The 113,605-nt window shown below is 37.2% G+C and overlaps 4 protein-coding genes and 3 long non-coding RNA genes across 14 annotated transcripts; 5 read left to right on the forward strand and 2 right to left on the reverse strand.

Moving 5' to 3' along the window:
* Positions 1-6,547: 6,547 nt before the first annotated feature.
* LOC121640320 (high affinity immunoglobulin gamma Fc receptor I-like) lies at positions 6,548-8,091 on the forward strand. The gene is made up of 6 exons (XM_041986030.1): positions 6,548-6,581; positions 6,671-6,733; positions 6,949-7,215; positions 7,433-7,684; positions 7,762-7,878; positions 8,069-8,091. The coding sequence occupies exons 1-6, from the start codon at positions 6,551-6,553 to the stop codon at positions 8,089-8,091; spliced, it is 753 nt and encodes a 250-aa protein (XP_041841964.1). The 5' UTR covers positions 6,548-6,550.
* A 71-nt stretch (positions 8,092-8,162) lies between these two features.
* Positions 8,163-10,953, forward strand: LOC121640233. The gene is made up of 3 exons (XR_006010417.1): positions 8,163-8,235; positions 8,332-8,400; positions 9,889-10,953. It is a non-coding gene; the product is annotated as an uncharacterized LOC121640233 (long non-coding RNA).
* Positions 10,954-11,946: 993 nt separating this feature from the next.
* On the reverse strand, positions 11,947-19,426 carry LOC121640166 (roundabout homolog 1-like). The gene is made up of 6 exons (XM_041985863.1): positions 17,576-19,426; positions 15,998-16,039; positions 15,634-15,906; positions 15,118-15,366; positions 12,453-12,587; positions 11,947-12,208 (listed from the first exon to the last, which is right to left on the reverse strand). Exons 1-6 carry the CDS (start codon positions 17,604-17,606, stop codon positions 12,099-12,101), a joined length of 840 nt encoding a protein of 279 aa, XP_041841797.1. The 5' UTR covers positions 17,607-19,426; the 3' UTR covers positions 11,947-12,098.
* A 111-nt stretch (positions 19,427-19,537) lies between these two features.
* LOC121640147 (trichohyalin-like) lies at positions 19,538-38,431 on the reverse strand. 8 transcript variants are annotated; one of them, XM_041985825.1, is made up of 22 exons: positions 38,353-38,373; positions 37,674-37,702; positions 36,554-36,587; positions 36,328-36,458; positions 35,479-35,589; positions 35,267-35,331; positions 33,561-33,653; positions 33,341-33,457; positions 32,436-32,516; positions 32,057-32,110; positions 31,501-31,608; positions 30,523-30,600; positions 29,504-29,626; positions 28,858-28,902; positions 28,650-28,772; positions 28,046-28,153; positions 26,834-26,950; positions 26,274-26,375; positions 20,437-20,541; positions 20,278-20,352; positions 20,103-20,198; positions 19,538-20,012 (listed from the first exon to the last, which is right to left on the reverse strand). In XM_041985825.1, exons 4-22 carry the CDS (start codon positions 36,356-36,358, stop codon positions 19,851-19,853), a joined length of 1,794 nt encoding a protein of 597 aa, XP_041841759.1. In that variant the 5' UTR covers positions 36,359-36,458; positions 36,554-36,587; positions 37,674-37,702; positions 38,353-38,373; the 3' UTR covers positions 19,538-19,850. The 8 variants fall into 8 exon arrangements, with proteins under 8 accessions (XP_041841759.1, XP_041841760.1, XP_041841761.1 ...); XM_041985826.1 differs by lacking the exon at positions 36,328-36,458 and having other exon boundaries at positions 38,353-38,431; XM_041985827.1 differs by lacking the exon at positions 28,858-28,902 and having other exon boundaries at positions 38,353-38,375.
* Positions 38,432-43,379: 4,948 nt separating this feature from the next.
* On the forward strand, positions 43,380-46,895 carry LOC121640200 (ladderlectin-like). The gene is made up of 6 exons (XM_041985923.1): positions 43,380-43,557; positions 43,670-43,768; positions 43,862-43,974; positions 45,369-45,503; positions 45,614-45,725; positions 46,344-46,895. The coding sequence occupies exons 2-6, from the start codon at positions 43,714-43,716 to the stop codon at positions 46,418-46,420; spliced, it is 492 nt and encodes a 163-aa protein (XP_041841857.1). The 5' UTR covers positions 43,380-43,557; positions 43,670-43,713; the 3' UTR covers positions 46,421-46,895.
* A 4,806-nt stretch (positions 46,896-51,701) lies between these two features.
* On the forward strand, positions 51,702-63,782 carry LOC121640240. Its single transcript, XR_006010424.1, has 3 exons — positions 51,702-51,711; positions 57,927-57,930; positions 63,708-63,782. It is a non-coding gene; the product is annotated as an uncharacterized LOC121640240 (long non-coding RNA).
* A 33,185-nt stretch (positions 63,783-96,967) lies between these two features.
* On the forward strand, positions 96,968-101,185 carry LOC121640225. Its single transcript, XR_006010410.1, has 3 exons — positions 96,968-97,563; positions 98,100-98,270; positions 100,713-101,185. It is a non-coding gene; the product is annotated as an uncharacterized LOC121640225 (long non-coding RNA).
* The last annotated feature ends 12,420 nt before the right edge of the window (positions 101,186-113,605 follow it).

Raw genomic sequence — 113,605 nt, forward strand, 5'->3', positions numbered from 1 at the left:
TCGTTCCAGCACAGAACCCCCTTTTACTAATGTGGGTCTGGACATATTTGGCCCTTGGAGCATCTCTACTCGTCGTACTCGAGGTGGTGCAGCAAATAGTAAAAGATGGGCGGTACTTTTTACATGCCTAAGTGTGCGGGCTGTACACATTGAGGTGATTGAATCATTGGATACATCAAGTTTCATCAACGCACTACGCCGTTTCTTTGCAGTGCGTGGTCCGGTGAAGATTATCCGTTCTGATTGTGGTACAAACTTCAAAGGAGCCTGTAGAGAGTTACACTTCCTTCGAGATGAAACTGGCATCTCCAAGTACTTAAGTGAAGAGGGGTGTACTTGGCTGTTTAACTCACCCCACTCCTCACACATGGGAGGCGTATGGGAAAGAATGATTGGGATTTCCAGACGGATTCTCGATGGCATGCTTACACAGATCAGCCCCTCTAATCTTACCCATGAGGTGCTTTCAACGTTGATGGCTGAAGTGTCTGCCATAATAAATGCAAGGCCCCTCACATCTGTGTCAAGTGATGCTCCTTTTCTTCTAACTCCAGCGATGATATTGTCACAGAAAATCTGTACACCTCTTCCTCCATCAGGATCTTTTGACTATGCTGACTTACATCGCCAACAATGGAAACGTGTTCAACACTTGGCGAATGTTTTCTGGGAGCGATGGAGAAAGGAATATCTCTCCACTCTTCAAAGTCGCAAAAAGTGGCAAGATTCACAGCCAAACATCAAGGAAGGGGACTTGGTGTTGCTTAAAGACTCTCAGGTCTCAAGAAATGATTGGCCCATGGCTCTTGTCACCAAGGCTCATCTTGACAGTGATGGAAAAGTCAGAAAACTTGAGTTAAGAGTCACAAAAAGTGGGATAGTTAAAACCTTTCTTAGGCCTGTAACTGAAGTTGTGGTACTCATCTCTTTTTAAGTCTTACCATGATCAGTAACTTTCATGTTCTCTTATATTTAGACTTGCTTAGTTAATAGTGGTATTGTAGGCAATACCAGACGGGGAGTGTGATGTTACATGTTTAATGTAGGTGAAATGTTTAGCACTACCCAGTGGCAGTGTGGAAGCAGACAGCTCATTTCAGTTTGCTGTTTCTCTATTGCTCAGCTTGGGTCACATGGTTAGTCTTAGGTGAGACCTGCCATTTTGAACCAAGGTCTGGCATAGCAGGAGGCTTCAGTCGAGCCTCTGCTGAATCATGTGCAATCTGCCTGTGTTGAGCCTCAGAGAAGCTTTGTTTGTAAGTATATTTGCCATACGTGATATTGGGAATAGATAAAGATGTATATTTTGTCCCTATTTGGTATGCATTAGAATTTATAATGGCTTTCTGCTTTCACATATAAAAATTGAATAAGCAAGTGATAATGTTACAGATAATTGTGCAGTAAAGATTTCTTTTGTTTGTTGTAGTTTCACAAGAAGAAAATGTAAGCACGAAGAATGTGGAAAAGCATGTAAAGAAAAAAGAATGGATGCAAAGGACAAGTAAAACTATTGAACTTTACTTCAACGTCTCAATCATCATTCAGCTCTGGAGGGCCTAGTACACCTGCTTACCCTTGTTTAGCTGTCTGTCACTGCGTGGAGAGCTACGCACGCAGGGGACAGAACAATATATATATACATATATATATATACACATTCATATATATATTGGATTAACTCACTTTCAAGTAGTTTGTTTTGTTTCTGCAGCTGAGATATGTCACCTGGTTAGAAAAAAGAGGAATAAAGAACATGAGACAGACAATAGAGAAACACCAAAATGTGTTCTTCTACTGCAGTAAAAGTCATGTTGTATTTCCTTCACCCTGTTTAACTCACTTTTAGTTTTCCATTTTGCTTCTGAAGTTCATTTCTAATTGTATTTGAGCCATTCTATAAATATATTTATGAAATATTATATATTTTTTATTAAATATGATTTAAATTAAAATAAAGCTCTATTAGTTTTTCCTGTTTATCACTCAAGCAAATTTGGCAATGAAAATGTACTTTTATGCAGTATACATGAAACATTTTTATCTATTTCTTTCAGTATATGAGTCATTAATGTTATCCTCACTAATTCATTTACTAGAAAACACGTCTTAAGTTTATGTAAATGCAAGAAAGGATTAACAATACAGAGACACAGAAACAGCATTATTGTGTAAGTCAGTGTCTTTCTAGTGATTATTGATGATTATTACCATCAACAAGCTGTAACTTACTTCTGTATTTCCAAATCCAAAGTCCACCAAGGATGCAAGCCAAGGCTATGAAAAAACAGGGTTTAGGTTTAAACCAGAACTGATCCATTTCTGCTGGAAAAGCACCTGGTGAGGAGCCAGAACCAGACACAGGGTTTATCATTTACATGTAGCAGTTTAATTATTAACACACACTCAAATTCAGCAGTAAAGAGAAGAAACAAAAACAAATATCCCAGTTAAATATGTTGACATTACTCCATATGTAATTTTTTTAATTATAATTCCAACTTAATCTTAAATTATATGGAATCATTTTCTATTGTTTTTGTTTTGTTCTTTTTTTTGTTTGTTTTTTTTGCTTTGTAAATTTTGCTAAATTCTTCGTGTATATTTATTTTAACAAGGAATCCTCTTTTCAAACGAGGATGCAGTGTGGATCCTTGTGTCTTGGATCTGAGTCAGCTGGTAACTGAAGAGGCTCTAGTGTCTAGACCAGTAATGGGGAACCAGACCCCACCAGCATGTAACAGTCTAGTGGTGGGTCCTCCTCTTCGTGTGCAGGAGGTGTGGGAGGACAGGTCTAGGTTAGTCTCCTACTGGGAATGAACTGGTGTTCAGCTTGAGAGAGTTCCTGAATGTTGCTGAAGATCTTTTTACTGAAAGATAACATTTTCTGCCTCCATTTATCCATTGACTAAAATAAGTTGGATTCAACTTAATATGTATCAAAATTTGAGGGGAAAATATAAAAAAAAAATGAATTTAACACTAAATGTCTGATCAGCCGAAAGCTTCAGGACCCCTGTAGTACCTCTAGACATCCTGTTGAAGACCCCTTGTTTAATGCATTTGAGGCATCTTAAAATAACCACTAGGTGGCAGTAAAACTCCATTTCCTGTTCTCTTGGGAGAGATGATGTCACTGTTTGCTGTTTGGTCAAATAACAGAACCCAACATGGGAATATAATATTTTTGTTGTGTCACATACATGTTCCTAAAAAGGTGAATAAAAACAAGATGATAAAATATTCATGATCTGATGATTAGTAGAGAAAAATTAATTCATTTCACTGATGTTTCCTGATCTTTTTACTGTTTTGTGGGTTAATTTCTACAGAACTTTGGTCATTTCTGGCTTTCTTTGTAAATATGTGCAAAAAAACAAGACATTACAATACACTCATTTAACACACACTTTTATCCAACGCAACTTATAAATGTTAGTAGTATTAAGGGTCTTGCCAAACGACCTTAGACAGGAATAAATGTGATTGTCTTTGTATCTGTCAGGCTACGGCATGTAAATGAAACATCCTGGTTTTAATTTATTGTTCTTAGAACCTGAGTCTCTAAAGGCTCAGCTAGCTTGTCTATGTTAAGTAATTGTCTCTCACATGTTCTCTTTTTCTCGTCTAATTTCCACAGAAAATTTAAAAGGTTTTCTTTTCGTTTTAATAATTCCTCCGGTTTATCAAACTCTGTTTCTGTCTTTGCTATTTCTGTCTCCACAGACTGAAGCTCCAGTTTGTTTTTCTTGATCTCCGTCTCCACGTCCTGAAGTTCCCCACAGAGTCGATCTCTCTGGCTCTCCAGTTCCATTTGTTGTTTTTTCAGGAAATATGTATATATATATATATTCATTATATATTGGATTAACTCACTTTCAAGTAGTTTGTTTTGTTCCTGCAGCTCAGATATGTCACCTGGTTAGAAAAAAAAGGAATAAAGAACATGAGACAGACAATAGAGAAACACCAAAATGTGTTCTTCTACTGCAGTAAAAGTCATGTTGTATTTCCTTCACCCTGTTTAACTCACTTTTAGTTTTCCATTTTGCTTCTGAAGTTCATTTCTAATTGTATTTGAGCCATTCTATAAATATATTTATGAAATATTATATATTTTTAGAAAATATAATTTAAATAAAATAAAGCTCTATTAGTTTCTTTCCTGTTCATCACCGAAGCAAATTTGGCAATGAAAATGTACTTTTATGCAGTATACATGAAACATTTTTATCTATTTCTTTCAGTATATGACTCATTAATGTTATCCTAATTAATGCATTTACTAGAAAACACGTCTTAAATTAATGTAAATGCAAGAAAGGATTAACAATTCAGAGACACAGAAACAGCATTATTGTGTAAGTCAGTGTCTTTCTAGTGATTTTTGATGATTATTACCATCAACAAGCTGTAACTTACTTCTGTATTTCCAAATCCAAAGTCCACCAAGGATGCAAGCCAAGGCTATGAAAAAACAGGGTCTAGGTTTAAACCAGAACTGATCCATTTCAGCTGGAAAAGCACCTGGTGAGGAGCCAGAACCAGACACAGGGTTTATCATTTACATGTTGCAGTTTAATTATTAACACACACTCAAATTCAGCAGTAAAGAGAAGAAACAAAAACATAAATATTCCAGTTAAATATGTTGATATTAATCCACATGTCATTTTTTAAATCATAATCCCAACTTAATCTTAAATTATTGGAATTATTTTCTATTTTTGCCTCATTTGTCTGCCTTCTGACCCAAAATAAATGGTAGTTTACAGGACTAAATGTTTAATCTTGATGTAAATTAAAGCCAACAAATGTATCAGAACCAGGATTTCTATTATTATTGCATAATAAATTCACTTGGAACACAGTATGAACACCATACTAAAAGTAAAATAAAAAGTCATTGGTTAGAATCTAGTAGTATCTGGTGAGTAACTGTACAAAGAAAAGTAAATCCACGCAGTTATTTTCTTTCCAAGCAATTAGAGCTGGTTACCTAAAAACATGAAATAAAAACATAACAATTCCCTTTGTCTGACAAACAAGCAGGATATGTGTAAAGTAATTGAATTATCTAAAGTTTACCTGTGGAGAGCGTGGAGGAAGGTTTTTGATGATCTGTGATCAAAGCAGGTAAAGTCCAGCAGAGTTTATGATCGTTTTATTCATCTGTTTCCTGGTTGCTCCTTTCTCAGCGTGACCTTTGCTTGTTTGTCTCAACAGCTTTGTGGCATAGTGTCGTCATCATGAAACTAATTTTAGCTCGATTTCTGTAAAGTCTTGGTGACAAGGTGAGGAGGTTAAAAATGGCTGACTGACTGCTGAAGTCAAACTAGATCTGTGTTTAAAGTCCTGCTCGCTGTTTGGATTATATATGTTTTTCTATCAAAACATCAGAAAACTGCTGATCTCATTATTTCTGTGTCAGCTTTCTCTTTTAAAGAAGAATGAACATTCTACTGTGTCCTTATTTCACCTCAACCATTATTTATTTATTTTTGATGTAACTTGATGCAACTATGACATACACTTAACAGCTAATAGCTAATAAGCCAATCACATGTCAGCTCAGTACATGCAGTCATGTGTGATCAAAAAGTTCAAACTAAGCAACAGAATGAGGAAAAAAAATGGGATTTAAGTGACTTTCTGGCAGAAGAGACACACAACACATCCAACAACTAACACAGACACACCAGAAGATGGAGAGACGTTTCCTGGTCTGATGAGTCTCCGTTTCAGCTCTAAGCTCAGAGTTTGGTGCAGTACCTACTGCTGCCAGCAGGTGGCTCATTTAATGTATTTTTCCTTCATAAATTATCATTGACTCAAAACACATTTAAAGGCGGACTGGTGCACATGGCAGGAGAAAAAAATATATAGATATAAATAGTTTATCGTGGAATATTATATAATTTAATATATAGTTTGTGATATATTAACCTAAAATTCAATCTTATAGAAGTAAACACTATATATATATATATATATATATATATATATATATATATATATATATATATATAAAAGCTATATATATAATTAACAATATATCTAATATATTTAAACCTGATTTAGAGCTACATCAGAGTCTCCACAAGTCTCTACTAACTCCAGAAAAAGTCTTTAGATTTGTTGCTTCTATTAAAGAGTCACTAGATGGCTCTGAAAACTGGCTAAACACTGTCACTACGTTGGCAACACTGCACGTTACCGGCCTTTTCCATACTTGCATAGTTAAAAATCTGTTGCAAAGCTCCAATTTCATATGTACGTGGTATCTTGAACCATTGTTAGAGATTGCAACTGTTGGTCTAAATGCAGATTTTACACAACAATCACTATTTAATTCAAGAAGTTTGAGCTTATTTTCTGCCATGTGTGGTTTTGTTCTATAGTCACAGCAGCCAAGTCTCACACAGACATTTCTAGATCAGTTCCCTCCTTCTGCTGCATCAACAACAGAAATGATTCAAACAGGAAGAGGAGGTCTCACCACACATTTCATGATGTGTGATAGCAAGATGGTCAGAGTTAAGCAGCAGTCATGGAGGCCACAGCTCTCTGCATCCACATGTGTGAGTAGTCTATGCTTCTCTAAGCAGTTCTTATTTATTATCTTTTGTAGCGATAACATGGAGGTCGACTCGTTCACATCTCTCTGCAGTGATGCATGTGTTTATCCTGCTGGCGGCACAACATGAAGACGGTTGTTTCAGTCAGAAAGCTGGTGAGTAGTAGTTTGTTTATGCTAATAAAAAGTTTGAGAAGCGTCTGAGAATTATAGAAATAAAAAAACACAATCATTAAACATGTCTGCAGAAAGCACAAGTTAAAATGTCTTGAAAACATTCATGGAATCAATTTTATTAATGGACTTTTTTTTTATTAGTTGCGCTGTTTCAGTGATCTTTTTCAGTTTATTTGTTTATTTTTTGCATTTAGATGCAGCGTTGCTTCACGTTTCCCCAGAAAGGCTTCAGTTCTTCCTGTACGAGTCCTTCGTTATGCATTGTGAGGAGACTGATGGCACCGCTGGATGGAAAGTGATGAGAAAGCTCCATAAAACGAGTCCAGCAGATTCACCTGAAGCATGCAACGCTGCAGCTCCTTCCTGCAGGATTTCTCCTGCCCTTGTGAGCCTCAGTGGGACATACTGGTGTGAAAATGAAGAGGCAGAAAAGAGTGATGCTGTTAACGTGTCTGTTACTGGTATGTTGAACAAATGCTTAAAAATGGTAAAATGATGACACAGCATTTCAACATTATCTTTCCAGGTGTCATTTTCAGACTTTGGCTGGCAGAAAGTTTAATATTTAATAACCAAATAAACCTTGAGTTTAATAGCTTTTTTGAACTGTTATATCCTTCAGCATGACGATAGTGTTGAGTTAAAAGGTGATTAAACTGACTTTGTGCTCTTCCTCAGATGGTCATGTGATCCTGGTAATTCCTCCCCAGCCTGTGAAGGAAGGATCTGATGTGATTCTTTATTGTCTTGAGAATGAAAATAACTCAGCACGTATAGCTGATTTCTACAGAGACGGTCAGCATTTTTATACTGGATATTACAGCCAGAAGACCATTAACAATGTCTCCAAGTCTGATGAAGGACGGTACAGGTGCAGCATCTCTGGATCAGGAGAGTCTCCAGAGAGCTGGTTGGCTGTTTCTAAACCAGGTAAAGGGATTATATTTAACAGTATGTGGGTGTGTGTTTTTAAATTATCGGATATATTCATGTCTAAACTCTTTCAGCATCCTATGAAGAGATTAGTTTACACGGGGGCACCCCAGTAACCCTGATATGTGTACTGGTGACTGTCCTGGTGATGGTGATTGTGGTGGGACTGCTTCTCCTCAGGAGACTCATAGGTACTGCATCACGTTTTCTGGCTTCTGATTATACACATCTGTTTAATTTAGATTATTTAATATTAATGATGTAGATATGAACATAATTTAAACTGAAAAACACAATCTCTTCAGTAAGTGTTCAACAGGTTCCAGTTACACAGAATTTAGTGTTCTGTTGCAGACAAGCAAATATTTAATGTCCTCGTAGGACTCTGGGTCTCAGGAGGTTAATAACAACAAGTCTAAATGAAACTGTGCCAGAATTTTATATGCATACCTGTATTTTTTATCTTAATGTAGTCTGGAAGGAGAGCACAGAGACGGATCCAAACCATGGAGCTTATGCAGCTGTTATAAAGCAAAGCAGGAAGGAGGGTGGGTTTTATCCCCGAATTATATGCAACAAAACTACCTAAAAATTCAATGAAATTTAAGCTATAAAGTTGAATTTTCTTTATGTTTTATTATCAGGTGGAGACAATGATAATAATCCAGACTGTGTTACATATGCTGCCGTTACAAAGGAGAAGAAGAAGAAAGGTACTTTATTTATTTTACAGCTGCTTTATTTATTGTTTTTTATTATTTGCCAATACACATTAAAATGATGAATTTTTATTACATTATGAAGTCTTTTCACACCAAATCTTTATTTTTGTCATCCTGTAGAAACTATAATCCACAGAGGACTGATCCACTCCCTACAGGGATTTCATCCATTTTAGATATTTACATTATAGAGCGAAAAGAAAGAGAAGTTTGTGGTGTTTTCACTTCTTCATCATAGTAAAAACAAACAGGAGACACGGTGGATCTCCAGTCTGGTAATTAAATCTGTAGGAACGCCATCATTTATGTTCTGTTGGCTCTAAAGTATGGATTTATGAGATTTTTCACTCATAGTATTTTATTTATTTTATTTACATGTTACACAGCCTCCCAACTATAAACTAACGGTTGGATAAATTTTTACATCCACCATCACATGACAACAGATAAAGAGGTGGTGTGTGAAGGCCTTCAGCAACAAAGATTTAACCTCTTGATGACTGATGTCGCTATTTTGCAAAAAACACTTCTAGCCTTTATTTAATTTCTTTTTTAATACAACCTTTTTATTTTATTCATTTATTTGCTCCTTTCCGCATTTTTTATACTATTTATTTATATTTTATCTTTATTATTTGTTATTAATTTATTTAATATTTTATTGTAGTTTCTTTTATTCCATTGTTTTTATTTTCTTTCTCCCTCTAAATTTCCCCTTATTGATTTTGTTTTTCCATAATTGTGGATAAATTCAGGCATTAAGGGGTTAACATGACTGGCTGACTGTTTAAACCATCCAGCATGTTTAGGTTTGCTGGTAAGTCGAGCAGGACTGGACCATTTAACTAAACTTCTCCCTTCATCCCCGTAAACAAGCACATCAGGGTTTGTTGACCCAACCTCCACCAGTCCTCTACAACAGGTGAAAAGATTCCCTCTGAGAGCCAGTTGGGCTTCTTCTGGTTGATCTGTTGTGTCTCTAAGAAATAACCTAGCTAGCTGTTAAATCATGTTGCGTCTTTTCTGTCGTCCAGGGATGGAAAATGGGATGTATGCTCCGAACTCTTGGGCCAGTTTTAGTCCTATTTAACATTTAACGTATGAAGCTGAGAAATTCTCTTGAGTCTTCAGTCCAACTTAAAAATACAAAATAATAATCTAATGCAATTTTAACTAACTTTTTAAAGTCTAGCTTTCCTCAAAAAATAACTTTTTCTGACATTATTTACATATACTGATGTCAGATTTGACTTAAATGTGTCAAATGGCACATTTTCCCACTTCCTAATAAGTTTGGAGCAGTGAGAGGAAGAATGTGATCCTCTGAAACCAAAATACCTGAAACAAAAAGTCCTTCAAAACCTGCATCAGGGCTGCAAACAAAACTGCTGCTGGTACGTCTTTATACTGCAATCTGGGAGCTGCAGCATGATGTTGTTTTAGTGCAGAGACATATTAAAATGATATGTGGTTTTCCAGATCCATTCCCTCCCACAACCAGCATCGAGCCATGTCCAGAGGAGGATCCCATCTATTCTTCCATCATCTAAGAGCAAGCCTGCACAGATTTATTAAATGTGTGTCTATTTTACATGAAACTATACATTATATTATAAATATGTTAGTATACTTCCACTCTTACCAGAAACAGCATTAAATCATTTGTTACTTTGGGGTTTAAACTGTGTTTTATAGGATGAAACCAGGTGATGCCCAGTGCAGCGTCTGTGTAAGCAGGAAGTCTTTGTTCACACACGTTTTCTTCAATACATTTTAGTTCTCATTTCTGAATCAAATTAATGTCTTAAATCTGTAAAAACACTTAATTTTCTGTATTTCTAATTATATATTTCGTCAGGGGATCAATCTAATGTGTGAACCACTTTTAACTTTTAAAACACACTGATAAAGAAAAGACTACACTCAGTTTTTTGTGGCTATAAAAGTACAGGACCGATGCAACACGTAATGGAGAAGTGGTCGGGGTGAACTTTTACTCTGCAGAAGAGAAATCAACCAAGAAGCCAAAGAAGATTCCCTCTGTGGAAGTAACAGCTTCCACAGAGGGTCTTCATTTCAGCAGCGTGTGGAAAATTATGCATCCATAAACACGTCCACGTCTATGTTTGAAGAACTGATTAAAGGAAGTGAAAAACTACCAGGACTGTTTTTGTTTTACTAGAAATAACAGTTTGATCTACAGTTCAGACAGAGGACTGATGAAGCTGCACATAGCAACACATCACCAGTTTATTATTGTTTATGCATCAGTTAATGTACAGAGAATGTAGAGAGAGGGATTCGTGGATGTACAGGAAACAATGAAGCTTTGTTGACTCAAAAAGCTTTAAAAATTTCAGATAAAAAAAAAAAACTCATCATCATCTTAAAGAAACATGATTAATTAAGTTGGAAAACATTATTAAATATGCAGATTTTATCCTGGTCTGTAAAATCCTTCTTGGAAAAAACCCCACTTATTAAAAAAAATCAAAGCAGGTGAACCAGGCAAGTTCCAAAGGCGACTAGTTGCATCCAGAGGTGGAAAGGTGAGAATCAGCACAACAAAGTTAAAGTCTTTTTATTGTTTATTGTAGCAAAGCTGATTATTGTTTCATTTTCTATCATATTGTATGAAGATTTGGTATTGACTGATTTTAAATTGCATTGTATGTACTGTGTTGTCTTGCTAGCTTTGGCCTGCTAATGAACTGTTACAGGCTTTTATGCAAGATGGCTTTATGTTTTCTCCATCATTACAACTTAAGATAAAGGGCTCAATATGTCCATTGTATTATTAAGAGTGTAAACCTGTGAACAGTAGCAGGTCTTCAGCTCTCAGTCTTGTGTAACTTTGGACTGATAACATTGATTAAGAAGGCCGGGTTTACTGGAAAAATAGCCGAGCAAGAGCATTCATCCCGGGTAGGGAGGCTTGGGTCAGGAGGCCTGAACCAGGCAGTCAAGGTTGTTTGCTGCTGATACCGAGACAGAGACCATGCTGATACTGGGCACGATGACAAAAGATAATAAGATAAATAAGGAGTGTCTTCTTCAGTCCACGGCTATTAGACAATAATCTCTGCAAGAAGATGTGGTCAGGAACTGACCACCAACAAGGGACAGCAAGGTCAAAACCGAGGATCCTTCCCAACAGTTTAGCCAATTATCCTCTACTCACACGCATGAACATCCAGAATTCCTGCATCATCCATGAAATGTGTCGACACTGTTAAGAATTTAACCAGTTTTGGGACGACTTTCCAACCTGTTCTTGCAGCACCTGACGGGACTAAAGATGGAAATTAGCCTTGCCTGTAATTACGTGTGCATGTTCATTATTATGCATCGTTCCATTATACATAAATAAATACAAATAAATAAATAAGACACTCACCTTGATACTTAGACATTATTCTTCATTTCTATTTATTCGGGGTATGAGGGGGGTTAGGGAGTTATTGCTTTGTTTCTGTTTTAAAAAATCTAAATCAAGTAAATAAAATATATATTAAAGAAACAAACAATTTTGCAGGTAAGTAATTGATCACATCAGCTAAAACATTTAGTTTATAGTATTTGCTTTTTATATTAACAAGGTGTGTGTGCAGTATAAAGCAGGTATTTGATTATAGCAGCGCAGCTTCACTATAACACACACAGACGCACACACACACACTTCCTTCTTCTCAGAAAAAGTGCTCTGTGGTGACTGCAGCGCTGTCAATATAGTCGTATGTGGCTCCCTCATCACGCTCTGCACCCTCCTCCATCTCCACCGTGGCAACAAGTGTCTTTTCTGTGGAGGAAGTTAAAAAAAGTTTGATATGAGAAAACTGATCAAGCTTTAGCCTCTGTCCGTTTTAGGTTAGTCTCTTAAAATATGTTCCCAAATGTCTGCCACTGATTCCAACCATGTGGTCGGATATGTTTTAGTAGAAAGTAATTCAGCTTTAATTTCAGCATCAATGTTACAAGGTTCTGAGCTAAAGCTGGAAGTCATAATAAAATAAACATGCCACAGCAGAGGACACAGAACTAACCCGTCTTCTTGCAGCAGAATAAAGAAATCATCAGAGCAGTAGAGATGCAGAACGGGCCGACAACCACCAGGTGGCGCATGAGTTGGAGAAGACTGGAAGCAGAAGTGATGGGTGGAGGGGAGAATATAGGAAAGACTGCAGAAGAGAGAAACATGCTAAAATTTACTTTCATGTTTAATATGTTTTACATACAACAGAATTTATTTAATAACACCAAAATGTCTTTAGAATAAAATATTAGGATTTACAGAAAATGAAAGCCTGTGATTGTAAGTAAAATGTAAGATGTGGATGGAGTCAAACATCCTTTATGTCTGGTTTCCCTTCTGGGATTAAATATGCTTCATTTCATTACATTTTTAAGATTTCTGACAGATCGCCAAGTTGATTGTTCAAGAAATTTACTCATCTGAAGCTTCAAAGTAAGATGAAATACCGGTGGTAAAATGTTAGATCGTCTAAAGGCCTCACAAAATAAAAAACCCAGTAAAATCTAATGATAACGGCTTTTATTTCTGTTCAGTTTAGAAATTAGCAACTAAAAATCGGATTGAAAAGATAAAAATTGATGTAATGTACCAATTTTCATAGAAGCCTTGTCCAGTTATAGTAGGGTGCATTGGAAAATATGACTTTACTACATTTCTTTATAACCAGTGTCACACTGTCAGTCCTCGTTCATCTAGGTCATGCAACCCAACCTAGAAAATCCTAAAAGTCAGTTGAATTGGCTCAATCAACATATGATAGTCAAATAAATAGAGTTACCTAATCAACCAATCAACCTGGTAAAAAAAACAATAAATAAATAAATATTGAACAGTCTAAGAAAAGTACAAAAATAATAATAATTAAAATAAATAAATAAAAATTAGGACCAAAAGTACCATAAGAATTCAAAGGAATTTTCTGTTATAACTTTTTACTGTAGTTTTACCTGTAGTTTTTTTTTTTTTTTTTTTGCATGCATCTTGATAACAAGAACTTAAACATGTCTGAACTTCTGTTCTGTAGAGTCATTTCAGATTAATCTTCTACAAATAAAATTAAGTCTAACATACCCATCATGTGTTTCAGTGTTAAATGGTGATACATCCTAGCACTATACTGAAAGGACATAACAATTCTGGCTATTTGCTGTGTTTCCATTACACCTAGAATTGTGCAAAACCTAAATACTGAAAAGAAAGTAATGGAAACACAAAAGTTTTGATAAACCTCTATGGCAGTTTGTATGGATGGAGAAGTTTCATCACCATTTCAGTATCTTCACATCAGAGCCTGAACCAACTGGGAAAGAGTGTTACAAGGAATTAGAAATCTCTTTCCTCCTTAAAGTGGAGTCTTACAGGACAAGAGTTAATGAAAATGACAGCTAATGTGCTACACACTATTCAGTGCAAATCATATTTGTACTTGTTCAAAATTTTTAGAAATATTGCTTTAATTTTTTTTTAAAAAACTATAGATGATTAAAATGGTTAAAAATAACACTCCCGTATGACATGTAGACTTGAACAATGTCTCTGTGCTGAGATATTGTTTAAAAAAACATCTTGGAAAAAAATATTGTTTGCAAATTATTAAATGAGCTTGTTAGCTATAATTTTTACATCTGCTGCTTACAGTGTTGGGTACAAACACTGTTACTTTTGTCAGTAACTAATACTGTAATGCATTACTCTTTAAATGAAGTAACTTAGTTACCCTATGGTGCGTTTGTCCGTTACTAGCTAAATTACTGCAGCTGTGAGCTTCTTCCTGTTTACAGCGGTGATGCAGCACAACATGGGCGATGTTGCCAGGTCTGCGTTTTGGGCTTATTTTTCTGTGAAGTCACTTCTAAATTTGATCAGTCTTGTTTTCTTAGGTGGAATTTGCATGGGAAATGTGAAAACAAGAGTTCTTTGTTTCAGGGACTAGTTTTCACAGCTCATTTCCTTAGTTACCAGGGTCGTCCCAACCAGTTCCAACTTCACTTGACAGACACGGTAACAATGCCCATGAATAACTAAGGGAATATGTAAATAAAAAAATATAAAGAGTAAGAGAAATATAGCGGAGGGCTCACCATGCTGGGCAACAACATTTATAGTAGGTAAGAGTGCAGGGCACACCTGGACAGGTCACCAGAGCCCGGTGGGAAGCAGCCGGAGTACTCAGAGAGATACAGGGGGACAACATGCAGCTGTTACATTAGCCTAATTAGCCTACATTTTATTTCTATTTTTTATTTTAAATAAGCTGCTGGCCTGACTTAAATAAATTCATGTTAAGAAAATTACTTTATGTTTGAGTTTGTTTTATATTTCGTACAGAAATATAAAGACATTAATGGGAGAATTTTTAAGATTTTTTTTTCACAACTAACTAAATAAGTTACTTTTAACCATAGTACATTACTTTTTGGTGTAAGTATTCAACTAAGTAATTGTGGTACTTTTTTAACAAGTAATTAGTTACTTTTTATTGTAACTAGCACAACACTGCTTATGGATGCTCATTAATGTGCCCTATGAAATCAAATAAAAGTACAGGAAGTAACTGTTTCCAGGTTCTGTTTGGAACATTTAACTCCTCTGTCACCACAAATGCTGAATCTTCATAGCAAATTAGCTCCAACTGACGTCATTTAGTGAGTTAATAGAAACCTGAGCATTCAGACCTGTGACAGTCAGATGGCTGGATGGCGACTTCTTCCCATGATCAGAACACCAGTAGAAACCTTCATCAGACTCTTGAATGTTGATGATGGTCAGTTCTCCAACAGGTGCAGCTGTCAGAGGCTTGTTGTGTTTACCAAACTTGAAAAGGTGAACAGAGGTGGTGGAACCATTCCGGATCCTGCAGCGCAGAACGACTTTACTTCCCACCATCACAGGAAGAGCAGGGATCTCGATGATGAAAGGCTGATCTGAAAAAAAAAAACATAATCATGATCAAAAGCAGATTGAGAACTTTGACATTTGATCAGAATATTTAATTGTTTTATGTGATATTGATGACACTGGGCCAAATAATAACTGAGTTAGGTGATGCTTAGCCACTGTGGCTCCCAGGAGCCTAATTCCTACACGAATGTTTTTTGATCTCATAAATAATTGTTATTTTGTGGAACGTTCTTTAAAAGCTGAAAGAAGATGGCGTCATCTTCTGAACGAACAAAGACCAACTCCTCTACCTGAAACAGTGATGGTGACGTTGATGCTCTTCTCTCCGCTCAAATCTTCACACCAGTAAATTCCTCGGTCTTCAGAAGAGAGAGATGAAACGGTGTAGGTGGAACCGCTGCACTTTCTGAAGGCTTTATCAGCTCCACACGTCTCCGTTTTATCAGTGAGCGTCCTCTTCAGAGTCAGTCCAGCCGCAGACTGCCCCCCCTCCACCCCACAGCTCAGTTGGATGGACTCTCCCTTGAAAAACTGCTGACGGTTCGGACTGACATTCAGATAAACTGGAAGGAAAACGGACATTTTTGGATTTGAAATATTAACAAAAGCAAACTTTAACACTGTTTCTGAGCAGCTTTTTAAGTAGTTGTTTACCTGCTGCAGCTGCCTGATCCCAGAGAAGCAGCACAACCAGGCCTGCAGGAGGATGAGGAAGGTTTATCATGTCCACTTTAATCAAGTTACTCACATCTTAATCACAACATTACTGCCCACAGTCTGATTATTTTCAGCTTGATTTGTTTCTGCTTTTGTCGCTTAAATCATGAAGGAAGACCTCACAGCTCTGTGGTTTTATGCTTCCTGTGCCAGAATACATGAGCTTCCATGGAAGCTCAAAATAAAAGGAATTCAGTTCTCACTAATTCTCTGTTAATTCTCTAATGTAGAGAAAAGAGGAAGCTGTTGTCTGAAGATATCTGCAGGATTCAGATAAAAATAAAAGTTCAGTGCTACAATCTGAGCTCCAAGCTTTATTCCCTTTTAATCAAACTCAATGCACATTAGAAACTCTTCAGCTCAGATTGCAGGTGCCATCCCACGGCCTGATGTAAAATAAAAGGTAAAATATATATATAAACTGTAATGAGATACTAAACTTATCAAACACCACTTAGAAAGAGATTTAAAAATATCATTAATGGTTTAAACTCAAGTCTAGAGCTTGAAATTTCTTATTGTGCTGCAATACACACAGAATCCATAAACCTTTTAACAGCCTGCTTTTCTATTTACTTTCCAGTAACTATTATGGATTTTATTAAGAACATGTGGAAATAAGCCAGCCTGAGCCATCTCTACCAAAAATAAGTGTTTGTTATTCAATAACTGTTTCAAGTTTTGATCATTTCATTGTTTTCACTGTATTATTAACTCTTTAATTTAAGCAAAAACTTATTATTGTCCAAAGGAAAGAAAAACTTAAACATATTCTTTCCTTAGTTTCATTTCATTTATTTATTTACAAGACGTATAATATTATGTTTAAGTTAAATCAGGTACAGTTAAGCCCTAAAAGCCATAAAAGGCTTATGAACAGGGCCCCAAAATAAAGTACACATATACATACATTTATCCTATCTGGTTTATCCTAATCTAGGAACCTTAAAACTACCTTAAAATCTATAACCATATCTTTTAAATAAAATTGAAAATATTAAGTTTTTACATTTTTACACATCAGGCCTCTCTCACATTGAATACTATCGTAAAGGTTATATTTTAAATTAAAACTTGCTGTAATTTTTCTTATTTATTTTTTTAACTTTATATGTGCGTGTTTTCTTAGTGCGAACAAATACACTCATTTTTACTGATGATGTGAGATTTTTCTTTAAAAAAAAAAACTCTTAATTAAACTCAACATATACATTTTACAAACTGTTATAAATTAGTCTGTGGAAAAGATCAATATAAAACATTACTGCACTGTAAAAATGTATGTGCAATTTAATTAAATAGAAATTTATCTCCAAAAACCAGGTTTCAGTATTTTATTGAGTAGAATCTTTTGGACTGGTGCACATCTGTTTACAGCTTTTTTTGTTCCTCTTTTTCACCCTGTACATCCAAACATTGTTTAAACCGTGTACTGTTTCTTTAAGGATTCAGAAATTAAAGCGCAAGCTAGAGCTGTGGTGTTTGAATGTTTGGAAGTGATGATCATTGACTTACCAAGGAACGCAGAGACGAATGAAGCCGCCATGCTGTCAGGATGGAGAGACGTTTTCTGTTCTTTTCCTTGGTGAGTGATTACTGTGCAGTTTGTTGCGACACCTTAGTGCCAAACCACATGCATTACTAAACAGCACAGAAATAGAAAGATCTGTTTTTAACTTATTAAAAGCAGATGAAGCATGTTGGAACCCCAGCTTTCTTGTTAAGGTGAATCAAGTTTTACTTTGCAGGATAAATCTTTCTCCATGTCAGCTTCAACAGCTGCAAACACACATATAGAGAAGTTTTCTGCAGTTAGTTGTATGTTGTTTTTCAAGCACAAGGACTGGCAGAGAGCATCATGGGTAATGGATTTGCTCAACAGCATAACCCTCAACATGTTTATGGTCACTATTGGCAAACACTCCCTGGTGCTTTACTGGTGTGTGTGTTCACTCATAACTGGGTTTTGTGTGTTTGGTTGTGTTTTGCAACTGGATTTTTTGTCACAACTCAGCATCTTCTTGAGATGGACTATTTCAAGTTACACTTTAGTGACAGACTGGAAGAGTGATTCTTCGCTCTGGCCCATCAAAGGGTTGGTTCAGGCTCTGGCTCCAGTGTGAAGATACTGATATCATGATGAAACCTGAGGGGTACAGTCTCAAGCCATGCTTCATTAAAATGTGGACAGCGTCAGGATGAGCCTTCAGATGCTTGTAATGATAGATTTAGTGTTGCCTTCAACCCACGTAGAAAAGCTAACTGCTGAGTTTTACAGTACAACGTATACATCCTGTTCTGTGACAGTATTGAAGCCCTTTTACATTTCAGAAGCAGGGTGTGGTCTTCCAATAAAAGTGTTTGTTTTATTAAAATGAATACTGTTACTAAAAAAAAGAAAGAAAAGAGACTTCTCAGATAATTTAGTCAGCAAAACATAATCAAATCTAACAAACTAATGTTAATCCCAAAAGCCCAGTTACACATTTACAAGGCCTCTTCATGCAGATAATGGCCAGCACTTAAAGACCAAGTAACTAGATAACGATATTAAAACTAAAGCTTTTAACTTATTTTAAAGGTCCCTTAAAGGCTCAGCTAGCCAGGGGCGGGTCAATGGCTGTATCCTCTATGTGGTAGAGTGTTTATTCCCCATTGTGAGGTCACAAAGGGAAAGTTTTCAGACTCAACCATTTGGGTACACATTCGCTACAAAGTGGAGCAAGCGAGAGAGGAGACAGAATTTTCTCATTTTTGGGCCTCTTACACAGACTATGAGGACACATATGACTGTTACAAAACTTTTAGAAAGTGATTTTTTTATAATATGGGACCTTTAAGGAAATATTCATCATGCACATTCCTAAAGCTGTCAGTGCCCAACACTGTCCCAACTCTGAGAAACCACACTTTACAACTTGCACCAAGCATCATGTGACACTTATGTTTGCCATGTAAAATGCCAACAACTGGATATCAACACACTTATTCAGCAAATAAAGGCAGGATGGCATTATCCGAGGAAAATAAATGTAGAAAGTAACAGAGCAAGAGATAAGACGAGTCAAAATCAGGATGACTTTTCCTGTCTGGAGAGCTCTCAGAAAAGAGACAGGATGCAAGACATGCTGAATTTACCGTTGTTAGGGTCACCAAAGGCAGACGTTCTGCACATTGCTACCTCTCCCAAATGTTTGCTAAAGGAATACCTTTATTTTTTATTGTCATATTCCTCCACAATACCTTGTTTTAATGGTCTGAAAATAAATCTGTAACAGCAAAGATGCACACAGGCATGTTGACCAGACAAACTCACAACCATCTAAACAACCAGTGTCCCATATATATATATATATATATATATATGGGACACTGGTTGCTTTTGTTTTTTTTTGTTTTTTTTAAATTTGGTTACAAAATTCAACATTATTTACAAGACATCAAATTGACAAATGGAGTTTCAAAAATGAGATAAAATATATTCCTGTATGTAATAAAACAGAATAAACAATAATGAATACAGCAAACATAACAGACATTTCGAGTTTATAATGAAAACAATTAGAAACTTAAGAAATGAAACTGAAAAACTGCATTAAAAAATGTATTAAAATCAGTATTTTGCATATAATGATGGAAACTTGACCTATATTCACTGTCCAAACTGAACAAAAGCTCCAGGATTTCTAGGATTTCCAGGATTAAAATTCTTAAGCTTGTTTTTTAATGTAAAACCAAATAAAAGACGTTTTAAATAATAACTTGTTGAGCACGGTCAAACATCTACTTCTTATTCTTCATTTTGCAATCCCTGGATCAAGAGTTTTTCTCCAGAGACGTCAGATTCTTGCTCAGGTTGCTCATCATCATCATCATCATCATCATCATGAACATCAACATCATCATCATCAAAATCATCATCATCATCATCATCTCTTTGGATCGTCTTCACCTGCAAAAAGAAAATAAATATATTCTCATCCAGTATTTTACTGTGGTTTGGTTTGCTGGTCTCGTATTCTGATGCATGAAAGAAACAAACCTCTGTCTGCTCGTTCTTCAGCTGCTCCTTCAAGATCTCCACCTCTCCCTCCACCTTCCTCTTCAGCTGCTGCTCATCCTGGATCTTCTGTCTGAACTGGAGGGAGGAAACAAGACATTTTCTATTAGTAAAAGTAAAAACTGTATGAAATTCCTGAATTTTATCATTTTCCAACCTCCTCCTTGTATCTGTCTTTTAGTTCATCCAGTTGTCTCTCCTTAGACTCCAGCTGACTCGTGTACTCGTGTATCTAAATGAAAGCAGGACATAGGAGTGAAAGAATGTTAAGCTATAATAAACAGACTCACCAGTAAGTTAAAGAGGAGGTGCAAACCTCTTTGTACTTGTTTTCTAGGGCCTCCTTTAGGGTCTGCACATTTTTCTCTGCATCCTCCCTCTTCTGCTCCTCCTCTTTTAGCTGCTGCTGGACCGCTGATTTCTAATGCGCACAAAACAATACGATGTCAGGAGATTAGTTACCCATAAAGACAAATTCAGAAGGTTTACAGCAGAATTCTGAAAGGATTTAGATATATTTATTAAAGCCATGAGCCACCCTTAGTTTAGTCTCAGGGATAGTTCTTTAGAGTTTTTGAATGACTTTTCAATCTTTTTTTTCTGGTGTCTGTCCAGATGATCCCACCCTGCTTCAGTAATGTTGAGGTCCAGGTTTTGTGGAGGATCCATCCCTCGATCAGACCCGTTGCCACTGATCTTTAGTTCAGTTCTTGTGTCTTGTGGCATACTTCTGTCTTTTCTGGCTTCTTGGCTGCCACGTTTCCATGGAGACCATTTCTGGCCAACATTAGATTGATCAGCTGAAGGTCCAAACCCATCTCTCAGGTCCTGGTTCAGGTCTTTGTTTTTTTCTCATTTCTAAACTATGTCCCTCTCAGATCCTGTTGGTCTAGTTTTAGTTGACGTTTCTTCTGTTGTCCTCCACTCATCCATTTTCCTTAGATGTTTTAGGGACATCTGATTCTATGGGAATCACCTTATTGCTGCAAATTCCACTTTTGATCTGTCAAACTGTTAACTTTGCTGTTTTTCATAGATGCAAAAAAAAAAAAAAAAAAGGGTTCAGGTGATGCATCAACACAACCCTGGTCCATGCACTTACTTAGGAGTCATTTTATGTTGGGGTCAGAGTGACTTAACAGACAAAAGAATATATTCTTCGGAAAATGGTCAGATGAAAAAGCTGGATTAAAAATTAATATCTGAGGAAAAACTCTGAAAGGTCTTCTGAAATTTTGGAGAACTGTAGCTTAGAACCACTTTCAAAGATTTAAGGAAAATGAAAAAAGAAAGCTAGGTCGAGACTTTTCCACTGTGCTGCACATGGATGTTTTATTTCTTATTTGATTTTGTCAGCTCTAGAGAAACAATACTGTAAAAGAAAATAAAACTGTGTTAAAAATTCCAAGTAATACTATTTCATTATAAATAATTTAATACATATTGTTATGAGAGTTGTTAGAGTAAGAAGTTGACAGTTTAAAGTTAACAGTTTAAAGTTTCTCCCTTAAGGATGGGTAATGATTTGCGGTCTCACCCACCCTGCAGAGGACAGGATGTGGTGGTCACTGCTCTGTGTGATAAGGGTTATAAAGTGTTGTATGCTGATGTGTTTCCCTGTTTGAACTTTGCGAGAACTTTGCTTGCTCTACTGAAGTGTGATAGCTGCTCAATAAAAAGGCTGCACTGGGGTTGAGACTTCGGAGTTGACACCAGACACTCTCTGAGTGCTGAACCAGAGTCTCTCCCCATCGCGATGAAGCTGACTTCACTCTGAGTTCGTTGTGTCTTATTTTATGATAGAAAAATACCCATCATTTTTGGTGCCGTGACCCGGATCCCAACATACCCATTCGTTGACAGGAGGAGGCCTGAACACCGAAACCCGCGCGGGCAGCCATCATCAGCGGCAGTGGCTCAGGCGGTAGAGCAGGTCGTCCAAGGATCGGAAGGTCGGCGGTTCGATTCCCGCTCCCGCAGTCATCTGTCGTTGTGTCCTTGGGCAAGACACTTAACCCTCCTTGCCTCCAGTGTTGGCATCGCTGGTGTATGAATGTGTGGATGAATGTTCGGTGATGGTCGGAGAGGCCGTAGGCGCAGACTGGCAGCCACGTTTCCGTCAGCCTGCCCCAGGGCAGCTGTGGCTACACATGTAGCTTACCATCACCAGGTATGAGTGAGGAGTGGATGAATAGTGGATTCACACAATGTAAAGCGCTTTGGGTGCCTTGAAAAGCGCTATATAAATCTAATCCATTATTATTATTATTATTATCAGGACGGCTGAGAGGAAAGACCTGACGACTGAATTGTCCAACAGGCCGGTGATTTACTTCATGCTCATCCTGCCAGCGGTGGATTGACGGGATCCGTGACTGAGGAGGACACCGAACCCGGAGTGAGAATAAGCAAGAGAGTGACGCTAGGGAAAGAAATAATAGACGCCAGGTTAAACCTGGGAGCAGTCACTTAGTGCGCCAGACAAAGTCTGGGAGCAGCACTATAGAACACGCCAGAAATTTTCTGGGAGCAGTGTAAAAACGCACGCCAGAGAACCCTTGGGAGCAGTGTTAAAGGTAAAGCGTCTGAAAGAAGTCACAGGGACAGAGCCTAGGCAGAAGCGTGTGTGAGTGAGTGACTGTGAGAGTGAGTGCTCGAAGTAGATTTGACTGAAGCATCGCACTGGTGGAAACCTGACGGTGATAACACAAGCCAGTGGTCTGGTGAAGTAGGTCAATTTACCTCTCGAGATTAAGGTCATAATTTCATAACACAACGCAGACCCAATATGGGAAACAGTGAATCTTCAGTCGCCTTAGAGGGTGATGTGAAGTACATGAATCAGAGGAATCCGGATAACATCAAGTTTCCAGAAAAATGGGTCCCCAAATATGGGGTGACAGGGAAGTTGAAGGTAGATGAGTGACAGACAGTAGTAGATAAGCTGGAAGCAAGTGTAAGTGGTAAGACTGGTAAGAAGGCAGATAAGAAAAAGAAGGAGCTGGAGTGTGCGCACAGGTGGTTAGAGGAGTCTAAGATTGGCAGGGATAATATTAGAAAGTCTAAAGAAAGAAAGAAGGGCGAAGAGGTTGCTATGGCAGCTTTTGTAAGACCTGGTGATAACGAGACCGGTCCCGTCTACCCAAGGAGACGGGACCAACCTGTTCAGCCCGCACCAGGCCCCTCGGGTGGAGCTCCTTCGGCCACCCAGGGTACTCCCAGAAGAGACAGACTACCACCTACTCTGACCCCGACCTCGTCCCCGCTTGCATCTCTTACTGCTCCACCAGTAACAGATTCACCTAAACCAGGCCCGACAGCCCCGTTATGTCCGTTGCTGCCACCTGCATATGACTTAAGACGTTCAGATAGTGTGCGCCCACCAGCCAGATACACAGAGACTTTCCCCATGATTCAGGTTGCTAACCCTGAGGCAGCTGACAGACACATGTATGTGTTCAGACCATGGACTCTTGAAGAAGCTGCCAAAGCAGTAGCAGGTGTGACTCCTCCTCGTGAGAATCCTGATGACTGGGTCCAGGACATAACTGACATTATACATTCCTACAGACTGAATGCTCACGAGGCAGGAGAAGCTATGATGTCCTCTTTGGGGAAAGACTGGGGCAGAGTGAGAGGAGATTATACAGGTAGAGATGCGGTAGGAGCAGTTAGCCCCTACCCAGCAGATGGTGACATAACTGGAGCCTATAAAACTCAGCTAGATGCACTTTTTGACCGTGTGCGTGTTGCCTTTAAGAAAATGGCTAATTACACCCACCTTGCAGCTGTAAAACAGAAGCCAAATGAAGAAGTGGATGATTTCCGCATACGGTTTGAGAAAGAATTTAAAATACACCGTGGCATTCCCTATGATACTGACGAAAAAGGCCCGTATCAGCAACAGCTTAAAACAGCCCTGTTAGACAGGATGACCCCAGCTGTGTCCTAATAGGTTAAGAAACATTTTGTAGAATGGGACACAGCTTCAGTTGACCGTGTGCTGCAGTATGCTAGACACGCTGAAAAATGGACAAAGTCGCATCCTAAGACATGCTCCCCTGTCTTTTGGGCCGACACTCCTCCCCCACAAGATGATGACATCTTCTTCCAGGGTCCTAGCGGACGCCGTGGTAGAGGACGTGGCCATGGACTTTATTCCTATAATGACGCATGCCATTGCTGTGGACGGTCTGGCCACTGGGCCAAAGACTGCCCACAAAAAGGGGGGAGAGGCAGAGGCCTCAGAAGCAACAGAGGCAGAGGAGGAAGAGGCAGATTTAATTCACACAATCTACAAAATAAATGACTAGAACAAGCATCTCCTTCTAATATGCCAATGCCAGAAAATCTAAAAGAAGATTTACAGAACCAAATACCCGAAGACTTAAACAAAATTGTAGATATTTGCTCAGCATGCGACATGCTAAAAAGTTATAAAATCAGACCAACAGTGCAACTAAAGTTAATGGTAAAACAGTAAATTTTCTTTGTGATGCAGGAGCGCGCAAAACTGTAATGTCTACTCATGTTCCCGGACTTCAACCCTCAAACGGCCAAATATGGGTAAAATCAGCTAATGGTCATGTAGACAGGGAACGCATCTCCAAGCCCCTAATTTTTAGAGATGAACAAACAGGCTTAAATACTAGAGCAGCAATAGTCATCTCACCTAAATGCCCAGTTAACCTGCTTGGAAGAGACCTAATGACACTTTTAGGTATAGGTGTGGTTCCAATACAGGGAGGCATGACAGCTGTGCGAGTCCAGACACACTCTTTAGTAAACTTAAATAATCCAGCCACTTTGTGCTCAGTTGATGCGACTGATCAGTTAAACTATGATAAAACCCAAACTCTGATAGAAAAAGCAGCAGAAACACTGTCATGTCCACAAGATCAGATGCCTGCAGACCAGCTTCATGTTACAATGTGGTATACTCATCAGCCAGATATAGATTACCAAGACACATTGTTGGCTCAGCCTGCAGTTAGTGTGCAACTCCGTCATTTGTATTCAGACAAAAGATCATTCGCAGCAGCAACAGTCTCACTTCCACCTTCCCTACTGACTCTGTTTCAAGAAACAGGAGCTGTCCCACACATGTCATTGTGCAAACCACAAGACTATGAGTGGAAGAGGTCAGGCAGCGTTCTGAAAAAAGGGAGTGAAGCTGCTGATTATAGCCCTCCTGATGAAGACGGTTGGTCTTACAGCAAGCAAGCAGGCATATATAGGAAATCATTAAACTGTGATATTAAGGGTGTGTGCTCCATTCCTATCAGTATTGATTCTGTTTTGCATTCTGATTTCTTGTGTGATTCCATGTCTCAAATCCATGATTTCTCGAGCAATTTCACATGCTTATGCGCAACAACTTATGTTGTCACGGGACTATGCTCCACTCCCAGTTGATGCTACAGACACAGATCTGTAATGTTCACTGTTATGATGCCTGTATTGAAAATGTGAAGACAAGTGATGCAGTCTGATGCTTTGAAAAGTGGACTTCATTTTATATTTGCATTTCTTCACATATTTTTGATTTATGTTTTTAATTTATGTTTGGTTCATGCTTGGAATTGATAACTTTAAATGTCAAACAGGAGGGAAATGTTAGAGTAAGAAGTTGACAGTTTAAAGTTAACAGTTTAAACTTTCTCCCTTAAGGATGGGTAATGATTTGCGGTCTCACACATCCTGCAGAGGACAGGATGTGGTGGTCACAGCTCTGTGTGATAAGGGTCATAAAGTGTTGTATGCTGATGTGTTTCCCTGTTTGAAGTTTGCGAGAACTTTGCTTGCTCTACTGAAGTGTGATAGCTGCTCAATAAAAAGGCTGCACTGGGGTTGAGACTTCGGAGTTGACACCAGACACTCTCTGAGTGCTGAACCAGAGTCTCTCCCCATCGCGATGAAGCTGACTTCACTCTGAGTTCTTTGTGTCTTATTTTATGATAGAAAAATACCCATCAAGAGTCTATTTATGGCAAATGATTCAGAGATTAAGTGAAGGTGATCCTCCATGAGAAACTTTGGTGTTTCAGACTGATAAACTTTAACTAATAAAAGCTGGTTGCTGTTTGTACAACATGAAGTTCTCTATTTTGACCATTTACAGCAACTTTTACAGACGTGAACATGTTGCCTTACCTGTTTTTGTAGGTCCCTGTTCTCAGCCATCCGACGCTCCAGTAATATCTGGGTCTTCTTCAGCTCTTCGAAGTTTAGAGATTTGTCAGTCGGCTGGTTGTTCTGCACAAATCACACAGTGACATGCATGGTGATCCTTCAGCAGTTCTTCACAGCAGTCGGGCTGAACAAATCTGAACTGTGCAATATTTAATACGATAAAAAGGCAAAACTGCTCATAAATTGATTCAGAGATTTATCTGCAGATTTATTTAGCTAACATAGTTGTGTCCACCAGTTATGCTAGTGTACCTCACTGATCAAATGAAGCAGCTAAGTTTTAAGTGACTCCCTACACAAACCGATAAGTATGATTTTAGTGTGAAAGCAGCACAAGGTTTCAGTCCGTGACTGAAAGGCAAGAACCTTTGTTTAAAAATAAATAAAGGAAAATACAATTTATTATTATTTAAAAAATTTATTTTGTAATAGTAAAATAAGTTAAATGGCACACTAAAAGGGCTGTTTTTTATTTTAACTTTTAAAAAGATCATATGATTTCTCAAAGGGAAGAAATGAACCTTTTGGTTCTTGTTCTCCAGCTGCAGCTTCTGGTCCTGCAGGTTTTCCTCAGCCTTCTTCCTCTTCTGCTGCTCATCCTTTAGCTGCTGCTGGACTTCAGCTAGTTTGGCTTCGTACTGGTGACAGAGAGAAAAATAAAAGTGAATAAAGGAGTTGATCACTTTTCAAACATACGTGTGCGGCCAGAGGTTGTGTTTTTCTTGGCCACCACGTGGCACTGGCAGCCTTGCCGACCACCTTGATTTTTTTTTTCTTGGTTAAATTAATAAAAATTTTATATTTATATATACTAACATGTCTCTAGCCCATGGTATGTTTTAAGAACCTGTGATCTTCTTTATGGTGAAATCCCTCAGTGGCGTAGTGGGATGCCTTTGTGCTGTGCACAGCCATCCTGTACGACTACACATGTAATCAAATTAAAATTTGCTTCTTCTACTCAATGCAAATTCTGACACCAGAGAATTTTTAAAGCATTTTGCAATCCGAATTAATTCCTCAGGGTCGATGGTTACCACCAATGATACCATGTATCTTGGCCATAATTATTATTATTATGATTAACTGCTTAGCTAGTCATGTGGGAACTCCGAGGAAGATAAAGGCACACAAGGAGAGCTCCTACTAAATTTAAATATTTAAAAACATATACATTTCTTTTAGTTGAAATTTTAAAGTTATCTTCTATAGTAAATTCATGCGTTCAAAATCCTGTCAATAAATGGTTGTCCTTTGCTAAAATATCAAATTAAAGCAAATTTAACATTTGCAAACGCACCAGATTCAGCACTAAGCTAACGATAAGTAGTAACACACCTCCCAGGTACCGCTCTGACAGGGATATCTGATAGTAAACCCCCACTTCAGCTAACAAAAACCTAAAGAAGCTCCTTACCCTACAAAGCACAACACACCCCCTCCGCTCACCCAAACCACCTTCACATACCCAGAACCAAGCTAGGACCATAAGAGATGGCCTTTTATGTTGCAGCCACACACTACCAGTTGTTTTAAAAAAAAAGAATTAAGACATTTCCTTTTAACAAAGGCTGTTTTTAGATGTCTTGCAGCTGTTTACTTTTTATAAAGTTTTTTTTTCGTGTATTTTTCTTTCTTCAACCTGTAGCTCTTTGAGATGTTGCTATAAAAAGGGCAGTATGAATCCATTGCGTTATCATAATAAAAGCAGCACAGTGAACATGTGGCCTTACCTGTTTTTGCAGGTTCCTGTTCTCAGCCATCTGACTCTCTAGTAATATCTGGGTGTTCTTCAGCTCCTCGAAGTTTAGCGACCTGTCAGTCTGCTGGTTGTTCTGCAGCTATCACAGAGACACATGCATGGTGATCCTTTAGCAGTTCTTCACAGCAGTCGGGCTGAACAATTCTGAACTGTGCAATATTTAATGCGATAAAAAGGCAGAACTGCTCATAAATTGATTCAGAGCTTTATTTGCATGGCAGTGAGATCTGAGCAGAGGCTATATAAGGATTAGGCGCAGGGTCAGGCTGCATTTAACAGATTGGAAAATGTAAAAAAATCTATGATACTTCATGCAAATGTCCTAAATATTTATAGTTTTGCTTTATTTTTTTTTAGGAAAAATAACAAAATGTTATGTAAGAATTTAACTAAGCCACCTACATGCATCTGAAAGAAGGAAGACGTTGAAATGTGAAGATCTGGTAACTTTTAGCGGTTAAAAACAAATATATTGAAAGTGTTGCCTAAATTTTTTAAACGTCATTCATTGAAGAGCAAAGAAAAAGTTGATAAGGATAAAATCTAGTATTTATCATTTAATAAAATGTATAAACCTGCTTATTTTGGGTTTCCAGCTTCGTTTTTAGCTCATGCTCCTTGCCTTTCATCCTTTCCATCTCCTCACTGATGACATCGATATCATTTGATAAATTTTCCAACATAGTGGACATCGGAATCTACAGCAGAGAAGAAGTTTGGTAAACACTTAATTAACTATCAGTGAAGCTTTTATAGAAAAATAAAATAAAATAGTAAAGAAACCTTCAGAGTCCATGTTGGAGTTTCAGGTGGTGTGTCGTCACAGTTCTTTCCACATTCAAGCAGGGAGAAAAATATGTTAATAATCAGCTAAGGATTAATTTAGTATAAGTCTCAGGGCTTTAGGGGTTTTCTACACACTGATTGTTTCTTTTATATTGCAGCACGTTAAAATGTTAAACGATAAAGCCAGGGCATTTTGTGCATTCAAATGCAAAGTGAAACTCTTTATACACAAATTCAGTCTTTGGAGACTTTTTAAAATCACTTTGCAATCCAAATTCTCGCCTCAGATATGATGGTTATCACCATAGATACCATGTTCCTTAGCAACAGTTGTGTACACCACCTAACAAATAGCTGCTACAGGAGTAACCTGGGACGTCTGAGGAAGATGGCACATTAGGAGTGGATCAAAATAGGCAGCTAAGTTTTAAGTGGCTCCCTACACGAATTGTAAAAGGTTTTGGTCCCTGTGACTGAAACACAACAACCTTTGTGTCCCATGAAAATACACAAATTGATTTTGTAAAAAGTACATGTGCAAGTAGGATCAGTTAAATGGCACACTTAAAGATCTGTTTGTTTTCTTTTTATTGTTTTTTTTTTTTTATTTTCTAAGCTTTTAAAAAGATCATTTGATTCTCACAGAGAAGAAATGAGCCTCTTGGTTCTTGGTTTCCAGCTGCAGCTTCAGGTTTTCCTCAGCCTTCTTCCTCTTCTGCTGCTCGCCTTTTAGCTGCTGCTGGACTTCAGCGAGTTTGGCTTCATGCTGGGGACAAAGAGAAAAATGAAAATGATTTTAAAAAGCTAAATTCATGTGATGAGTTACTTAGACATTAGTAGCAAAGTATATTTGGCTGTTCTACAGAACATATTTTAACTTAAAATTACTCTGCAAAAAATGCATATAGAGCAATAAGAAATAAATGCAACAGATTTGAAAACTTTTTAAAAAGTTTCTTTAAAGATTAATGTTATTTTATAGGCAATAACTTATAGGTTCTTTTAGTTCCAGGTTTAGTATGTGGAATAAGGTAATTTTAATAAGGTTTTAATAAACATTCAACCAGTCCAGTCTTCAACTTCTGACAATTTTTTCCACTTATGTCTTTGAGTATTTGAAATTGGCATCCTGCAGTAGAGACTGTTCACACAGTGTCAACATCAGTTCTGCATCACTAAATAAATTAACTCCTGATGTGTAAGTTAGAGGCGTGGTAGAGAGAGAAAAAACAATAAAAAATATACATATATATATATATATATATATATATATATATATATATATATATATATATATATATATATATATATATTCATTTTCAGTCACTATCTTGTCTTCCAGCTGAAACAGAGAATTTATTCTTCATAAACATGATATTACAAAAACAATTTACAGAAATGGGCTTTTCACTCATAAACATTAAAGAATTTAATCATTACGTGTTTGACCAAGATTTTAGCTGTATTAGAATATGTATTTGATCTCAATACTCTACTTACAGATTCATTTGGACATTTAAGTTTATAAATTTAATTAGCAATGTTAATATTTAATACTCTATGATGGTAACTTTCTATAATTCTCATTCTGATGATGACTGAGGAAGAAATACTGATGGTGAGTGTCCACTGCGTGTAATAGTGAGTACTTATGTGTATTACTTTCTCTATAATCTTCATGGCGATCTCATGCTTCATTGATGGATAACTGTTTTGCATTCCTTGAATGATGTCCTTTGCCTTTAACAGAGAAGCAGACAGATGCTGATGTGACATAAAATACATAATTATGTTCCTTTGACATGTACTGCATGGCACCATTTGTAACTCTTTTAATGTTTTATGTAAAGCACTTTGAATTGTCCAGTACATGAAATGTGTTATACAAATATATGTACCGTGCCTTTTTCTGTCAGATTTAATTTATGCTCACTTGGTGAATTTCGCACCCTTTGGTGACCCTTGAGGCCAAAAGTATCCATGCAGAAAAACTGCTATAAAATATTATATATTAATATTTTTTCTGCTTTTTTTTCATAAATCAACTTAAAAACCATTATCCTGCTCAAAACTACTGAACATCCAATATTTTTTTTTTTTTTTTTTGAGGATTTAAAGCCTTTAAATGCCAGTTTGAATATTTCAATTACTCACTCATTTATTCATAATATACATATATATATATATATATATATATATGTATATTATTTTTTACGTAGTGTCAAAAACTCCCACTGATGTCCAAAAATGTACGTGCACACACACAAACTAAAAAAAAAAAGAATTAATTAAATAAATAAGTAAATACATAAATAATTTGCTATAAAATCATCATACATTCTGAGCAGTGAACAAAGGTGGCTGGAGAAAAAAGATTAAAGAGGCTAAAATGTTCTAACAAAAATGCAAAAGGAAAAGAAAAACAAAAGTATGCAGGACAAACTGGCAGGAATGATGCTGGGAGCTTGCGACAAGTAAAGAAGGTAAAAAGTTTTAAAAAGAAAATTAGATTTCTCAAAGAGAAGAAATGAAAATTTGAAAATTTGTTCAGCACGATACAGCAACCATTATCATTTTGCTTGCTACGATGCTGGACTGGTCAGGTAAAAAAATAAATAAATAAAAAGAGAAGAAATTAACCTTGTGGTTCTTGGTCTCCAGCTGCAGCTTCAGGTTTTCCTCAGCCTTCTTCCTCTTCTGCTGCTCATCCTTTAGCTGCTGCTGGACTTCAGCGAGTTTGGCTTCATGCTGGGGACAGAGAGAAAGATGAAAATGATTTAAAAAAGCTAAATTCATGTGATAGGTTCTTTTAGTTCCAGGTTTAGTATGTCTAATAAGGTAACTTTAATAAGGTTTTAATAAACATTGGACCAGTTTGGTCCTCAACTTCTTACAATTTTTTTCACTTATGTCTTTGTGTATTTAAAATTGACACCCTGCACAGTGTCAACATCAGTTCTCCATCACTAAAGAAATTAACTCCTGATGTGCAAGTTGGAGTCATGGTAAAGAAGACAAAATAAATAAATAAATAAAATAAAATTATATATATATATATGTATTAATTTTCAGTCACTTTTTGGCTAACCAGGAGGCTTGGTGTGGTTAGGATAAAAAGGTTTTCTAGATAAAAAGTGAGAGAATGATAAATGATGGAAATATTAATGAAGCAAATAGATTTAAATAAGAAAACAACCTGTTTCCGGTCCTTTTCCTTGTTACGGTCATGTTTTTCTGTCTGGTCTTCCAGCTGAAACAGAGAATTCATTTTTCATAAACATGATATTACAAAAACAATTTACAGAAATGGGCTTTTCAGTCATAAACGTTAAAGAAGTCGATCATTACTTGTTTGTCCAAGATTTTAGCTGTATTAGAATATGTATTTGATCTCAATCCTCTTCTTACAGATTCATTTGGACATTTAAGTCAATAAATTTAATTATTAATGTTAATATTTAATACTCTATGATGGTAACTTTTCGTAATTTTTTATTCTGATGATGACTGAGGAAGAAATATTGATACTGAGTGCCCACTGCGTGTAATAGTGAGGCCTTTTGTGTGAGCATTACTTTTTGTATCCTCATCATGGCGATCAAATGCTTCACTAATGGATAACTCTCTCGCATTGCTTCAATGGTGTCTTTCACTGCCTTTAACAGAGAAACAGAAAGATGCTGATGTGACATAAAATACATGATTATGTTCCTTTCACATGTATTTACAAGACTTGCCAGCCAGAGAATGTGATCAAAAGGCTTGAAATAGTTAACGATAAAGCATTTAAACAACTTCTGTCCTGCTCAAAAATACTAAATATTCAATAATATTTAGTTATTTAGGATTTTAACCCTTTAAATGTCAGTTTGAATATTTCAATTAGTGAGTCATTCAAAAAAAAAAATAAAAAAACTTCTAATTCAGGGTGGTGGGAAGGCTGGAACCCATCCCAGCATTTAGCAGATGAAGGGCAGGACACTTTAAACTAATACATATTAAAGAAATGAGTCTTTGGTGGTGATTAGTCACTTGCATAAGTTACAGAGTAACAACAAAATTGATTTGACTCCATTTGTATCATTCATGTAGCGTCAGAAACTTCTTTTGAGGACCCTCATGACAAAAATGTACATGCACAGAAAAACTGCTATAAAATCATCATACATCACTATTTTCTTCAGATTTTTTTCATAAATCATTTAAATTAATAAAGGATGTTATAGACAAATTCTTAGCAGTGAAAAACGGTGGATGAAGAAAAGGCTTAAAGAGGCTATTTATATGATCTTTTAATAAAATGTTTTAGTAAAAATGCAAAAGGAAAGAAAAACAGAAACCGGTGGTATGAAAGGACAGGTATAATAAACTGCACACTAACAGGAAAAACTGGGAGGGATGATGCCAGGAGCTTACTACAAGTAAATGAGATGAAAAGTTTGAAAAAGAAAATGTGATTTCTCAAAGGAAAGACGTGAACCTCTTGGGTTTTGGTCTCCAGCTGCAGTCTCAGGTCCTGCAGGTTTTCCTCAGCTTCCTGCCTCCTCTGCTGCTCATCCTTCAGCTGCTGCTGGACTTCAGCTAGTTTGGCTTCATGCTGGGAACAGAGAGAAAGATGAAAATGATTAAAGAAGCTGAGTTGCTGTGATGTGTTATTTAGAAATTGAACAATTGAAATAGATTAACATGATGAAATAAACCTTGTTGATATGTGTTTCCTTGGTCTGCACACCATTTGTCTTCCTATTATTTTCATGATGGAGCTGCTGGACATCAGATTTTTGGTCTTCAGACTGAAAGAAAATGTGGTGACAGAGAGAATTTAGAGATGTTTTTTTTAGTTAAAAACTTACACTGAAAACTAAAAATACAAAAAAGAACACCCATGTCCTTTTGCTCTTCTTTTAAAGGTTTAAAAATTAAAACATTTAAAGACATTCCCTTGTTAGCTTTCTAGGTAGTAGTAGCATTAGCCTAGTTTAGCTTAAAGATTTGGAAGCAGGTAAAAATGGCTAACATCACTTCATACAAAGTTAGAATAAATCAGTCATGATGCCTGTTCTGTAAGCTATAATCAAATCACTGCTTTAATGCACAGTAACTTTGTGTTGTCTGTCTCTTAAAATATGTTTTACTTCACTCACTAAATGTTATGCTTACTTATACTTAGTATTAACAAAAATACTGTATTTATATCATGGCTAATAGTGTTTTTCTTCTTACTTTAAATTGTCTTTGAATCTTGTGTTGTTATTTCCTCTTTTATTTTGTAATCATTCCCTTGTGTTCTGTTCACTTTGCTTCCTGCTCCTCGATTATCGCAGCTGGCTTCTTTTGCTAACTGCCTCACCTGCTGCTCATTTTGTCATTAGTTCCATGTGTATTTAGACTCTTGGTTTTAAATTGATTCTTGTCAGATCATTATTCATCTCAGTTGCTGTTTCAGTTAGCATCCATAGTTTCTAGTATTTTGCCATTAAAGTCCTAGATGCCACTTGGCTTTAGCTCCTCTGTATTTGTTCTGCATTTAGATAATTTTTTCAACAACTCATTCTCCTTGGACCATTTAGCCATATAACTACAAAGATATAGCTTATATTAACCTTAAATTTTGGTGTAAAATTTAGGAAGGTACAAAATAAAACTACAACAAACATGACAGGTAACCGGTGATAAACTACAATGTGATGAAGTATTGCAGCTCATTACTGTACTTACACGAGAATGCACAGGTACTGAGCAACATGACTCAGCAATACCTGAGGGCCTTTACTTTCAGGCATACATCCTATACTTTGTCTCTATTCTTAATACTATTTCTGCATGTCTCATTTCTACATATATAAAGTCTTTCCTAGATTTTGCTTGAGTTATGTCACTTTTCATTCAGGGTCGTGGAGCAACTGCAGCCTATCCCAGCAATAAGCAGGAGAGAGGAAGGATACACCCTGGACAGGTTGCCAGTCCATCGCAGGGACAATGTTCCCTCATTGTGTAACAACAGAAAATTGTGTAAAAACACAAACTGAAACCACCGTTATTTTTTAATTATTATTAATTTCAATTTCACATTCTCTAATTTGTGTGACATTACTTCCCTGAGCCGTTGCTTCTGCTCATATTCAAAGCTAAAACTCAATGACTTTGTAGAATTATGTCACATTTCAGCTCTGTAGTGATGACCAGTCAAACAAATGTCAGTTTGATGGTGAATAATGAAGTAATTTATGCACCAATGTAATTTTGCAAGATGGTCAAATTAAAAAAAAAAAAAAAAAAAAAACTGATGAAGTTTTTATCTTTCATTGATTCGTTCCCTTTAGGGACAAAGTCAATGTTTTTAAAGATGTTAGTTTTCCCTGTGTTAAAAACTGTTTTTTGTTTTTTTTTCCTCTGCAGGACTTACTGCATCACTCTTATCTTCTTTGTCTTCTGTCTTGCACTTGTCTCCATCTTGTTTCCTGCTTTTTTCTATCAGAAACATAGAATTCACACATTAACAGTGGATTGGTTTTTAGCTTTGTGTTATCATAAGAGGTTTTTATGTCAAGTCATTTAGCTAATAAGATGATATCAGTGCAGTTAAATGAGTTAAATTACCATGAATTTGAGACTTACTTTTCTCGTTTTGTTTCCATTTATATGTGATGACTAAAAGAAGTAATGCAATGAGCACAGCCAAAGCAGAAAAATCTTGGAGGAAATCATCAAAAACCTGAACGATATCCTCTGAAAAGAACAGAAAAAAAAGAACAAGTTCAAATTTGAAAATGTTTTTGTCTCCTTTTCTAAAACTAAAAGAGTGAAAATGTAGTTGGTTTAGATTGTGTTGCATGTATATATGAAATCATTGTTCACCATGTTATCCACTTAAAATGAACACAATTCAGGAAAAAACTGCCATTTTCTCCAACCATGTAACAGAAATCTGTCAGGCTTTGGGGTGGGGGGAGTTTAGTTTAGTTGCATATATTTGTTTGTTCCTGCTGTTTTTCACCATTCGTCCCGGCAGAGCAGTGGCCCTAGGGTGTGTCAGAGCGCCTGCACTTCATCATCATCATCACCTTCAGTATTTAGGGACCAGGGCCAAATTCATACAGTTCCAGATGGTTGCCAACTTAAAATCAATTAAAATCTGAGATTATTTTTGAAAAGTTAAAAAATCCTGCATCTCTGATGGTATGGGGGGACATTACTGCCTAAGGAACTGGCAACTTGCACATCTGGAAAGAAAACAATTCTAAAAAGTTGAATGCTGGTTAACGAGCAATATGCTCCTATTCAGATAACATCCTCTTCAGTGGAAGCCTTGCTTATTTCATCAAGACAATGCAAATCCTCATATTACATCTATTGCAACATTGGATGAAAGATGGTCTCCACAGTTACCAGAAGAAACAGTTTAGAAAAAAAAAAAAAAAGGCTAATGTCCTTTAGGCTTTTAGATATTTCTCTGCCTCAACACACCTGATTCAAGTTGATGGGTCATTGGAGCCATTTAATTTCTTTCAGGGATGTTGGAGCAGCGAAACATCTAAACTCTGCAGGACAGTGGCCTTTGAGGACCGGAGGTTGACATCTCCACTGTAAAAATGATCCTGATGCAAAATAGTATAATTTGATAAAAGGCCCACAGGTTGAAAAAGCTGCATGGCTGAGCATTTGTTAGTGTATTAACGGTGCATGAGTTTACCTGTGGTGATGGGTAGTTCCAGACTCATTCTCAACTGTGAGCAAAAAGGAAAAAGAAAAAAAATAAATTCTATTTATAATAAACAGAACTTTTCTTTCAAATTTGATCCCTCTAGTCAAACCTTGTCTAATCTGCATCCTAACACAAAATATTATGAGCCATTGTTGAACCTAGCTTTTCTGTCCTGTTGTTAATGTGAATCATTGAGGCTTCTTTTCATTCAGCATTTGTTTATATATCTTTGTTGGAAACCTTCCTTTCTGCACTGAACAGAACTGAAAATAATTTATCAAGATAATAAGGCTATTACACAGATATACTGGTATCAAAGGAAAAAGTTGTCCTCCATGGTGTGTGTGTTATATATATATATATATATATATATATATATATATATATATATATATATATATATATATATATATTAGGGCTGGGCGATATGGCCTAAAAATAAAATCTCCGATTTTTTATAACCAAATCCGATTTCCGATTTTAATCGATTTTTTTTCTTTTCTTTTACAAACATAAATAAACTTATTAAAAACATTTATTTGTTTATATAGATGAATGCCAGCAAAAATAAAACATATAATGTCATAGCTTATCCACCATATAAACGACTTCATATCTTACATAGAAATATGCGACACAATGCATCCGTGATCTCTTTCCATCTGGATCCTTATCATACAGGATCCACTGCAGAAATAATTCCCCTGATGAAGGTTGTCTCTTTACTAGGGTTTGAGGGTTAAGTTGACTTCTACATCTCGTAGAGAGCAGCATGTTTCACTGCAGTTATATGCACAGCTAAATCCCAGGCGTGAGTGACGGGTCACTTCACTGAAAATCTGTCAGACAAACACCGTGCTGGTGTGGAGGGAGGGCTAAGTCTGCTGCTAACTATGGAAAAAAAATCCTGATTTTCATAAAAATAAATCTCCAGAAATGCAAAATTCGATTTATCGATTTAATCGATTAATCGCCCAGCCCTAATATATATATATATATATATATATATATATATATATATATGTATATAAATTTGAAAACACATCTCTTGTTCACACACACATGCACACACACACACACAAAGTATATTAAAAAAAACAAACGGTACCTCTTACATGAAATCCCAGCTTCTTTGTCCTACAGAAAAGACAACAAAACCATTTTGGAATCAAAACAACATCAGAATGAAAAGAGCACAACATGTAAATATTTAGTATAAATGACCAGAATATGACTTTAAACATAGAATTTGTGGTAAAACACCTCTGTTCATTAACATTTAATCAATGTTATTGATCTATTGCATTTGCAGCTTTCCCACAACAACATAGAAACAACAAACAACAATCAGTGTAATGAGCTGATCAACAAACAGTAAAAACACAAGAACATTGATTAAATAGCAGAAAGTTAATATCTCAACAGAATCAATAATAAAAATATATTTTAAAACATCAATATAAAAAAATCAAATGATTAAGATCCACTAATGCTATTGTCTAAAAGTACTTTATGTACACTAACCTCAATTTTCTGGTCATTTTTCTTAATTGGATTATTTTAGGTTCATCTGATTATCAAACAAACTTTTTTTTTTGTTTTAGCTTCTGCCTCAATGACAGCGGTTGAATAAGCATTTAATTTCACCCTGCAAGTCATGTCTGCATCCAATAGCAACATACAGCATGGAGGGATAGTAACCACACATTTGAACATATATGATGTCTTCCTAACAAGTTTTCTTAACATGCAATCAGTAACACAACAACAGCAAAGTCACTATTTACCGTACGAGTCCAGATAATCCATCCCATACCCTCAGATGAGTGACTCTTCGTGTGTCTTTAGGAACTATTTAAAAGGAAGCGTGGAGGTGGGACTTCTTTAGAACTGGAAGAGTTTCAAGTTGAGGAATTTGCTGCAGAATTCTTTCGTTGGCTGGATGAAAATATGACGGTTTTGTGTGTGAACTTGTTTGCTCTGTTTTCTGAAGGTGAAAATGAAACTTTTTTATGTCATGTCATACAAACTAGTTGAACAGCTGAACATACCTGGAGCGACTTTGTTTTCTGCCATTTTCTGTGAGGAAAGGTTTTCATGAGTTGGTCTTTGTCATCTTTATCACAAAGTGGTACAAAATCTGAATTTGAAACTTTTCTATGTTGGGGTAAAACCTAGAACACGATGTGGTCCTTCAAAGTCTTAAAACTTGGTAGATAAAATCTTAAATGAACAACAATATGTGATATTGCATACTGCTCTATCATTTAACAGAAACTGAGTCAAATGCAAAAGCAAAGTGTGAAAGAAGTCCATCCTTTCTGCTTCCATAACAGTAAGCAAATTAATTGATCATCATCAGTGTGAGCAACTTGAAAAGCAGAAGTTTAGTCAGTGTGTTGTTCTGTCGTGTTCAGGTGTTGGGTAAGAGGATACCAGCAGGAAATGCATCAGCAATGATCTTAGAGAAGCAAATGGTGCTACCAATCAATCAGTCTCAGAAGATTTATGAGGACTTTTCAAAACAGAATTTTTATTTAGTCTGTCATTCTGCTGTAAGACAGGTCATTCACTAGGTGAAGAAATTCCAGAGAGGTGCCAATCTTCCCAGAATCCCAAAATACCAAGAGCCATATCACAGATTGTACAGGCCACAATTAGCATGCTAGATATTAAAGTTTGTGACAGTACACTTAGAAAAGAGACTGAACAAATGTGGCTTGTTTGGTTGCAGAAGTTCTTTCCCTCTTCTTTCTATAAAAGCAACATGGTAGCTCAGTTTGGGTTTGCAAAGATGCATCTGAACAAACAACAAGACTTCTGGAACGTTGACCTTTGCACAGATCAGACCAAAGTGGAGATGTTTGGTCACAACGCACAACAGCATGTTTGCAGAAGGACAATCACTGCATATAAGCACAAACACTTGTATAAACTGTCAAGTAGGGTGATGGAGGGCTGATGATTTGGACTTGTTGGATTTAAGTTTTTATAACAGCTGAAAAAGACATATTGTTAGACTCATAGCATAATTGCCCAAATCAATCTGCATCCCCCCCTATGCGAACAAACTAATTAAGAAACTAATGATCACAGACTAGTAAACAAACTAATTACGTGAACTGCTTATCTGTTAACAGCATTCAGAGGAAAAACGCTGACATGATGAAGCATTTAATTTTCTTTAGAACAGGTCCTGCCTCATTCTCTTCTTTTAAGATTAGATCAGCTTCCTTTTCCCTGGAACAGCAGTGTGAGCTTGTTGTTCAACTCCACTCCCCCAAAGGTAACTTATCTCCACCTGGATCTAAAACGTGAAAATCAAACAAACCCAAACAAGTAGTACTCCATATGAGCATGTGAGAAAGAAAAAGAAAGAAAAAAAACAAAAACAAAAGGAAAACAACACTCTAGTGTTTCTTAACCTTCTGAGCTTGTGCCCCTTTATCTAATATTCAGGTCATTTTCTGCCCCCCACCATTAGGGTAAGCCTACACTCACACTGCAGCTTTTAACAATTTTATTTTTTTGCATTGCTGTTCAGAATATAATTTAAACATGACTTTCACCACACTCCAGTGTGAACGGTCTACAGCCCTGAAGTGATCCACATGTGCAGAAGACATGATGTCAAACTCAGCTGTCGACTTGATCATTCCCTTCACCTGTTTCTTAGTTGCTTTGTCATGTTTTCTTTTTCTTTTTTTTTGTAGTATTCATGTCAGGTTCAGGCCATGTACTCCTGTTTAGTTAGTTAGTTTGTTCCTGCAGCCATATGTCCCTCGTAAAGCCTTGTACCTCGTAAAGCCTGCATTTAGGTCCACACCTTCCACGCCATGCAACCCTGACAAAGGGATTAGATTTATACAGCACTTTTCAAGGCATCCAAAGTACTTTACATTGAATCCATTATTACACCGACCACAACTGAACAATCATCCACATTCATACACCAGAATTATCTTACTTATTTCTCCATTTAGAAATAGCATTTAAAGACACATTTACACATCACAGTATTTATTAAGGAATTATTATTTCAATATGCATATCCTCTTTAATATTTCAAACAAAAATGTGTAATTATGAAACACTTTGCAGTTTGATTTGTTTTTGCATGAATTGTTGAATTTAAAATAAATTTAGAAATCTATATTTTTATTTCACAATTAATTTTTATTATAAAAATGCTGTATTGCCATTTCAAAGCCCCTCCTGGTCCTCAATGCAGCATGCTTTGTTTAAAGAAGTAAATCTGGTTGCTACACGTGGCAGTGTGTGTGTGTGAGTGTATGTGTGTGTGTCAGTTTTGAAGAAGCGGCAATCAGAGCCGACAAAGTGATGATATAATATCATTTTGTCCACAATTCATGTTTTACCCCGTCCGCCTCCTCTGGTCTGTTTCACTTCAGTGACATAAAAATGAGATAAAATGTTACATGATGACACAGACCGAGGTTACTGAACACATCATGTCATTTAGGATGAGATTTAGTTAGAAAAAAATCACATTTGTACGGTTAAAAAAAAAAAAAAATCATAGGGGGAAAAAAATTACCTACAATTTGAAAGTTTGTCTTCCCAGAATATGTTTATTATTATTGAGTCATATCATAAAAACCCTGCAGGAAAACTAAAACCTTGTAAATAGAAATTACACATGCAAAGCTGAGCAATATGAATATCAAACTTTAATCAGGTCTCACAAGCATCTTATAGAAACCAGTGATGCTACACAGAAAAGTTAGTGTGAGCTCTCTGTTTGATGTTTCTCTGATTTTTCACCCCAGGTTCAGGTCCTTTGGGCAGCTATTTTTAGACACTGGGATAATGGTGAACCAGAGTCCAGAAGCTGCTGGAATAGCTTGGTGAGGTCCCCACATAGTTGAGCGGAGCAGTCCTTGAACACCAGTAAGATGGAGGCCATCAGCTGGTTCAGGCGGTTGGTGTACAGTGGCTGAAACAAGTAAAAACAACTGTGCTCATCAAAGGAGGCGAGATCCGGCTGGTCAGATACTGTGAGTTTGGGGGCTCTGCCCATCATGATGTTCAGTCCATACATTTTTCATTTGCTTGACCACTTTTCATGGACTTGCATTATATAAATACTTTCAATAAATTGAACTAAATTCAATTAGAATTTATTTCAACTACATATTATTCAGTTTGACTTTATGTGACCAAAGTTGTCAGTTAGTTAATGTACATAAAATGAAATGACCCAAAATAAATGTGTTCCTGTGAGCTTTGTCCATCCATTCAACTCATGTGTGGTCTAAAAAAAAAGGAGAAAAACTGGCCCTGGCATTTTGGACAAAAATCTAAATAAATAATCTTAAAAAAGTGTTACATCTGTATATTATCAATAAACACCTAAACAAAAGCTGCATCTAACAAATTTTGACCCAAAAGTCTCCGATGATCAGCCCACAACCAATAACATGACAGGCTGATAAAAAGTCTGAAATTTGCTGACTCACTGTTAACGTTGATGAATGATGGTTAAAAATCATCTTCGTGATTTCATTAAATGATTTAGTTCAAGAAGATATAAAGAAGTTAATTTTAAAATCTGCTGTTTTAAACCGTAAACACCAGTTAACCCATGAAGACAACCAGTTAACCAGCTGTTCTGCTGCTGGAAACAGTGACAGCTCTACAGCTTAACTACAATATATAACTATTATGTAACATCATACACTCACATGTTCTGAGAAAGCTTCAGTCGGTGTGTATGGGATCTATGATTGTCTAATGTCTATTAGTGTTCAGTGTACTGTTTTCTTTTACTTTGTATGTATCCATGTTACCTTAATAAGCTTCTGTTGGAGATCTGATTCACACACAGTTATATAACTCTCCTTCTGTTTACGTGGGGACAAATTTTGTCAGTTTTAATTTCTTTTATATTTCTTTTTAATTTCTCTCCTCCTCGTCTCTATTTACCTCCTCGGTTCTGACCGGTAGCTGCAGCCACTGGTTCAGAAGGGATTTAAAGTATCTGACTGGTTCATTCTGGTGTCATTTATGAACATGACCAACGTGTTTCATGGCCTAGTGGTCAAAAAAGAAAATTCTGCTCTGTTTGGACAAATGAATTACTAGAGTAAAGACCTGCAGGCCAGGCCACTGTTAGGTGAGCTGATCTACAGAGATTCATGGACCAGTCAGACCAGTTAATAAACTATGTCAGCCCACTGGGAAGGTGTCTGGTATGCCAGATGACAAGTCCATCCCTGATTCAGCTTTAGGTTTGTCAAAAAATGAAAGATTATTGTCCATACTGTTGATTTTCCAGCTCTGGACATCCATTTTAATAACAGAGGATTTGATATGCTGACGCCATCTTTATGTTTACATATCTGATCTACCAGGGCTTCCCATGTCACCGTCAAGCCTCTGTAACTCAGTGAAATGTTAACTTTAAATATAGTTTGCCATGTGGTGCCCTTTTATTTTTTTGACACATTCTTTCTGATCAGCTTCTAATAAACAGGACATAAAATGGATGAACGGATATTACTTATTACTTAATATTTAAGAGGTGGTCTGGGAATTATCTTTATTAATCTGTTTATTAACCCTTATCAAACTTTTTAATCATTTTAAATTCTTACTGTGTTCAAGGTTAACTTGACCCCTGGACTAAGAACAGTGTGTGCTTGGTGAAAGAACTGAGTTGCACTGAGGCGTCAGAGAGGGACCTACCAAGATAAGAACAGCCTTGAAGACAGAACTCCATCTAATTCACAGCTACCCAATCTTATTATCCCCTCCCACTGTGGGTAAAAGTCTCCACACATCCTTCTTTCTCTTCAGAAGTTCACCAGACTCTGTCAGACTCTGGTCAACTTTCTCCCTGTAGAAGATTCTTTTCTCTTTCTAATAAACTCTGTTAAACTTTACTCACCCAGACTATTGATAATTATTTTTTTCTGCAACAAAGGCCACAGCCTGAATCTGAGGAAGAGGAGAAGATCATTCATCAGCAGGTTTGTGATGACTCTCTTTGCTCTCCAACATTTTCTCTTTCTCCTCTCGACTTAGTTTTTCACTTCAACCACCTTCACAAGTATAAGTAATTCTTTTGCATTTACTTTTTAGAGCTAAATCATCATCTTCAACATCCACGTCCCTCCATTTTAAAGATGCTGACTGTGACTCTGCTTGTTTGTGGCCTGGTAGCTGTGGCCAGAACACTCGGTGAGTATTAATGATCAGTTTTATCTCGTATGGAAACACATCAGTGTGGATAAAAGAAAAGTGGAGTCTCTCTTTTTTCTTTGTCTTCATTAGACGACAGCGTAGAGGAAGATCCTTGTGAGAAATATTCTACTGACTCTTGGATTCGGTTACATGGCCGCAGTTACTTATTTGTTCCAGCTAATTTAACTTGGGCTGAAGCTGAGGTAATACACATTTATTCTCAGGCATTTTCACTGTGTGTACAATAGATATAACATAGAAACACATGTGCAGACATCTTTACAAAAAAAGTGCATGTATACGAACATACATATTCAGTCTATTGAGCATTAATGTACAGACTGCCAGTACTACTATCCCTTTTCTTTTGCTCCAGCTCAGTTCCAACAGTTTTTCTTCATTCTCGCATTTTAAGTGAATACTGCTTGTCCATGCCAAACCCTATCTATTATTCATGTCTGCTTATCATAAATATTAAATTTCTCTTTGTATTGTTCACAGTTTCTGACAACAGTCCCAGGGACCCGTTAAATCTGAAGTAGGAATTTAACTCTTTTAAAGTTTTAACCCTTTAATAAATAAATAAATAAATTAAAATAATTTGTTCCTTTCCCTGGGGAAATGATAAGAATAATGTTTTTTTTTAAAACACAGTGCCTCAGTGTCAGTTATCTTATATTTTAAAAATGGGACAAAGTAAGAAAAAAAATGTACTCACTGTTCACATTCGAGGTCTACATATAGTTGAACAAAGTTTTAAAACACCCTTAAATCTCAAATATAACCATTAAAATGTTTTAAATTATTTTTTTTTTATTTATTTATTTTGTTTTTGGCTGTGATTGCAAGGAAAGAAAATGCACTTGAAGACCTAAGAGTGATTCTTAAACAGGTTTCCGTAAACTTTTTTAGACAGATTTACTGGGACAAACTTTTCTCCACAATCCAATCATTAGTGTTCTCTCTGCCAAACTACCAAGCAGAACGCTGAATGCTTGAGGCTGTTTGTGTGATTTCTATTTTTTGTTATTACAATCTACATGTTTTCCTGGGATTGTTCAGTTGTTACAGTGAATGAGAGACTGAATTCTTTTATTCAGCTGTTCGGGCGGTCATTGTGCTGACCTGAACTAAAAATGTAGCTTTTAATCTGAAGAGTTTTGATTGTGTTCCTTAGTTAGGCCATTATTCTGATGAACTGAATTATAAGAATGCAGTCATTATTAATTAGACTAATGCGGATTTAATTGGAATATAATTGGATGAACTACTTAATTGGACTGTCCCTGTAAAGTGCCTTAATTTGACTTTGTGGCCATACAAATGAATTGAATTTAATTGATTCGAAATTAATTGAATTGAACAAACTCAGTCAGAATTTAGTTATTAGACAGCTAATTTACTGATAATTAGGCAAAACTTCCTCATCCATGGCTTTGAATATGCTGGTAAATGACAACAGAAAGGAATGACTTTTGTGTTTATACAGTTACACTGCATTTCTTTATGATTTATCCAAAATATTTACCTCAAATTACCCTGTTTGACCCTAACCTCCATCGTTTAGCATCTTCCTTTGTCTCAATGTCCAACACAGAAAAACTGTCGCTCCATGCAGGCCAACCTTGTGTCAGTGCACAACGCAGATGAGAATGAGTTCATTAATGACTTGATAATAATATTCACTCACAGCAGTCCTAGAACATGGATTGGAGGCAGTGACTGCCAGCAGGTAACTTTAACTGAACCTAATCTAAAAAAAAGACATTAATGACAGACTGACACTTCTTAACTGTAACGTCTGTCCTCTGTCTCCTTGCTTTGGTACATTATTCATTCCAGGACAACCTGTGGCTCTGGAGTGATGGCACTGACTTTACATTTTCACTGTGGAGTCCAGGGCAACCGGACAATCTAAATGGCCAAGAGGCTTGCATACAGATTAATCCTGGAGGTAAGTCATGGAGATGTGTGTATATATGTATATATACATATGTATAAATATGTATATACACACTGTATATAGCCCACATAGAGCACCATAGCCAAGTCAAGGTGTTTGGCTCTTCCAGATTTGGACTGATACAGCAGTGATGGTTAACCAGCAGCACAGTGGGAGTTCAGCCAATGGAAGAAGAGGGCTGTAGTTACTGATGTAATGATCCCAAACAACAGAAGTATGATGAAAAAAAAAAAAAGAGAAACGTGTGTAGCTTGAAAAATATCGAGTCCTTGAAAGAGGAGGTTGACAAAATATATAGGAGGAGTTTTGCATCAAAAAGTCTGACTTCTGTCCGAAAGATACAGTCCTGAGAGCAGCGAATAGACTGAGCAGAACCCAGAGGCTTTAAGGCTTTGAAAGGGTAATCACCAACATGGGTGCAAGTGTTATCATTCGCTCTTGTCTTAAGACCACAACTAGCTTCCCCTTCTGTATTTTTGGGGAAAGAAAGCCTTAAATCCTTTAATATTGCTTGGTTTGAGATGCAAGTAGTGCAATTGAAAAATCGCTCCTAAGTTTGATTTTAGTACCTTTGACTGAAACAATGTTTTTTGTTTTGTTTCTTTACAGAAATCAGTCAGTGGGATGATACGAGCTGTTCTGATCTCCTCCCTTCAATCTGTGCTAAGACCTGTAAAACTCGCTGAGCTGACACAGAGGCCTGCTGCATCTGAATAACCTTTTAGCTTCTTATGTATCCGTAGATTGAACTCTCTACTTCTACAAAACGCTGCTGAAGGTGCAATTCACATAAACACGGTTTGTTCTGCTGAGCGGAGGCTGAATGTGTTCTTATAAAAAATATATAAATTTGATATGAAATGTAAAAATAACTGTGATGCACATTAAACTATCAAATGTATAGCTGTTCTGCTTCATTACATCAATTTCCCATGTGCTGGTGTTCTTTTTATGAGACAGAAAGGTCATTTAATCAAGATGTCCCAGTTCAGAAATTTATCAGAATTACTCGCGGTTTATTATTATCTGTATACTATTATGACAACAACTGGAAAACTCAACCTATGTGACAGAACTGTTATAGGAACCATTCATAGATAGGCTTTTATGCTTTGTAAACTGGCTTGAATGAACACAGTTATTAAACTGGACTAATGTGGATTTGTTTTCATTGGATCACAGTGAATTGGCTTGAATTGATTGTGGCTGTTTACTGTTGTGAATTGACGCTATACAAAAAACGCTGAATTAAATGGAATTGAATTAGATCGGATGCTAAACATCTTCATTTTAATTGCTTTCTACTTTCAAAAGTGTTGGTAGGAAGCATTCTTTAACTTATGGCTCATTAGCTTTGTTAGTAAAGTTTGTGAATATCTTACTAGAAATCTATGAAAACCGGTAACGTATAGAATGCCATGGCAATGACCTAAAAGTGTGAAACACCATGAAATTTCATGCATTTTCTAGACATTATTTCTACAGTACTGTAACCAGTGTGATCTTTGCTTTGCCATATAGAATCATGTGTGCACACAGAGACTACACCGTGCTGTGCTGGGCTGGGCTAGGGTTACATTATGAGCCTTCCAAAACTGGGAGTTAGGAGGATAAGTTCAAGGAGTCACAATATCATTGTATAGAAAAAAAAATAAAATAAAAAACATAGCAATATTTATTTTTTGGATATATACTTCAGCCTTAATAAAAAAAAGTGGGACTTTTATTAGGGCTGTCAAAATTAATGTATCACTGTAAATAAATTAAATAAAATAAATCTGGGTAATTAACACATTATACTTTTACCATATTAAAGGGGTAGTGCACCCAAAAATTTGTTTTTTGAGCTGTTAACAACACAGTATTACTGCATTGTGATAAAATTTCTATTTTTAAAATGAATTAAAAAACAGAATTTTGTTGGTAAAAGATGGCTCATAATGCCCTCTACAAGGTCAAACCAGGTTATGTTTTTCATGATGCAGAGGCTCTAGGTCATGATAAAATTTAAAAAACCCCACATGCCCCTCCCTACATATGCAAACAGATGGGTCTTAACCCTGCAGGCATAGAAAAGCAAACCCTCCAAAGCATATGAAGGGATGTGAACTTATCTGTGGTAGATTTGCTAGTTTCAGACTTTTAGTCTTTCACAGAGTTTCTGATGACTTATTCCTGCAGTGGGATGGATCTGTGCTTTTGTGGTTTGTAAAAGTAACACCAGACTTTATTCTTTACATGCTGATCCTCATCTGGCGACAGACAGCAGCTCAAATTGTAGCAGCAGCAATTTACAGCAGAACTTCCTGCAGCTGCCACAACCTGCCTGTCACGTTTCAGCAGACTGGACCCACAATAAATATCAGAGACCTAAGGATTGGATGAATGAGATTTATTATATTAAGGAGAACGTTTCCAGGGTGTTTGAATCTGGTCTGTCAGTCAGCTTGCCTGTGAAGGTCGAAGGACAGTCATGAGAACTAGAATGATCTGAAGGGAATGTTCTATAGTGTTCTTGATAGTGTAGCATAACCAAAAAAGGTTAAATAGTGCTGGGTTTTCCCAATTTGGGTTGAGCCTTCTAAAAGGGTCCAGATAAATCCTCCTGTCTATCCAAAAGAGAAGTAAACAAGGTCTGTAATCCACATCCAATCCTAGAAGACAGTCCAAAGGTCAGAGTTCCAAAAATAACGCAGAAAGTAGGGGGTGTGGTTACACTTTAATGCATAAATAACTAAATTGGGGGCTGTGGCCTAAACAGTACTTGTCATTCTTTATAAAGCATCTGTATATTATGCAGTGCCTAAGAAAAGTATGTAACAACAAACATATTTCATACCTTGTGTAAAAACATTGTCTAGGCCTCCTACAGAATGTGCTTTTCTCACATTAATGGTATCAAATACATAATTCTGCTACAAGTTGTTATCCATTTCATGTCATAGATTAACTTGAGAAATTTGAAAAGGAATAAAAAAATGACAAGCTGTATGTATGTTTATGTAGTCTTGCAACATTCTCAAACGGGTATTTTAGTTTTTCTGTTAGAGGGATGTGTGAAGTACTGTGTAGTAGTCACCATCATACCTGTGTCATCCTGTGTCAGCGTCATTTATTGTGTCCCTACAAAGAGCCTGCAGAATGTTTGCGTTTCACTAGAACTAGAGCCTGGAATGGAAACTGCCTGAGATAAATAGTGGCACTTTGTAAAACTTCCTCTTGTTTTGTAAATACATTTTTGCGAGTAGAAACATGTTTGCACTGAAATAAAAAGTACTACTTCACTGTATTGTTCCACTGAAAGTGAAGCAGGTTATGAAATGTTTTTCAAGGTTAAAAAGAAAATAACAGTTCCACCAGAATGTTCAGCCAAAGCAAACGAATCCTTTATGACACAATCTAAAGAATATTAAAATGTCCTAAATATACGTCTAATCCACCTCATACAACAAGCCAAGTAGTGTGTTTATGCAGCTGATTCAGCTTGTAGAACTTGTACTGTGATTGTGGGTGAAAGAGCTCGCTCTGATTGGCTTTTCAGTGCTGTTGCATGCACTACAACTGAAAATGTGCAAATAATAAAAGTCTTACTTAATTCATGATTGTAAAACAGCTAATAATAATGATAAATATGTATCTACATCCCAATACGGTAGCTATAGTGCCAATGTATTTATTATCATCTATGCAAGACCCTGTGCAGTTGAGAAAAGTTAAGCTTAGCAAAGTTTGCAGCTGAATTATATCCATTATATTTCATTTTACACTTAGAAAATCTCCACTGAATGCTGCTGTACAACTCATTTGTACTCATTTGTATGCAGCTGATGTGTGATTGTAGGTCGTTTGGTAACCATGTTCAATGTTGTATCTTTTGACTGGGAAAACAAAAAATAAAATATTAATTCTGAAGGGAATAAATACAGCTTTAAGCTTACTTTATGCCCCTGATGATGGTACAGCAAGTGCCTTATAAAGGCAAATGATTCAGGATTAGGAAGTGACACAGTTGTGCAACAAGTTTGACCTAAGAAAGGGAGCTGAGAAGGAGGTTTATTCTACTAGCTTTAGGCTGAGGCTAAACCATTAATGCTTCAACTATTGAGGGTTAAAAATCCAAAGAATTGACATCAAAGCTGCTAACAGGGCAGACAGGTGAGTCTATCAGGTGTGTGATCCAGTTCAAAAACTAATGTCTATTAGGCTCCTGTTATTGGTAAGAAGCTGCTGTTAATATTGGTGTTTTTAACAGAAATGGCTACATCACAAAAAACATCTGGACAAATACTTGGCTTTGCATTGATTTTTATCTTTCATTTTAAATCTTATGAGCTATTGAAACTGTTTTAATAGTATCTGTATCTGACATGATATTCAACATATTTTTTATTTCAGATACTTATAATTTTCCTGACTACATTGACTTGGAATTATTCCTTATTAATAAGATTATATATATATATATATATATATATATATATATATATATATTCTTTTTCTCATATTTCCTTCTTTGTGGTTGAACACGCCACAGCACCATCATGTGGACAAATGCCTTCAGTGCAACTAATCCGCTGCTAAGGCAAAATAAGTTTTTATTATTGATGAGTGTATACATATATATATGGCAGGAATGAATATGAGGTGCTACTACTCTAATCCTTGCAACCAGAGTTACATGAACAGAAAGTGGAATATGGGTGCTACAGTACCCACAATTTAAGCCAACATCAAAACTGCTAGTAGCTCTGTTTTCCAACAGCCACCAATGCCACCCAGGGGAGAAAGGGAGTGAAAGAGGCAAGAGTTTTTGTAAATCTGATTAATATCTGATATATGTATATATCTCATCGGGGCGGTGTGGCTCAGTGGGTAGAGTGGTTGTCCTTGGTTAGTGCCTTGCATGGCAGCTTCCGCCATCAGTGTGTGAATGTGTGTGTGAATGGGTAAATGTGATGTACATGTAAAGCTCTTTGGAGAAAAGCTCTATATAAGTACAGATATATATATATATATATATATATATATATATATATATATATATATATATATATATAAATTGTCCCTGTGCCCTCCGTGGGCGGTCGCTCATCCATCCAAGCTCGGGTCCTCTACCAGAGGCCTGGGAGCTTGAGGGTTCTGTGCAGTATCTTTGCTGTTCCTAGGACTGCACTCTTCTGGACCGAGATGTCTGAGGTTTGTCCTGGGATCTGCTGTAGCCACTCTTCCAGTTTGGGGATTACTGCCCCAAGTGCTTCGATGTAGAACATGGACTTGTGTGCTCAACCATGTTCTTTGTTGCCAAGAAATTGTCAGAGCTCTTGTGGCTCCACGGGTGAGAGATTTCGTGGAGAGATGGCCAGGCCTACTTATGGAGTCACAGGTATTTTATTGTTCTTCCTGTTCAACAACATGCCTTTTCACCATGCCCATGTTGAACATGTCTGTTATGATTTTTCCAATATTTAAATGACTTAGAATTACCTCTGGCTTTGCTGCCTGCCAACTGAAAACTTAAAAGTACATTCACTGCTGTTCCTAATTAATCTTGGTACATGTAATTCCGTCATGTACAGGTGTTTGCAGAGTTCCACCGAATCAACAACGTTAACCTGCGTGATGAGTTCTACAAGCTGGATAGACACACACCTACACTCATCAGCTTGTTCAGAGAGAAGTCCACCAAGATAGCAGATGAGCTAGCCAAGCTCATGAGGATTCATGACCTTCATGTGATTTTTTAACTTTGCATGATTAAAAACAGATAATTAACAGATTATTTGCAGATAGCTGTAAGAAGCCGTAGTGTAAATTGCCTTGCATGTAGTTAAAAAATAAAAATAAAATATATCTTGGGACCGTGACTTCAGGTTGAGTGATTATTCTATGAACACAATATTGTCATTTCACCAGATATGAACATCTTGAAAAGATGTGTTCTACCTTACAAAGATATTTGCATATTTGCTCTGCATTCGTTTAATTACTATTTTAATGGATAATTTTTGTCCATCCAGGAACAATGTGATGTAAATATGAGACAGGCCCTTGTCATTCTTGTGCTTCCTGTGCACCTGAGTGAAGATTCCTCCATCTTCTTCATGACCTGTAATGTAAGTTTACTGGCCTCAATATCAGTCCTTTGCCTATTTATTCAACCTAAACATATGACATCACCCAAATAAGTCAGAGACCCAGGACCTGTTTATAAAGTTTACTTAAGTTGATATTCTTTAAAATGACATGTAGAAAACACATAAATGAAAATGCAAATAGAAAGCATTCCATAAACAAAAAGTGTGCTAACAGGTACAGTATGTGTGAAGCTAACATAAGATATTAGCATATGTAAAGAAAATGGTTTAAACATGTAGCTTAGTTGTAGTAATGTCGTTTCTATACATCATTAGTATGATTTGTGTCCTTGAGGGGCTGAACTCATCTTCGTGTTATTTGTGTTTTGTCGTCGGCTGATGGTCCAGACCTCACAGACGTTCTCCTGACAGTCGCCTCAGATATCACTTGTGATGCAGCCTTCTTCAGCCCTCAGAGTTCTGTGTGGAGGATGAAATATTTGTGAGTGGTCTCACAAATCTGATTCATTTCTTCTCCTCTTTGGGTAAATCTATACACTAGACCTACAGTACCCCAAAAAACCTAAGCTTACATTCACATTTATCCAAAAAGTTGTGATGTGTCTTGAAGACAACAAACCACTGAAACTATTTGTTGAGCTGAGTAATAAGGAAGTTCTTTGTTTTCTTCCCCCTCTTTACAAATATAATCATTTGCTTCTTCTACCTCAGATTTAATACGTTGATTGGCATGTTGTTTGGTCCAAGTTCATGCACTGAATAACTTGATGAAAATTACTTCAATTCACACACGGTACGTTTATTGTGCTGTTGCCTAAAGCCGTCCTTGATGCACTATGTTGATGTTGCCAGTTGAAGTACAGCACGGTAGAAGCAGTGCTTTATTTGAATGTTTTATTTTTAAAAAGTGAGTTACAGCTTTAAAGTTACAGTGAGGACCAAAATGTTTTTAAACTGTTAAATGGCTCCACATACGAATAGTAGTGATAGCTGTGTAGTATACATGATGCTAAACAGACTAAATTTTATCCTGCATCCTTTGTGTTTACTGAATAATGTGATATGTAGACCCATAATACTGAATCTACCCTGTGTAGCAATGGCCACCATCAGCATATGGAACTATTAACACATACTGCACTTTAAATCATTTCTTTTGTTTAAACGACGACAAGTTCTTTGTTTTGACTGAGCCCCTGTGATTTGTGCCTCTAAAATCACATTGTGGTGAATAAAAAAGGTGTTGTCTCTGTGGTGTTGTGTTCATGTTTTCTGACACGTCAACATCAGTATTTAATTTAGAATGAATTTTAATTACATTTCTTCCACATTTACAGTTGAAGAATATTAATTTAAACAACATTTTCTCCAGATTTTCAGTAGAAAAATATAAAAAATTTAAGTGCATTTTCCCATGATTATGGGTCCAAGAATATTGGAAATTTTAAGTAAATTTCTCCCTAATTTTAAGTTGTGGAATATCAATATTTGTAGGATAACATTGAGGTAATTTAAGAAAACTGAACATATGATTTTTATTTTCTGTAAACTTAAAACTTTTAAAAGCATCACTAAAATATTGTTGTGTAATCTATTAAAAATTCATTTTTGAGTTCTGTGAACTTATTAGGGTTTACAGTGTAGAAAATATTCTCACTTAAAATTACTCTTTTTAACTTTTTTTAGAATAATTTACTGATTAATGTTGTTTTTTAGGCAATAACTAATGGGCTCTGTTAGTTCCAGGTTTAATGTAAACAATGAGGTCATTAAAAATAAAAATAAAAGAGTTTTTATTAAACATTGAACCAGTCCGGCCCTCAACTTGTTCCATTTTTTTCACTGTGTATTTACATTTGACACCCCTGTGGTATTGGCTGTTCACACACTGTGTTAACATCAGTTCTGCTTACTAAATAAATGAACTTCTGATGTGCACGGTGGAGGTGTGGTAGAAAGAAAAAATATGAACTGTAGTTTTCGGTGACTTTTTGGCCAATCGGGAGTCCTTGGTTAGGTGAGAAAAATGAGAGAATGGTAAATTGTGACATTATTAATGAAGAAAACAGATTTCAATAAGAAACCAACCTGTTTCTTTGTGTTGTCCAGCTCCTTCTCTGTGACCGTCTGAGCCTTTTCCTGGTGAAGGCCGCTTTTTTCTTTCTGGTCTTCCAGCTGAAACAGAAAATGTATTTTTTTAATCATATTGCAGTGATGAACAGAATTTACAGAAAATGGGTTTTCAGTCATAAATGTTAAAGAAGTTGCTCATTGTTTAGAGCTGCTTGACCAGGAATTTAGCTGTATTAGAATATCCATTTCTCTTCTTACATATTCATTTGGACATTTATCAGTTATATTTAGTGTCCATAATTGTAACTTTTTATACCTTTTCATTCTGATGAAACTAGTAATGACTGAGAATGAAATACCAATATGAGTATAATAGCGAGTACATATCAGTGTGAGCATTACTTTCTCTATCCTCTTCATGGCGATCACCTGCTTCATTGATGAATAACTGTCTCGAATTCCTTGAATGGTGTTCTTTGCCTTTGACAGAGGAACAGACAAATGCTGATGTGACATAAAATGTGTGATTATGTTCCTTTAACATGTTTTAACAAAACTTACCAACCAGAGAATGTTATCAAATTAAAAGGCCTGACGGCCATTTTGTGTCAGTAGTTAAATGCTTGATAGTCAAGCATAAATCATTTAAAAAACTTCTGTCCTCAAAAATACTAAACATTTAATCATTTTTTTTAGGATTTTAATCCTTTAAATGCCAGTTAGAATATTTCAATAATGCAATTCAGTTTTTGTGTTCCAAAAGAAACACAAAAATTTAATTATCTATCCATTATCTACTCCACTTCATCCTGGAGTCTATACCAGCATTTAGCAGGTGAGAGGCAGGGTACACATTGCAGGGCCAAACATATTTTCCATAAAATATTAAAGAAATAAGTCTTTGGTGGTGACTAGATACTTGGATATTGTTGCTGTTGGGCAAACATCTCCTATGTCCAAAATTTGTGATTTTTGTTTTCCTTCATAAATCAGTACTATTGGTCACCCTCTATGTCTGTCTGTTGTTTTACAAATATTTAACCAAATATATATGATTAAAACACAATACAAATTTGATGACATTATGTCCAGTTATTACAAAACCATACAGTTTTTTTCATTTTTTGAAAAATTACAGTTTTGGAGATAGGAGGTTTGCACCCCACAGCAGAGATTTGTTAAAGAGTAGCAACAAAATTCATTTGTTTACGTTTATATTTTTTATATATTATCAGAAACTCCCTCTGAGGACCCTCATCACAAAAATGTACATGCACAAAAATCGGCTCTAAAATAATCATAAATCACTATTTTCTTCAGCTTTTTTTCATAAAGCACTTAAGTAAAAAAGGGATGTTATAGACATATAAGCAGTGAACAAAGGTGAGAAAGGGGTTAAAAAGGCTATTAGATATAGATATATATATATATATATATATATATATATATAAATAATTTATTATACAGTATATTTTTGTTTTATGTTTTTTGTCATCCCAATATTAATTGCCCTCCTCCTAATTCTAATATTAACATCATTAAATCGAATCAAATTTTATTTATAGAGCACTTTTCATACATAAAGTAACACAAAGTGCTGCACATAATAAAAACTAATAACGTATATTAAAAACAAAATGTAAAAGCCTTCACACATCAAAGAATGAATGAATGGAACAAAGAATAAAAAGGTGCATGCACACTCCCCCCACCTGCCCCGACCCTAATCTGTACAAACGTGAACTCCCATCTCTAAAAACTGTCTCTGAAAACATATAATAATAAAACAAAGACATTAAAGCAATCCTAACTCTACACACGTCATTAAATCTGATTATTTAGCCACTAATGTTTCCACCAGATTGTAGGAGCTCTCTAATTTTTCAATTCAATTTCAGTAATGAACAAAGTAAAAGATAATCTGAAAAACTTAATGAGATAACCACAGTATCCACTATGGACAGAATTACTATGAATAAATTATTTAAATGCAAGTCACTTTTGACACACTTCTTCTTTTTCCAAAATTCATCCATTATTGTGCTCAAAGACTCGTTCAGTGTAATGCTAAATGTATGAAGCCGAGCAGAGTTCTATGTAATAACAGGGAGCAGGGAGTGTTTGGACCTTTATTTACAGGAGACTGAACAAGACCTCCACAATTATTGGCCTCCAAGTCAGGGAAAGACTTGTGTCAGTCATGTCACATGTAAAGGACTGCCCTTTGAAGGATGTTATAGACTTAGACTTAAACAAAGGTAGCTGAAGCAGTGAGTTAATCTAGGTATACGTCTAGTATACATCTAGTAACACAGAAAAGAACATACTTTTGAGGTGAATAAATAAATAGGTTAACGTGATGAGATAAACCTTAACGTTGGTATCTGGCTCCTTGGTCTGCACACCAGTTGCCCTCATCTCATTGTCATCACGGCGCTGCTGGACATCAGCGTTTTGGTTTTCAGACTGGAAGAAAATGTGGTGACAGAGAAATTAGACATATTTTCTTTAGTTAAAAACTTACACTGAAAACTAAAAACAAGAAAAAGAACATTCATGTCCTTTTCACTCTTCTGTTATACGTTTTTAAAAGTTACATTTTGAAGTGTGCAGACCCTGGATAGTACTGTATTTATGTCATGACTTATGGTGTTTTATTCCTGTTGCATTGTCCGAGTCTTGTGTTGTGGTTTCCTCGTTCATTTTGTAATCATCCCCTTGTGTTCTGGTCACTTTACTTCCTCCTCTTTGATTAACTCAGCTTGTTTCTTTTGCTGATTGACTCACCTGCTGCTCATTTTGTCATTAGTTCCATTAAACTCTTCGTTTTCAGTTGACTCTTGTCAGATCATTGTTCATGTCAGTCGCCGTTTCAGTTTCTGTGGCATCCATAGTTTCTAGTATTTTCTCATTCAAACCCATAAATACCACTTGGCTTTAGCTCCTCTGTATTTGTTCTGCATTTGGTAATTTTTCAACAACTCATTCTCCTCGTACCATGACAATTTAACCATAAAACTACCAAGATAAAGATGATATTAACATTTAATTTTTGTTGTAAAATTTAGGGAGATACAAAATAAAACTACAACATACATGACAGGTAACCGGTGATAAACTACAATGTGATGAATTATTGCAGGTCATTACTGTACTTACATAAGAATGCACAGGTACTGAGCAACATGACTCATACCTGAGGGGCTTCACTTTCAGGCATACATCCTGTACTTTGTCTCTATTCTTAAAACCATTCATTGACTGATTTATTCATTCATTCATTCATTCCTTTTAGGGATAAAATCAATAATAAAGATATTAGGATTCCCTCTTAAAAACTGTTTTTTCTCTGCAGGACTTACTGCATCACTCTTATCTTCTTTGTCTTCTGTCTCGCACTTTTCTCCATCTTGTTTCTTGCTTTTTTCTATCAGAAACATAGAATTCACACATTAACAGTGGATTGGTTTTTAGCTTTGTGTTTTCATAACTTTATATAGCTTTATATATAGTACATACATAGCTATAAATAGCTTTATATATAGTTATTTAGCTAATAAGATTATAACGGTGCAGTTAAATCAGAATATATATATATATATATATATATATATATATATATATATATATTCAACATTATAATAATTTTGAGACTTACTTTTCTCGTTTTGTTTCCATTTATATGTGATGACTAAAAGAATTAATGCAATGAGCACAGCCAAAGGAGAAAAATCTTGGAGGAAATCATCGAAAACCTGAACGATATCCTCTGAAAAAAAAAATAAATAAAAAAAAACGGAACAAGTTCATATTTGGAAATGTTTAATGTCTCCGTTTTCTAAAACTAAAGGAGTGAAAATGGCATGAATATGTGTTGCAGGTTCAGCGTACTTATTGTGAGCATGGTTCACCATGTTATCCACAGATGCAACTTAGAATGAACACAATTCAGGAAAAACAGCCATTTTCTTCAACCATGTAACAAAAGTCTTTCAGGGTTTGTTTTTTTGTTTTGTTTTTATAGTTTAGTTGCATATATTTGTTTGTTCCTGCTGTTTTTCTCCATTCCTCCTGCACTCCGTCATCATCATCATCACCTTCAGTATTTAAGGACCAGGGCCAAATTTATTCAGTGCCAGATGGTTGCCAATTTAAAATCAATTAAAATGATTATTTTTGAAACGTAGGGGAAATGACCATCAGGAATGCATCAGTACTGAGTTAAAAAGCCTGCATCTCTGATGGTATGGGGGAACATTACTGCCTATGGATCTGACAACTTGCACATCTGGAAAGAAAACAATTAATTCTAAAAAATTGTATGTTGGTTAACGAGCAATATGCTCCTATTCAAACAACATCCTCTTCATTGGAAGCCTTGCTTATTTCAGCAAGACAATGCAAATCCTCATATTACATCTATTGCAATATGGGAGGAAAGATGGTCTCCACAGTTACCAGAAGAAACTATTTAAAGAAAAAAAACAAAAACAAAAAAAAAACAAACAACTCCTGGTTTTGAAGAAGCCCTGCCAGTGTTTAGACATTTCTCTGCCTCAAAACACCTTACTCAAATTGATGGGACATTGGAGCCATTTAATTTCATTCAGGGATTTTGGAGCAGGGAAACATCTAGACTCTGAAGGATAGTGGCTCTTGAGGACCAGAGGATGACATCTCCACTGTAAAAATTATCTTGATTTTTTGGACCTAATTATTAAGCTAATCACAATACAAAACTTGACATAAGGAAATTTTAGAATGGGATTTATTTATTATTATTTTTTTTTATGTTGTGTAACCACAATGAATGCATAAAGAAAGCCCTCCCTACATGTAAAAAAACAGCCACAATGTAAACATGGGATCCCTGCAATGAGACTGTAAAGGGAACGGTGATCTCTACTGGCCAAAAATAAATACTGTATGATGGTGTTTTGACATTTTTTTAAATATTGTTATACTACACAGCTACAAAATAGTTTTATTTGATAAAAGGCCTTCAGGTTGAAACAGCCTGCATGGCTGAGCATTTGTTAGTGTATTAACTGTGCATGAGTTTACCTGTGGTGATGGGTAGTTCCTGACTCATTCTCCACTGTGAACAAGTAAAAAGAAAAGAAAAAAAAGTATAGGTCTATTTATAATTTCTTTCACATTTGATCCCTTTAGGCAAACCTTGCCTAATCTGAATCCTAACACAATAATTTAAGATCCACTTATCAACCTGGCTTTTCTGTGCTGTTGTTGAAATGTTTCATTGATTCTTTTTATTGTTCTACACTGTTGGTTCCACATATAATTCTGTTGGAAAATTCCCTTTTGTGTATACAATATTTTATGTATACATGCACTTTTACAGAATTGGAAATAAATTATCAAGATAATAATGCCTTTACACAGATAAACTGATATCAAATGAAAATAAAGTTGTCCCCATATATATATATATATATATATATATATATATATATAGTTTTATGTGGGCCACAGTCCTGCAGATTTTCAATGCTTCCCTGCTCCAACATACCTGACTAAAATTTAATGAACTCAACTGAAGTTCAGCAGAGTGACTCATTAATTTGAGTCAGGTGTGTTGGAGCAGGTAAACATTGAAAAATGCTGGGCTGTGGCCTTCGTAGGGCAAAATTGAGTAGCTGTAATAGAGATCATTAAAAATGTTTAATATGTTTTAAAAATTGTGATTTAAAATATTTCTTTCATGGATTGACTGAAATGTGGTATGTGCAATCATTTTTAGAAGGAAAAAAACATGTTCTAGATATGAGAAATTCAGCCTAAACTGTATCAAATCAATTCAAACTTTATTTATAAAGCACTTATTCTGCATCCAGCAACACAAAGTGCTTTACATAATAAAAACATAATAGGTATATATCACCATAGTAAATAACATAGTAATTTAAAAAACACACCTCTCCTACACACACACACATACATGCAAAGAAAGGAATAAAAAGACCATTATAATACACAAAGCAGAGTTATAATCCACAGACTTGTAATAAAGTGCACCATTTTTGTAAATTTTCTTGTTGAACAATATTTAATAAAATCTAAAAAACAAACTGTACCTCTTACATGAAATCCCAGCTTCTTTGTCATACAGGAAAGACAATAAAAACATTTTAGAATAAAAACAAAATTAGACTGAAAGGAACACAATGTGTAAATATCGAATGTAAATGACCAGAATATGACCAAAAATGACTAAAACACCTCTGTTCATTAACATTTTAGTCAACTTTATTTATCCCAAATGGGTAATTTCAATCTTGTGGTGATTTTTCTTTAATTGGATTATTTTCAGTTAATCTGAATATCAAATTAACTTTTTTTTGTTTTAGCTTCTGCCCTCAATGACAGCAGTTGAATAAGCATTTAATTTCACCCTGCAAGTCATGTCTGCATCCAACAGCAACATACAGCATGGAGGGATAATAACCACACATCTACCCAGAACTCTGATGATCCTCTTTGTAGGTTATTAGACATTAAAGTGCATCAGTTACCAGACATCAGCTAAATGTTTAAATACGTAACTATTACCATTATTTGAAGAGATGATTGATAAAGTAATTGGGAATTATCCGTGTCATTTAAGACTAAGACTTTGAACATATATGATGTCTTCCTAACAAGTTTTCTTAACATGCAATCAGTAACAACAACAGCAAAGTCACTATTTACCGTACGAGTCCAGATGATCCATCCCATACCCTCAGATGAGTGACTCTTCGCGTGTCTTTAGGAACTATTTAAAAGGAAGCGTGGAGGTGGGACTTCTTTAGAACTGGAAGAGTTTCAAGTTGAGGAATTTGCTGCAGAATTGGCTGGATGAAAATATGTCAGTTTTGTGTGTGAACTTGTTTGCTCTGTTTTCTGAAGGTGAAAATGAAACTTTTTTATGTCATGTCAGACAAACTAGTTGAACAGCTGAACATACCTGGAGCGACTTTGTTTTCTACCATTTTCTGTGAGGAAATGTTTTCATGAATTGGTCTTTGTCATCTTTATCACAAAGTGGATCAGATCCGACCAAAGTGGAGATGTTTGGTCACAACTCAAAACAGCATGTTTGCAGAAAGCCAACGGCAGCATATAAGCGCAAACACTTTATATATAAACTGCCAAGTATGGTGGTGGAGGGCTGTAGATTAGGGCTTGTTCTTCAGACAACCAGGACCTCTTACAGTCAATGGGTGGATCATTCAGAAGAACAATATGTCACGGTCCGAGGCTGTAGAGCGGAGGGGAACCTTAATGTAGAACACGCGGTTTGGGGGAAAAAAAATAACTGTTTATTGATAATAATTGTGAAAGGCTTGGTGCAGGTCCAGGATGCTCTTCCTAAGAGAGTGTAGACAGTAAGTGTGGATATGATGAGGTGTGGGAAATAACAGCGGGGAGCAACAGCTTACTGTGTTCTAGTGGGGGGAGTGACAGTGGAGGGGGTAAGCCAGGGAAGAATCTCCAGTTGCGGGGGAAGTGTTGGATGACAGGCAGGGGAAGCAGGCAGGCACAACTTTAGGCGGTGAGGTGGTGGAAAGAGATGTCTTGGTCCAGAGCTGCTAGTTAGTTCCAAGGGGTGGATGTCAAGGTGCTGATGAGTAGAGATCACAAGGTTAGGTTTACAAGCTCCTGCTTGTCCTTAAATAGCTGGGAGTAGAGCAGGATAACAAGCCTGATGATGAGCTGCAGGTGGTGTCAACTGTGGCTCCAGTCTTCACCCTAAGTCCCCATGGCAACCTGCCCAGCCCTACCTGCAAACTTCAGACACACACAGAGCACAACCATGACACAATAATCCTAAACACCGAAGCAAATCTGCAACAGAATTGTTGACAAAAGAAAAAGGAATCAAGGTGTTAAAATATTTTAGTCTGGAGAACTTTAGTAGAGAGTCATATCATCTAAAGAATTACTTGGAAGGTTTACGGCTTTTTAAAAAAAGCATTTTTGCTCCCTTTACATGCATAAATTGCCACATAGGTTTTAAACATTGTCAAATGTCAGAGCTCTTACACTTTCATTTTTTATGTTTGCATTATTGTTAGGCAATGCATCCTCTAGATGGCAATAAAGAGCTCATGGCTCATCTCCAAATTAAACATTAGGGTGTGGGGGGTATGGTTAACAGACTAGTTAACAAATTAATGTACACCATTCAGAGTAAATATGTTTGGCATGATGTAGAGTTTCATTTTCTTTAGAACAGGTCCTGCCTCATTCACTGTTTTTAAAAATAAATCAGCTTCCTTTTTCCCTGGAATAGTAGCATGATATTGTTGTTGAACCCCACTCCCCCACAGGTAACTTATCTCCACCTAAAACATGAAAAAAAAAAACAAAAAAAAACAGCTATTACTCAGTATCAGCATGTGAGAAAAAAAAAACAAAACAAAAAACTTTTGAGCTTATGCTCCTTTATCCAATATTCAGGTCATTTTCCACCCCCCCACCATTAAAAGGTAGGGTAAGTTTACACCCCCACTGCAGCTTTTGACACATTATTTATTTATTTATTTATTTATTGCATTGTTGCTCACAATATAATTTAAACATGTCTTTCATCAGACTCCAGTGTGAAGGTCTACAGTCCTGAAGTGGTCCACATGTGCAGAAGAAGACATGATGTCAAACTCAGCTGTCACGGTGGTGGGAAAGACATGGACCCAGAAGCAGACTGAAAAGGCAGACAACATGCGAGTACAGTAAGCCAGGGTTTAATGGTCAACTGGATCCAACAAAGACATGAACAGAAACAAAGGGGCATATGTACTGAGGATAAATGACATGTCATGCTCCATGGTACGGCGCCCGGTTTTCCCAGCTGCCCTGAAGGCATCTTCCCCGCAGTCAGGCTTGATTGCTGTGAAGCGCTTTATATACCTGTTTGTTTCAACTCTTACCTGCCAGATCGTCTCGGTTTCACCCTGCACGTATCCAGCCTCTGTTCCCTGTCTGTTTCCCAGTATTGGCTGACTGCCTGCCCGTTGCCGACGCTGTATGCCTACGTCTGCACATTTGCTTCTGCCTGCTCCCTTACTGATCACGGGCTAGACAATCCAACGCTGACGGAGAGACGCGGAAGCGCCTGCTGCTGCCGTCTGTGAAGGCCGCGCTCTTCAGTGGTGGCGTGAACACTGCTCTAGGCCAGAGAGCCGTTGCTAAGGCAACGGACAGGGAGCAGAGGCCCTTATCTGGACAGATAACACCTGCTGGAAACCCCCGCTTTCTGCTCTCAGTGAGTGAAGGAGGGAGAGAAGTTTTATTAAAGTTTGAATCTATGACTGTTATGGCACACATGATGTGAGATGATGTTTTTAATCAAAAGACTGAGTTTATGGACTGCCTGATCAATACTCAGTTATGTTTTTCTATGTGTTATGTATTACCTATTCACATTTCGATACCAGGTAGTTTTCCTGTTAGGACGATAGTACGGTAGCTTCATACTCCTAGACCCAAAGGCTGGCTTATCTACCAGAATAACTCCTCAGGTCTATCTCCGCAATGAGCGGACGATAATAATCAGGAATTCTAAAGGGGTAAAATTGCTTATTCTCGCGCCACAAGAATCGAGGTGGAAAGGTTCGCCCATCACTTCGCGACTGGAGTCTCACCGGTCGTTAAAGATCCAAGAGAGGAAACAACAGGACGTGAGCCTGAAAGGTCGGTCAAAGAACTGACAATAGGGTAAATATTCGTCACCGGTTTCAACACGTCCATCACCCGGACTCTCTGTTTACCATCAGTATCTGTATTCTCTGCACTCCGTCAGTCCTGTTTAATAAAACTCCATCACTCATCCCTGGGTTTCTGATAATCTATGAGTCCAATCTCCTGGTACGTGACATAACAGGGAACAGGTGAAGCGAATGAGAAAATTAAACCAGGTGAACTAAACAGGAAGCAACAAGCACAGAACATACAAAGGGGTGTGGTTCTACCTAATTAAAAAAAACAAAAAAACAACAAACAACAGAAGTCTTAAGGGAAAGAGAAAGTAAAGAACAGCAATAACACTGAAGCAAATCTCATAAAACACGACATCAGCAGCCTGGAGGACCAGTATGGTCTCTGAAAACACATATTTAAAATGAATAAGTTATTAATTGTAAAAGGGTGTACCTGCCCCTCACCTGCTATGCTGGGATAGGCTCCAGCTCCCCACAACCCTGAATTGGACTAAGCTGTACAGATAATGGATGGATGGAAGATTAGAAAAATAGATGGATTGCTATATAGACTTTCAAATTCAACTATTAATTCATACAAAAAGAAATCAAATTGCAAAGTGTTTGTAATTACACATTTTGAAATATTAAAGTGGAATTGTTGAGTGAAATAACAATTCATTAATTAATACTGTGGTTTGTAATAATCTTGTCGTCGCAGCTGCCCGGCCGTCTTCCCGAGCTCTGTTAGCTGGACTGTTTGTTTTCAGCTGAATCCTGTGGTTTGTTCTGTTGCCTGTTTTATTTTTGTAGTTCTTTTCCTTGTGTTTCAGGTTTGATTTGTTCAATCGCTTCAGCTGTTTCTTATTAGTCCCCTGTGTATATGGACTCCTCAGTTTTATTTATACTCTGCCAACTCATTTGTAGTATTCATGCCATGTTTCTTAGTTGCTTTGTCATTTTTTTTTCTTTAGTATTCATGTCAAGTTGAAGCCATGTGCTCTTGTTTAGTTAATTAATAGTAATAATAATCTTACCTGCTGCGAAAAGAAATACTAGAAGTATTTATTGATGAGCACATACACTGCTCAAAAAAATAAAGGGAACACTAAACTAACACATCATAGATCTGATTAAATGAAGTATTCTTATTAAACACTTTGTTCTTTACATAGTTGAATGTGCTGACAACAAAATCACACTCAAAATAAAGTGGAAAAACACACTACAGGCTGATCAAACTTTGATCTAATGTCCTTCAAACAAGCCAAAATAAGGCTCAGTAGTGTGTGTGTGGCCTCCACGTGCATGTAGGATGTCCCTACAATAACTGGGCATGCTCCTGATGAGGTGGCAAATGGTCTCCTGAGGGATCTCCTCCCAGACCTAGACTAAAGCATCCTCCAACTCCTGGACAGTCTGTGGTGCAACGTGGTGTTGGTGGATGGAGCAAGACATCCCAGATGTGCTCAGTTAGATTCAGGTCTGGGGAACGGGCGGGTCAGTCCATAGCATCAACATTTTAGAAGTTGTTGACATTTTGTTTGTTTCTGCCTCAAAAAAGCTGAAACATTAAAACAATTCCTGAACACTCAGAACCACAGAAGTCATAAATATCCCATGAGCTCTGAAAATGTACGACTAAAGCCCAATCATTGATCCCAGTACTTTCTTTCCATTCAGATCAAAGCTATTTACAGCCATTCTCTGAGAAACATGCATACCATGGCATGTAAAGATTTGACTTTAATTTAACTGATAGTTAGCTATATCTAATGAATATTACTAACGAGTTCATTTAGCTGTGAATCAAGGACATAAACCATCTAAAACTGCTATCATGTCCAGTACCAGATAAACTTCAGAAGAAACCTGTAATAATAAGAATAAAGAAGAATAAACCTTTAACCCTGGTTTGTAAAACTGCTCCATACTGACCATGTGGACAAATATTAAGAGAGTGTCTTTGAGCAGCTGTTCTGATGTATTCAATAGCAGAGAGAGAAGAAAAAGGCTTGACATGATGATGTTGGGTGGAAACAAATCAGTAGAGCAAATAGTATGAGTAAATTCAGTAGAGCATTAACTTCAGTGCTGTGTAAACAGGCTGGTACAGTTTACACGTGGAAGAACACCAAAGAACAATCAAGATGGTTGCTTATGAAGTAGAGAATGTTTTAGTTTTGGTGCTGGAACATATAGACGTTTAGTAAAGGTGATGAGCTCTTAACACTGAGAACAGTACTGTTGTATAACTCCTGTTGACTCTGGGCTGGCTGTGATGTTCACCTTGTCAGGGACTTAGCTCAACTCAGCAAGTCTGAACTTCATTTCTTTGTCTTTTTTAAGGCATTGCTTCAATCAAACAGAAATTAGAAGTTTTACTTATTTTTTTTTTTTTTAGTTTTCATTCTGCTCTTAATGTAGTATTGTTTAAAACATTATACAGCAGGTTTTGTTTTCAAGGTTTTAAATGACTCTAAACATAGTGTTGGCGCACTTTTCCATTTGTGTCTTATTTTGTATACCTTTCATTGTTTTTAAATTAATTAATTGACTCAGGGCTGCCTATGAAGTTCACCTTGTCAGGGACTTACCTGACAATTTACTCAAAATCATTTCTTGTATTACAACCTGTCATTTTATTCTAAAACAAACAAACAAACAAAAAACTAAACAAAAAAAGAAAACACAAAGTTCCAATTTATAAAAATTCAATTATTCAAAAATAACATAGCTTTAATTGCAATTGGTTTTGCACGCCACTTTAAGACATCATTCATATATTTTATGTATCTTTGTTGTTCAGCAGGTTGTTCAGCGGTGGCTGGTGTTAAAGCATTATATAACTAAAGCGATGATGATAATGATGAATACTAAATTTTTCAGTTCTACATTTTAACCTGATCTGTTAGGATTAAAATTCGAGATTAAAGAGTTTTGAGTATTTGACTAATATTGAAACACTCAAGTCAAGAGGATTTACATGAAATAGAAAAACACTGATCCTGGTATAGAAAGTGTAAAATATAGAGCAAATGTCTCTGGCCACCTATAAGCGGGGGAAAAGCACTAAGAACTGAAAATGAGTGAAAATTTAGCCAATGTCCAAAGACAAACCCTGGCGGTCCTTCAAAGAGTCCTACCCAGAGTCCCCCGCCAACGAAAAAGACAAGCAAACCCACAAGCCAGTCCCTCTTCTCCTCTCACACAGGTGATTCTGGTCTGTTAATTATGACATTGAGGGAGGGGCAAGGTGCAGGGCGCACATGCGAGCACACACACACCCACCTGTGACACCATGTTTAAATAAGTTAATTAAGAAAATGCTTGAACCTGTTTTTAGTGGATTCCATGACAAAACATGCTGAATCTTACAATCTCTGTGTCACAATGGAAGTTATGGACCCAAAAGGAGACTCTGATGGAATAAAAGTAAACAATTTTAGCACTGTAGATAAAGTTATTGAAGTACCTGGATTTTCGTAGGGATCCTTGTTGGAGTCCAGACTGTGTGATGTGGTAGAGATGCAGGTTGGCACTAAAGGTGAGAGTTTCAGGAAATGGCTGAGGAGACAGAGAGTGGGCAGGTTTACACACACACACACACACACACACACACACACACACACACACACACACACACACACACACACACACACTGTCATGATTAATCTAATGGGGTTCAGATTTCCCAACTTTCCCTGAACGCATCCCCATTTTTGCCCAACCTGATTACTAATGCGCTCCACCTGCGCTGTGCTCTTTAAATACCTGTGTGTGACAACTTCTCTCTGCCAGATCATCTTGGTTCTTCCCTGCATGTATCCAGCCTTTGTTTTCCTGCCTGCCGTCGACCTCATATTTCTGGACCTGGATATTCTTCTCTGCCTGATCCTTGACTGGTAACTCTGCCTTGTTTATTGATTGGATCTCCTGGATTACTGACCTCTAATTTGCTCTCAGGATTTGGTTTCTAGATCATGGACTTGGTTTTTCTGCCCCGAAGGAGAAACACGGAAGTGCTTCCTGGCTACTAACACCTGTTGTCGTACCCCCACAGAGGAGCTGACCAAGAGTGACCAGATAAAACTCCTTTACCTATCCCTGGGTTTCTGATATATATTGAGTCCAATCTCTGGGTCTGTGATATATATATATATATATATATATATATATATATATATATATATATATATATATATATATATATATATATATATATATATATATATATATATATATATATATATATATATATATATTACACACACACTATCACATGCTGTTGTGCAAATGAAGAGGCAATTGGCAAGAAACCCCCAACAAGGCGTGGTTCTGCAGGTCGTGACCACGGACCACTTCTCAATTCCTGCTTTCTGGCTGATATTTTTTTTGGTCACTTTTGATGCTGGCAGTGCTTTCACTCTAGTGGTAGCATGAGACGGAGTCTACAACCCACACAAGTGGCTCAGGTAGTGCAGCTCATCCAGGATGGCACATCAATGCGGGCTGTGGGAAGAAGGTTTGCTTTATCTGTCAGTGTAGTGTCCAGAGCATGTAGGCGCTCCCAGGAGACAGACCAGTACATCAGGAGTCGTGGAGGAGGCCATAGAAGGGCAACAACCCAGCAGCAGGACCACTACCTCTGCCTTTGTGCAAGGAGGAACAGGAGGAGCACTGCCAGAGCCCTGCAACATGACCTCCAGCAGGCCACAAATGTGCATGTGTCTGCTCAAATGATCAGAAAGAGGCTCCATGAGGGTGGTATGAGGGCCTGACTTCAACAGGTGGGGGTTGTACAGCCCAACACTGTGCAGGACGTTTGGCATTTGCCAGAAAACACCAAACTTCGCCACTGGCGCCGTGTGCTCTTCACACAGGAAACATCCACCTGAAGAAGAGAAGTCTGGTTTTATAATTCTGCTGCAGGTTTCAATAACATGACTGTCTCTTTTCTGAAGGTAATCATCTTTAATTTACATCCATCGTGAAGCTGCCGACTCTTCCTTTACTTCTCTGTGTCATAATAGCTCTGAGCATAGTTGCAGGTAACTTGAGAGAATTTTGGCTAGTTTTTTTATATTTTCATAAAGCACTTTCAGCTGGAAAATTGCTTGAAAAGTGCTATATAAAAAGTCTGATGTCTTGTGTATGCAGATCCGTATGTCTGATTTATTAAAATTTTCCATCAGCCTGTGTGCAAGAAAGTGCCTTGGTTTCCATTTTTCAACATATTCCGTTACACCAGAGAAAACCGATACTGACGCAACAGACAATGTTAGTAGAACACGAAAGAAGAACATGGTGTGCAGCAGCAGGAAATCAAAGTATAAAAAGTAAAACATTCACATGTTGTTTATTTTGCTCCCACATAGAACGCAGGTCCCGCCATGTTCAACAAAGAGCAGAGGTTTTGAAAATAAGTTGCATTAATCAAATCAAACTTTATTTTTTCATGCCACATTCAACACAAAGTGCTTTACATGATTAAAAACACTTATGCATATTAAAAATAAAACAAGCTTTTACATACATCAAAGTAGAATTACATAACAATTAAAACACTCATTAAAATTTTTCACAGTCACACGCACACACATATATACACACATAAACATCTGGCCTGATGCTGCTGTGAGGAAACAATGTTAATGTCATGGGGATCCATCCACACCAGGGGCCAGTCCACCCATGTCCAACAGCAACAACCACCCCCATCAGGACAGACCTGGGACCACACCACAGCCATAAGGCTGCAGTACAGGGCCCCAGCCACCCTGATACGTACAATCACCGTGGCAAAAGCCCTCCAGACTGAGCAGGCAAAACCCCAGGTCTGGAGGATCCCCACAAGGAAATTTATTTTGGAGTACATTACTATGTATTCCAAAATAAATCTATTATTGGACAAGAAAATGTAGACAATGGTTTTTTGAATATCACATTTCACAAATGCCTGTTGATGCAACAGACTCAATTATTACAAATATTAGATTTCTCCCAGATATTAGATTTTGGTAGTTGTTTAAACAGGCTCAATGAGTGTGCATTTAGAAAAAAGTTGATGAAGGAGAGAAAACCACAAATATTGAAATACATAGATTGCGAGATACCAGTTTTAACACAGAAACAGGAAGAATAAAATATGCAGACAAACAAGGCTCTAGGTTTGGTGAATATCCGTACGTGTGTGTGTGTCAGCGAGCTTGAGAGAGAATTTTGGCTACTTTTTTATTTCCATATGATTCTTTCATAGGTTTTATTATAAAGCACTTTGTGTTTCATCTGTGAAAAGCAGTACGGAAATAAATGTTACTTACTTACTAGAAGTGCCAAAAGTCGCCCACATTAGGCCCAAATGTGTCCGCTATGTCACCGGGGAGAGTCATCGCTTCATAATAGTACATTCTCTACAATTATACAACAAAAAGCCATGCAATACACACAACATGACTTGTTATGTTATCATTATGTTATTTCTTCAAATCAGATTGAAGAAGTTAAGTGGATGGTTCTGAAAGATGTCAGTAGGAGCAAGTCTAGAACACGATCTTTGTTCATGTCATCCAGCTGTAATATTCTCTGTTTTGGTAAAGAGGGCTAATTCCATTTTCATTTATTTTCACTGTAGGAAAACTGTAGGTCCATGAAGGCGCACCTTGCATCTATACGTAGTGCTAAGGAATACCATCACATCCAGAAGATGATAGCAGATCAGACCCACGAAAGTCCTATAACATGGCTCGGAACAAGAATCTGATTTTTCATGCTTTGATCTTGGTTGGAGCAGTCAGAGATCAATTTTGTTAAAAGGTTCGAGATGTGACAAAATTCTCCAGAAACGGTAATTGTACCAAAATATTTTCCATATTTAGTGACAAATAAGAGATTAATTCTTCTCCTTATAAACTGTATGTTGACCAGATGTTGTTTTATAGAAATACTGAGCCTTCTTTTTGCTTTTCTTTAATTTGTCCAACTGAGTTTATGTTGACTTTAAATCTACTTTGCTTCAGTGGACTGTTCCTTATTCTTATTTTCTCTTATCAAGGAGGGGGAATGGCTTTGGACTGATGATTTACATTTCTTGTTTTCATACTGGTGCCAAGGAGAGCCGAACAACTATGGCAACCAGCATTGCCTTGCAATGAATGACTCAGGTAACCTGATAAAATGATAAATGACAAAAATAATGTCAGGTTTGTACTTAGGGATGAAAAATTACATCAACTAAAGCTGTATAAATACTTGATCCACAATACAAAAAATAACCCAAAAAAAATGTTTTTTTTTTTTTTTGTTTTTTTTTTTTTTCTGACATTTACAGAAAAGAAATGCTGGGATGATCAGCAGTGCAATAACCAGAGACCATCTGTCTGCGTCAAGAGAGGGTCATTTTTCGCCTGATACAAAAACATCAAGCATCTGAGCAAAAATCTACGTATTGCAAATTCATTCTGTCTCCATTTATCTATTATTGCTGTAATGCTGTATGAAAAGTGAATCCATAATTGACATAGTTGAATGTCTCTTAGGTCCTGTACAATTAACTCTAAAAACTCCAAGCTGTTTTGTTGTTATTTTTGGTCAACCTGTTTTTTATGTAAAACTGCCTGTAGAAGCTGAACCCTTTAACCTTAGTCAACATACAGCCTTTATTTTTAGGGCAGCTTCAGTTGTCAGATCTTGAGGCTAAAATGACAATATATTGTATAAATCTAAACAGGTTTTTACTAACAGACCTTGTTGAAATAACACACAGATCAACAGTGACCAAGCCTCTTTTCATCTACATATCATTCCCTCAAGTCTTGACTTTCAGGTGAAATATATTGAAATTCAAACAAACACAAAACAGAAATATTTTACATATTTACACTTTTATTATTAAAGTCATTTAAGGTACTATTTACCTTCTACCCTCAAAAAACATTTTTGGTACCCTCATGCATCAAAAGTATCTTCTTCTCTTTATTCCAGGACCTTTTTTTTTCCTTTTTTAATTTTTTATAAAAATGTGTTGACTGTGTTATATTGGATCACTCATTGTAGATTTACCTTAAGAGCAGGGGTGTCCAAAGTCCTTCTCTTCTGCAGGTTTTGAATGACTGCTGTGGCACATCTGAATCATATTTTAGGATCAACATAAATGAGTAGCACTGGACAACGAGCTGTCGAGGTCATTTAATCTAAATCAGGTGTTTTGGAGCTAGAATATATCAAAGCCTGTAGGGCTGGCTTTGGACACCCCCTATGTAGTTTCCTGATAAACATTTTACTTTGCATTTGGATTGTAAACATTCTGGAAGGGATATAAATGCCTGGAAAATGTCCATAGATCATCTCAAGGGAAAGCTATCCATCACAATTTACCCCACAGTGTTACACGCTACTGTTCCTGAGAAATTATTAACAAATGATGGGGGCGCCGATAATCTAGCAGAGTTTCAAGAGTTAAAATCCGCAGATCATAAGGGATATTTTTTTTTAAAAAAAAACATGCTTTTAGCTCCTCTTTCTTCTGCAGACTGTCCTGTTCTTTCTGTTACTGAAAATAAAAGCTTAAAGCATTGAAACAAGGCTGTTTGTGAATGTTTGCTACACTAACAATAATACTACCACTGAGTGAATTTTTTACTCACATTATTTGTTTTTACTCTTTTACTCATTTAAATATCTCAAAACATTAGTGAAATACATTCACTGTCACTATTTAGGAATAAGTAAGCCAACATACAAAAGCTGTGAGAAACATCCCATAAATTTGCCCTCTGGAAAAATGGAGAATGGTCATAAGGTTTGATGAGTCCAAATTTATCCAGTTCTAGAGTAGACGTGGAGAGAAAAGTCATCTTTTAGGTACACTACAATGTGGACGTGGAGAATTCGATATACCGTTTTTTAACTGTTAATAACCCAATGTCAAGGAATGGAAATGGGGGGAACTCAAAATTGTGAATGTGCACATAACAGACATCATGGCTGAGAACAAAAATCCACCCAACACCCTGTGCATTAAAAGCCAGCATGTGGAAGTGCTTTGTCTTCTATGGGTGGCTTCATTTGCTCAGAACTTGTTTAGGGAGTCGTGCATGTGTAAATGATCTCTGATCTCAGTTCACTTCAAGTGAACCAAATACAGGAAGCAGACATGTTGTGTGGTCAACACAGAGCATTGTGGGTAAACTCAACCAAAACATATGTGTGTATAGGATGATAGGTGGGTTTTAAGAGATCTTTGGATTTTCTGATCTTCAGTTAAATGTTTAACGTTATTGAGGGTCCTCATATTATAAATGGTTCCCCACATGCATTCTATTGTAAATGTGAGTTATTGTTTTAGTGAGCACGTACAATCTATACTTTATTAAATACTACGTAATTCTTTTCTAAAATCCATAAACAAAGACATGAACAAGTTATGCTGACTTGCAAATGCTATATGTTTATCATTAACAGGTTAACATACAGAATTATCAGAACAATTGTTATGACCCGGTACTGCTAGGTGATATAAGGAGCAAAAAGAGTACTGCAGACAGGTGGTAAAAATGGAGCTATTGAAATTTATTGTCGCAGGTAGCAATGAGGAACAATACAAAAGGGTGATGAATCACACATGTTTGGGTTAGCAAAGCTGCTTAAAACCAAAAACATAACACAGCTATTTTCTAAGTAAAAAAAAAAAGCCAGTAAAAAGCAAAACCAAGAATAACCAAAAGGGTGAACGAAAAACTGGCCTAATCTATAGTTTTAACAAAAAGTGAAGCAGATCCAAAATCTAAATTTATTTAACACAAAATGCAAACCTAAAATCTAACAATAATAATGCATTAAATTTATATAGCCATCCAAGATTTCAAGACATCCAAAGCACTTCACATTATTCATCCGTTATTCATCCACTCCTCACACGTAACTGGTGATGGTAAGCTACTTGTGTAGCCACAGCTGCCCTGGGGCAGACTGACGGAAATGTGGCTGCCAATCCACGCCTACGGCCTCTCCGACCGTTAACAAACATTCATCCACATTCATTCACCAGTGATGCCAACACTGGAGGCAAGGAGGGTGTCTTGCCCAAGGACACAACGACAGATGACTGTGGGAGTGGCAATCGAACCGCCGACCTTTCGGTCATTGGATGACCCGCTCTACCACTAAAATTGTGGTAGAATATAATGTTCGCCTTAATTGGTGGTGCAACTAATGGGCATATTACAAGGTTATTACATTTAGCGTAGTTAATTATGTCTAAACTTCAGCATGTAAATCAAATAATTTGCCTGTATTTTCAATAAACTGTGCAAAACCAAAAATTCCAATAAAATGTCCATGGTTAGTGCTAGAAACAAACAAAAAAGACATGTTACAAAATTCAGATGACAAACACAAGAAAGAGCAAACAAGAGGAAACCAGTCAGTTCATAGTTAATGTCTTTGTGGAATTGTTCTCAGAAATTCATATACAGGGTTATGACAGATAGTGACTGCTGTCTCTCTCTTAGTCAGCATTTAAACTGACAGACTAATTACTCTATAACAATAATTGGTGTTATTTTATAGAATATTTTATAAAACCAGTAGTGGCTGAAAATTACTTTGAAGTACAGGCTCAGTGTGCCAGCCATAGTAAACCACTTAAATTTTGACTAAATTTAACATTTTTAATGAAAATTTTTTGTTAGATTTTTTTTCCTTCTACTAAATAAGTCAATGACAACACAAACAGAAAGGAGACGTTTACCACCAGATCTGTAAGCTTTGTTTATTCTTTACCTAGTAAAGCTTGCAGCTTTTTCCCATCAAGAGCTTGTCATCTGTCTGCAGTAGGATCAACTTTGTTCTTTCCGCCAGTCAGGTTGGACCTCAGAAGAACGTCAATGTTGAAAAGACCCATCAGCAGCACTCGTACCATCCCATTGACTGTTTTCTGGGCCTTTGCAGTCTCCCAACAGTGAGCTGAGACACTGACTCTACCAGTCCCCATTTTGACCTTAACAGAAACATAAAACCAACAAAATCACCATAAGCAACAGAACAAGTGAAACATGTGTACTAATAAAAATACTAATAAGACTACTTAATTTTTTTTTTTTTTTTTTAAATGGCGCTGCAGGAAATGGCTGCCTTACCAGTTTCTCTTATGCCCCCGAGTGCTTCTTTCTTTCTTTCTTTCTCATAGTTTTATTCCTTATTTTATATATATATATATATATATATATATATATATATATATATATATATATATATATACATATATATATATATATCCTATTTTTTGATTCTATTGAATATTTTTTAACTCTAGTAAAAAAGTTTTTAGTGAACTGGGAATCTGTACCACCTCTCCTGTGTGCAATGCTTGTTTATACTGTTTTATTTAACTTATCTTATTGTTATTATTGTTATATTTATTGCATTCTATTTGCCTCTATTTTGCTTTGTACCTGTATATATTGTGTCTTGTGCTTGTCCTGCTTTACTGTTGGTGTTGTATTGCTGCTGGTACCCAAATTTCCCTGAGGGCTCTCCGAAGGGATTAATAAAGTATTTCTATTCTATTCTATTCTATTCTATTCATTCACAAGTGCAGTTTCAGCCTCAGCTTCGGCCTCAGAGATGCTGGGATCTTTGGCAGGATTATGTTTCTGTAGGACCTTTCTAATGTTGGTCAATACAGCCGGAATTTCTGAAAAATGATTTGTATAAATGTTCATTAAAAATACACAAAGGAATAAAATATTGATTAACACCATAGACAGTGAATCCGGTTACAAAGAATGACCATATTTAAACAGCCAATCAACTGGTCAACGAAGGAAGTGTGTAATTAAATATTAACATTACTGGTATCAGTGGCCTTCCAGTCATTTCCGATCATTACCACCACCATGGTGCTCTTTGTAAGCTTTTTTTTCCATTATCTATATGAAAAATTAGGTCTGAACAATATGGGGAAAAAATCTAACTGCACTTTCTCTGACAAATATTGTGATTTGATTTGTGACTTAATCTTTTAACTTCCAGCTTCTGTTCAGTGTTCATACAGAAATCTATTTCAACCATGAGATTGAGGATGATCATATGAACTACTACTAAAGTTTCCTCTAGAAAAGGTTATAACTTGGCCTTGTAGTCTGTTATTGGTCGGATTTAGACAATAGCTTTTCATTTCTCTATACATAATTTTAAAATCTCCCAGAGAAATTCATGTCCAGAGACGTGGCTGAACAAGTTGAATCTACGTCATTGTAGGAATTTTTGAGTCATATTGCAGCTTAAAATGGATCCAATGTTCTTTATAGGTTTTAATAACAAATCCACTCCAACCTCTTTATTCGCTTCAATAGGACATTTCAGAAGTTTCAGAGTTTCAGTCATTTATGGGAAATTAGTGTGTGATGAGGTTTGAAGACATGACTTCAGAGCTGAGTGTAGAGGTCAAATGAACTTTAATTTGAACACATAGCCTACCTCATCAATTATATTAAACATGGAAAATTCTCTTGCCTGGTAGGGCAGCTGTCTGGGTGCTCAGCATCCCTTAACATCTGATCCTGGAATCGCTCCTGCTTAACACCTTACATTTACATATTTTAAATGCCTTACTATCTGAGTAATGGCCAACAGAGTAGCATGTGAGCACTGCTGTTATTTGCTTCACAGATCATTTTTGTTGTTTTGGTTCAGTCAAGCGAGGTAATGCTAATTACTTTAGAATGAATGCATGCTAATCTTGAGTGGCCCCTTAATGTTAGATTTTCAGCAGAATGAGAAATTGTTTGCAAAATTAACATTTCTGTATGAATCTTGTGTTTTTGTGTTTTGTCCTTCTCTGTTTTTTTTTGTTTTGTTTTTCACAAATACTGTTTGGTGTAAAATGAATGAAATCTGCAGGAAATCAGGAATCTAATAAAACCTCAAGATATAACAAACAAACCAGCAACTTCGATGCTTCATACTTTTAATTTTGCAAGAGGAAAAAAGATTACAGGTCAGTGTGCAGAAAAAGAAGTGGCGAAAGCATTAATTTCATGAAACATTCAGTCTTCTCTTGTTTAAAGCAGAAGCCCTGAGAGACGATCCAGCTCCCGCTTTTCTGTCGTCATTTCATTCCTTATGTAGCGCTACATCGTTAAAAGACAGATATGGAAAGACAGAATAGATTGGTTTTATTTGTATTTTCCTTTTGTGGCATAAACATCCCATTGACAGCCAGCCTCCATATTTAGGTGCTCTCTTGATAAGATGTTTGTCTCCTTAAAGAAACACAAGGGGGAACTGTGACCATAAAGATAGGGAAAACTCTTATCTGACAATTACGCCAACTTTCTGTCTTTATGGATTTTCTGGCTTCCTCTGAAAAACGTGCACAGTTAGAAATTCCCATTGTTTATTCAGTCACTGCATTTATGAGTGGAATGTGTTTGAGGAGAAAAAATCATTTGAATTGAATACACCGTTATTCAGTGTCTGTGGAGTTTATGGGATTTACCTTTGGTCCCTACCTCTTCATTTGCATCTACAGAAAACACTAGTTTTTGTTGTAGCATATATTTATTTACTTGCATGTATCATAAATATAAGCATAAGCATTTCTCTCTGAACTTCTTTATTGTACTCATGTCTTAAAATATAATCTCAGTATATTAATATTGAATGTCTGTAGAAACCAGAACTCATTTCTGGGTTTCTCTTTCACAGGTTCAGCAATGGCATCAGGTAGACCTGGTTGGACAGTTCATTTATTTAAAAAACTCCCACTTTCCATATTTTCATCATACATCAGTTTTTCTATAACTATAAGTATGGATCATTTATGCACACATACACACACATGCACACACACACATACACACTTACCTGCAGCTCTGCTCAGAGCTTCATGGCACATAGAAGTAAAAAGAGAGACAGTCATGTTAGTAAAACCTGCTGCAGAATCATAAAACCAGAACAATGAATAAACAACAGAAGTTGGTAGAAAACCTTCAGCAGAATGAACTTCTCTTCTTCAGGTGGATGTTTCCTGTGTGGAGGTGCTGGACACGTCAAGGATCAGCTCTTATATACAGTTTCATCCCGGAACCAGGATCATCTGTTAAAAACACAAGCAGTAAAACTAACATAATAAAGGACATGTTAAGCATGCAAAGTGTTGAACTGTGGTTTATTAAATCAGGTGTTAAACACAATCATGTCTTAAATGACCCAGGATGTTGTTTTTAGTTCACTGAGATGTGTTTCATCAGGATGCTGAATCATCAACATTATAAATTTTCCTTTTCTGAAACTGTCTTTGAATTTTCCACACCAGCACTCCTCACTGTATAAACTTGTGCTTTTATGTACTTGTAAAAACAACCTGTAACTAATATAGGTATAAAAATAATAACTGCGTGGAAAGTTGCTTTACTTCACTGTAATGAATCGCTTCTGATGGCTAAACACACAAGTTCATGTTCAACAACACGACTCAGTCGTTGAGGCTTTTTTGTGATAAGTAGCATCTGTTTGGCCACTTTACCACTAGTGATTGAATATTGACTGATAGCTGAGTCAGTGTAATTTCTTTTTTTTTTTTTCTTTAAGGAATTCTGGATCTCAGTCAAGTCAAGTCTCTTTCCATTACCCCCCGAATTGCTCAAAACCTAAACATTGCAATAAAAAAAGTGTGATGCAAACACCATAATAAAAAAAAAAAAAATACCTCATACATTATTAAAAGGTTATTAGGCTCTCAGAAGGTGGTTTTTCAGACGTGTCAATATGAGAGTATATCTCAAAGTGTAATGGAAGCACTTAATGTTGTTGCATGCCACTTCTAAACTCTGACTCATGTCTGGAACACAAAATCACTTTTTAAGCAATATTTAGTCCTATATGGTTTTTACATGGGAACACCTCAGATTCCCACTCTAAATCAGATCACTTCTATAGATAAAAGTTACGATGTAATGAAATAAATATGTTTTTCAACATCAGCCCTAGCATGTTCTCGATCTTAATGCAGCATTTATGCAGTTTAATTTGGTCAACTGTCTACATGGGATGTATCAAAGCAAGTTTTTCTTGTTGTTGGTAAAGTGTTTATGCAGCATATGTAGTTTATATAGTGGGGTATATATATATATATATATATATATATATATATATATATATCTGGTGCTGTAACATATAGACATATAGTAAATGAGCTCTTTGTATAACACTGAGAACAGTACTGTTGTACAACTCCTGTTGACTCTGGGCTGCCTGTGATGTTCACCTTGTCAGGGACTTACCTGAACTCAGCAAGTTTGAACTTCATCTCTTTCTCTTTCTAAAGGCATTGCTTCAATCAAAAAGAAATTAGAACTTTGACTTGTGTTCTTGTTAGTTGTTGGACCAAAAAGTAAGGCTTGTTTTCATTCTGTACTTACTTTTTTAAAACTTTAAATGGCAGGTTTATTTTCTTAAGATTATAAATGACTCTAAACATAGTTTTTAGACTGGGTGCACTTTTCTGTATGTGTCTTATTTCATCTAACTTACATGTTTTTTTTCTTTTTGTTTTTTTTTTAGAAACATTTTTCCATTACAACCTCTCATTTTAATCTAAATAAAAACACAAAGTCCCAATTTATAAAAAAAAAAAAAAACAACAAAGAAGATAACTGTTTTCTTGCTAATGCTTTTGCAAGCCACTTTAAGAAATCATTAATATATTTTGCATATCTTTGTTGTTCAGCAGGTTGTTCAACTGTGGCTGGTGTTAAAGCATTTCATAACTAAAGTTATGAGGATAATGATGAATACTAAATCTTCCACTTCTACATTTTAATTTGACATCTGTTCAGATTAAAATTCTAGATTTAAGACTTTTTAATAATTGGCTAAGATTGAAACACAAGTCAAGAGAATTGAAATGAAATAGTTAAAAACTGATCCTCGTAACGTTATGTACAATGCAAAACACATGTCTTTTACCACCTATAAGGAGGGAAAAAGAACTGGGCTGAAAATGAGTGAAAAACTCTGGAGGTCCTTCAGAGAGAATTATTGATCTTTTGAAGCACAACAAAGGGAATATATTAAAGTTATTTGGGACTAAATAACTATTTAACACAATCCTTTTTGAAGTTTTGTGTATTTTTTGTTTTAGATAATATATATATATATATATATGAAATACTGTTTCACAATATTCCAATTTAATTTATGATGTGGTTTAAATGTAAACAACAAAAATAGCTCACGGTTTCCAGGTTAGTCATACTATGTAAATACGAATGTTAGTCATGTGACGAATACACAGTGAGACATGGAAGTAAATATTGACTGGGCAATGAGCCAAAGTTTAATTAATTGTGGTGTTTTTATAGGGATGAGGTGCATGTTGGAGTCAGAATAATTTTCTAGTTCAGTTCAGCTTTATTTATATAGTGTTGTTTTACAACAAAGTCATCCTAAGGTATCTTTACAAAGTCTGTTTTCACTGATGTAATTAGCCCTTAGCTGTTAAATTGACTTTGTTGAACATTATAGTTTCTTTTGCTTCCTTAGAAAAAATTTTATTAATCAAAAGTGCCATTCACACTGCAGCTCAGTTCTGATTTTCTTTCCTCATATGTGACTCATATCACATTTTTTAATAAGAGTCGTAATGGTACAATCTGACCCTGGCCATTTTATATGTGGTCCTAGATCAGACACATATCCAATCTGTGTAGAAGTGACCTCAGACTGAACTGTCATGCCACGTTCCCTCCGACTTTGACGTAACAGAAGTTAGACAAAAGGGACAATTCTGCACGGGTTGAAGGGGATTGCAACAATATCAAATCATTTCATTCATCAATTATTTTGGTTGATTCTGACTGTGCAAGTACTGTTAAATTGATACAAAAACACATGCAGGATCCATATTTTACTTCCATAAACAATACACACAACTTGACGTGTTTTCCTCTGTGCGTGCATGTGACTTCAGGGCTACGTACCGTTCACAATTAAATGTGATGAAGGTCACATTGAAATGATCATGTGAATGGCCACGCCAAAAAAAAGAAAAAAATCAGATTTGAAATAAAAATCAGATTTGAGCTTTAAGACCTGCAGTGTGAACATAAATGTCATAATACCATGGAGAAAGTGCTTGAACCTATTTTCTTTAGTGGATTTCATGACAAAATATGCCAAATCCAACAATCTCTGTCCCAACGGAAGTTATGAACCCAAACGGAGAGTTCGATGGAATAAAAGTGAACAGATTTAGTACAGTTTCAGGAAATGGCAAAGGAGGCAGAGAGTGGGAAGGTATACATACATCCAAATATTATCTATACCGCTTTGTTCATTGAGGGTCGCGGGGCCATGATGGTGTAAGAAGATTGTGATATTTTCAATGATGAGGTCTCCAAGGATGATAGAGCTGAGTTTGAATAGGTTTTTAAGGTTTTCAATGGTAAAAAATGTGGTACTTCCTGTTTCCAGGGGGCGGGGCTATGGTGTTGACAAAATCTGGACATGTATATGTGGTCAGCATGGAAATGAAATCATCCAATGCCGCTTTGGTGAAGATAGGTTGTTTAATATTTACAGTGTCGTCTGTCATGGCAAGATATCAAAGTTTGAGGCCACGCCCCTGCCATGCCCTTTCTCCTTTGAGAAAGTTTTTGATAACTTTTGATCACACAATCTTCTGGAAGCTTCAGAGTGATTATGCGGTAAATCCAATAAAATCTTTAGGAGGAAATGGCAAGAAACAGGCAAAAATGACCCTAAAAATGACATTTTTTTCAAAATGGCTGACTTCCTGTTGAAATTAGCCTATAGGTCTAATGGACAATTTTGTACAGCCTGGCATGGTAAATCAATGTGGTGAATTTCATGAGTGTCGGTCCACGTAGAGGGGGGGGCTGGTTGATTAAATTATTGTAGGGGGCGCTATATGTCAATTTGGCTCAGTTCCACGTCTGACTACGATCTGACTACGATCCTTCCTAACGAGTCTGGTGGAGATCGATGGTACACCGGGTGAGTTACAAGTACTTCCTTTTTGGTGGCGTCAGACCAATATTCGCCATGGTTATGTTTGGCGAAGGAACTTGAGATTTTTATTGTGGTATCATGAAAGGGTTTGACCTGTTGTGAAGCACTTTCAAGTGTGTGGAGTTCATGCCTGAGGAGAAGGACCCCGGCAACTGAAAAAAAGCACTTCCTGTTGAAAGTGGGCGGGGTTTAGGGTTAGACCGGATGTGGTCATTTGCGTCTGTTTGGGACCCACCCATGACTAAACCCTGTGACTTTGATTGTGATTGGGTGAAAATTGAGGGAGTTATACTGATTTATGATGTCATGGCGTTTTATCGAAGTTCGCCATGGCGCCACAGTCTCGCCTTGCAGCATAGAGCAACAGTTTTTTCTGGATATCATCACCAACTTGCTTGTCTGACCCAATTTGACCCCGGTTGTGTTCAAAACATCAGAGAAGTGGGTCTTTTAATGAAAAACATGACTTCCTGTCACCAGGGGGCGTGGCCTATTCATAATCTAATAATGACCATGTAGATGTCTTGAGGATGTGACTAGCATCATACGTGGCAATTTTGGTACAGAAAATGTTGTTTTATGTGGGAGTTATATCAATTTTGTCTTTGATGGCGAGACATCAATTGTAGCAGATTGATGACGTGCAGTGGCTGGACATCCATAAATAGGTGGAGCTCTCGTGCAATTTTGCCCAAACAGTCCCGAGCACCCCAAAATATTAAATTTTTAGACAAAATTTGGTGAGTTTTCAAGCATGTTCAGGCCCCCAAAAATTTGACGGACGAATGAGAATAATAAACGCTTGCATTTCAATAGGCACCGACTTTGGTGCTCGGGCCTAATTAAAGTCGCGAGCGACATCCATCGGGCTCGAGCTTCTTGACCCCGGCACCCATCTCATACACCTTTTACTAGCATGTTAGGGAACCTGCTTACATGGTAAGTAACATGGTAAAGCGTCCAGCTGAGAATCTGAAATGTTTATATACCTAGTTAGCATTTTTTGCTAATATGCTAACATGCTAGCTAACATGCTATGTTGCCATGGCAACAGGTGTTGTGATGTGTTAGGGACCCAACAAGCATGAATACTGCCAACTTTGTTGATGAGATGAGCAAACCGTGGGTCATGGCGAGAAGGCTTTTTCCGTCAGTTGCCATGGTTACACGCTTCATCCTATTAGAAAGATTTGAACAGCGTTTGGTCCCCAACTTGTCAGGAAGCTTCCCACCAAGTTTTGAGTCAGTCGCATGAATCCCCTCAAACTAGTTTGTTAAAATACGATGTGTGTAAAGTGAAAAAATTGGAAAAAAATGGCCGAAACGCCAAGATGGCGGGCGACCCGTTGCCATGGCAACAGGTGTTCAATTGACTGTTTTGCTCGACTTGGGGTGTTATACATGTGTGCCGAGTTTCGTCTTCCTACGTCGAAGTAGATGTTCGGGACCCCATTCATTTGGGGATTTTTGGGGTGTCTAGGTGGCACTGTTGAGCCACTTTAGCACTGAAGTGTATGCGGACCTTAGAATATCGCGATTTTCGCCGGGCTTGACGTGTGTGCCAAATTTCACAACTTTTCATGGGTGTTTAGGGGATCTTATTTGGCCTCAAAGCGCTTAGAAGGAGACTAAACATAGGGTCCTTCCATACTTTGTATGGCTTGGACCGAGCGACATCCATCAGGTCCAAGCCTCCTGACCCCGGCACCCGTGTCATACACCTTTTCCTAGCATGTAAGGTAACCTGCTAACATGGTATGTAACATGGTAAAAAGTCCAGCTGAGAATCTGAAATATTGATATACCTAGTTAGCATTTTTAGAATATGGCAATTTTCGCCGTGTTGTGAAAAGTTGGAAAAAGTTGGAAACTTGGCACACGCGTCAAGTCTGGTGAAAATTGCAATATTCTAAGGTCCGCATACACTTTAATGCAAAACTGGCTCAACAGCACCACCTAGACACTAAAAAAATTTACCAAATGTATGGGGTCCTGAACGTCTACTTCGACGTAGGAAGACGAAACTCGGCACACACGTGTAACACCCCAAGTCGAGCAAAAAAGTCAATTTTTTTCACTTTACACACATCTATTTGAATGAACTAGTGTGAGGGGATTCGTGCGAGTGACTCCAAACTTGTTGGGAAGCTTCCTGACAACCAAACGCTGTTCAAATCTTTCTAATAGGAGAAAGCATGTTACCGTGGCAACCCACGCAAAAAAGCTTTCTCGCCATGAAACACGGTTTGCTCATATCTCCATAGAAACATATGGGATCTGCATGACAGTATTCATACTTGTTGGGTTCCTAACACATTACAACACCTGTTGCCATGGCAACATAGCATGTTAGCTAGCATATTAGCATTGGGTGACGGGGGCCAGGAGGCTCGGACCCGATGGATGCCGCTTGCGGCTTTAATTTTAATTTTTATTCTTTTATGTGGGTTTTGTGTGATAATATATAAATTGAAACAGTCTATCTGTAGATAAAAAGTGTACTACTGTACGTTTCTTAGTCCATTATTTTCTAGTTTATATTAGTCAGTAGTATCAAGAACATGTAATTGTGCTTTTCTCACAATACGTTAATATTTTTCTATTTAACTTTAAAACTTTAAAGTAATATACCTGTTTAAAACAGATATCAAACACCACTTGTTAGTGACTTAAATGATGTGAACTAACTTTTACTAAACCTGGTTTAGAGACCACTGTGCACATGAGAATCAACCACACATAGTACATTTTTACACGTGTTTACTTATTTGTTAAACCACAATTTTCTGTAACTAGATGTTGCATATTTTTTTGGGATATACTTGCATATACTTTTTTGCCCCAGTCAGACAAGTCAGTGTGCTCTTTTGATTTGCGCCACTTTCTTTCTGCACCCTTGAGTCTGGCTCTGTTATTCCTTAGAACCTCTGTGACCCATGGACTGGGAGGATTTTGTCAGAGTTTTTCCAGCGAGGAGGCGAGAGAGGATCAGAGTGTTTCTGTAGACTCATTAACAGACAGTAAGGAGAGTGGGAAGGGAGGGTAGAGTAAACCTCGTCAGACAGCTGTGTAGGTCTGAGGGATCTCAAGTTTCTGCAGTAGGACGACATTTTTGGAGCCTCTTGAGTAACATGAGGAAGAAAGACAAATAATTTAACCAGGATTTGGTCTGAGAGGTGCAGTGAGGTGACTGACAGGATAGGTGCAGGTTTAATCATAAAATTTAGCACTCAGGAGTAACAAAATATTTTTTAAAAAATGTATATAAATAGGTCTTCAAAGTACCAACAGAAACTTCAAAATAAAACAGGAACCAACTGAACTACAAAAAAAGAAGGGATAACGAGAAAAGACAGAGGGAATTTCACAATAATAATTTCTCAAGATCTGTGTGCCTTGTCAGACTGGCTTTTGGCCTTTTTTGGGGCTTTAATTATCAGCTGATCAAGGTGGTGAGAAAGTACGAAAATGAGTACAACACTTGGAAAAAAAGATTATCTTAACCTGCTTATAACAGAACATACAATAGAATAAAACTACATGTCAGTGTTACTGAGATAATTTTGTTTGAACCAGCTGCAGATAATTGATTGTAAATTGAAGAACTTCAGCCTCATCTGGGCGATGATGGACCTGTTGCTGCTGCTGGGTCTAGGACTGAGGACCATGTGGTTCATGATGTTAATCTTTGCCAATACTGATGTTACAATGTTAAAGTGGAGCTGAAAGTTTCAATATGATTGTTATGCAATCATTGTCAGACAGTTCCCAGTCAGACAGTTCCCAGTAAGGCAGTTCCCAGTCAGACAGTTCTCAGTAAGGCAGTTCTCAGTCAGACAGTTCCCAGTCAGACAGGTCCAGTAAGGCAGTTCCCAGTCAGACAGTTCCCAGTCAGACAGGTCCCAGTAAAGCAGTTCCCAGTCAGACAGCAGCTTCAATACAAAACATGACTCAGCGGCATTTACTGTAGAATAAATATCAACATAATTTTTTAAAACATATTTGTTGGAGCAAATGTCCAACAAAATGTCTTACTGTAAATATAAATCAATATGAGTAAAGTCTGACAATATGACTTTTATTATGCTGGATTTTTAAAACAAACATCTAAATTTATCTAAGAGATCAAAATGACATCAGCTGACTGCATTTACCACAATAATCTGATATTCACTTGGAAGTTTTTTCTAACTTAAATCCATATGAATTTATACATTTGATTAGGTTATAAATTCTCTTTTTGCATGTTTCATTTTTGTTTGACAACTCACAAAAAAAGAGGATTTTTAGAAAGTCTATTACGACCATATTATTTTTTTTTTTTATTTATTGTTCCATTTACAGTGGGAGTTGTTTGGAAGCAGCAATAACAGATGGTTAGCAATGGGAAGCAGATGGAACATAATGCTGCTCAAACATAGCAGGTCTTTATAATAATTTTTTTTTTTTTTAATTTTAAAAAAATCTGAGTATTGGGGTCCTGGGCCCCTGTAGAGCCCTATGTCTAGCAACGCCCCTGCCCTCATAGTCTCTGTAGGCATAACTTATTGATCACAAAAGTCTTTTTTTTTTTTTGCTCAACATATAGATCCCAAATAAACTCAGCTGTCAGCAATGTGGCTGATATTTATTACTGCTCATCTGAACAAAACAGGAAGCTGTAAGAAGCCATTTTGATATGTTGTAAATTTGTCAAGTAGTTGGCACTAGAGTTTATTAAAAGCACCATATAGGTAGGAACTATCTATCAGGTGACAGGTGTTGCTGAACGGAGAGAGCAAACAAGTTTTGACCGCTAACGCTATTGCTACCGCTACCGCTGCTTTTACTATTTATTGTGATGATTGGAATTTACGATGGAGATGGATCTGTATCTGTATCTGTATTGTGGATTATTGCCAAGAAAATTACAACTTGTTTGGATGAGAAATAAATATTAAGCAAAGAAAAATTATGAAGTTTGGATACTTTTTCATTCGTCAGTCACACAAACGGTAGACAAGATAGTGACACTGCAAGCGCATAAATGCCTCAGTGGCTTTAAGTGTAGATATAGCCGCTTTATTTAAGTCAAAATTTGCTCCAGGGATGCTTGGGGATGTTGGAGAAAACCTTAAAAATGCACAAGTAACAAAGAACAGGTACTTCTTCCCACAGTATTAAAATAGGCAGGTACTAATTTCCCACTTTCCTAATTAATAAGGTACTGTTCCACACATTTTCTTTCTACCTTTCTCTTTAGGGTCTTCTCCTGCGTGTTCTTTGATGGATCAAAATATGACAGACTACTTCTCTCAGTTAACTAATTTATTAATTACAATTGATATGAGAAATGTGCAAATACAGAATTCTGGATTCGTATTGTCTGTCCCCTGGACTAATACAATATGGAGTCTGCTGCTGTTACAGTCAGAACTCCCTCTAACTGATCCTGGAATCCTTATATAGGGGTCTGAATATACACAGTTTTGCTGACAAATGGTGCAGTTGCAGAAGTAGGGTCAGCTGCAGTCACAGGCCGACCACATGCAGATGTCGACCCCCCTCCGTGTGACATCCATCCATTTGGTGGCTTCGTGTGCTCTGGAAAACAGGGACAAAGAAACCACACACAAACAAACAAGGAATCTCCTCCGAACTCCAGCTGACCCAAAAATTTCCCTTAAGTGTAACATCTCCCATGCTGTTTTATTGGCAACACAGTGTTAGTCAGCCTCTCACATGTTCTTCTCACTCACCCCATATGAAGAGTCTCATTGTTGCTTAAGCACACTGTTAGTGAGTATATGAGCTTAAAGATAAGAGATATTTAATATGATTAACAGAGTAAGAATATAAATGAAAATACGTAGCACATTTAAATAACTCCTTGATGAGTATCCCTATAAATTTATTCACAGGGAGTCAAACTCTGCTGCAAAGGAAGCAAGTTGTCACCGTAAGTTATCAGTGGGAGTGTGCGGGAAATCAGACATTTAAATGCCAGCTACAGGCTACATTACTGGTATTTGTCTGCAATGCTTATTCATCGCAAGGAGGACGCTGCGACCAGCTGACGATCGGGAGTTTTGGACGCCAGTGTGTGCAACGGAGGATCATTGGGATCAGCTCTTCAGTCATCAGGCAGGGGTAGATCGGCTCTGGACAGGAATCTGAGCCTCATCTCAATATCGGCCTTGGAATAAGTCATTCTCTGGATCATGGCTCCCAACGTAAGGTAAATTCCTTATTTGAAAGGCCATTCACTTTAGTGTGTGCATTTGTTATGACATAATTCTAATGCATTGGTGGTCAAAGATATTTGACTGTGTTTGAGTTACTTTGTTCCAAAACTCCCTGTTGAGAGAGCTCTTGGTTTACAGTGGTGTGTTGAAATTGACTCATTCAACTTCAAAATGGAGCTTCCTCAAAATTCTTGCACCAGACGTGGCACGTTGTCAGTTTCTAGCTCTGTGTTTGATCCACTAGGTTTTCTTGCACCAGTTTTGCTACCTGCTAAGATCATGTTACAAGAGCTTTGCAAAAATAAATTTTGGGCGGGATGAGACTGTTCCTCAGGCCGTTCTGCAACATTGGACAAAGTGGTTGCATGACTTGGCAGCGTTGTCAAACTTTAAGATTAAGAAGACGTATCAAACCTAAAGGCTTTGGTACATTAAACATGGTTAGCTGCATAATTTTTCAGATACTGGTGAAGCTGGATATGGAGCTGTTTCATATCTCAGGATGCAAAATGATCAAGGAAACATCCATGTTGCATTCCTGATGGGCAAGGCCAGAGTTACACCTTTAAAGACCGTGACTAGTCCTCGCTTGGAACTCACAGCTGCTGTACTTGCTGTTCGAGTGGCCCTGATGCTAAAGGCCGAGCTGAATTTACAGCAGCAAGAGTTAGTCTTTTGGGCAGACAGCACTTCTCTGCTTAAATGCATGAAGAATGAAGATAAGTGGTTCCATACCTTTGTGGCAAACAGGGTCTCAGTCATTAGCACGCCACTAACACATCACAAGTCCAAAGAAAATGCAGTGGATGCTGCCACTAGAGGAGTAAGTGTGAAAGATTTCATTCATGACAGTACGTGGATTAAAGGTCCACAGTTTCTACAGAAACCAGAAGGTGATTGGCCAACTAACATAGTGGAAAATGCCATAGAAGCAGATAACCCTAAACTCAAGAGAGAAGCCATAGTGAATGCTGTTGTGAAGGACTTGCGTGATGCAACAAGTCAATTAATAAACTACTCTGATTAGAGGAAGCTTAAAGTGGCAGTTGCATGGATCCTTAAAGTGAAAAGGACACTTCTACAAAGGAGTCGTGACAAAAGAATGCCAGAAGCTTCTACCCTTAGAAATCAAAACCCACAGCAAGATGATCACGGAGCCTAAATTAAGTCAAGGAATGCAGTCTTATCTTTAGAAGAAATTTTGGAAGCTGAATTGGCTATTGTTCAGTATCGTCAGCAGCAGAAGTTTGGAGAAAAGATTTCTATGCTGTCATCTGGGAAGACCACCGTAAGCCGGCAAAAGTCCTATTTACAAGTTGGATCCATATCTAGAGAAAGGCCTCTTGAGAGTTGGTGGTCAGTTGACAAAGGGATCTTTGCCAGAAGAAATAAAGCATCCTCTCATTCTTTCTAAAGATCAACAAGTGGCAAACCTTATTCTCAAACACATTCACCAACAGCTTGGCCATAGTGGTCATAATCACACCTTATCTACACTAAGGAAAGGATACTGGGAGGAATTCCACCAATGTAGTTAAAGAAAGTCAGGCTGTATCGGGAAAGCGTCGCTTGAACTAACACCATCTCTGAATTAAAGCTCAAGCCATTCCACTAACACATTTCAGTTGCATCTAATTGAGGCTAATTCAAGTGAGGCTTACATAGCCTGGCTATGTGGGAGGTCCTGAGGAACGTAGAAAGCCCTGACGAGTGGATGGTGGAAAAGAGGAGCTGTCATTTTCTCAGCAGCTGAACAAAGAATGCTGATGGAGATCAGTGACGTGTTGTGAGGTTCATGGCTGGTGAGGCACTGAATCTGGAATAATTTTTTACAATTGTAAGAACTGAAAATATCATCTTATTTTGCTATTCTTCCGACAGCATGCAACTATGCCGCCTTGAGATGAGACAGAGTACTGCCTGTCTCACCTGCTGACTTTTCTCTCCACTTTATTGCACGATCAGCAGAAATAATTCTTTCACACATATGTAGCCCTTTTACCACTGGCTGGTTGTAAGAAGGGAGCATTTACTCAAAATACAACCCTTTTTTCCCTTTTTCAAATAAACAATATAGTAAGAGAGACATCCCGATGTATGAAACTATGTCTAGGGTCTAATATGACTCTCACTCCCAAATGTGGCAATAAAGAGGATTGCCCAGAAACTATATCAATGTATATATCAATATAATTTTATTATAGAACAACTATGTTCGCAATGAACACAAAAGACTCATAAATATCAAAGCTGAATATTTTTGGAAGTTGGAGTGGGTTTTTTTTAGTTTTAGTATCTTAGGAGGATATCTGTGTGAGCAGGTGACTATTACTGTGCATAAATATTAGGCAACTTAACAAAAACCAAATATATACCCATTTCACTTATTTATTTTCACCAGGGAAACCAATATAACAACTCAAAATTTACAAATATACATTTCTGGCATTCAAAAACAAAACAAAAACAAATCAGTGACAAATATAACCACCTTTCTTTGCGAGGACACTCAAAAGCCTGCCATCCATAGATTCTGTCAGTGTCTTGATCTGTTCACGATCAACATTGCGTGCAGCAGCAACCACAGCCTCTCAGACACTGTTCAGAGAGGTGTACTGTTTTCCCTCCCTGTAGATCTCACATTTGATGAGGGACCACAGGTTCTTTATGGGCTTAAGATCAGGTGAACAAGGAGGCCATGTCATTATTTTTTCTTCTTTTAGACCTTTTCTGGCCAGCCATGCAGTGGAGTACTTGGATGCGTGTGATGGAGCATTGTCCTGCATGAAAATCATGTTTTTCTTGAACGATGCTGACTTCTTCCTGTACCACTGCTTGAAGAAGATGTCTTCCAGAAACTGGCAGTAGGACTGGAAGTGGAGCTTGACTCCATCCTCAACCCGAAAAGGTCCCACAAGCTCATCTTTGATGATACCAGCCCATACCAGTATCCCACCTCCACCTTGCTGGCGTCTGAGTCGGAGTGGAGCTCTCTGCCCTGTACTGATCCAGCCACAGGCCCATCCATCTGGCCCATCAAGACTCACTCTCATTTCATCAGTCCATAAAACCTTAGAAAAATCAGTCTTATGATATTTCTTGGCCCAGTCTTGACGTTTTATCTTGTGTGTCTTGTTCAGTGGTGGTCGTTTTTCAGCCTTCCTTACCTTGGCCATGTCCCTGAGTATTGCACACTTTGTGCTTCTTGGCACTCCAGTGATGTTGCAGCTCTGAAATATGGCAAAACTGGTGGCCAATGGCATCTTGGCAGCTTTACGCTTGATTTTCCTCAGTTCATGGGCAGTTATTTTGAACCTTGTTTTTTCAACACGCTTCTTGCGACCCTGTTGACTATTTTGAATGAAACGCTTGACTGTTCGATGATCACGCCTCAAAAGCTTGGCAATTTTAAGAGTGCTGCATCCCTCTGCAAGACATCTCACTATTTTTGACTTTTCAGAGTCCGTCAAATCTCTCTTCTGACCCATTTTGCCAAAGGAATGGAAGTTGCCTAATAATTATGCACACCTGATATAGGGTGTTGATGTCATTAGACCACACCCCTTCTCATTACAGAGATGCACATCACCTGATATGCTTAATTGGTAGTACACACTAAAAAATGTTGGGTTAAAAACAACCCAAAATGGGTTATTTTTTAACCCAACACTGGTTAAATATTGGACAGAACACATGCTGGGTTATTTTGACCCAACAAGTTGGGTTGGTTTCCCTAAACCAACAGTTGGGTTGTTCTAATAACCCAACCATAGGGTCAATTTGACTTTACTGCTGGGTTCTTTCTACCCAATCATTTGGGTTGCCAATTTCTAATCAATATAATTAAATATTATGGTCATTATATATTGATTAAATATATTGACACAAAAAATTCAATTTTTTTTTTATTAAACTTTAGAGTCCACAAAATATTTTAAGCAACAAAATTTTCTATTAAAATAGAGAACAGTGAATACTTAACACAATAAATACCACAAACTTATTAACATTAAATATTTTAAAACATTGGATATTTTCTTATAAATATCTTAAATTGTAATACACATATATCTTATCATAACACTAAGTAATTTCTATCTAAAAACAGGGGAACAGGTACTTAATCTTTTCAGAACAAAAAAACTATACTATCTAAACACAATATCTCCAGAAAAAAAGGGGTGTTTTGTCCTCCCCGAGATAACAGAGAACGCTTGGGAATACTGCGTCCCGCTGTCCAGCAGGAGGACATAGGGGCAGGATCTTGATGTTTTTGCCTGGTCCAAGTATTCAACCATGTTGATTCCGACCTATGATGAGAAATGAAAGTAGGTAAATATCTCTACAGGGACAAAGCAACAAACAACTCAAGCTCTTTCAACCCATTCCTTCACAAACTTTGATGAAACCCCTTCCACTGAAGTTACATCTCTGGCAAACTCAAGCTGGCTAATGCGGCGCGTGCTAACCGTTAAAAAACGTTTCTCACAAGCCATCGCTAACTACAAATGACCGAGAGCTAACAATCACTGCTACAGACGTTCATATTACAAATATACACGGTTACTAAAATAAACTTTATACATATGATTCATATACATGAAACAATAGTGAAAATGTAACAAACCTCGCTGTGTAAAGTAGTGTCGCTCCGGTAAGATATTCTCGGGCTTCTCCTTCCCTTCACCCAGGACTCTGGCCAAACGGCTGCAACCGGTGGGGTAACGGTATGCACTATTAAAGTGCATTATATAGTTAACTGTAATACTGTATAGTTGTATTTATCAAGACCCTCTTTCACCATGATGAGGACTGTGGTCTTCCTCTGCTGCATTGCTATCGATGACAAAGACATCAGCACAGTCCTCTGGTGGTGTCTTTGCTGATCCAGGCAATAAATGAATGAAGAAAAAATATGAAAAAAAAGTATTATGTATATATATTAGTGTGTGACAATGTGACTGATCACGATTAAAAATTTTAATCGTTGTCCAGCACTAATATATATATATATATATATATATATATATATAACTGGAGAGAGTTTAACAACTTTGAAAAGAAAGAAAAAGTTAACATGGAAAAAGATCTCAGAAACCTGTTGGAGAAAATGATGGGGACGGTCTCACAGTTGTAAAACAAGGTGTGACACGTGTTAAAAAAAATCACAATTACTTTTGCATAAAACTGGGGGATCATGACACATGCACACATGCATACACATGTATAAAACCCCAATCCCAGAAAAGTTGAGACATTCTTTCAATTTAAACAAAATGAAGACTAAAAGACCTTCAAAGCACGAGGCTATTTTATTCACAACAAAACACACACAATATATGTAACGCAGGTTTATCTTTCCACTCTCATCTGGACAGATCAGACAGGACTGTAATAATCATCAACACAGCTGAGTTCTGGTCTCTGTTACAGATAATGATCTTGTTGCTATGGTGCATTGTAGAACTGTTATTGTTAGATGTATTAAATAATGTAGAATGGAATTTGAGGCTATAAACAGGTTTGAGGTGAAGTACAACATGTTTACACACAAACAGAGACTTGTTGAGTGTGAGGAGTTCAGAGATGCAGTAGTACAATGTTTGGATGTAAAAGTCAGGAAGGAAGCTCTCAATAAAAAAAAAAAAAAATAGCAAGGCTTAAAAAAAGAGAGGCTACCATTTAAACCTCTCCCCAGCCGAGGTTCAAACCACCGACCTTCTAAATAAGTCAACTTCAACCATATTTTGCCTCAGTTTAAAGTTTACAGATGTTATTAACTTCTGTGGGATAGAAAACGTACAAAAAGACAAACCTTCAGTCTGGTCAAAGGTTCCCAACTGAGTAAAATCACAGCAGCCATGACAAGAGCTGCTCAGGTTCTCTAAATACTATAGCTTCAGTGCCTCCTTCATTAGCTCCTTTAGCAAAGGAAAGAGCGTCCTTTATGAAAGCAAGGAGATAATACCATCCCACAATTTCTGGGAAAAAAAGAACTATTGGAGGAGGTTACATTCAAATTAGCTAAATTTATTGTCAAAATCAAAACAGAAAATATAAAACTATGCTATTATTTACTAACATATAAGTATATAAAAAATAAAAAGAATAAAATGTGAGAATATAATAGCCTGGTTTGATTTTTGTTATTAATGGGCTTGGCCCCATTTGTTTGCTTTATGTTTTTTAAACTGAACTTGTGATATGATTTTTATTTATCTTGATGAGGTGGTTCGAGTTAAGATATTTGATTGTAAAATGAAACCTTATCATGGCAGTAGACTGTTTTGTTCGTGAAGTGAAACACACTTTGGAATATTTGTGGATTAAATATAAAGGATTGGGAATTTGGGGAGGAGGAGGCACCTGCGCACCTTGAACAGGTGCACCATAAAGCTAGGAATGACAATGGGCTGACACCTCCGAGAAGGTGAAACTCCTCCCATTCATAAATAAGGGAAAGACAGGAGATTCAACTCAGATCTGCTTCGGACTGCGTAGGCTGCTGCTGGGTTTTAAACAGTAACTGTGTTTGAATATAAAAGATTTTAAAATTATGGCTGAAAACCAGACAACCGTCCTTCGTGGGCCACAGGAGGTACATCAATCCTTGGTTCATATATATTGTACCTATGAACCCCGCGGCCCGGTTGTCTACGTTTGTGTCTTTGAGCGCTTAGTTGCTGACTTCTCCATCTACCGTCTGCGGAGGTTCATTTTCACGTGGCTCTATGGTGGTGAACAACGTCAGTTAGCTCCACTTCTCCGTCAAGGTGCTGATGTGTAAAACAAAGCATGAAAGCTCATCATTCGACTCCAATATTTATTTATTTATTTGTGTTCACCGCTCCCCCGTCGTGCGACAGTGGTTCGAAATGAAGCTGTGACACCATCGTCGACGTCGAGTTTTCCACATTCGTTTTTTTGCCGCCAGGAAGACGTCTCCCAACCACCGCCCTTCGCGCGGCTCCCATCGGTGTGACGAAAAGCACGTCGTTGGAATGCTTGACACGCGAATGTGCGCACCGCGGGAGACGTCGTGTGGAGGACACGCGAATGTGCGCACCGCGGGAGACGTGTGGAGAACACGCGAATGTGCGCACCGCGGGAGACGTGTGGAGAACACGCGAATGTGCGCACCGCGGGAGACGTGTGGAGAACACGCGAATGTGCGCACCGCGGGAGACGTCGTGTGGAGGACACGTGAAAAGCAGCGCTGAGTCCTCTCGTCCTTCGCTGTCTCTCCAATTGACCAGCCGTGAAATATGGGCCGACTAGCGACGACCTGCAAAACTACTCAGTCAAAATCCACCTCACCATAAAGAATCATGAGAAGCTGACGATGAAGCTTGACTGAGTGTTCAATAAAAAATAAGTGAATATATTCTTCTGTCGTCTGTCGTCCATATAAATAAAAAAGGGGGCTGTTATGTAACATTGGTTTAGGTAACAGGATTATGTTGTATATATTAATGCATACAATATATTGTATATATTAATGTATACAAATCTATAATAACAATAGCCGTCTACTTACAGCTGCATCTTTCGTGGGAACCGGAATGTATGAGGGAATGGGTGCTTGTACAACGAGGATAGTGATTGCGTTAATGATTTTATAGTGTTATTAGCATGTAATATGAGAGAAATGCGTTTGCAACTTTGTGTCATTGATTTTTATTTAAAAAAAAAGAAAAGAAGAAAAAAAAGCATTTTCTTAATAATATTAGGCTTCAGCCTGCTCCTCTTCTGGCACACTACCTCTCCAGCTTTGGATCTGCTCGCAAGGCACAGATGTGGCTGGTATGTGCAAATGCTGTTTATCCAGCCTGAATAGGCTGGATAAACAGTTCTGCGTGTCCTTCAGTATTTGAGCGGGTCTTCTCCTCTGGTGAGGTAGGATTCGGCTAGATATTGCTGCACCTTCACCGTGGCATCTGCCGTTGCACTCTGAATGCTCTGGGTTGCACCTAAACAAACATAATTAGGTGACAATAAGTAGGGAATAATGCAGATGTAATTAGAAGCTATTACAAACCAGCTTGGCTATCCAGATCCCACAAAAAATTGGAATTCAAAGAGTTTAAGTTCAATGGTAGTTCAAAGGTAAGTGGTGAAATGCTGGAGGTTAATAAAAATAAATAAATAATCCAAAATACAATGTTACCCAAAAGCTAGAAAGTAATGTACATGTCTGTTTTATTATAAAATAAAATGGGGGAAAAAAAACTTTTTATCAAGGAAAAAGTTGTTCAGTTGTTTGTCTTTAAATTTGGTGTGCTGGTTTAAGTCTGACTGTAAGGGGTAGGAAGGATAGTACCAGGAATCCAGAAAACAGTCGACTCAGACGTGTTCAACACTGGGTCTGAGTGATGACCAGGTTGGAGGTGTCGGCCAACTGTGGAGTGTGCTGGGACCCAGAAGGAAATGAGCTCCATGTTTTAACAGATGAGTATAAAATAACGTACTAACACTTGTGCATATGTGTGAGTGGGCTGCTGACATTTGGTTGAAGTTTGGGGAAATTCACATATAAAAAGCTGCATTAAAATATGCAACATAGTTACGGAAAATTGTGGTTTAACAAATAAGTAAACACATATAAAAATGTACTATGTGTGGTTGATTCTCAAGTACACAGTGGTCTCTAAACCAGATTTAGTAAAAGTTAGTTCACATCATCTAAGTCACTAATAAGTTGATTTTTATGCATGCTGCACACGAGTGAACATATTCTGTAGCCGAACTAACTGATAACAAATAGTAAACACATTTAAAATGTAAAAATTTACTTAAATGTACTGAACATTCTTCATCATCTGTTTCAAACAGGTATATTACTTTAAATGTTTAAATTTCATTTAAATTAAATAGAAAAATATTTAAAATATTAACATATTGTGACTCAAAAAAGCACAATTACATGTTCCTAATACTGAATATGAATAGCTTAAGTATTATAAAACTAGAAATAATAGGACTATAGACTAATATAAACTAGAAAATAATGGACTAAGAAACATACAGTAGTACACTTTTCATCTACACATAGACTGTAATATGATATATTAACCTCCAGGGTTAATAAAAATAAATAAATAATCCAAAATACAATGTTACCCAAAAGCTAGAAAGTAATGTACATGTCTGTTTTATTATAAAATAAAATGGGGGGAAAAAAACTTTTTTTTAAGGAACAAGAAACTCGTTGTTCGTCTTTAAATTTGGTGTGCTGGTTTAAGTCTGACTGTAAGGGGTAGGAAGGATAGTACCAGGAATCCAGGAAACAGTCGACTCAGACGTGTTCAACACTGGGTCTGAGTGATGACCAGGTTGGAGGTGTCGGCCAACTGTGGAGTGTGCTGGGACCCAGAAGGAAATGAGCTCCATGTTTTAACAGATGAGTATAAAATAACATACTAACACTTGTGCATATGTGTGAGTGGGCTGCTCACCCGGTGTTGTGTGTGTCTGAGGGCCTTTATCTTCCTTGCAGAACAGAACCCCAGTGAGGCCATGTGCAATTTGGGACAACTTTGATCTTTTGGAAGTTGGACAACATGCTTTTTTGTGGACACTTGGGTCCCAAATTTCAGTGAGGACCAGGCGAAATATCCAGAATGGAGGAAGAACAGGGAACAAGAACTGAGTTTCCAGCAGCAGGAAGATTTTGTGTCGGTGAAATCTGATGATAAAAATGGTGGGAAGAAGTCTCAAAACAATGATTTCTGACTAACTGCATGGAATTTTATGATGCATTTCTTAAAATGCGTTTTTGCAAAATGAGCTCTTTATCACACTCCATAAACATTATCTTATCACCAATTGTATTTATTTTAAAAGCTTTGCAGAACGATTTGTCAGTTTATCAGTCTAAAGAAATTTTGTGACATTTGATTTAAAAAAAATGGGCAAAAATCTGTTTGAGCTTTTGACATTTTTATGATTCACAATGTAATGAAATAAATTGCAATTCCCTCAGTAAAATCTTTTTAATCATACAAAGTCAAATGATACAAACATTTTTAACATCTTTCACCAATGTTGAGATACATTTATTTTTAAACATATGCAAATTAGCACATTGTAAATGAGATTCCACTTAATGTGCATATCTATAATTTAATTTGCATATCTATTATCTGTGGTGTTTCGCCGTGAGATAGGCCTATGATATGACTGATGTGCTAAAAAATTACTATAAGCTAAATTTGTTATCTGATATGTTGCAAGTAGAAACTGCCTGACCATGGCCACCGGTGAAGAAGGAAGCAACAACCCACTAACACAGCAACCACAACAGTGGCAGACTGGGGCAAAAAAGTGGCCCGGGAATTTAGTACCCGACTGGTTCACTAAGGGACTGCGGTAGATGCTGGAGGTGGATGTTGGTGATGGATGATGAAGGTGGGTAATGGAGGCAGATATGAAGGTGGATGAGGGAAACTGATGCTGGCAGTGGAACAAATACGTTCACATATATATATGGAAGACAGAAAAATATGAATGTAAACATTGAAGCGATAATGACACATCATTTCACCTGAGGCCTCAATTAGAATTAATATATATTTTCAGAAAGTGAAAACAGCGGCCGACACATTCGTCAGGTGGGCCAACAATGAGCTACTTAAAAAGAACAAAGAAACAGAGCTGGTTGAAGCCTAGCAGTACCAGTAGTAGTAGTAGTAGAACTCATAGACAGTAATAGACTTATTACAACAGACAGCAGCTACAGAAAATTGAGAAAAATGGCTCATATTTTTCATCTGGCAAAAAATACAGCTAGTCAAAAAAACATGATCAACTTTACCATCAAGCCACTGGTGCTGGGTTCTGGCGACTGCTGTGCAGTGTTGTCCTCCTCATTGCTATGATATCTTCACTGTAGATAAGAGAGTAGCACTATGTTAGTAAGGCACTTAAACAGCACTATCAGTGACACATTAAAATAGTAGAATGTAACAGTTGTACACAATTATGGTGTTAAGCATCATATACATTTTCATTTTTGTTTTATTCATATCTTTAGATGATTTTTCTTATATGTGTATCTATATAACTCTATGACCTCATAAAGTGTGTATAGGCTGCTCTCCTCCCGGACACTTTCACTCTGTTGGAATGGTGACTCAGCCTGGCAGGAGATATGAGTAGAGACATTTGGTTGAAGTTTGGGGAAATTCACATATAAAAAGCTGCATTAAAATATGCAACATAGTTACGGAAAATTGTGGTTTAACAAATAAGTAAACACATATAAAAATGTACTATGTGTGGTTGATTCTCAAGTACACAGTGGTCTCTAAACCAGATTTAGTAAAAGTTAGTTCACATCATCTAAGTCACTAATAAGTTGATTTTTATGCATGCTGCACACGAGTGATCATATTCTGTAGCCGAACTAACTGATAACAAATAGTAAACACATTTAAAATGTAAAAATTTACTTAAATGTACTGAACATTCTTCATTATCTGTTTCAAACAGGTATATTACTTTAAATGTTTAAATTTCATTTAAATTAAATAGAAAAATATTTAAAATATTAACATATTGTGACTCAAAAAAGCACAATTACATGTTCCTAATACTGAATATGAATAGCTTAAGTATTATAAAACTAGAAATAATAGGACTATAGACTAATATAAACTAGAAAATAATGGACTAAGAAACATACAGTAGTACACTTTTCATCTACACATAGACTGTAATATGATATATTATCCAACAAAACCCACTCAAAAGAATAAAACTGACATTCAGTATAATGTTGATGAATTAGCAAAGTTACTAAGATAGCAGAGTAGCATTTAACTAACTAGCTTTAGGTGACATACTAAAGAGATTGTCTTAGATCTCAACCATGATTTTAAAAAATGTCTAATGAGCACTGACTGGGCCTGGTCCACACACGATAATGTTTTTAGAGCCAAACTATCCTAAATGTGTTGTACTAAAAGTTAACAAGCTAGGAAATGGACCACACAGTCTTGTCTGATATGCAAAACTCTTCTCCTAAGCAGGAGAACAATAAATGGCTTAGGAAAAAAGCAACTTTATCAGAAGTAGAAAGTCTAACAGTGACCGAAAGAGAAACCTACTGTATATTACCTAGAAATCTTTACAGAGATGCAGCAAATGTGACACATGGCCAGACGTGTCAACAGGAGGATGGTGGTCCAAAAGAACAAGTATTTACTCATTATGGTTTAATTGTTTGGGAAAGATTTTTTTGCAACATGTGTATGATCTGTTTGAAGCACAACACACAAGGAAATTTGAGATTAAAACAGAAGAAATTTCCTAGACCAGAATTCCCGTTTCAGAACATTTTTAATGGATTTTATCGAGTTAAACAAATGTGAAGAAATATTGTTTGGTTATCACAGATGCCCTTTCCTTGCACTCATCCCAATGCACTGACTGTTGCCAAAGCATTGGTTAGAGAAATAATTCCACGACTTGGCATTCCACAAAAGATCTATAAGGGATAATGAAAAACATTTGTGAACCAGATTATTACAGATATGGGAAAAACATAAAGAGACATTGTTCTTACTTTCCTCAATCAGCGGAATTAGTAGAAAGACACGGTGGCATAATCAAAAATTAGCTTATTACAGAAACAGGGAAGACTTGGCTATACTGTATTTCTCTGGTGGACTTACGCATGAGAGTGACCCCTAATAAAACTGGTCTCACTCCTTTTGGAATAATCCAAGGCAGACAATACAGATTAACCCAGCTGATGCAGTATCAGCCAACAGGAGAATTAACTCTTGCAGATTAAACGCTGAAAAATAAACTGAAAAAAAGGTTATTTCTGCCAATATCACTCCTCAGGAAGAAGAACAGTCTGAGCTGATCCTGAGACCAGGAGACTGGGTCCTGAATAAAGTCATCAAAAAGAAGCATTGGCATTCTCCGTGGTGCGACGGTCCATATCGGGTGCTTTTAATCACACTCACTGCTGTGAAGATCGCCCAGAGGTCAGCGTGGATTCATCTTTCCCACTGCAACAAAGTACCAGTTAGTGTCCCAGACCCACTAGGGAAGAGTTTGACTTCAAAGGGGTTCGGGACCCATATGGCCGCTCGTCTCAATGTCAGCGGAAGAAACCATCGGCTCGGTGGGTCATTTAGGGAGTACTAGTTGGCAGAGAAGGACAAGGGCATCGTCGACATGGGGGAGAACACCATTGCAGACTCAGATGGAAAATATTCCAACAGTGTGAGTCATGGACTTGTACGATTGTAATGCTAATGATGATTTTAACAATACATTTTAGGGATGTGTGGTTGAGTGAGATGTCTGGGATAAAGGTGTTCAGAGGACATGAGATTAATCATCATGATGAACACAGTCTGTGGTATGCAACTGCACAGAAAATAGGCAGAGAGGCTACAAGCAACAGCTGTTATGTGTGTTCACTTATGCCACATGCGACACCTACTAGTTTATTATTGAGACCCACACCTGGAAATGAAGAGGAAAAATTATCTGTCCTTTGTGCAGTAACACTAACACCAGGATATACACCTACTTTTGCTAATGTGACAGGGTGTGTTAAATATTTCCCATGGATGACTGACATGTCTAATCATGTTGTCCGGCAGCCAATATCCTTTTCCAGTGCGACAAACAGGATCATCTCAAAAAGAGTTATGTCAGCAAGGCAGGAGGCCCTGCAGACAGAAGCCCCTTTGTGTGCTGAGAGATCTGAGAGAGATGGTGTAATCTAACTGGAGGAAAAAACCTGGGATCATATGCGAAATGTGCCATCACTGTTCCAGCAGCATGTAATGAGCAAGGAATTCCATGCAGAAGGATGAGGGCTAGCCCATGGATGATACCACCTGCCAACCCTTATCTATGGGTGGTTGACTTAGTCAAATTGAAGCTAAGTGGTTCCAGGAACAATGTAACCCTTTTGGCACCTTCGAAGGGATACAATTGTCCTACCAATATGGTTTGAGTCACTGGAAAAAAAGTTATTTGGCCTAGGTTCACACTGCAGGCTGAAGTGACCCAAATCCGATCCCCCCCCCCCCCCCCCCCCCCCCCCCCCCCCCCCCATGCGACCTGTACCTAATCTTTTCATAACAGTCTCAACGACACAGATCTGATTTTTTCAAATATGACCCGGGCCACTTTGATATGTGGCCCTAAATCCAATACGTATCTGATCTTTTGCCATGCAACTTCAGTCTGAATGGCCATTGTTTATAAACTCTTACCTGTAAAGGCGCTCACATCACTCCCCCACCACTCCTGGCCGCGACTCTGTACCCACACATTCCTCTGTACAGACGTTGCTGCCACTGCTCCACAACATGCCATGGCCAAAAATCTGACTCTCTTTTGTAATCTCCTCCCAAAAACAAGCCATTGAAAATGTGCTGGCGACAGTTGGACAATAACTTTAAAATTGCAACATACACTCCATGTTACTGCAAACATGAAGATGTCACACGCACGCGCACTGTCACGTCCTGTCTTCTACGCATGCGGAACACTTTTGGTGTGCATAAGGTTCATACAGGAGGTCACATACAAGTCACATTTAATTGGAAATGTGAACGGACTCTTCAAAAAATCGGATTTCACAAAAAATTCCGAATTGAGCATTATGTCCTGCCTTATATTTGCCCCTTAATTCTGTGGTAGGTGTCATCTGGTATTTCTTGGACCAGCTGTTCGTATTTACACTGATTTGACTTTCACCTGGCACCACATAGATTGAGAAGGAATCTGGAGCAAAGAATCAGTAGGGGTGAAATGTTTCTCTGAAGCTTAATTCCACACTATGGTACATTTAGATTGTCCGATGAGATCAATGCTCTAGCTCAAGATCTGGAAAACCTCACAGCCTCTGTGGATAATGGGTTTGCATTACTGACCCCAAGAATTAAAAGCCTTGAGACTGGTGTCACTCCAGACAACAGGATGGATTTGGACTAATTATTAGCACAACAGGGAGGTGTCTGTACTATAATTGGGGATCATTGTTGTACATATATACCTGATGTAACTAATAACATGACTATATTACATGACCAATTAGAAGAATTGCTGGCTAAGCAAAAAGGCACGTGATCGCCCCACTAGTACCAGATTGGATTTATGGGCCTGGCTTACGTCGGGTAATTGGTACCAGAAGCTACTGAAACTCATAACACCAGTAATGATAATCCTGCTGTTGTGTGTATTTGTAACCTGCATTTTGCAATGTGTCAGAGTGATGATTACTCAAACTTATACATTCTCTTTTCCTCTTTTTTACATGAATACCCTCCCTGGATGAGAGTGCGCTGCTGACATCAGCCGCTACTGGGCAGACAGAGCGATGCGGATTGCTTCCTCCACATAATTTTTCGTTATCTGCCGTGGGGGTTTTCTTCTGCATGCACCCTTCATCCGGACTTTATTGTGACCTGTGTCTCTATATCATAAATAGGAGGGAATGATGGAAAAATCTTGTATTGATGAGACAGTTACCATCTGTAAAAGATAGCTAGTCATTTAATGATGGTGATCAGAACTGAACTATGGGAGTGAATACAGTTGTATAAACACATCAAAGGACTTTATTACCCTCCTGCTGTAGTCAACATGAAACCTAACTCTGGAGTCCTGCACCAGTGGGTGAGACAACAGTTTCCAGGGGGTAATGGGGGTATATAAAGAAGTGTCCTGAGTTAGGAGCCAGTTATAACATTTTTGGCTGGCCTGTGTCTTCTGGCTCTGTTATAACTCCTTGGAAGTAAATACCAGCTGTGCTTCTCATCCGTCTGAGTGTCTGTCATTCATTGAGATTTTTTCAACATCCTTCCAATAAGACCAGTCTCATCACGTTTCTGGTGGACTAGTGGAAACTCCCACAATGCAGTGATAAAGTGTGTCTCAATTCAGGGTCTGCACATTTCTGAGTGTGCAGACTACGTAGGCTACAGAGTGTCCTCAGTAGTCTACACACTTTGAAGTCTGCTTAACGTTAATGAAATGAGACAGCCTGCCTAGCTAACAAGGATTTCCCATAGCAACAACGTAGGACATGGATTTACTTAAACCTCTGAACTTACTCAGAGAACCATTCAGTGAACTTTAACACTGACTGGTAACTGACAGTAAAAAAAAAAAAAAAAAACAAAACAAAAAAAAACCTATCTGAGACGCTGTTGTTTTCCAGCTGGTACACACACACACACACACAATCCACAAATATCAAATATTCTAGAATTTTAATGCCACCATTTAACAAACGTGCTTTTAATGTACTTGGTTTTGTAACGTTTCTACTAAAGTGTAGTTTAAAAAAACTTATTTTTTTTTAAACAAAACTTTATTGAAACCTAAAACATACTCTTTTGAGCTCAGTTGCTCATTCGCTACCGTCTTGTGCTCAATGAATTCTGGGAGAAAAGAGGCTGCAAAGGATGCATCACCAGCAGCCTTCGTTTGGGGCCAAACAAAGTACGGATTTGTAGAGTGGATTCAGAGGTTGCTTCGAATTCTGTGAATTGGGACAGTACTTTGCACACACTTTTACTGATTGTGACACCATCAGTGGCTTTACTGGCCCGGGGATGCTGAATGCCCTGAAGAAAGTGAAGGAGGATATTTTCTTCCAAAAACCGTCAAGTGGACTTGGGCTATCATGGGATGTGAGTGAGGAACTGTTCTGGAGGAGTTTACTTGCCACATGTATGGTGCTAACAGGTGAACCAACTGCACTACCAGCTCTTCTTTTCTAGAGGGGAGAGGTTGAGTCTAGCCAGCTGCCACCATGTAGAGACTCTCTTCATGCATGATGAATGAGCAAATGATCAGACAAGCATCTGGAGGAGTCTGCAGACTAAGCCTGTGGTGCCAAGATGAGGTGACGGTAGCCATTTACTGGACGCACTACACTAAGGGGCTGAGTTATGACGAGGGCAAAACTGCTGCGCTATTTAACATTTGCTGCGCAGTTTTGCTCTGGTTATGTTTCTACGATTAGCGCCTGATCTATTAAGACTGCTCCTGTTATCATTTGCGGAGCAAACAGCAGTATGTAAATGAGGATTTAGCGGCGCTGTTTGCTCTGTCATGTAAGGTTCTGGAGAGCAAGGAAACCGCAAACGCAAAATTAACTTTTATCCGATAGAAGTTGAGACAAATAAAGGAGACAAATAAAAATATTGCGGAAGTCGAGGAAAAAAATCTAAATGTCACCAGAAATGCTGCAATATAGTTTCATATTCAAGTTCAATTTATTTATAAGGCACACTAACAACAACCTTTAGGAACCAAGGTATTGTACATATAAAAACATGCAAGGAACAAATAAGAAATAATAAAGGTTTAAAAGCTATAAAGAAATAATAATAATAATAATAATAATAATAAAAGACAGGCATGATAAAGTCTTTAAACTTATCCAGCAATTCTAATATTGCAACGCTGGATCGTCTCCACAATCCTCTTCTCTGGCATTCTAAATATATTAATATAATAGAAAAAAATGCATTATCTTAGTCGCCTTTCATGGTGTCTGTGCCTCCTCCTTAAAATTATTACTGCAGCCATTGCGCGTATACTGTTGTGCCAATTAGCACCTGCTTTTCAGAAACGCTATTTTTAGAGCAAACATAAACACCGCAAACTATTTGCGGGCTACATGAATCCCACTGCTGCGCAAACCAGATTTATTTGCATAGTCTCCTCCCACTAATGTGCACTTTCTGGCCGGAACGCCCATAATGCATATGCAGTAGCTTCAGAAACGCAAAGTGGAGAGCGGCGCAGTTTTGCCAGGATAACTGACGCAGTTCCATGTTTGCGGCTTTGATAGATAAGCTTGGGCCGATTTTAGCGGAGCAAAGCCGTCTGCACCTGTTTTAGTACACGCAAAGCGTTAATAGATCAGGGCCCAGGTGTAGTCCTGGAGCTGCTAACATGCAAACCTGTGCGTTCATGCAACATGCCAAGCTGCACATGCTTTTGATATGTACTGGCATCCACAGACATGTGCAAGTTGCAGACTTGCAGTAACCAAAAACTGCAGGATGATCCAGAACCTGACTTTAAACTCGAGGAGTCTGATGACGAGACAGATTAACTGTTTGAGTGACGACGTGGTGATTCTGATGCTAATTTTATTTACAATATTGTTATGTAAACATGTTAAATAGGTTAAATGTTAGTTATACTACCTAGCTGGTTCCTTATCTTATTGTGGTGTCCTTCAAGACAGGTTTGTGACATTGGCCAAACGCCTGTCTAGTTGCACTTTTTTTTAGCAGCCTAAAGATGCTCTTCTAATTTATTGTTCACAATCAGCCCAGACAATGAAAGAATATAGACATGTTGTACATATCTTGATTCCTTAAGGCCCTGTGATTATACCAGTTATTTATTGTATCACTGTTGTTCCAGATGACAAGGCTAAAAGATCATTTAGGTGAAAATTGTATAACAATGTGTTCGTTTAAAGAACTACAGTGGCCTTTGCGTTGGTCAGATTCACATTTTAGCTTGAATGAAATATGAAAGGACACCTTTAAATTGATACCAAAGACACATTGTTACACATTGACAGATGTCCTGAACCTGAGTCTGAACCAGGAAATACACCTGCATCTAAAATGTCATTTTCTGAAGGGGGTGGGTAACTTGATGAGCCAATATCTATGACACAGCTGCCACTCAAAATGGGTTTTCATAACAAATCATCTACAGACATGGACCTTTTCAAAGATCACAAGATTTTAACCCTGAGTGGTACTGACAAGTTAAATTTTGGGCTCTGGCCCATGGACTAATATGCTAAATCACCTGCTTGTGCCCGTTCATGCTCATTTGCATCCATAAACACTATCATTCAACCAGGTATAAGAGACAACACATTCAGTAAAGGTATTTAGCTTTATTCCTTATGCACAGAGATTTCTGCAGTTTCGCTGAATCTTTTTATATCATTTACTGTGGATGAGTATTCCACAATCGTTTTACGTACTCAGTGATTGGAGAGCCTCTGTCCATCTTTACTGCTGAGAGGCTCTGCCTCTCGAGGACATCACATCACAGACCTGATATCAATGAACTTAGATGCTAGTTGTTCTCCGAGCTTTTTCCATGTTAACTTTTTCTTTCTTTGCAACATTGTTAAACTGCCTCCAGTTTTTCAAAGAAATTATTGGTATCATTTAAATCTGCATTTTTATTCAGCTGTTTATTCATTCATCATCTGGATCAGCAAAGACACCACCAGAGGACTGTGCTGATGTCTTTGTCTTCTATAGAAATGCAGCAGAGGAAGGCCACAGTCCTCATCCATCATCAAGGTGGTAAGAATTGGTGAGAATTTCTTAATAAAGTGACTGAGATGTGATGCACCAAGAAGAGTTTCAGTGTTTCTTCTGTGCTTGCAAGCAGGTTTGATAAATCTGTAAGCAAAGGGGCTTCTGTGGACTGAGAGACTAAACCACACATTAAAGTTGATCTATGGCATCATAAGACAGTGCTACAGATATTCTTTATGTAGATGCAGAACTTGAAGCTCATACACACAGTGGTGAATTGGTTCAATTCTGTGCTAACTTTTATACCTAAAGTGTGTGTATGATCAGAATTTGCCACTTGGTGGCGCCAGTGTTAAAGATTAAGCATGACAGGAGTTATACAAATAAACTTGCCTTGTTCTGGAGTGACCGTATTCCTTTACCTGGACTCAACAGAGATGGTCACAAAAAAGTATAAGCAGTGTATAGAGCCACACCTTGTAACAGAGCAGCTTTATGTTGTTTATGTGCAGGGCCATTGTCTTCATGCAAAGTTTGCATAATTTCAATGTTAGGAAAATGTTTGAATAGAATGAGTTTGTTTCAGACTCAGCAGCTGAAGTTGATGTGCTCCACTAACAAGGACCAATCCTATTCAGATTCATGCTCCAGTTTATTTATCTTTTTATTTTTTGTAACTTTTTTTTAGATAAGCTAGAAAATTAGGAAGTGTGACAACATGTATATAACTAAAACTTCATGAATGACTTTCACCTTATCTGGAAGAGGTATATGGTGTTTGGCTTGGACTGCATCAGTGGTCTGATTTCCTCAGGTGACATGATCCCCCTCCCCTCTCTACTTTCCCAACATGGAGGATGGAAATTTGGTGTTCTTTTAGTTTTTATTACATATACAGTTGGAGGGGTTCAGATGTCTGGGGGATGATGCCACAACTTTTTTATTAGAAAAAAACAGACCAAGTCCTGCCTAAAACCACAAAATTCAATAGTGAAAGACATTTCACATAAAGAAACTTCATCTGGGTTAAATAAACTTCCATATGGTGACATTATTTTCTTTCATTTGCTCCGTGAGAGAAACACCACAATGTAGTTATGCTTATAACTCACTGGTAATAATAAAGATGTCAGAATCTTAAAGGAGGATGACACAGACTGCAGCAGAGGGTGAACAAGGTCAGATGGCGGAAAGGTGAGAAAAAAATCATGCTAAATGGACGCTCTATTTGGTCATTTGAGAAGTCATTTATGATGTTATGAGATGGTAGCATACAATTCTGTAGCATACTAACTGTAATTACAGAACAAACAGTTACTCAGCGTTTAATGCACACAAAAGTCGAAAACATGGTGGTGATTCAGCGTTTGGTGAATGTGTTGTTTTGGTAGACAATGATAGTGCCCCGGTGGTAATTGCAACAGAAAGTCTTGGGGAACCTGCTGAATGTAACTGTGTCCCACTCCAACAGCTGGCCTTCTAAATATCATGTCATCCAAGTGGTGCCCCAGTGTTTATATGGACCAATGGGTCTGTGAACATGTATACGGTGTGTGTATGTGTCACCTTCACTCTCCATGAGAATTAACAGATTAATGTCTTTGTCTTGGCTGCTGCCCAGATGTACGTTCTGTGTGTATATGTTGCATGAGACACTGCCATTAAAACTTGTACTACCTGAGTGACAGGTCAGTGGAGGAGTTGAAAGAAATTATTCAAGCCAAGATTAGATGGAGACTTCAGCCTGCATTATAAGGATCTGGACCTTTATGGGGATCTTTGTCTTCTTGTGGAAATCCAGGAATTACCAGATAGGGACACATTGAGAGTCATCAGACCTGAAGGTAACGCCTGATCTACGGGGTCTTCTGACACAGATATACTGCCACATGTCCCTACGTTACCGCGCCAGAAAAGTTGGCCTGATCAGTTTGTTGTCCCTGGTATTGCTTATGCATAGTTATGCATACTAGAAGAAGGGAAACCATGTTTATGAAGAATCAAGAAAATTGCTGTTGAAAAGATTGCAGAGGAGCGAAATCCTTAAAAAGATGACCAAAACAATTTACAGCTTTAAACCATACTGACATGAATGGAATTGGCAATGGTTGCTCAAGCTCTGATTACAGCTCACCTTGTCTCAGAATGACAGTTGGTGAACACAGGGAGTTGGGATGAAAAATTCTCATAGGCTACAACAGTGTTTCCCAATCCAGGTCCTCGGGACCCCCTGCCCTGCATGTCTGTCTTAGATGTGTTACTACTCCAACACACCTGATTGCAGCCTGCAGCCTGTTAATGAGCCATTCATTTAATTCAGGTGTTAAAGTAGAGTTACTGTACATCTAAAACATGCAAGGCAGGGGGTCCCGAGGACCTGGATTGGGAAACACTGGGCTACAAGGTTGCATCTTACTGTAACAATCTGGCCAAAGCTGGGGTCGCAGAAGTAGCAATCAACACAGGGAGGCGTAGCCGAAACAACCCTGACAATGACCACCCCCATCAAAACATAAAGAAAGCCCGGAAAGCTGAGGTCAACTACATCATCAACCTACCAAAGAAATTTTTCCCCAGCCATGCTGGAAAGAATGAAGAAATCATGCATAAAGTTGAAAAGACTGAGAGAAACCAATCAGTCATAGGCCAGCTCATGAACACAACATATGTTCTTTGTTGCCAAGAAATCGTCGGAGCTCTTGTGGCTCCACAGGTGAGAGATTTCATGGAGAGATGGCCAGGCCTACTTATGGAGTCACAGGTATTTTATTGTTCTTCCTGTTGAAAGGAATCAATCAACATGCCTTTTATCATGACTACGTTGAACATGTCTGTTCTGATTTTTCCAATATTTACATGAAGAATTACCCCTGGTTTTGTTGCCTGCCAACTGAAAACTTAAAAGTACATTCACAATGTTGTTCCTAATTAATCTTGGTACATTTTTGTTTAATTCTGTCATATACAGGTGTTTGCAGAGTTCCACCAAATTAACCAGGTTAACAACGTTAACCTGCACAATGAGTTCTACAACAAGCTGGATAGACACACAACTAAACTCATCAACTTGTTCAGAGAGAAGTCCACCAAGATAGCAGATGAGCTAGCCAAGCTCATGAGGATTTATGACCTTCAGGTGAATTTTTAACATTGCATGATTAATATGATCATATCTTGGGACCGTGACTTAAGGTTAGGTGATTATTCCATGAACACAATATTGTCATTTCACCAGATATAAACATCTTGAAAAGATGTGTTCTACCTTAAACAGATATTTGCATATTTGCTCTGCATTTGTGTAATTACTATTTTAATAGATAAGTTTTGTCCATCCAGGAACAATGTGATGTAAATATGAAATGGGCCCTTGTCATTCTTGTGCTTCCTGTGTACCTGAGTGAAGATTCCTCCATCTTCTTCATGACCTGTAATGTAAGTTTACTGGCCTCACTATCAGTCCTTTGCCTATTTATTCAACCTAAACATATGACATCACCCAAATAAGTCACAGACCCAGGACCTGTTTATAAAGTTTACTTAAGTTGATATTCTTTAAAATGACATGTAGAAAACACATAAATGAAAATGCAAATAGAAAGCATTCCATAAACAAAAAGTGTGCTAACAGGTAGGTGTGAAGCTAACATAAGATATTAGCATATGTAAAGAAAATGGTTTAAACATGTAGCTTAGTTGTAGTAATGTCCTTTCTATAAATCATTAGTATGATTTGTATCCTTGAGGGGCTGAACTTATCTTCGTATTATTTCTGTTTGGTGGTCGGCTGATGGTCCAGACCTCACAGACGTTCTCCTGACAGTCGCCTCAGATATCGTTTCTGATGCAGCCTTCTTCAGCCCTCAGAGTTCTGTCGTGGAGGATGAAATATTTGTGAGTGGTCCCACAAATCTGATTCATTTCTTCTCCTCTTTGGGTAAATCTATACACTAGACCTACAGTACCCCAAAAAACCTAAGCTTACATTCACATTTATCCAAAAAGTTGTGATGTGTCGTGAAGACAACAAACCACTGAAACCATTTGTTGAGCTGAGTATTAACGAAGTTCTTTGTTTTCTTCCCCCTCTTTACAAATATAATCATTTGCTTCTTCTACCTCAGATTTAATACGTTGATTATGTTGCCTGGTCAAAGTTCATGCACTGAATGACTTGATGAAATTTACTTCAATTCACACACGGTACATTTATTGTGCTGTTGCCTAAAGCCGTCCTTGATGCACTATGTTGATGTTGCCAGTTGAAGTACAGCACGGTAGAAGCAGTGCTTTATTTGAATGTTTTATTTTTAAAAAGTGAGTTACAGCTTTAAAGTTACAGTGAGGGCCAAAATGTTTTTAAACTGTTAAATGGCTCCACATACGAATAGTAGTGATTGCTGAGTAGTATGCATGATGCTAAACAGACTGAATTTTATCCTGCATCCTTTGTGTTTACTGAATAATGTGATATGTCGACCCATAATACTGAATCTACCCTGTGTAGCAATGACCACCATCAGCATATGGAACTATTAACACATACTGCACTTTAAATCATTTCCTTCTGTTTTAAATTGCAACAAGTACTTTGTTTTGACTGAGCCCCTGTGATTGTGCCTCTAAAATTACATTGTGGTGAATAAAAAAGGTGTTAAATTAACTGTGGTGTTGTGTTCATGTTTTCTGACACGTCAACATCAGTATTTAATTTAGAATGAATTTTAATTACATTTCTTCCACATTTACAGATGAAGAATATTAATTTAAACAACATTTTCTCCAGATTTTCAGTTGAAAAATATAAAAAATTTAAGTGCATTTTCCCATGATTATGGGTCCAAGAATATTGGAAATTTTAAGTAAGTTTCTCCCTAATTTTAAGTTGTCGAATATCCATATTTGTAAAATAACATTGAGGTGATTTAAGAAAACTGAACATATGATTTTTTTATTTTCTGTAAACTTGAAACTTTTAAAAGCATCACTAAAATATTGTTGTGTAATCTATTAAAAATTCATTTTTGAGTTCTGTGAACTCATTAGGGTTTACAGTTAGTGATGCGCGGGTCGGGTTTTTTTCCGACCCGCGGGTCCCGCTCTTTTAAAAAAATTGGACCGCACCAAACCGCCCCGCACCTCCGCTTCTATTTTTTTAACCCGACCCGACCCGACCCGACCCGACCCGCCCCATTAAAACACATGTTATGATATTGACGAATGCTTTTATTTAGTCTGAGAAAGGTGCATATGGTCTCCTAAATTGGCACTGGAACCTGGCAACACAAAATGTATTTTCATTTGAACGTTAAGTCTATAAACATAAATAGGCAAATAAATAAAGTGTTTTAAAGCGTTTAAGTGTTATAAAGCACATAGCCAATGCTGCTGCTGTTGTCTGCACTGATTATATATATATATATATATATAAATAATTTATTATACAGTATATTTTTGTTTTATGTTTTTTGTCATCCCAATATTAATTGAATGAATGGAACAAAGATTAAAAAGGCACAATTGTACACAAACTCACACTCATACAAACCAAGCGAATGCACTCTCCGCCCACCTGCCCAGACCCCAATCTGTACAAACATGAACTCCCATTTCTAAGGGAGGGCCTTTACTTTCAGGCATACATCCTTTACTTTGTCTCTATTCTTAATACTATTTCTGCATGTCTCATTTCTACATGTATAAAGTCTTTGCTAGATTTTGCTTTGAGTTATGTCACTTTTCATTCGTGGTCATGGAGAAACTGGAGCCTATCTCAGCAATAAGCAGCAGAGAGGAAGGATACACCCTGGACAGGTTGCCAGTCCATCATGGGCCCAGAGTAATGTTCTGTCTAAACATATTTTATATCAGAGAAAAAACGGCCCAAGGAGTAAAATTCCTGCGATTATTATGGAATCAAAATAAATTTGCACCAATATAATTTCACCATTGATTGATTGATTCATTCATTCATTCCTTTTAGGGACAAAAACAATATTGTTAAAGATATTTCCCTCTTGTTAATAACTGTTTTTCCTCTGCAGGACTTACTGCATCACTCTTTTTTTCTTTGTCTTCTGTCTCACACTTTTCTCCATCTTGTTTCTTGCTTTTTTCTATCAGAAACACAGAATTCACACATTAACAGATTTGCTTTTTAGCTTTGTGTTTTCATAAGGGGTGTTTTATATGTCTAGTCATTTAGCTAATAAGATGATAACAGTGCAGTTAAATCAGAAATATATATATATATATATATATATATATATATATATATATATATATATATATATATATATATATTTAACATTATAATAATTTTGAGACTTACTTTTCTCGTTTTGTTTCCATTTATATGTGATGACTAAAAGAAATAATGCAATGAGCACAGCCAAAGGAGAAAAATCTTGGAGGAAATCATCAAAAACCTGAGCGATATCCTCTGAAAAGACA

Source organism: Melanotaenia boesemani, chromosome 5 (genome assembly GCF_017639745.1).
Source record: "Melanotaenia boesemani isolate fMelBoe1 chromosome 5, fMelBoe1.pri, whole genome shotgun sequence".
NCBI lineage: Eukaryota > Metazoa > Chordata > Actinopteri > Atheriniformes > Melanotaeniidae > Melanotaenia > Melanotaenia boesemani.

What these genes read in the sequence shown, in the direction of transcription:
- LOC121640320 (XM_041986030.1), top strand. Translation starts at nt 6,551, where the DNA reads ATGGAGGCCACAGCTCTCTGCATCCACATGT. An exon ending in TGTTAACGTGTCTGTTACTG is followed by an intron (nt 7,216 to 7,432) that starts GTATGTTGAACA and finishes GCTCTTCCTCAG; the next exon opens with ATGGTCATGTGATCCTGGTA. An exon ending in GTTGGCTGTTTCTAAACCAG is followed by an intron (nt 7,685 to 7,761) that starts GTAAAGGGATTA and finishes AAACTCTTTCAG; the next exon opens with CATCCTATGAAGAGATTAGT.
- LOC121640166 (XM_041985863.1), bottom strand. Translation starts at nt 17,606, where the DNA reads ATGGCGGCTTCATTCGTCTCTGCGTTCCTTG. An exon ending in ATTCGTCTCTGCGTTCCTTG is followed by an intron (nt 16,040 to 17,575) that starts GTAAGTCAATGA and finishes ATCCTCCTGCAG; the next exon opens with GCCTGGTTGTGCTGCTTCTC. An exon ending in GGATCAGGCAGCTGCAGCAG is followed by an intron (nt 15,907 to 15,997) that starts GTAAACAACTAC and finishes TTTTCCTTCCAG; the next exon opens with TTTATCTGAATGTCAGTCCG.
- LOC121640147 (XM_041985825.1), bottom strand. Translation starts at nt 36,358, where the DNA reads ATGGCTCCAATGACCCATCAACTTGAATCAG. An exon ending in TAGAAAACAAGTACAAAGAG is followed by an intron (nt 20,353 to 20,436) that starts GTTTGCACCTCC and finishes GCTTTCATTTAG; the next exon opens with ATACACGAGTACACGAGTCA. An exon ending in AAGACAGATACAAGGAGGAG is followed by an intron (nt 20,199 to 20,277) that starts GTTGGAAAATGA and finishes TCCTCCCTCCAG; the next exon opens with TTCAGACAGAAGATCCAGGA.
- LOC121640200 (XM_041985923.1), top strand. Translation starts at nt 43,714, where the DNA reads ATGCTGACTGTGACTCTGCTTGTTTGTGGCCTGGTAGCTGTGGCCAGA. An exon ending in TAACTTGGGCTGAAGCTGAG is followed by an intron (nt 43,975 to 45,368) that starts GTAATACACATT and finishes TGTCCAACACAG; the next exon opens with AAAAACTGTCGCTCCATGCA. An exon ending in CATACAGATTAATCCTGGAG is followed by an intron (nt 45,726 to 46,343) that starts GTAAGTCATGGA and finishes GTTTCTTTACAG; the next exon opens with AAATCAGTCAGTGGGATGAT.